Source organism: Sciurus carolinensis, chromosome 1 (assembly GCF_902686445.1).
Source record: "Sciurus carolinensis chromosome 1, mSciCar1.2, whole genome shotgun sequence".
Lineage (NCBI taxonomy): Eukaryota > Metazoa > Chordata > Mammalia > Rodentia > Sciuridae > Sciurus > Sciurus carolinensis.
Genome location: NC_062213.1, coordinates 43,402,726 through 43,546,904, shown reverse-complemented (window position 1 = coordinate 43,546,904; position 144,179 = coordinate 43,402,726). Strand labels below are relative to the sequence as shown.

Sequence of the window (144,179 nt, the reverse complement as noted above, 5' to 3'; positions counted from 1 at the left end):
ATAACTGGGATAGATTCAAACTAAAAAGCTTTCTCTCAGCAAAGGAAACTATCAGCAATGTGAAGAGAGAGCCTACAGAGTGGGAGAAAATCTTTGCCACTCACACTTCAGATAGAGCACTAATCTCCAGAATCTATAAAGAACTCAAAAACCTCTACACCAAGAATGCAAATAACCCAATCCACAAACGGGCTAAGGAAATGAATAGACACTTCGCAGAAGAAGATCTACAAGCAATCAACAAACATATGGAAAAATGTTCAACATCTCTAGTAATAAGAGAAATGCAAATCAAAACCACCCTAAGATTCCATCGCACCCCAATTAGAATGGCCATTATCAAGAATACAAGCAACAACAGGTGTTGGTGAGGATGTGGGGAGAAAGGTACGCTCATACATTGCTGGTGGGGCTGCAAATTAGTGCAGCCACTCTGGAAAGCAGTGTGGAGATTCCTTAGAAAACTTGGAATGGAACCACCATTTGACCCAGCTATCCCACTCCTTGGCCTATACCCAAAGGATTTAAAATCAGCATATTACAGAGATACAGCCACATCAATGTTCATAGCTGCTCAGTTCACAATAGCCAGATTGTGGAACCAACCTAGATGTCCTTCAATTGATGAATGGATAAAGAAAATGCGGTATATATATACAATGGAATATTACTCAGCCATAAAGAATGATAAAATTATGGCATTTACAGGCAAATGGATGAAATTGGAGAATATCATGCTAAGTGAGATAAGCCAATCTCAAAAAACCAAAGGACGAATGATATCACTAATAAGTGGATGAAGACACATAATGGGGGGTAGGAGGGGTTAGTGTTAGGGTTAGAGTTAGAGTGAGGGAGGGGGGCAAGAATGGAGGAAGGAGGGACTGTATAGAGGGAAAAGAGGGGTGGGAGGAGTGGGAGGAAGGGAAAAAATAACAGAATGAATCAAACATTACCCTATGTAAATTTATGATTACACAAATGGTATGCTGTTACTCCATGTACAAACAGAGAAACAACATGTATCCCTTTTGTTTACAATAAAAAAAAGAAAGAAAATGAATCGTTTTATGTTATGTGAGTTTTACCTCAAAACACAAAACAATGAAATTCTTAGAAGGTACTCTGAGAATTGAATGAAGGTGACTTCTTCCACAGAAACGAAAGGGAACCGCTGGGAATTGAGGGACCTGAGCAGGCTCCTGTATGCCAACCCTTTGGAGCTGGAGTGAAAATATATCAAAATGTTAAGAAGAATGGGAACAAATTATCTAGGCTAAAAAATGAAACTTCTTTGTTTATAATGCTTCTGATTTCTACATTTCCCACAATTTTGAATGAAATTACTTGGAAAATATGGAACTATCTTAGACTATAAGCTTCTTGAAAATCAAGGATTATCTTATCTTTGAACCTTCTTGCCTCTGCCTAGTAACAAACTATGGACAAATGGGCTAATTTGACAAACTCAAAGCAGGAGGTTTCAATAACTTATGTAAGACATAAAAATGGAAATGGCACATTTCCAGAGCATCGGGGCTGTAGCAACAGTAAACCATTACAGATCTCAAAGGAAAGTGAAATTTGATTGTGGGTAAGAGGGAGCAGATCTTCTTTTGTGGTAGCTCCTTACAGCACGTTTTACTATGACAAGCAAATTCTATCAGTAAGAATTTTGTCACAAATAACAATGATAACAAAAAACAAAACAAACAAACAAAAAACCCCAATTGACTTAACAGTAAAGGAAGTTATTGGGCTGTTTATAAAATGTTCAGAGGCAGGGCTAGCTTCAAGTTCTACACCGAAGCCCAGCGTCTCCCTGTTTCTGTACTCTGCCATCTGTGTTATTGACTTCCTCACCAAGCCGGCTCCTTGTATTTCCAAGACGATAGTCTGAAGCGCCTCAGACAACTTGTTTTCATTCACATCTAGCAGGAAGAAGGAAGCACAGTTCTACTGACATGGCTCCCCAGCTGCCAAGCTCGTTGCTGGCCTGCTGGTCCCAGATGAGAAGTGGCCACGGAGCAGAAGAGCAGTGGAGTGGCACCCCGGGTGGGTTGGAGTGCCAGCAGTAAGCACGGCCTGGGGGCCACAGGGAGCCCATCGTGCAGGCGTGGTGGTCCTGAGTTGATGCAAGCCAAGGTGCGCTGACCTGTCATCCTTTGGATGACCTGCAGCCCACACAGACCATCCCATGGCCTCAACCTCGGGCTTCCTCGACTGTGGCGGGAAAATGGAAATGAAGCAGACCTGATTGGAAGTTGGCACTCAAGCATTGACCAATAGCGTTAGTACTTTTCCAAACCCTAATTAGCATAAGTTCGGATCATTAGCAGTGACCCAAGGGCTATAGAACCCCCTAGAAAGGAACTCAAGTGGAGAAAACCTGCTCTTAGGCCCCTCTTGTACTACAAGAGTTCTGTTCCTGTTTCTGTTCTTCAGTGACTTCTACTCTTAAACTCACTCATTCTGGTCTGTGAATTTCATTCTTGGAATTCATGAGACAAGAACCCAGAAAGAAGAAATTAATGGTGAGCTGCTGGGATCTGCTGTGACACTGCAGGGCATGGCTGACCATTAAGAGCGGCAAAACGTCTCGGTGGCAGAGCCCTGCAACCTCACACAGACCCCACCTGCCAGCAGAAGCAGAGAAACGCCAGTCTCACCTGCCAGCTGCAGTGGGTAACAGAGTTTCATCTCAAAACTCTGAATTTACTACTAACATTTCCAGGAAGAAAATCTGGTTGGATCTGCTTATTCAAACCAATCACCGTGACCTGTTGGATGAAACACACTGAACGGCTTAGTCTAAGCCACACGATCCTTCCTTATAGTCAGGGATGGAACCTCAAAATGGGAACCAAAAATTAGAAGAAGGAGGATAAAAGTCCACTTTATATCGCAGAGCAGGAGGTAACTCAGCTACAGAAGCTGTAGAGCACACATGAATAGAGCCCTCAGTCTGATCACCAGCACCAAAAAGAAAAAAGAGTCCACTATCAGTTATTTCAAAATTACTCTTAAAATCCACCTTACTTTTGTGATATGAAACACAAACCGAGTTCCACTTAATTTTTTTTTGTGGGGAGGGTACCAGGGATTGAACTCAGGGGCACTCAACCACTGAGTCACATCCCTAGCCCTATTTTGTATATTATTTAGAGACAGGGTCTCACTGTGTTACTTACAGCCTCATTTTTGCTGAGGCTGGCTTTGAACTTGCAATCCTACTGCCTCAGCCTCCTGAGCCACTGGGATTACAGGTGTGCAACATGGCGCCCGGCTTCTACTTCATATTTTCCCCGCCTCTCCCCTCTGAGGGGCTGTGGGCTCTCCCCTCTGAGGGGTGGGGGATTTGGACAGTGGTCCTTGCACATGCTAGCCAAGTGCTCTCCAACATGTGCTATTTCTTCAACTCCAGTATGTTGAAGATTTTGAGCCCAAACATCATTGACTGAAGAAAGTTTTTTTTTTTTTAATAATACCTATTTACAGTCATGAAAAAATGGAACATATTTTGGGAAACTCTTTTTAAAAATAAATAATTACCTTTATTAATTGGGAAATACTTTGTCAATATTAAACTCCAATGTCTTCAAACTTGCCTGCTTTTGTCAACTGCCACTAGTTTGTACTTGGGATCCAAGTCAGTGACTACAAAGCTTGGACTGATTTAGCAACCCTAAGATTTGATGCTAAATCAAATGCTGTCTTACAACTTTTTAACAATGGGAGATTATTATTTTATAATTTCACAAGTGATTTGTCTGCCAAAGATTGTTATGCCAAATCTTTTTTCTTGTTTATGATACTGTAGTTACAAAGAAATGAATCAGCACTAATAGTCGCTTCCAGGAGAGGCAAGTTGTTAAGGGCACTATTGAGATGTAATTTGAGACTCTAAAACCGCAAGAGCTTTTCAGGAGAATAAGTCTAGACTTTCTGATGTTCTCAGGAATTCTCCCCTATTGAGCAGTGTCCTTGCTCCATCCCATCCCTACTGCCCAAAATGAAGAGCTTTCATGCATGTCTTTGCAATATCTTATGTGAATTTCTTTCTTTCTTGACATCCCCAGCCCTTTCTATATTTTATTTTGAGACCGAACCTTGCTACTTTGCTGAGACTGACTTTGAATTTGCAATCTTCCTGCTTCAGCCTCCTGAGCTGCTGGGATTATGGCCGTGGGCCTCCATGCCCGGCACAACACATTATATGAATTTCCTTTTATTTTGCTTAATATGCCAATGCCTTTGGCAAACTTCCTCTCAAAATATCAAATTTAGAGGGCGCTGGAAAGGGAAGAAGTCCAAAAAGTGAATAATGTAAAAAATAAATGTGAAGTCTATGAATATCTATGAAAAAGCAGAAGACACGAGAAACAATGACACATGCCTATCATCACAGTTATTCAGGATGCTGACATAAAAAGGATTGCAAGTCAGAGGCCATCGTTAGCAATTTGGTGAGACTCTATAAATAAAGGGGCTGGGATGTAGTTGTACAGAGCGCTCCTGTGTTCAGTTCCCAGTATCACAAAAATAAACATAAAAAATAGAAGAAGGGGCTGGGGAGATAGCTCAGTCGGTAGAGTGCTTGCCTTGTAAGCACAAGGCCCTGGGTTCGATCCCCAGCACTCCCCCCACAAAAAAATAGAAGAAATGTGGGCACAAATGAAATTCCCTTTGAATTTTCAGTGCAGGGGTTGAATGGTATCAGACTACTAGCATGACAGTGGTTAATTAATCTAATCTTCCACAGAGCTCCTATGGTTCTTTTTTCTTTTCCTGCTTTTATCCCAGAGCTTTCTTTTAATTCTCCCCTTTTTGACAACTTGAACTTTGGTTATACATTCATGGAAAATTCCAACTTTATATTACACTCTGATCTCAGAGACTTTCAAAACATACTTCAGTCGATCAATAAACAGGTGGTTTTAAATTTTTTTATTTTTATTTTTTATTTTTAGTTATATGTGATAGTAGAATGTATTTTTGGCAGAATATACATACATAGAGTATAACTTATTCTATTTTGGTTCCCACTTTTGTGGTTGTACATGATGTGGAGTTACCCTGGTCATGTATACAAATATAAGGCTAGGAAAGTTATGACCAATTAATTCTGTCGTCTTTCCTATACCCTTCCCCCTCCCTTTCTTTTGTTTCCCTTTGTCTAATCCAGTGGACTTCTATTCTTCCCCTTCCCACCTTCCCTTGTTGTGTGTTAGCATTCACAAATCAGAGAGAACATTTGACCTTTGGTTTGGGGGATTGGCTTATTTCACTTAGCATGATATTCTCCGGTTCCATCCATTTACCAGCAAATGCCATAATTTCATTCTTCTTTATGACTGAGTAATGTTCCAGTGTGTATATGCACCACTTTTTCTTTATCTATTCATCCATTGACGGAAACCTAGGTTGTGCCCATAGCTTGGCCATTGTGAGTTAAGCTGCTATAAACATGGATGTGACTGTGTCACTGTAGTAAGTTGCTTTTAAGTCCTTCGGTTATAGTATGAGGAGTGGGACAACCAGGTCAAATGGTGTCAATATGTGTTTCTTGTGTGCATAGATAGCATGTACCCAGAAAAGTATATAGTCTTCCATAAGCAACAACAGATTCAGATTTGTTTACTTCCTACACTGAGCATTACTTGGTTAATAGGCCAGCTGGCTTTAGTTGTTTGTTTGTTTATCTGTTTGTTTGTTTTTGTGGTGCTGGGGATTGAACGCAGGGCCTTGTGCTTATTAGGCAAGCGCTCTACCCTGGCTTTAGTTTTTTTAATCGCAATGATGATTAAAACGATCCTTTAAAATCTATATTCTTAGTCCTATCCCTGTGGTCCAGGAAAAAAACAAAGTAAGGCATGAGAAGTATTTGTGAAACAAATTATGATCATAGGCAGATTTTCCCCTTTATTTTATTGACCCCCTATTATTTGTTCTAGTCAGCATTTTCACTGCTGTGACAAAGACCTGACTAGAACAGTTTTAGAGGAGGAAAAGTGTACCTGGGGGCTCACGGCGTCAGAGGGTCAGCCCTAGACAGCTGGCTCTGTTCCTGGGACTTGAGGTGAGGCGGGACATCACGGCAGAAGAGCGTGGTGGAGGGAGGTGGTTCAGGACATGTCCACCAAGAAGCAGAGAGAGAGCTCTGCTCAGCAAGGACAGAACATACACCCCGAAGGCACCCCTCCAGGGACCCACCTCCTCCAGCCACATCCTGCCTGCCTACAGTTACCACCCAGTTAATCCCTAGGAGGAGATTAATTCATTCTTTAGAGTAAGGCTCTCAGAACCCAATCATTTCACCTCAAAACCTTCTTGTATTGTTTCACACATGAGCTTTTATGGGATGCTGCATAACTAAACTCTTGCTACATTTTGTATGATATATTTATGATTTTTTTCCCTTGGTGCTGGGGATTGAACACAGGGCTTCATGCATGCTAAGCAAGTGCTGTAGCACTGAGTTACAGCCCCAGTCCAGGATACATGTAATAGTCCCTGGAAATGTAGTTCTACAGTCAAAAATTGGAGATTTCATTGGAATGTGGAAGAGGAAAAACACATTTACCTCAACTAGTAAATATTATTTGATATTCCGCATACCAGGAATTATATCAGGCACTGGAGATACAAAGAGGAATAAAACATAGTCCCTGGTTTCATCAAGTTCAATCGCTCATTATCTTTCCACCAGACTATTGATTGCATTCGCTTCTTGACTAGATTCCCTTCAGTCTTGCCCTTCTTCAAGCCATTTGCCACATTGCAGCATAGCAGACTATCTAAAAATCTGAATATAGTTTTGCTTAAAACCATTCCCAAGAGAAAATGCACATTGTTCAGTATCACAGCAAAGCTTGTGAAAACGCCGCCTTCCTCTCTTCTATCACTCATTACCTTGACGTTCAAGTTCCACTTAACCCAATTCCTCTAACTTTCTGCACATAAACATTACCAATTTATACTTCCGAGCCTGTGCTCTTGGCCTGAATTTCTGCCAGGTTCGTCTTTCCCAGCATCTTCTTCCAGCTTGATTTTATTCTTTCTTCAAAGTTCAGCTCATTTCTACCATAAATCCTTTCCCAAATTTGCTGGATAATCTAAGCTCTCACATGTGACCAAACTTACCTCTAACATTGGACCTAGTGTATTTATATTAAAAGCATCTATGTATGTCTTTCCTTTTCCACTGGCTCTTTGGAAGGCAGAGACTGTCCTGTTCATCTCTGTATCCCAACATCTGCCACAATCCCCAGCCCATTGTCTATCATCATCTACTGTTTAGCGAATAAAATGGAACTGAATTACTTCTCCTTTGAATTTCATGTGTGTTAAATGAAGTTAAAATTTTCTAGTGTTTTTTAAATTTTTGTGTGTGTGAATTGAGCTACTATAAACATTGATGTGACTGTGTTACTGTAGTATGTGATTTTAAGTCCTTTGGGTATAGGCCAAGGAGTGGGATAGTTGGGTCAAATGGTAGGTCCATTCCAAGTTTTCTGAGGAGTCTCCATACCGCTTTCCAGAGTGGCTGCACCAATTTGCAACTCTACCAACAATGTATGAGTGGACCTTTTTTTCCACATCCACGCCAACATCTATTGATGCCCTTCAACAGATGAATGGATAAAGAAACTGTGGTATATATACACAATGAAATATTATTCAGCCATAAAAAAGAAGAATATTATGGCATTTGCAGATAAATAGATGGAATTGGAGAACATCATGCTAAGTGAAATAAGTCAATCTCAATAAACCAAAGACCGAATGTTTTCCCTGATAAGTTGATGATGATACATAATGGGGGTAGAAAGGTGGGTTGTGAGAGAAGAATGGAGGAACTTTAAATTACATAGAGGGAGGAGGGGGTAAGTGTATGAAAGATGGTGGACTGAGACAGACATCATTACTCTATGTACATGTATGATTACCCGAATGGTGTGAATCCACATTGTGCACAACCATAGAAATGAAATGATGTACCCCATTTGTGTACGATGAATCAAAATGTAGTCTATAAAAATTTAAAAAATAAATTAGTTAATTAAAAAAGTTTTAGTTGTAGATGGACACCATTCCTTTATTTAATTAATTAAATACTTTGTATGCAGTGCTGAGGATCAAACCCAGTGCCTCACACATGTGAAGCAAGCGCTCTACCACTGAGCCACAATCCCAGCCCTGCTGATGTTTTTTATAGGAGCTAACACCATCTGCCACGTAAGTCCTAGAGAATTAAATAATGGAGCATTACATACCATTACCTGTGGTTTTCTTCGTTAAGAAAATTTCAGATATTCTACTTTTGACAAAAATAATGTTGGATATAGTTTCCTCCCAAATGAACGTGTACTCCCATAAGACAAGCTCTTTGACCAGTCTTAGTAGTTCATACCTTTAATCCCAGCTCCTTGGGAGGCTGAGGCAGGAGGATGGTGAATTCTAGGCCCGCTTTGGAAAACTTAGTGAGATCCTGTCTCAAAATAAAAAATTAAAAGGGTTGGGGTGTAGCTCAATGGTAAAGCACTCTTGGATTCAATCTCCTGAGGAGGAGAAAGAAGATAAGGAAGAAAAGGAGGAGGAGGAAGGCTCTTCACCCTCAGTTCAGTCCCTGAGATCAATAATGGCACAAATTACAGCTTTATTTTTAAGAAACAAGGATTAGCCCAGTGTTGTCATTTTCCAAGTGAGGCCAATCCAATTTTAACTCCCACAAGGCTGTTTGTGGATGACAGTCATCTTGAAAGGAAGCTTTGGTGGGTAGATGTGATATATGCTCCTCATATGCCTTCCTTTGAGGACCACCCATAGCCATTTTCTGTGGTCCTGGTGTGAATACAGTCACTGAGCCCATCCCCCGCTAAACTGCCTTCAATGAACCTTCCCATGAGGCAGCAGTGATGGATACAGAGGTAGGTCTGTGACTCACACTGGGACAACCAGAACCTTCCAGGGACCACTACATCTTTCCAATGAGGTAGGGAGTCTGGGAACATGTGCAAATAAGGTGGTCAATGGCTATCAAATTGGATTACTGAAGCTGGGCACAGGGGTGCACGCCATCATCCCAGCAGCTTGGGAGGCTGAGGAAGGAGGATCTCAAGTTCAAGGCCAGCCTCAGCAAAAGTGAGGCAGTAAGCAACTCAGTGAGACCCTGTCTCTAAATAAAATACAAAATAGGGCTGGGAATGTGTCTCAGTGGTCGAGTGCCCCTGAGTTCAATTCCTGGTGACCCCCGCACCCATGCACACAAAAATTGGGTTACTGACAATGACAACCAGAAGAGTTTTGTCTAATACAGTAAAATAGAATATTATTTTAAAGTAGACCATTTCCAGCAATGATAAGTCAACAGTACAACCTTCTACAACATTTTATAACAACAAATATTCTACATTTTATAAGTATAAAAGCAACCAACCTTTTGTATTTTATAATTATAAACAAGGTGAAATTTTACAATACTATATAACCAAAAACACAACCAAAATTCTGCATTTTATTACTATAAAAGCAACCAATCTTCTATATTTTATAATTATAAACAAAGCAAAAAATTACAATATTTTATAACAACAAGTTGCCTATATGTTTTGAATACATTTAAAGACAGAAAATATTGGCTTATCAGTCAGTGATCAGGTTCAGATACCAAAATTTTTATTATTTAATGCATTTCATGTGTTTTAGCATATATAATCTCTCAGCATGCATCTCAGTCATTCTCATGTATGTAATAACCACACACATAATAATCACTATAATTTACTCTGGAATGCTTTTTTAAATTCATCACTTGTTTTAAAAAAGCGGGGGAGACTGGGAGAAGCTGGTGTAGAGGTAAAGCTCACGCTTAGCACATGTGAGGCCCTGGGTTCAATCCCTAGGTACAAAACAAAAAAACGACTAAAACTGCAACTTTTAAAGGACTGTGTTAATGACTAAGCAAATTGCAATACTTGGTGAAAATAATTTATACCTTTCCCAAATATATTTTAGGTGGATGCAGTGGCGCATGCCTGTAATTCGAGTGACTTGGGAATCCAAGGCAGTAGGATTGCAAGTTCAAAACTAGTCTCAGCTACTTAGTAACACCCTATCTTAAAATTAAAATAAAAGCCAGGCACAGTGGCACACACCAATAAGCCCAGTGACAGGAGGCTGAGGAAGGAGGATCCCAAGTTAAAAGCCAGTCTCAGCAAAATCAAGGTGCTAAGCAACTCAGACCCTATCTCTAAATAAAATACAAAAATAGGGCTGGGGATATGGTTCAGTGGTCAAGTGCCCTGAGTTCAATCCCCAGTACCAAAAAATTAAAAAATTAAAAATAAAAGGGCTGGGGATGTGGCTCAGTGGTTAAGTGCCCCTGGGTTCAATCAGTATAAAAAAGAAAACATATATATATGTTTTATATATATAAAGTATAATATGATCTAATCTTTTTTCTGCTGAACCACTAGATAAACCAGAACATGATTTTGTTGTAGTTAGATTATTGCTTATATTTACTTATTTAGTGATGCTAGGGATCGAACCCAGGGCCACGAATAGAAGGCAGTACACATACCAGTGAGCAATACATGCCTAAGCCCTTTTACTTATCTCTTCTGATTCAGTTTTTCTTTCAATAATATACATGGGATTTTTTGTTGTTGTTGTTGTTGTTTTTGTTTTTTTTAATTTTGTTTTTTTATTCATTTTTATTGTAAACAAATGGATACATCTTGTTTCTCTGTTTGTACATGAAATAGAGGAGAGGCATACCGTTTTTGTAATCATACATTTACCTAGGGTAATAGTTTTTAATTCATTTTTTTTCTTTTCCCCCCACCCCTCCCACCCCTCTTATCCCTCTATACAGTCTCTCCTTCCTCCATTCTTGCTCCCTCCCTCCCCCATTATGTGTCAACATCCGCTTATCAGCGAGATCATTCATTCTTTCCTTTGGTTTTTTTGAGATTGGCTTATCTCACTTAGCATGATATTCTCCAATGTCATCCATTTGCCTGCAAATGCCATAATTTTATCATTCTTTATGGCTGAGTAATATTCCCTTGTATATATATGCCACAGTTTCTTTATCCATTCATCAATTGAAGGGCATCTAGGTTGGTTCCACAATCTGGCTATGGTGAAATGAGCAGCTATGAACAATGTTGTGGCTGTATCTCTGTAGTATGCTGATTTTAAGTCCTTTGGGTATAGGCCAAGGAGTGGGATAGCTGGGTCAAATGGTGGTACACAAGATGTTTTGACCAGAAAGGTTCAGAATGTTAAGTTTCTACACTAATGATCTGAACTATTTGAGAAGATTATTAAGAACGAAATTTTTATCTTACCAGTGTATAAAACACAAAAATGTTAAATATGCCCCAAATTATTGAGAGCTGCTCTATGCAATTGCCTTCATATTTCACTAGACTGTGATTACATTATGGAAAGAAGTCTTTTTTAAAATTTTCCTAGTGCTGGGGACAGAACCCAGGGCCTCATGCATGCTAAGCACATGCTTTACCATTAAGGTACCCCCGCATCTCCCCAGAAGTCTCTTGTCTTTCCTTCTTTCCTAAGGTAAGCAGTCAATTAGTGTTTAGTTAACATTTGTTAAATGAACGATGAACTAAAAAGGTATAAAAACACACATAACCACCATACAGAAGTGAAAATGAATGTTAACCCAGAACTTCTCAGAGACAGAGATCTAGATCACTTGGATTTGGAAGGAGCTACTCCTCTACTAAGGATTAAAGAAATGACAAAACAGAGTTAGAAGAATTGGGATATGCTTTAAATGTTTTTATTTAGCACATAATGCTTTGTTTCTGCATTAATGCTTTTAAATACAAAATATAGAATACAATATAATGAATTACATAAATCACAAAAAAATAGACAATTTATTTAAGAAACATGCATGACGTCCATGAGTGGGGGTACAAGACTGTAATCCCAGCAGCTCTGGAGACTGAGGCAGGAGGATCACAAGTTTGAGGCCAGCCTCAGCAACTTAGTGAGACCCTGTCTCAAAATACAAAAATAAAAATGACTGGGGATGTAGCTCAGTGGTAGAGTATCCCTGAGTTCAATTGCCTTCATATTTCACTAGACTGTGATTACATTATGGAAAGAAGTCTTTTTTAAAATTTTCCTAGTGCTGGGGACAGAACCCAGGGCCTCATGCATGCTAAGCACATGCTTTACCATTAAGGTACCCCCGCATGGAGAGGGGGACAAGGAGCAGGAGAAGAGAAAAAGCGTAGAATTCTATAGACTGTGTGGTCCAGAAACAGGGCACAAATTTACAACTATATGATGAGTTTTTTCCATTGGAACGGTATGCACTGTATACCTGCATGGGTTGAAGCCTGTTAGACCTGTTGTCCCATTGAGAATTCTTGGCCTGGGCTGGCAGCCCCTGTGAAACAATACCCCTGGATATTTAAGAAATGAGATTCTTCATAATCTTCATGATCAGCAACAACATACACTTGAACCACATGAAATTGCAGCTGAGGGTTGGGGCCGTAGCTCAGTGGCAGAGCACTTGCCTAGCATGCGTGAGGTACTGGGTTTGATCCTGGGCACCACATAAAAAAAAAAAAAAGCAAATAAAATAAAAACATATTTAAAAAAAAGAAATTGCAGCTGACATTTTTTTTTTCTTTTTACCTAAAATCTGCAGTCTCAGCCAAACACTATACCTCAAGAGCTGAGAAGATGAAAAAAGAAAGACACGCCCCTCTGCTCCGGGGCAGTTGTGTAAGTGAGTGAATCATAAGGAAGTTTCCAGCTCCCTTAGCAAAATGAGTTTAGGTTGGATAAAGGATGGAGCATTCTGAAAGGGAAACGACAGCAGGGTTTTCTGTCCTCTACTCCTGTTCATTCAAGTCTCTTTCCCCTTCAGCTTCTCTGGTGCTGGCTCCTGGGCGTGTTCGTTAAAGATTCTAATTCACACACAATCACACTCCCTGCAACACAATCGAGGTCAAGTTGAAACACTTACAAATGTCTTTTATTCACATAGGTAAATAAATTTCTGTAAGAAATGGCAGGCATATGGTGAAATAGGAGCAAATAACCCAGAATGAAGTGGAGAAAGCATCAACAAAAAGGGACTAACTGTGATGTACTTAGCTAGCATTATTGACATCACAATAGTCCAGAAATGAAATAGGGGCCAAGGTTATAGGTCAGTGAGGCCAGTGGTAAGAGAGCTTGCCTAGCTTGCATGAGACCCTGGGATCAATACCCAGCACTTCAGAGAAAAAGGAGAAGAGGAGAAAAGAAAAAATAAAGGAAGAAATGAAATGAATGACAAAAATGACCAGAAAAAGTCAGGCACAGAGGTGCATGCCTATAACCTCAACTCTCGGTGACTCAGGAGACTGAGGCATAAGGACCAGAAATTCAAGGCCAGCCTCAGCAACATTGTGAAGCCCTAAGCAACTTAGCAAAACCCTGTCTCAAAAGGAAAAATAACAAGGGTTGAGGATGGGGCTTGGCTGTAAAAGCATCCCTGGGTTCAATTCCCAGTATAAAAAAAAAAAAAGAAAAGAAAGAATGAAAGAAAGAAAGAAAGAGGAAGAGAAAGAGAGAAAGAAACAGAAAAAGCAAAAGCCAGGAAAAAAAATAGAGACAATGAAAAGTTTTCTCTACTGAACTCTCTATTTATGTAGGCCAGTTTAAAAGATTAAAATACCGGGGTGGGGGTGGGGGTGGGGAGGGTGGGTGGCATCCACACCTATAATCCCAGCAGCTGAGGCAAGAGGATTTGAGTTTGAAAGCCAGCCTCAGCATCTTAAAGATGCCCTAAGCAACTTAGTGAGACCCTGTGTCAAAATAAAATATAAAAAGGACTGGGGAGGAGGCTCAGTGGTTAAGCACCTCCCGGGTTCAATCCCTGGTACCAAAAAGAAGAAACCCTAGAGAGCTTGCCACCCTTTCTTCAGCTAGACGTCACTGTGAGCCCGGAAGGGGCCCTTACCAAACACCGAAAATGCCAGCACCTTGATCTTGGACTTCCAGGCTCCAAATGATGAGAAATAAGTGTCTGCTGTTTACAACCTATCTCATTTATTACATTTTGTGATAGCCAGCCAGACAGACTAAGACATAATAAGTACAATTAAAAATTAAGAGGTGCTAGAAAGAAAGCAAACCGAGTCTGAGGGAGAAGAACGCTCAGGGTGGTCAGGGAAGCCCTGAAGAGGTTAACACGTGTTCTGGGGCTTGAGGGACTAGAATCCAGTGCTGAGAAGAGTGGGGAAAGAATGTCGGTGGAGAGGACTGTATGTGGGAAAACTCTGAGGCTGGACTAACCGCGCACCTGTACCAACGGACAGCACTGGGTCAGAGAGGGACTGCTTCCTTGAGGAATGGGCACAGATGCTCCAAAGAAAACACACGTTTCCCCATAAGGCTTTGCCATGGCGAGACTATAGTCCCCTATGGCCAGTTCCTCACTGTCTCAACTTGGCCACTGCCCAAGCCACCCCTATTGATGAGAGCCATCTAGCAAAGAACACTTATAAAAATAACCTGTACTCCAATTCTTTACTTCCCCAGGCTGCTATGGTTTGGCACTTGAGTTTGGTCAGGGTTTTCCAACAGGCTCTATATCAGTGCAGGAAAGAAAAATCAAGTTTGTGTATTAATTGAAGGGGACCTAACTGTATTTATCTTTTTATTTGTAGTACTGAGGATTGAACCCAGGACCTCATACATGCTAGGCAAGTGCTCTACCACTGAACTCTATGAGTAGCCCTTTTTAAATTTTTATTTTGAGACGGAGTCTCCCTAAATTTCCCAGGCTGTCTCAGCTTCCAGAGCAGCTGGGATTACAGACGTGGGCCACCCTGCCTAAACTACTTATTTTACTTTAGAAGAGAATCTTGAGGAACCAGGTGCAGTGGTGCATACGTGTAGTCCCAGCTACTTGGGAGACTAAGGCAGGAGAATCACTTGAGCCCAGGAGTTCAAGTCCAGCCTGGGCAACATAGCAGGACTCTGTCTCGGAAAAAAAAAAAAAAAATAGGAAAGAAAGAAAAGATAAATAAAGTTACACCATTTTCCTTTTGTCTGAAGAGTATGCAAAAACACTGAAGTAGTAGTATTGCTTTTCCTCCACAACTGCTGTTTCTGTTTTGGTTCATACTTTTCTTTTCTTTTTTAATTTTTTTATATTTGTTCTAATTTGTGGTTCATACTTTAATATCTGCTGATTGCCATTGGCATTGTTTCTAAATTCCCCAACTGTTAACCATGTTTTATTTACCTATAATTTGTCTTTTCTGCTTTTCCAATTAATATATTGACAGTATTCCGAAAGCTCTATTTTATAATATATAAAGAACTTACCAATAGGATGTCTATTTTTTAAAAAGGCTTTAACAAAGGGCTTGGAGCAGAACTGAAACAGCGAATTATTATGGTGTACTGACTGCATGTGGCCACCAGGAGGAGTCAAACTCTGTCTCTATCGGCAGAACCGGGAGGTTCCCTCTTGAGGCCTTACCTTTGCCTTTGACCTGCTCCAAACCCAAATATGTATCCAAATTGTGAAAGGCGGACAGTTTTGTTTTCGTCAGATAGTATGATGCCTGGGGGCTCTTCCTGACCATTTGCTGTTTTATCAAAGTGGTTAAGAGGCCAGTGGGACAAAATGAGTGTTCTAAAGCAGAAGTGAGGTCCTGGAAATCACAATTCTAATCAGTATGCAGAGAAGCTCCAGTAGATTGTATAGCAAAAAACAAAACTAAACTAAACATAACGACAACGATGGGAGCGCAGCTTTTCACACAGATGTATGCTTCTGTTACAGTTCAAATAGATCATGCTCAAAGGTGAATGAAAAAAGAATTTAGGGACCCTGTTGAAAAGATAGCATTGCCTCAGCCACACTACAAGCAACGTGAAAACACTTGAAATGAAGTTTGGCACAAGCTGAGTGCTGTCCACCCCATTTACAGACAAGGAATTAAGAGAATAGTATGCACAGAAGTCTAGCCAATATTGTAGTCATTTGATTACTGATAGGCAACAAGAATTAACATTTATAAGTAAATGATACAGCGGTTATAATTCCTTTTATAATGGGCATTCAAGTTCATGGGAAAGTAAATCTATTTTATATTTCTATTGCTAAAACTACTAAAAGTAAGCCCAGATTTATTTAAAAATTACTGGTCAATTTTAGTGATCATCTATTTATTTTAAATTATTATTAGATTCTGGGGATTGAAGGACACACTCTACCATCAAGTTCCACCCCTAACCCCTCTGCTTGTATTTTTAACTGTGTCTTCTGAATTCTCTTATAAGTCTCCAAGGTAGAAGTTAAATTATTTAGACATGGAGATCACTCAATAAATTGAGTATATGGCTGAGCTGGGGATGTGGCTCAGTGGTAAAGTACTTGCTGGCATGTGTGAGTCCTTGGGTTTGATCCCTAACAATGCAAAAAAAAAAAAAAAAATTAAGTATATTGCTATTTTTGTGTTATGAAAAATTTGGTCCTCTTACTCTGAAAGGGTGACCATCAAAATAAAATTGTATAGAGCCAATTATTTTTTAAAAACATTTTTAGTTGTAGATGGTCACAATACCTTTATTTTGTCTATTTAGTTTTTTTATGTGGTGCTGCAGATTAACCAGTGCCTCACACATGCTATACAAGCGCTCTGCCACTGAACCACACCCCAGCCCCTACAGAGCCAATTAAAATGTAATTATTTCTTCAAGCAAAACTGTCCGAAATCTGTTCCATCCTTTCCATCCCTTTTACCTATCTTTGCCAGGATGAAACTGTTGTCAGCTTCATTCATTTCATTACTGGTCTTCTATCTCTGCTTAATTAATTATACCAGGTACCTGCTGTTGGCCTGATTTTTCAGAAAAACTGCTCTCAACTTCATTCATTCACTTATTCATTCAGGAAACATTATTGAAGGTTTGTAATATGTCTCCCACTGTCTTAATTACATGGAAGAGAGACATAAAACAAAATATAGCGATAGGAATATCACTATGGGGGCTGGGGAGATAGCTCAGCTGATAGAGTGCTTGCTTTGCAAGCATAAGGCCCTGAGTTTGATCCCCAGTACCGCAAAAAAAAAAAAAAAGGAATATCGCTATGGAAACTTCCTTAGAATTAAAAATCCAGTATAAAATCCCAGATCTATATGTTACACATATCAGTAGCAATATCACAACATATATATCTAATTGCATTTAATATTTAAATTGAAATAATATATGATTATATGCATTTTTATCTTTATACTTTTGTCAATTTGCAACTCTTGCACTTCTGTTTCACATTCAACATGTTTTCAGGGAATCAAATAAAAAGAAAAGAGGAGGGCTGGGGTTTTGGCTCAGTGGTAGAGCACTTGCCTGGCATGTGTGAGGCCCTGGGTTCGATCCTCAGCACTGCATATAAATAAATTAATTAACTAAATAAAGGTCCATTGACAACTAAAAAAGTATTTAAAAAAAAGAAAAAGAAAAGAAGAAAGCTGGAAATTTGTTTTCTTAGTTTTTCATACAAAGTAGCTACTGGTAACTGCTATATAAAATAGATTAATAGTAATTCTACAAGGCTTTTAAAACCTTGTCAATGTATATTTCTACAAGTATTTATCGCTGCATCCCTGTGATTCCCAAACTTTGCTGTACATCAGACTCAAACACAATAGTTGTTCAGCACTGCATTCTAAAATTCAGATTCAAGACTAGGGATGGGGCTCAGCAATTAAAGCCAGTGCTTAGCACACAGGAAGCCCTGGGTTGGATCCCCAGCACCGAGAAATGAAATAAAATTCAGATTCAGTAGGCAGAGGATTTGGGCTCATACATCTGGATTTTCAAAAACTGTAGAAATGAGTTTGACTCATTGTCAGACCTGAGACGTGGTGATGATGGGTAGTCAGCCATGAGCAGGTGGTAGGGGGAGGACAGTGAAGGGAAGTAACCTACAGGAGGACATCAAACCAGTACATCAGAGTGACTCCACAAGTCACAGGACTGGGAATCACAAGAAACTTTATCAAAGCAGACAAACATCTGGAAAACGGGGATTGGTATGTCAAACCTCCCCCTTAAGGATCTCTGGTGACCAGGTCATCATGACCCTCACATGTCACAGCTGTCTTGTGAGCAGATCATCTCGACCCTCACATCAGTCACAAAGGGGGTGGGGTACGAGAAACCAAGACAAGAACTAGGGGACCTAAAACCCTTAAAAACCCGGACTGTAAGAGCCACGCTTTCTTTCCAGAGACAATGCTCAGTGCAGACACGTGCGTCCCTAACTTCACTATCTCGAATAAACTCCTGCCTGTTACACTGAAGGACTTGCTTGAAATCCTTTCTGTGGGATCCAAGGCCCAGTCGCTGTGGACCCCATGGTTGCTCTAGCTCTGTGGACCGACTCTACAACAGCCATGTAACCTGTACAGTAGACACGTCCGATTGCAACTTAAAACCACTGACAAACTCAGCCTTCCAACTTCCAGGTGCCCACTGCCAGCCCACTTCTTCCATCCTCAGCCGGGCGGGTGGCCCACACCTGTCATCCCAGCAACTGGGAAGGCTGAGGCAGGAGGATGGCAAGTCATGGCCAGCCTCTGCAATTTAGTGAGGTCCTAAGTAACTTGTCAATAAATAAATAAATAAACAAATAAATAAATAATAGCACTGGGAATGTTTAGTGGTTCAGTGACCCTGGGTTCAATCTCTGGTACTAAAAAATGAATTAACTAAATTAAAAAAGAAAAAAAGGATTTCCATCTTACTGGGCAAAATGACTTGCACCTATAGTCCCAGTTACTTGGGAGGCTGAGGCAGGAGGTTTATTTGAGCCTAGGAGTTGCCCTGGGTGACACAGGGCGATCCCAACAGTGCTGAAAAAGAAGGAGGGGGGGGGGAGGAGGAGGAGGAGAAGGAGGATGGGGGGAGGAGGAAGAGGAGGAGGAGGAGGAGGAAGAGGAGGAGGAGGAGGAGGAGGAGGAGGAGGAGGAGAAGGGGGAGGGAGAGGAGCAAGAAGGAGAAGAAGATAAAAATAGGCTAGGTCTATAGATAGAACAATGAGTTCCTAAGTTCTATCCCCAGCACACACACACACAAAAATTTAATTTTAATTTTAAAAAAATTTGAATTAGGGGCTGGGGATATAACTCAGTTGGTAGAGTGCTTGCCTCATGAACACGAGGCTCTGGGTTCAATCCCCAGCAGCCCCCCTAAAATTTTTTTTGTTAATTAATTAAAATTAAAAAAAATAAACTGTTAAATCCAAAAAGGAGATTGTACGCACACATGCACATATATAATACATACGGAATACAATTCATTGAAGGGGATATAAACTGAAAGGTTAAAATGATCTTTTTTGGGTAATAGGATTGTAAGTGATATTTTATTTACCTTTCTTAATCTAAATTTTCCATAATAAACAGGAATTATTTTGGTAATAAAAATACAATTTTTATATCTGGGTGTGGAGGTATGTGCCTGTAGTCCCAGTTACTGTGGTGGTGGGGCAGGCAGGTGAGGTAGGAGGATCACTGAGCTCACAATTTGGAGACCAGCCTGGGCGACATAGTAAGATCCAATCTCAGAACAAATAAAAATGATTTTAAAATTTAATGTTTTCCACTATGCTAATTCTAGTCAAGGCCCATAGGAAGGTCAGTTGCAATATATGGTTCTGGGCTTTTTCTGAAGTTCTGGTTTTTATCAAAGAGAGCTTTCTAAGAAGATCTCCATTTAAGGACAGTACAGAAATTCCCATTCTAGTCTCCTGGGGGTCCTAGAGCTGGACCAGACATAGAACTGGTTCAATAAGCCCTGAAATGACTTTTGCTTTAGAGGGAACAAATCTGGGCTGACCACAAGTTCCCTAGCCCTGCAAATTTTGCGTGTGTGCGCTAAAATATAAAACATAAAATTTACCTTTTTTTTTTCCCATTGGTACCAGGGATTGAACCCAGGGGCACTTAACCACTGAGCTACATCCGCAGCCCATTTTTTTAAAAACATTTTATTTTGAGACAGGGTCTTGCCAAGTCGCTAAGGACCTCATTAACTTGCTGAGGCTGGCTTTGAACTCATGATCGTCCTGCGTCAGCCTCATGAGGTGCTGGGATTATAGGCGTGCACCCTGCACCAGGCTAAAATTTACCATTTCAATTCTTTTTTTTTTTCCAGTGTTGGGAATCAAACTAGGGCCTCACACGTTAGGCACACCCCTGAGCTACATCCCCAGCCCCATTTCAATAATTTTCAAGCGTACAATGCAGTGACATTAATGTTGTTCAACCATGATTGTTCTCCACCAGAATTTTCATGATGGCAACAGAAATTCCATATCCATTAAGTAACAGCTCTGCATTTCACCTGTCCCTGGCAACCACCATCATTCTGCATGCTGGAGGTTGTACCCAGGATTTGTGCCTGCTAAACAAGCACTCTACCCCCAGCCCCACCATTCTACTTTCCGTCTCCATGATTTGATTACTTCAAGTATTTCACGTAAATGGAATCATGCAATATTTGTCCTTTTGTGTCTGGTTTATTTCATTTAGCATAATGTTTTTAAGGTTTTCCATGTCATGGCATGGATCCAGATTTTATTCTTTTTTCAGGCCAAATAATATTCCATTTTGTATATATATCATTTTTCGTTTATTCATTCACCTGTAGATGGACATGCACAGCTTCCACCATTTGACTATGGTGAATAATGGTGCTGTGGACATCAGTGTACAAGTATTTGCTCAAGTCTCTGCTTTTAATTCTTTTGGGTATATATTGTAGGAGTGGAACTGCTGGATCATAAGGTAATTCTGTTTGATTTTTTGAGAAACCACCAAACTGTTTTTCCTAGTGTTTGCACCATTTTACATTCCTATTAGCAATGTAGGAGGTTTCTTAGGAATCACTTGTTATTTTTTCTCCTTTTTTTTTTTTTTTAATGATAGTCTAATGGTATGAGAGTCACCCACATTTTATGTCCTGTGTATCCTTAGCAAGCACACTAGCAAGAAATCATACTTGTTCGTTAAGATTTGTCATACTAATATCTGACCCTGGGCAGTTGAAATGCAAGGTTTGCTCTGTTTACTTTCTCTTCCCAGGCACCTCCTAAAAACTTTGTGTAGGAAAACAGGCATGGAACTAGAAGGCTTGGGAAAGCAAGACAATCCAGGGCAGAAAGGAGGAGATGCTGGGGAAGGTACAGAGGAAACTGAACAGAGAAAGACACAAGAATACAAGAAAGAGAGAACAGGAAGTGTGTATATGGGAGCGGGAGGAGGTCGATTAAAGAGTTAAAGGTGGGGGCTAGAGACCAAAAATTCAAAGGAGATTTTACCCCAATGGAAATATCAACTCCTCAACTGTCACTCATCCAAGCAAAGCCTGCCTCCAGAAAAGCCAGTTTGGCAGCTTGGAAATAGGAGATGGTCAAAGTTAAAACTTTTGATTTGAGCATTAAAAACTGGGTGTGACCCTTTAACGTTTTGCCCTTTTTTGCTTACTTGGCCTATTCCCACTCTGCTTTAAGTGATTTCTGAAACTAACCTGGGCATTACATAATCATAAAATTATTCCAGCATCTGCCATGAGACTCCTTTCATTAGCTTTTGAAAATGGCTGTGTGCAGTTATTATCAAACTTGTACGTCTCATATACCCCCCTACTCCGCAAAGCCTTTCATGGAACAACATTCTTTAAATTTTAAAAGAAAAAAATGACTATTTCCATTTCTTTTCTTTCTTTCCCTTTTTATTTTCTTTGCTAAAATTGTTGGATTTAAACAGGAACCTTCTATTTTAACTCTAAAGGATAAATTTCTAGGTCTCCAGTTGAAAATTAAGAAACTGTACGTGTTCTATTCGCTGTTGCTAAAATTCACTTGTAATCCTAATGCATGCTGAGCTGTCTGAAAGGAAATTTTTGTTCTTTTTGTTGTGCTGGAGATCAAACCCAGGGCCTCAAACAATCTAGGAAAGCAAGCTTCCTAACACTGATCTACATTCTCAGCCCATGAAAAGAGATTAAAAATAAAATTAGCTTTGGAAAATGGGGGCATACCTCAGTGGTAGAGGGCTTACTTAGCATTAACCTTGAGATTGATCCCCAACACCTCCAAAAATAATAAATACATAAATAAAAAGATAAATAAACAAAGATTTGGGGGCTGGGGGTGTAGCTCAGTGGTAAGAGTAAATACTTAGCATGTACTAGATCCCAGATTCAATCACAGTGCCAAAAAATAAATAAATGAAAACACCACTTGTGAAAAATATTCTTCCTGAAAATATTTAAAATTCTCTTGAAATATTCTTTCATACAAAAACAAGTATTCTGTCAGACACACGTTACACACCTGTAATCCCCATGACTCAGAAGGCTGAGGAAGGAGGATCCCAAGTGCAAGGCTGGCCTAAGCAATTTAACAAGACCCTGTCACAAAATAAAAAATAAAAAGGACTGCGGATGAAGCTCAGTGGTAAAACACCCCTGGATTTGATCCCTAGTACCAAAAAGAAAAGAAGAAGAAAAGTATTCTAAATGGAACTTTGACTCACTATGCTATTTTCCCTAATTTCATCTCTAGGCATGACTATGGAGGCCTTTGGAGACCTTTAGGGAAAGTGCAGCTTACTCAGGGACATCATATAGGTGATTTAGTAAAAAGGTGTCCTTCTGAGTCAGCACTGGGGTGATATTGTTTAAATTTAACATGATGCATAGGCAGAAGCAGGAATTTCAGGCTGCAATTTCAAGGTACCAAGGAGGCATTATCTCAACTATTACTGTGACATTTCAGGAACATACTGCTTATGTATCCATCTTCTCTCTCTAAATCTCTGCTGATGCTCTTTCTTTCTTTTCTTTTCTTTTTCTCAGAGAGATGAATTTGCCTGAGCCAAGGAAACTGCAGGAGAGAGTGATGGGCACCTCCAAAGCAGTAGGAATCTCCAAGTGGTTTTCTGTTTTTACTTCCTTACCATGAGTCTCCCCAACACGGCAACTTGTTTCATTCAAACCAGCAAGGGAAATAATTTGTTAGCAAAGATGAAAGTCACATCATATATAAGCTAATCATATAAGTAACTTCTGAGGCTCTTTTGAAGATACCTACCAACTTATTTCTACATACCAGAAAATCAAATACTACGCATTGAGTCTCTTTTGTAAATGCCAATTGGCAGGTATCATAAGGGATGAAAATGAGGTAAAGCACAATTCTTGGTCTTTAAAGAAGTGACTTCAAGCTGGCAAGGGGTGTGCACGTAGTCCCAGTTATTCTGAGAAGCTGAGACAGGAGGATTGCTTGACCCTACAAGTTTGAGGTCAACTTGAGCAACATAAAGGCCCTGTCTTTGTTTTTTTTTTTTTGTTTGTTTGTTTTGTTTTTTGCGGTGCTGGGGATTGAACCCAGGGCCTTGTGTTTGCGAGGTGAGCACTCTACCAACTGAGCTATATCCCCAGCTCAAGGCCCTGTCTTTTAAAAAAAAAAAAAAAAATTAAAGTGACTTTAGCCAGGTACAATGGTGCACACCTGCAATCCCAGCATTTTGGGAGGCTGAGGCAGAAGAATCACAATTTAGTGAGATCCTGTCTCAATATAAAAATGAAAAGGCCTGAATGAAAAGCTCAGTGGTAAAGTACCCTGGGCTCAATCCCCAATAACAGAGAGAGAGAGAGAGAGAGAGAGAGAGAGAGAGAGAGACTTCTGTTTTCTCCTTTTTTTCAAGATTTCAGAATTCACCCTCAGCCCTCCATATCTGCAGGTTCCACATCTACAAGTAGAAAATGTACAGACCTTTTTTCTCAACAGTTTCACAACTATTGCATACTATTTACATTTTATTAGATGTTACAAGTGATATGCAGATCATTCAAAGTTTATGGGAGGCCGGAGGGTGTAGCTCAGTGGTAGAGTACTTGCCTAGCAAGCATGAGGTCCTGGGTTGGATCCCCAGCACTGCAAAAATAAATAAATAAGAAAGTAAGTATATGGGAGATTTGTGTAGGTTTTATGCAGATACCGTTTTATGTGAGGACTTGAACATCTACAGTTTATGGTACTTGTGAGAGGTCCTGGAACCAATCCTCCACAGATAACTTGAATGACTACATTCCTTATTTAAAAAGCCATGCTTATATATAATTATGATATAATATATATGATATATAATATAAATATACATATTTATATATCCTTCTTTGTATGTGTGTGTGTTATCTTCTGTAATAAGAAGTTATTTTAAATGTCTGTCTCTTCCAAAAGATACATATAAATTCCTGAGGACAGGACAAAAACTGTACAGCAGCTTTTATTCTTCTATGAATTCCTTACAGTGTAGTAGATATTTGCTAAAATACAACAGCAGAAGCACCACAACTCACAATATCATGTGTTTCTATAGTTTATTAGTTAGTTTCCAATATAAACCATTTAAATGAAGAGTTTCTTTTTCAAGCTGGTTGTCCAACTGATAAAATTGGGGGAGCTAGCAGCCAGGCATGGTGTTGCACGCCTGTGATCCCAGCCAGTTGGGAGACTGAAGCAGAAGAAGGGCAAGTTTGAAGACAGACCTGGCAACTTAACAAGACCCTGTCTCAAAATTTAAAAAAAAAGGGGGGGCCAGGGGTGTAGCTCAATGGTAAATCACTCTTGGATTCCATCCCCAGTACTGTAAAAAAACAGTGAGGGGGGCGGGCCAAGATGGCGGACTAGAGGGCGGCTGCATTTCACGCTGCTCCAGGACGCAGGATTCAAAAGAGGAGATAGTGAGAGACTTGGGACCAACTCAAAGCCGCCAGGTGAGTCTCTCCCGTTGGGGAGGCGTCCTGGATGGGGCGGTAGCCCCGGAACGCAGGGAATTTGTGAAGTAGAGTTGCTCGGCGAGACGCCCCTCCCCCCGCTGGAGCGGTAAACACGGACAACTGGGATCATCGTAGAGGAGGCGGCTCAGCATAGCGCTTGGACTCGGAGCAACCACTGGGGCTCCGGGCAGCTGCCTGAGGAGAAGCTGCGTGGCGAGCTGTTTAGACCCAGAACGACCGCTTCTGAACACCGGGGGACTGCCCGGAGGAAGAGGAGGAGCGCGGCGGGACGCTTGGTCTAGGAGTGACTGCATCAGAGCCACAGGCAGTTGCCAGAGGAGGAGCTGCGTGGTGAACTGTTTGAACTCAGAGCGAGCGCTCCTGAACACCGGGAGGTTGCCCGGAGGAAGAGGAGGAGCGCGGCGGGTTGCTTGACCTAGGAGTGACTGCATCAGAGCCACAGGCAGTTGCCAGAGGAGGAGCTGCGTGGCGAGCTGTTTGAACTCGGAGCAGCTGCTCCAGAACAGTGGTGGCCTGCCTGGAGGAGGAGAGCGGTGGGACGCTTGGTCTAGGAGTGACTGCATCAGAGCCACAGGTGGTTGCCAGAGGAGGAGGCGAGTGGTGAGTTGATTGGACTAAAAGCGACCGCTCCTGAACACCGGTGGCCTGCCTGGAGGAGGAGCGTGGTGAGTCACTTGGTCTCGGAGCCACCGCTCCTGAACACCCGGGGGGCTACCCTGAGGAGGAGGAGGAGGAACAGGGCAGGTCACTTGGACTTGGAGTGACTGCCTAGGGCTACGGGTGGTTGGCGGGAGGAGGAGACCCGAAGTGAGTTGTTTGAACTCCTAGTGACTGCGTCGGAAACCGGGCGGCTGTCCGGAGGAGGAGGTGTGTGGTGGGTCTCTGGGTATCGGAGCTATTGTACGGGGCTCCAGGTGGTGGCTCAGGGGAGGGGCTGCATAGCCAGGCGATTGGTGCAGAGCAGGGTCCCAGGAGCTAGGTGGCTTCTTGCTGGAAGAGCCACACAGAGACACGCCTAGGGGCGGAGCAAAGTTTCCAGGACTGCGGGCAGATTCTCTGGGAGAGGCAGCCTAAGGAGACTCGCCTGCTAAGGGTGAGGCTCCCAGGCCCAGGACGTAGGTCCGGGCCCCTGGGATCGTTGCAGAGGAAGACAGCCCAGCCCAGGTGGTAGTTGTAGATTGAGGGGAACCTCTAGGAGGGCAACTGACCAGCGAGACGTCCCCACCGAGTGACTCTTCCCGGCCGGGGGAGGTTTTCCCACAGGGACGGTAAAACCAGAGACACAGGCACAAACAGGCCTTGCCTCAGCCCGCAGTCTAGTTCCCCATTGGATGACCATTGGTCAACAAGCGGAGGCACCTCTGCCCACTAGCAGGGAATATACGCCACCTGAGGGTCACCACCCCTAGAGAGGCAGCTTCTTCGTGGAGCTCTGCACTATCAACCTCCTCCAAGACTTCAGGCTACTGAAGGACAAGAGGGGATATACTAGCAATCTTCAGGGACATTATAAGTTGATAGAGGAAATCTGCAATATCTTAATGACCCACTGATTCCTGAACAATATGAGAAAACAAGGGAAGAAAATGCCCCAAACAAATCTAGATGTTACATCAATAAAATCCAACGACAGCATGGCAGAAGAAATGACAGAAAGGGAGTTCAGAATGTACATAATTAAAATGATCAGGGAAGCAAACGATGAGATGAAAGAGCAAATGCAGGCATTGAACGGTCGCACCAATCGACAGTTAACAGAGCAAATTCAGGAAGCAAAAGATCATTTCAATAAAGAGTTAGAGATATTGAAAAAAAAAAAAACAGAAATCCTTGAAATGAAGGAAACAATAAACCAAATTAAGAACTCCATAGAAAGCATAACCAATAGGATAGAACAGCTGGAAGACAGAACTTCAGATATTGAAGACAAAATATTTAACCTCGAAGACAAAGTTGAACAAACAGAGAAGATGGTGAGAAATCATGAACAGAATCCCCAAGAACTATGGGATATCATGAAAAGGCCAAATTTGAGAATTATTGGGATTGAGGAAGGCTTAGAGAAACAAACCAAAGGAATGAACAATCTATTTGAAGAAATAATATCAGAAAATTTCCCAAATCTGAAGAATGAAATGGAAAATCAAGTCCAAGAGGCTTATAGGACTCCAAATACACAAAATTACAACAGACCCACACCAAGGCACATTATAATGAAAATACCTAACATACAAAATAAAGACAGAATTTTAAAGGCCGTGAGAGAAAAGAACCAAATTACATTCAGGGGGAAGCCAATACGGATATCAGCAGATTTTTCAATCCAGACCCTAAAAGCTAGAAGGGCCTGGAACAACATTTTTCAACCTCTGAAAGAAAATGGATGCCAACCAAGAATCTTATACCCAGCAAAACTTACCTTCAAATTTGACGATGAAATAAAATCATTCCATGATAAACAAAAGCTAAAAGAATTTACAAAAAGAAAGCCAGCATTACAGAACATTCTCAGCAAAATATTTCATGAGGAAGAGATAAAAAACAAAGAAGCAAATCAGCAAAGGGAGGAATTATCCTAAAGGAACTGTCAAATAAAGGAGGAACCAAGATGTGTCAAAAATTTTAAATATGAACCAAATGACTGGGAATACAAATCATATCTCAATAATAACCCTGAATGTTAATGGCCTGAATTCATCAATCAAAAGACATAGACTGGCAGATTGGATTAAAAAGAAAGATCCAACAATATGTTGCCTGCAAGAGACTCACCTCATAGAAAGAGATACCCATAGACTAAAGGTGAAAGGATGGGGAAAAACATACCATGCACATGGACTTAGCAAAAAAGCTGGAGTATCCATCCTCATTTCAGATCATGTGGACTTCAAGCCAATGTTAGTCAGAAGGGATAAAGAAGGACATTTCATACTGCTTAAGGGAAGCATAAATCAGCAAGATATAACAATCATAAACATCTATGCCCCAAACAGTGGCTCATCCATGTATGTTAAACAAATCCTTCTCAATTTTAGAAACCAAATAGATCATAACACAATAATACTAGGTGATTTTAACACGCCTCTTTCACCACTGGACAGATCTTCCAAACAAAAATTGAACAAAGAAACCATAGATCTCAATAACACAATCAATAATTTAGACTTAACAGACATTTATAGAATATACCATCCAACCAAGAGCGAATACACTTTCTTCTCAGCAGCACATGGATCCTTCTCTAAAATAGACCATATATTATGCCACAAAGCTAATGTCAGCAAATACAAGAAGATAGAGACACTACCTTGTATTCTATCAGATCATAATGGATTGAAGGTACAAATTAATGAAAGAGTAAAAAACAGAAACTACTCCAACACCTGGAGATTAAACAATACGCTACTATATGATGAATGGATAACAGAAGATATTAGGAAGGAAATTAAAAAATTCTTAGAGGTAAACGAGAACAAAGAAACATCGTATCAAAATCTCTGGGACACTATGAAAGCAGTACTTAGAGGAAGATTTATTTCATGGAGCGCATTTAATAAAAGAAGTAAAACTCAAAAAATAAATGACCTAACACTACAGCTCAAAGCCCTAGAAAAAGAAGAACAGACCAACACCAAAAGTAGTAGAAGACAGGAAATAGTTAAACTGAGAGCTGAAATCAATGAAATTGAAACAAAAGAAACAATACAAAAAATTGACAAAATAAATAGTTGGTTCTTCGAAAAAATAAACAAAATTGATAAACCTTTAGCCACACTAACAAAGAGAAGACGAGAGAAAACCCAAATCACTAAAATTCAGAATGAACAAGGAAATATCACAACAGACACGACTGAAATACAAAACATAATTAGAAGCTATTTTGAAAATCTATACTCCAACAAAATAGAAAATTTTGAAGACAACAACAGGTTTCTAGAGACATATGAATTGCCTAAACTGAACGAGGAGGACATACACAATTTAAATAGACCAATTTCAAGTAATGAAATAGAAGAAGTCATCAAAAGCCTTCCAACAAAGAAAAGTCCAGGACCAGATGGGTTCTCAGCCGAGTTCTACAAAACTTTTAAAGAAGAGCTCATTCCAATACTTCTCAAAGTATTCCAGAAAATAGAAGAGGAAGGAACTCTCCCAAACTCATTCTATGAAGCCAATATTGCCCTGATTCCTAAACCAGACAGAGACACATCAAGGAAAGAAAATTTCAGACCAATATCCTTAATGAACATCGACGCAAAAATTCTAAACAAAATTTTAGCAAATCACATACAAAAACATATTAAAAAGATAGTGCACCATGATCAAGTGGGTTTCATCCCAGGGATGCAAGGTTGGTTCAACATCAGGAAATCAATAAATGTAATTCACCATATCAATAGACTTAAAGTCAAGAATCACATGATTATTTCGATAGATGCAGAAAAAGCATTTGATAAAATACAGCACCCCTTCATGCTCAAAACACTAGAAAAAATAGGGATAGTGGGAACATTCCTTAACATTCTAAAGGCCATCTACGCTAAACCCATGGCTAATATCATTCTAAATGGTGAAAAACTGAAAGCATTTCCTCTAAAAACTGGAACAAGGCAGGGATGCCCTCTTTCACCACTTCTATTCAATATCGTCCTTGAAACTCTAGCCAGAGCAATTAGACAGACCAAAGAAATTAAAGGGATACGAATAGGAAAAGAAGAACTCAAACTATCCCTATTTGCTGATGATATGATGGTATACTTAGAGGAACCAGGAAATTCCACCAGAAAACTTTTAGATCTCATAAGTGAATTCAGTAAAGTAGCGGGATATAAGATCAATGCACATAAATCTAATGCATTTTTATACATAAGCGATGAATCTTCAGAAAGAGAAATTAGGAAAACTACCCCATTCACAATAGCTTCGAAAAAAATAAAGTATTTGGGAATCAATCTCACAAAAGAGGTGAAAGACCTCTACAATGAGAACTACAGAACACTAAAGAAAGAAATTCAAGAAAACCTTAGGAGATGGAAAGATCTCCCATGTTCTTGGATAGGAAGAATTAATATTGTCAAAATGGCCATACTACCAAAAGTGCTATACAGATTCAATGCAATTCCAATTAAAATCCCAATGATGTACCTTACAGAAATAGAGCAAGCAATTATGAAATTCATCTGGAAGAATAAAAAACCCAGAATAGCTAAAGCAATCCTTGGCAGAAAGAGTGAAGCAGGGGTATCGCAATACCAGATCTTCAACTCTACTACAAAGCAATAGTAACAAAAACGGCATGGTATTGGTACCAAAATAGAAAGGTGGATCAATGGTACAGAATAGAGGACACGGACACAAACCCAAATAAATACAATTTTCTCATACTAGACAAAGGGGCCAAAAATATGCAATGGAGAAAAGATAGCCTCTTCAACAAATGGTGCTGGGAGAATTGGAAATCCATATGCAACAGAATGAAACTAAACCCATATCTCTCACCATGCACGAAACTAAACTGAAAAAGGATTAAGGATCTCGGAATCAGACCAGAGACCTTGCATCTTATAGAAGAAAAAATAGGTCCAGAGCTTCAACATGTCAGCTTAGGACCAGACTTCCTCAACAGGACTCCCATAGCACAAGAAATAAAAGCAAGAATTAATAACTGGGATAGATTCAAACTAAAAAGCTTTCTCTCAGCAAAGGAAACTATCAGCGATGCGAAGAAAGAGCCTACAGAGTGGGAGAAAATCTTTGCCAATCATACTTCAGATAGAGCGCTAATCTCCAGAATCTATAAAGAATTCAAAAAACTCTACACCTAGAATGTAAATAATCCAATTGACAAATGGGCTAAAGAAATGAATAGACACTTCACAGAAGAAGATATACAAGCAATCAACAAACATATGGAAAAATGTTCAACATCTCTAGTAATAAGAGAAATGCAAATCAAAACCACCCTAAGATTCCATCTCACCCCAATTAGAATGGCCATTATCAAGAATACAAGCAACAACAGGTGTTGGCGAGGATGTGGGGAGAAAGGTACACTCTTACATTGCTGGTGGGGCTGCAAATTAGTGCAGCCACTCTGGAAAGCAGTGTGGAGATTCCTTAGAAAACTTGGAATGGACCTACCATTTGACCCAGCTATCCCACTCCTTGGCCTATACCCAAAGGACTTAAAATCAGCATACTACAGAGATACAGCCACATCAATGTTCATAGCTGCTCAGTTCACAATAGCCAGATTGTGGAACCAACCTAGATGTCCTTCAATTGATGAATGGATAAAGAAAATGTGGTATATATATACAATGGAATATTACTCAGCCATAAAGAATGATAAAATTATGGCATTTGTAGGCAAATGGATGAAACTGGAGAATATCATGCTAAGTGAGATAAGCCAATCTCAAAAAACCAAAGGAAGAATGATATCGCTAATAAGTGGATGATGACACATAATGGGGGGTGGGAAGGGTTAGTGTTGGGGTTGGAGTTGGGTTTAGGGAGGGGGGCAGGAATGGAGGAAGGAAGGACTGTATAGATGGAGGGGAGGGGTGGGAGGGGAGGGGGAGAAGGGAAAAAATGGCAGAATGAATCAAACAACATTACCCTATGTAAATTTATGATTACACAAATGGTATGCCTTTACGCCATGTACAGACAGAGAAACAACATGTATCCCATTTGTTTACAATAAAAAAAAAAAAACAGTGAGGGGTTATCCCCCAAACCCACAATATTGGAACCTGAATTTTGATGCTGTACTGATTTTCCTTCTATAACATAAGGACTGGGAGAGCAGGAGCTGTGTCTATCTTGCTTTATCAGTAAACATACTTTTGCTACAAAAGTATGTTTCAAACGTTGGTAATCAACTCTGGGAGAGCCTGATGTGTAAAAGAATACAACCAGTGAAACTGTATGATGGAGAAACGTGGAGGATACTATAGCACAAGTTGCAGAAAGGATATGGAATGTTGAAAAGAGGTTGCTTCATTTAAGGTGAATTTTACAGAACAACTACATTTCCAGACAGACAAGACAAAGGACCATCCAAATGTAAGTGGAAGCCCAAGCAAGGCAGGGGGGAATGAAAGGTATCAGTCCATTTAGTTGCAATAACAAAACACCTCACACCAGATAATTTATAAACAACCGAATTTATTGCTCACAGTTCTAAACGACTGTGAAGTTCAATATCAAGGCATCAACAGATTCAGTGTGTCTGGAGAGGGACTTACAAATCTTACAAATGGTGCCTTCTGGCTCTGTCCTCACATGGTCAAAGGGGCAAAAAATCTTCCTCAGGTCTCTTATATGAGGGTACTGATACCCTTCATGAGGGTGGAGAGCTTAAGACACAATCACTTCGTAAAGGCCCTACTTCTTAATATCAGCACACTGGGGATTAGGTTTCAACATAGGAATTTGTGGGGTGGGGGGACACAAACATTAAGACCATATCAAGAGGTTGGTTGAAGCATTCGGTGAATGGCTGCTGTGATGTAGTGTGGAGGAAAGTAAAATTTTCAAGTGTTCATTCATTGATTCACATACTAAATATTTTCTGAATGCTTCCTAAAGTGTAGTGGACACTTTTGTCTTCATAGCTACAAGATATCCATTTTCCCTTCCCCAGATCATTGTATATCCTTTCAAGAAATTATCTCATCCCCTTTGCTCAGTTGTGCCTTTCCCATGGATAGGGATGCGCATAGCCAGGACAATTGGATGTTCTTTCCTGAACTCCACCCAGTCAGGGACAGAAAATGATTAAAGTTCAACCTGTTCACTCTTGCTGCAAAACTGTTCTCATTGCTCTTTTTTTCTTTTCTTTCTTCTCCCTGCACCCCACTTCTGGTATTGGAATCAAACCCAGGGGTGCTTTACCACCAAGCTACATCACTAGTCCTTTCTACTTTATTTATTTATTTTTATTTTGAGTCAGAATCTCAACAAGTTGCTTAGGGCCTCACTAAGTTTCTGAGGCTGACCTTGAACTTGCAGTCCTACTGCCTCAGCCTCCCAAGTCACTGGGATTGCAAGGAAGTGCCACCGAGCCTGGCTCTCTGCTTCTTCTCTCTCTCAAGTTCATTCCCAGTCCTTTCTTGCAACCCTGGTTTCTAATCCTTCACATTGATCTTATGAGCTGATGACCCTCCTACAAATTCTCTCTGGTTTTGTTTAAACAGAACCAGCCTTCCATCATTGGCAACAGAAGACCATAACTGATAGATCCAATGATCATATTATGCAATGAAAATATAATAATTTTTTTAAAATATGATTCATATTCTGAAGAAGCTGATTTTCCAGAATGGGTTGGAGTAAGTAGTGAAGATCATATAAACAGAATTCAGTTATGTAAAAGGACTGGGGGTGTAGCTCAGTGGTACAGTGGGTGTTTAGCATCTACAAGGTCCTGGGTTCAATCCCCAGTGTGTGTACACACACACACACACACACACAAAGATAAAATGAGAACAAAAGAAAAGAGAAAGGAATTCTAAGTCTGCCTCAGGCTTCACAGAAGATGAAGCTTGCACTCCATCTCCTGAGGGACAAGTAGAAATTCATGGATAAAGAAGTGTGGGAAGTTTGGGCACAGGGTATGCACCTGTAGCCCCAGCTACTTAGGAGGTTAAGGCAGGAGGATTGCTTGAGCCCAGGTTTGAGTCCAGCATAGGCAATGTTGCAAGAGCACCTCAAAGAAAGAAAAAAGGTGAAAGCACATCACAAAACATAACAAAAAGAGCGAACCACATGCAGGAAGGAAAAATCATGGCTTCTTTGAGGCAACCACAAGTATATTTTAGAAAATGGATAATACCTTGTATGGGATTTTATTCTATAAACAGTGACAAGTCATTCAAGAATTTTAAGCAACAGGCCAAGCACAGTGGCAAACACCTGTAATCCCAGTGGCTCCGGAGGCTGAGGCAGGAGGATTTTGAGTTCAAAGTCAGCCTAGGCAAAAATGAGGTGATAAGCAGCTCAATGAGACCCTGTCTCTAAATAAAATCAAAATAGGACTGGGGATGTGACTCAGGAGTCGAGAGCCCTGAGTTCAATCCCCAGTACCAAAGAATTTTAAGCATCAGAATTATATGATCTAATTAACATTTAGAAATAAAACTGCAGACTATTTTTTAAAGTAGCAATTCTTTTCTTTTAGCAATTCTTTTTAAAATTATTTTATTTATTCAATGCCATGCTAAGGATCAAACCCAGTGCCTCACACATGCTAGGCAAGTGCTCCACCACTGAGCTACAGTCCCAACTCCAACTGCAGACCTTTGAGGATAGACTGAAAAAAGGAAAGAGATGGGAAGGAGGAAGAGGTGTGATATTTGAGAATTGGAGAGACAGAGAGGAAGAAGGCATTAGACCAAAAGAGGGAAAAGTTTACGGGGGGGGGGGGGGGGGGGACTTAGATGAGAAATAACACAAGCATCTACTTTTAAAAAAAAAAGGGCAGTGGGAAAGACTGATTACAGTGATATTCAAAAGGTGTTGGCAGATGATATCTGATGGCGATGGGAATTGAGGGGAAGGCAGCATGGTCTAAGATAAAGGATAAATCACTGGATAATTGGTAATAACAAAGATAAGGCAGGCAGGGAAGGAGCAGGTTTGGGAAAAGATAAGGTGGCACCTCCAGGAGGTTCTATCTCCATGTCAAATCTAGAGCTCAGGAGACATGAATGGAGGAGTCATGGAGAGCCAGCAATTAAAGGACCAGGGAGATGGACTGGCCTGGAGAGTGTACAAAGAGAAGGAAAGCGGAGGGCTTGGTGTGTATCGCCCCAGGGCACCTCACCCTTCATGCCCGTGTGCTCCCCTCCCACACTGAGTCTGGCGAGTCTGACTGGCAGGGGTCTGTATTTTGACTATGGTGATGGTTACAGGACAACAAGCACTTGCAAAAACTCATCAAATTATACACCTAAAAAGGTGTATTTTACTGTACATCAATTATAATTCATTGAACCTAACTTTTTTAAAAAATTAAGAATAAAGCAAATGAGAAATTATGTGATATTCTCATTCTATTATCTCCAGTGTCCTTGAGAACAGGATTTTGGGCATAGAAAAAATAAGATGCAGATGTGATATAGAAGAGGCTTTCTAAAAACCTATGGTCCTAATTTAAATTTCAATCAGTGTGAATCAAGAAGTGTTTTATGAGCTGGAGATGCAGCTCAGTGGTAGAGTGCCCACCTAGCATGTGTGAAGCCCTGAGTTTGATCCCTGGCAGTGACCAAAAAAAAAAAAAAAAAAGAAAAGAAAAGAAAAGAAAGAAAGAAAGAATGAAAAAGGAAGTATTTTATCTGAAAGAAAGAGAAAAGGAGCGTGGTGGCACACCTTTAATCCCAGAGGCTAAGGCAGGAGAATCCCAATTCGAGGCCAGCCTCAGCAATTTAGGACTTAGGCCTGGGATGTGGCTCAGTGGCAGAGATTCCTGGGTTCAATCACCAGTACCACACTAAAATAAATAAATAAATAAATAGGAGGAGAAGGGAGGACAGAAAGAAAAAGAAAAAAAATAGAAAGAAATAGTAATGAACAACCCTAACACTCAAACTATAGTCTTGAAATATCATTTCCCACTAAAAGAAATCATAGCTTCTTAGAAAAAACCTGATTCCAGCTGGGCACAGTGGTGTGTGTGCCTGTAATCACAGGGACTTGGGAGCCTGAGGCAGGAGGATTGCAAGTTTGAGGCCAGCCTCAACAACTTAGCAGGACTCTACCTCAAAAGAAAAAATAAAAAGGACTGGGGGTGTAGCTCAGTGGTAAAGTGATCGTGAGTTCAATCCCCGGTACCAAAAAAAAAAAGCTGATTCTAGGACTAAGACAAGAAATGCATAAGATGAGCTTGGGGGGCTGGGGCTGTGGCTCAGCGATAGCATGCTCACCTAGCACGCATGAGGTGCTGGGTTCAATCCTCAGCACCACATAAAAATAAAATAAATATATCGTGTCCACCTACAACTAAAAAATATATGTAAAAAAAAAAAAAACCTTAAAGACTAAAAATATATTTGAGCTTGGAAAATTTTATCAGAGGAAGGGAAATGCTATGTGGCATTTGTCTGTAATACAGCCTCTCGGGAGGCTGGGAGAATCATGAGTTCAAAGTCAACCTAAGGGAGCGCCCCTGAGTTCAATCCCTGGTACCCAAAAAAACCCAAAAACAAACAAAAAAAGGACTGATAGAATCATGTTTGAAGGATTTGGGAACTAATTTAGATAGGTTTCCATTGGCCAAAGATGAGACAATTTGAGTACTAGTAAAAATAAAAATATGCCTAAGTTCATATGTTCATAATGATATCAAAGAAAAATTCACTCATCTTGGGAGGATGGTTAGGATTCAATTCTTTGTTTTGAAAACTAGTAAATAGGAAAAGATTCAAGAATTCTTCTTGCTTTTCCCATTAACATACCACTGAGTAACCAAAGGTTCTCTTTATTGAAGCATTCTATCAACAAATGAAGAAGAGACGATAGAATTAGAACAACATCATTTTGCAGCCCCTCGTGACTTGAGCCACAATGGCTGCGAGCCACAGCAAGGGAGCCAATGGGGTATATGTGCTTTTGTTCTTCTCTTTATTTTAGTACTAGGGATTAAACCCAGGGACTCATGCATGCTAGGCAAGCACTCTTCCACTGAATCTATAGCCCCCATCCTTTTTTAATTTTTATTTTTGAAACAGGGTCTCACTAACTTGCTGAGGCTGGCCTTGAACTTGGAATCCTCTTGCTTAGCCTCCTGAGTCACTGGGATAACAGGCTGTGCCACTGTTTCGAGCCCATTACATGCTTCTTGATAAAGAAGACAACACCTACAAAGGAGTCTTCTTCCCTAGAAAATTTTAATGAATCTGATAGAGCCTCTGAATTTGACTATCAATTTGCAGGAAACACAGAAAACACAGGACAATGAGAGATAACAAACTACATTATAAAGTTGAAACAAACAAACAAAAAATCCTCATTCTTGAGAACTCTATAGGACAAATGATACAAATATTTCAACAAATAAATTTCAAGAGGAAAAAAGATATGGGTGGGGAGGGAACCTATGAATTTAGAAACCCAAAAATATATTTTTAAAAAGAACCCCAAACCTATCCTGTGTAAGGATACACAGTTGGATATTAAAACTGCAACTATAAGAAAAAACCTAACAATGAATATAAAAGTCAGACCAGGGGTCTGGGGATATAGCTCAGTTGACAGAGTGCTTGCCTTGCAAGCACAAGGCCTGGGGTTCAATCCCTGGCACTGCAAAAGAAAGAAAGAAAAAAATAAAAAGTCAGGTTCAGGCCACAGAGCTGAGGTAGCTTAGTGGAAGAGCATGCTGCTTGGCATGCTGCTTGGATTCTGGCGTTAATCCCCAGCACCCTGTCCCCCAAACAAAGTCAGGACAGTGGCTGCTCTTTGTGGGGTGGGGGAGGATTTGTGTTGTGTTGGGTTGTCACATGAATAGCTTCAGCAGTCATGGTGAGGTGCTATCCTCTTTCATGGTGGGTAATTAGAAGGGTGTTTGCCTTATAATAATTGATTATGTCACATCATTTTTGTATTTTTATGCTTTTTCATATTTCTGTGATAAATTTAAATATTAGATTTTGAATAGTTCACTAAAGGGTTTTAATTTTTTGTTTGTTTGTTTTTGTACTGTACCACTGAGATACAGCCTTATTTTTTATTTTGAGAGAGGGTCTCACTAAGTTGCCCAGACTAGCCTCAAAGTTGCCATCCTCCTGCCTCAGCCTCCTGAACTGCTGGGATTATAAGTGTGTGCCAACAGAGCCATCCCACATCCATACTCCTTGAATTTTCCAAGCAATACTTAAAAAAAAAAAAAAGAATATATTTGAAATATTGTATCAATTCACTCAGAGTTCCACCTGACTCTTTACAGAAGTGTTTAAAAAAATAAAATATAGATATACATATACATATATATATACACACACACACACACACAGAGCTTTTTTTAGGGAAATAAGAAACCATGCCTTGCTAGAACTGACCAATCTATAGTGAATAATTTTGAATGTACACATTGTATGTCGCAATTGAAAGAAGAGCCTTCAACCTCTAAACTTTATAGCTGACAGTTTCCTGGAGTCTGGTGGTCATAACCAATGAAATTCTCACAGCAAAGAAAGCACAGTTTGAGGTGAGTCACTGAATATTATTTTATTAATTAAATTTTAAGTAGTTTAATAAGGTCTCCAAAATGTAAAACAATATAACCACTTTGGAAAGCTAGCAGGTGTTTGTTTTTGTGGCTCTGGGGATTGAATCCAGGGGCGCCCTACCACTAAGCTGTCTCAAGTCCTTGCTTTCATTTCTTATTTTGAGACAGGATCTCACTAAGTTGCTGAGGCCTCGAACTTGCCCATCATTCTGCCTCAACCTCCTGAGTCCCTGAGTTACAGGAGTGAGCCATAGTAACTGGCCAGACTGGCAGTTTCTAATAAACTTTAAAATATGTCCCACGACCCAGAAATTCTACTCCTAAATCATTTCTTAAGACAGATTTAAATCACATATCCATGAAAAGAGTCACACACAAAAGGTTCATAGTAGCTTTATTCATAATGGCCTGAAAATAATCTGTAAACAGGCTAAATGTCTATCAACAGGAGAATGGATGAACAAATTGTGGTATAGCCACACAATGGAATACTATTCATCAATAAAAAGAACTATTAAGCACATTCACATTATTAAATTCCAAAAGCATGCTATGCAAAAGAAGTCAGACACAAAAAAGTACTGTGTGATTGTATTAGAAGCAATTCAAAATACAAGCAAATCTAATCTATGTGGTAGCAGTCAGAATAGTAGTTACACCTGGAGGGCAAAAATGTAATGCTTCCCAGGAAATATTCTGATTTGGAAAATTATATATTATAAATCCTTTAGTTTGAGTGATTTTTATTATTAGAAACTAGTTTCCCTCTAATCTCACTAAATAAATGCCAATCAAATATTTATAGATATCTGTTAATGGGAGGGATACCAAATTCTTAATCCAGCCAGGGGATTCATTAATCCATATCATGAATAAAGGCGATGGAGAAAAGAAAGGGAACGTACCATTTAGGGAAGAGGAGGAAACTGTGGCTTGAATACAGACACGCCTTGATCTTAACCCTGCACAGAGAAAACCAGGTCTCCTGAATGTCTTGGAATTGGGATTCTCCACCATTTAAATCCTTCTGGAACTAGGCACGTGGCACCGCCTGTAATCCCAGCGACTCTGGAGGCTGAGGCAGGAGGATCACAAGTTAAAAGCCAGCCTCGGCAATTTAGAGAGGCCCTAAACAACTTGATGAGACCCTGGCTCAAAAAAAAAAAAAAAAAAAAAAAAAAGACTGGGGATGTGGATCAGTGGTTTTGACTCCCCCACCCCGGTTAAATCCTCGGTAAAAAGTAAATAAATACATAAATCATAAATACATAAAAAAATCAATCAATCAATCATCAACCCTAAAGGGAAACTGATGGTGAAGGGAACTGCTAGGAAACTCAAGGGCTGTTTCCAAGGAATGGCGTGTGTGCTTCCAGTTCCGGCTACTAGGGGGCAGAATTGCGGCACCAGTAATGGTGAAATGTTTTCAGTAATGAAGAAGCTGGAGGCCAAATTGGGCAGCTAGCCAGTTAAAAAACCAGAAAAGGTACAGACCAGAAAAAGTACAGGAAACAAGGGCAGGGCAGGGCAGAGCTGGCAGGCGGAACTTGGGTGTGGGCAGGCCAGGAGCATACTGCTGAGGTGGCAGCAGACGACCAAAAACTGGGTGGCGGGGTGAGAAGGGCTCAACTGAACCCCAGCCCCGGCATTGCGGGGTACCCAAGGTGTGGCTACTGCAAAAAAGACTCTCAAAGCCAGGACGCTTAAACATCTGTTCAGAGAGCGGGGAGCCAGTTCAACTAGGAAGGACAGTTTTCCGAGGGAACCTCCCAGGAAAGTTGGAGGGGATCCAGAAGCAAGTACAGACAGAAAATGGGGGTGGCCTGTGAAAAGACAGGGATGACTTTTCAGGGGAGTGGTGAAGAAATTCTCTTCAGTCAGTAAATTAATGATTGAAACCTTACCAGTCTCCTTTTTCCTGGTCTTAAAGCTCTGATCCCAGCTAAACTGCAGTGCCTCAGAAAAAAGGGATACTTGGAGTACCTGTCAGTCCGCGGTGTGAATGAGTGACTGATTAAATACATTTTAATTGAGTCTGTGCTTTGTGAAGGTGGACACTGCATTTTAGCTCTCTGTGGTCCATCTGAACCAGCAATAAACAAGAGAACAAGAATCTAAATAGAAATCTCAGTGAGAGGACAAAGGAGAAAATATATCAGATAAGGAAAAAAGAGAAAGTCTGGGCAGGGTAGGGGAGTTCAGATAAAATGGAAAGTCTCTTTAGCCAAGACTGAAAGCTGAGGAGTTTGCAATGCACAGATACTGTGAAATCCTTGCAGGCAGAGGGAAAGCACTGCCAGGGTGCAGAGCTTTATCATTTAGACTTCTTAGCCTCTGAAACAAGGGGTTAGATTTTATTCTACCCACAGTGAAAAGTCATTAGGTTTTAAACAGGACGGTGGTCTGAATTCCTCTGTGTGTGTGCTGTGAGCATGCTGGGATGTAGCTCAAGGGTAGGGCACTTGCAAAAAAATGCATGAGATGATGGTGCTCTGGACTAGGAAAGAAGCAGAGAGAAGGAGAGAAGTGGAAGAATTTTTGACTATACTTTTATAAGCAGATGAGCTGCTGGGCACAGTGGCACAAGCCTGTAATCCCAGTGGCTCCAGAGGCTGAAGCAGGAGGATGGTGAGTTCAAAGCCAGCCTCAGCAATTTAGCAAGGCCCCAAGGAGACCCTGTCTCTAAATAAAAAAATACAAAAAAAAAAAAAAAAAGGGCTGGGGATGTGGCTCAGTGGTTGAATGCCCCTAGTCCGCAGTATCAAAAAAATAATAATAATAATTAATAATAATAATAACTGGATGAATGAGCATGGACAGCTGCTAGATGCTTCTCTTGAACAACTGCATGGCTGGTAGCACTGTTAAGTGAAATGAAGAAAACTGCGGAACCAGGATAGTGGTGTTGATAAGGGGCAGGGGTTCAATGTTCTGTTTTGGACTTGTTAAATCAGAGCTCCTAGTAGGAACTGGAGATGTGGCTCAGTGGTAGGGTGCTTGCCCCGCATGCACAAGGCCCTGTGTTCAATCCCCGGTACTGAAAAAAAAAAACAAAAAACAAAAAAACCTCCTAGTAGACTAGTAGGTATCCAAGGGAGATGTCAGGTAAGCAACTCAGGAAGAAGGTAGAGGTAGAACTGTGAATGCTATCAGCATATGGGTAATATTTCAAGCCAGGTACTTAAATGGGATCATCTAGGGACAGAATACAGACAAGGGGGAAAAAAAAAAAAAAAACCAGCCCAGCCCAGGCAGAGCCCTTGGACACAGGACCTAGAGAAGACAGGCAGTGGGGTGGGGCCAGCAAAGGAGCTGGGGAAGAATAATTTGAGAGAAGCAGAGCCTGTCATAGAAATAAGATTTTAAAACATCTCAAGCCAAGAGGGTGTGGTCAGCATGTCTAATGCTGTTGAGTGAGATGAGAAAGAGAAGTAATGACGACAAGGGCAAGGGCAGCTCCAGGGGAGGGAGGAAGTCGAAAACCCACTGAATTTGAAATGTAGATTCTAATAAAAAGGAGAGCTTTAACCTGGACGTGGTGGCACAGGCCTGTAATCCCAGTGATTCAGGAGGCTGAGGCCAGAGAATCTCAAGTTAGAGGCCAGCCTCAGCAGCTAGACCCTGCTTCGAAATAAAAAGTAAAAAGGCCTGGGGAAGGGCTGCTAGGTTCCATCCCCGGTCACAAATAAATAAATAAATCGGGAGCTCTAGTGAGAACAGGTCTTATAGAAAAAAGGAATAACCAGAGATGTCAGATAAAAGTCCATCAGGGAGCACCAAAGACAAATCCCAGATAGGAGAGGTTCCCAATCTGGCTGAACTTTTAAATAAGTTTCCTGGTTTCACCTCATATCTATTGAATAAGAGAGGAAATTGGAATCTGTACTGGAATCCTCAGGTAACTCTGATCTATCTGAATTAGAATAGAAAGTTACCTGTGTAGGAATATTTTTATCAAAGCAGAATAAATACCTCCCCCTGGCTTGAGGAGAAAAAGGTTAACAGGTAGAATTTTCTTTTTTTTCTTTTTTTTTTTTTTCAGACATTGGGCATTAAACTGAAGGTGCTCTACCATTAAGCTACACACCCACCCTTTTTATATTTTGAGACAGGGTCTTGCTAAATTGCTCAAGTTTGTCTCAACCTTGGGATTCTCCTGCCTCAGCCTCCGGAGTCTCTGGACTTATAGACGTGTACCACTCACCCATCTAAAATCTTTCAAATTTTAATTTTATCTCCCCTTTTCCCTTCAACCTTTAGAGCTTGCTATCATTTGTCTGCTGGAGGGCTCTAATAGAACACCAAATGAATATTTACAGCAAAACTCAAGAAACAGGTAACAGGTAAGTTAGAAATCTTGCTCTTTTTCTTGGATATGTATGCTTATGGCTGTGATGTTACTCTGCATACATAAAATTAGAGGTATTCTTTTCTGTTACGGAAATTGTTTTTTGATTTAATGTAGAGTTAGTTTTATGCAATTTTGATGGTGTTTTGTATATTTCACATAGATTTTCAGATACTTTGCAATCCAAACAGGTTTGAAGATAACTGAAAGGAGCTTTGATATCTTCATGATGTGCTACCCCTGCCCGCCTCTCTCTCCTCGCTCAGGTAAGCAGCTTCCTCAAGGGAAGTCTAAAAGTCAAATCCCTATCCCCCTGGAGTTCAGCTTGCTGGAAGAAAAATCCAAAAATGGGAGAAATTTGATATGTCTGGAAGAAGCAGGAAAAACAACAGTTAAAATAGGAGCTTCCTTCTAAAAGACCATTTTATAAACATTCTTCCTAGGTACATCACTTTACAGTGATGCATTGTTTATTGTCTTATTTGATCTTTATATCAATAAATCAATCGTGGGAGAAAACTTTTGTCAACTTCCTGGTGTTAAAACAAAAACAAATAACATAGATGAATAAATGGAGACTCCGATGGGTTAAGACAGTTTTCAAGGTGCTTCAGATAGAAATGCATGAACTTCTAAGTGACTTGTTCACAATCAAAGAATAACAAAGTGAATGGACCTAGCATTGACAGGGAATAAGCTATTGATACATGTGGCAATTTGGTTGATTCTCCAGGGAATTATGCTGAATGAAAAAAGCCAATGTCAAAAGGTTGCATACTCTATGACAAAATTTCAGAAATAGAATAATGGCTGCCAAATGTTAAGTATGGTGGGTAGAGGTAGGGCAGGAGGGAACTGGGTATGGTTACAGTAGTCAACACAAAGGATCTTCACAGTAATGGAACTGCTCAGCATCTAGACCAATGGTGGGTACACAGACTGGATCATAGTGCATATTTCTAAATATACACATATAAATGGGTACAAGCAAAACTGGAGAAATCTGAATAATGGATATCAATATCAATATACTGGCTATGAAACTGTACTATAGATTTGTAAAATACTGCCAAGATTTCTCTGTATAATTTCTTACCACTGTGTTTTAATCCATAATTATCTTAATGAAAACTTCATTAAAAAACAAGTGAATGAGGGGCTGGGGTTGTAGCTCAGTGGTAGAGTGTTTGCCTAGCATGTGCGAAGCAATGGGTTTGATCCCCACCACCACATAAAACTAAATAAGCCAAATTAAAAAAAAAAATCAATGAGTCAGGATGAGTCTCTGGCACTTGGTTTTTGCTTCTGCATTATATACCACCCCAAGTGTAATGGAGTAAGATATAATCTTGTTCTCGCAATGCCTAGGTTGACTCACAGAACTCTGAGTGAGTGGGTTAGAAATGGGGTACATGCATGTGTGAGGCCCTGGGTCTGATTCCCAACACATGAAAGAGAGAGAGAGAGAGAGAGAGAGAGAGAGAGAGGAGAGAGAGAGAGAGAGAGAGAGAGAGAGAGAGAGAGAGAGAGAGAGAGAGAGGGAGAGGAAGAAAAAGGAAGGAGGGAAGGAAGGAAGGAAGGAAGGAAAGGAGGGAGGGAGGGAGGGGTCATGTAGGTTATATGTGAATTTTACCTGGAAGATATAATTAAAGGCAGGGAGATGGGTTCCCCAGAATGAACTCCCTGAATGTTCCCCACCTTGAAAGCCAGGAGAACCTAAACTCTATACTGATTACTGCAACACTTTTATATTTCTGATCCAATTATTCTGATACGTACATCCTGACTTTTCCCCAACTCTTCTGTGCTCAGTTATTGATGAGGGAGAGTATTAAGGGCAGGGAAAGGAGGAAACAGGAAGTCATAGGGCTTAGATTTGTGGGGTCGATGCTGAGAGAGGTGGTGTTCTTCTCGTGATAACAGATGGGTTCTCCAAGTGCGTTCTCTAAGAACCAGCTGAGGCTGGCCTCTGACCCACAGGCTGATGCAGGATGCTCACTCATTCCGTGCCATAGGTTTCATTTGCTCTTTCCTTTTCCTCTTCCTGTCACATCCTTCTGGCTGCTTCTGTCATAGCCTTGTGCATGGTAAGCTTGTGCTCTACCATGGAGCAGTGATCCTAGCCCCTCTCTCTCTCCTGTTTTTTCTTTTTTCTTTTCTTTCTCTCTTTCTTTTTTTGTTACATGTTCCTACTATGACCCACTTTAATTAATACATAATTTTAAAGGATTAATAAAAAATGGCAAGAAAGACACCAAAAACCAAAGAGAACCATAAATTGAAGGTTAATACATTTTATTTTTCTGCAAGGTTTTGTGACTTCTATAAAAGACTGACACTCTAGGGCCGGGGTTGTGGCTCAGTGGTAGAGTGCTTGCCTACCATGTGTCAGTCACTGGGTTTGATCCTCAGCACTGTATATAAATAAATTAATTAAATAAAAGGTCCATAGACAACTAAAAAATATATTTAAAAAAAAAAAAGACTGATACTCTAGCTCAGAGCCATCTTCTCTATGAAATAGTTTCCTGAAGCGAGAAGGCTTTGTTGGAGGTAAGAAAACCTGATTTCGTCTGCTCTCCTTCACCAACCTGCCACTTGACCTAGAGGAATTTGTTTCCTCACCTACAGTACAAAAAGGATGAACTCGACATTTCCTGTCTCAAGTCCCTTTCAGTTTTGTCTGAAGTCTTCCTAGCCAGGGGTGGCATGCTGACAAGAGTCTGGTTAATCTAGGTGGAGAATAAGTAGGAGGGTCACTTAATTTGGACCTTTCCTGGAGACGGGGTGTTCTTAGTAAGCAGGAGATACAGTGTCCACATGGTCCAGGAGGTTAAGATCAAAACACGTGCCATCAACCCAAGGCTTGCTTGCCAACACTGTAACCACAAGTGGGCCTTCATGGTGGGCAAGACCTGTAAGTGATGGACCACAGAGGGAGGGTAGTTTATCAGAAGAGGAGAGATCTTACAGAATCTGGAGTGGAGGAGGGATTTGGCAAAATGACTGTCAGAGTAGAAAAGGAAGGTGATTCCTTTCATACATCTCGGCAAAGGTTGGAATGGATGTGGTTCAGTCAATGGCAAGGAAAGGAAGTATTGGCCTTCATGAGTGACCGAGGTCAGATGAGAATATGGAAATAGCGTCAACTAGAAAATATTAAAGAACCGAGAAATTGCTACTCCCAAGCTGATCTTAGAGCAACAGCAGCCACTGACCCCCAGGTCCTAAAGTGGAAGAGGAATTTGTCCTTGGGAGAGATATGCAAACGATTTATTGGTCTTAGTATATTTCAAGTGTTTTCATGAGTATTATCAAATTTGATCTACAATGTAGGTATTGCTATCTCTATCTTATATCTGAGGACATTGAGGCTCAGAAAGGTAAAGTCACAAAGTAGGACCTTGGGCAGAGTCAGCATTAAAGCCATGTTTGTCTGAGTTCTAAACATGAGCTCTTCACCAGGTGCTGAGTCAGTACCTCCTGTGATGTCTCCTCTCACATTTCCCTAATACTTGCTCTCACCCTATTGCTGGCTCTAAGAATGCCATATTACCTGGCAGTGGCCTGAAGTCCAGATTTTAAGTCAGAGAAGTCCTGAATTTGGATCCTGGCTCTGCTAACTGGGAGCCTGGGGGCAAGATGTATAACCTCGGTAAGACTCAATATTAGTTTCTGTAAAGTGGGAATAATGACCAAAGCCCAGAGTTGTTGGAAGACTATATGTAAATGTAAATGAGGAATGTCAGTGTCTGACACATTGGTAATGCTTAATAAATGATAGCTATTAAGTTATATTAGCGTGAGCCTAAGCAGTGGTGCTCCATCTTGGTTGCCTGTTGGAATCACTTAGAGCGCTCTGAAAGCATAGAGGCCTGGGTCCCACCCCAGAGATTCAGCTTTAAAAGTCTGCAGTGCAATTTGGTTATGGGGATCTCTCTCTTTTTTTTAAAGAAGAGTAATGAATTATTTTTATTAAATATTTCTCATTAAAATGAAAAATTCTGAGGCACTGATTCATAAATGAATAAAACCCACAAGGGTCAAAACACAAAATTTAATTACTAAACACATATGGGAAAGTGTTCAAACCTCACTAACTATCAAAGAAATGGAGTGTATTTTATTAAACAAAGTAAACAAGACTTCTCAAAAAGAAAAATAATTATTGGAAATTATAGACACAGTACCATTAAAATATTAAATTAGGAAAATGAAAATACTTGAAATAATAATACCCAGTCTTCCAAGGATGGGTAGTCTTATACATTACCAGAATGAGTAATACTGGTACATCCCTTTTGAAAAGCATTTTGGTAGTTAGTATAAAGAAACATAAAAGTATTTGGACTCCTTGACTCAATCATTCTGTTGGAGACACTGTAAAAATAGAAAATGCACAATACTGTTTATTATTGCAATATTTATAAGGGAAAATCTCAATATCCTTCACCAGGGGAATAGTAAATGAATTATGGAAAACATACTCACTTGAATATTAGGGCATGGGGATATTTAAACCCCTCCCTGTGATTCTAACCTGCTTCTCAAGATTTGATCATGTGCTTCAGAATCACTTGGAGGGCTTGTTAGAACTTGGCTCACTGGACCCAAATCCAAATTCTGTATCTGGAATCTGAAAACTTCCAGAAAACCTCCAAGCTTTCTAGCTTCCTTCATGAAAATTACATTTTTATCAAATGCTTATTGTGTACTGGGTGTTGCACTGACCACTTTACAGATGGTATATCACATTTTGTCCTCACAACAACTCTAGTTGTTGTTGTTAACTTGGTACCAGGGATTGAACCCAGGGGTGCTTTACCATTAAGCAACATCCCAGCCCATTTTATTTTTTATTTTCGGACAGGGTCTCTCTAAGTTGCTGAGGCTGGTCTCAAACGTGAGATCCTCCTGCCTCAGCCTCCAGAGCTGCTGAAATTCTTACGCCACAGGGCCAGGCTCCTAGTATTATTTTCACTTTATAGATAAGGAATATGAGGCCCACAGATGTTAAGTAACTCATTCTGTATCCCACAGGTGGTAAGTAGTCAGAGCTAATTTGGGCTCCTATGTGCATCCTCTTAACCATGACTCTATACATCCCCTTTCCTCCTAATTGCAATTCTTTGATCTTGCTGAGACCTCTGGTCTGTGACCTCCTTGTATTTCCCTGTCAGTCAACCATCAACTCTATTTTCCAGCCAAACCAAAGGGTGGGGCCTGAGAACTTGCATTTCTAATAAGTTCTGATGAAGATGTTGCCAGCTGCTCTGAGGACCAACCTTAAGTCCCACTGGCCTACAGGAAGTGAGGAAGGAATTGAAAGGTGAAAGAGCACTTATTTAAAATTCCTACACCACAGAATCATGGTTATTCACATAGCATTTGCTTCTAAGAGCAGAATAGGCTCCCAAGCCTAGGTTTCTCTCTTGTTAAGTAAGGTTGATGATTCCCATGGTTGGATTGTTGGGAGAAATAGAGATGCAAATAAAGTGCCGAGGATCTTGTAGGCAGCATCCTGTAGGCGTCCAGCCTCTAGCTTGTGGTGGAAAGGCCGCTTCTGCACCAAGACAGTACGACGTTCAGGAAGGAAATGCTTTTCCAAATTCTTTTTTTTTTTTTTCAGTGCTGGGGAATTAACCTGAGGGCACTCTGCCATGATATATATCCCCACCCCTTCTTTAATTTCTTTTTCTTTTTTTGGGGGGGGGGATGCTGGGGATCGAACCCAGGGCCTTGTGCTTACAAAGCAAGCACTCTACCAACTGAGCTATCTCCCTAGCCCCCTCTTCTTTAATTTCTATTTTGAGTCAGGGTCTTGCTAAGTTGCTGAGGCTGGCCTTGAACTTGTGATCCTCCTGCCTCAACCTCCAAAGTCACTGGGATTACAGGTGTGCACCACTGCACCTGACACTTCCAAATTCTCTTTTGGTACTGGGGAATGAACCCAGAGACACTTAACCACTGAGCCATACCCCCAGCCCTTTCTATTTTTCATTTCGAGACAGGGTCACTAAATTGCTTAGGGTCTCACTGAATTGCTGGGGCTGGCCTTGAACTGGCTATCCTTCTGCCTCAGCTTCCCAAGTTGCTGGGATTACCGACATGTGCCACCATGCCTGGCTCTTCCAAATTCTTTACACGTTGCTTGGCAAAAAAATCTCACTGTAGGGAGCATCTCCCATTCAGGGAGTCCCACACAATGCCTATCCATCTTACTCCAGTTACATGCTCTGTAGAGTATTTGTCTATAGTCTGCATAATAAAGTGCCAGAGTTTATTATCCCTCTCTGGAATAACTTGAACCTTCGTATCCTTGAGTTCCACATCTGTGGATTCAACCAGCAATGGATTGAAAATATTTGAAAAAAAATTCCAGAAAGTTTCAAAACTTGAATGTGCTACACTCTGAGCACTATGCTGAATCCATGTGAATTAAAAGACTCTTAAAAACCGGGCACAGTGGTTCACACCTATAATCCCAGTGACTTGGGAGACTGAAATTGGAGTATCACTTGAGCTCATGGGTTCAAAACCAGCCTGGGCAACATAGCAAGACCTTAAAGAGAGAGAAGCACAGGCACACCTGCTGTAGCAGCCATCATTTCACGGATTTTAGTCTTTCTCTAGCATTTTTTGAGCATCGTTCACCTCTTTGTATACTATGTAGTTAGACCTATTCTGATTATCTGTGCTCAAAACTTTCTCTGTCTCTATTCCCTAAACATACAGAATAATGACTACTTAGCATAGAATTTGCATTGTATTAGGTATTATAAGCAGACTAGAGGAGATTTAAAGTATGTGGGATGTGCTTATGATATATGAAAATACTACCCCATTTAAAATAAGGGACTAAGCTAGGCCTATAATCCCAGCAATGAGGGAGGCTGAAGCAGGAGGATCACAAATGCCAGCCTCAGCAATTTAGTGAGGTCCTAAGCTAGCAAGAAAATAAAAAGGGCTGGGGATGTGGGTCAGTGGTTAAGCACCCCTGGGTTCCATCCCTGGTACCAAAATAAATAAATTAATTAAATTAAATAAGGGACTTGAACATTCATAGGATTTTGGTTTATGGGGGCCCCCCAAAAACCAGTCCCCCTGCAGATATCCAGGTAAGACTATATTTGCAATTTAAAAGATATTAATAAGGATTGTGAGCCTGGTGTGGTGGTGCACACCTGTAATCCCAGCAACTCAGAGGCTAAAGTAGGAGATTCCAAGTTCAAGGCCAGACTCAGCAATTTAGCCAGATCCTGGCTCAACATAAAATAAAAAGGACTGGTGATAGCTTAGTAGCAGAATGCCTCTGGGTTCAATCAATCCCCAGTCTCTCTCTCTCTCTCTCTCTCTCTCTCTCTCTCTCTCTCTCTCTCTCTCACACACACACACACACACACACACACACACACACACACACTTACTCAGAGGAATATGGGAATGTGATAATCACAAAGACTTGAATTGCTCTCAGGTGTACTATCTAGAATTAATTAAAATATCTTTCAGGAGTTCTGAGGATATAAAAGACCCAAAGTATTCTTTCTGTTCTGTTACTCAACAATCAAGACAGGAAACTTCTGTGACTTCCGGTATGGAAGATGCATGTGGGGATTTCTCCCCACCAACAACCAATCAATAGGTTCTTCATGAAAAAACATTTGACAAAATTCAGCATCCATTCATGCTCAAAATACTAAAAAAAAGTAGGGATAGTAGGAATATACCTCAACATTGTAAAAGCGATATATGCTAAACCTGAGGCCAACATCATTCTAAATGGAGAAAATTGAAAGCATTCCCTCTAAAACCTGGAACAAGACAGGGGTGCCCTCTTTCACCACTTCTATTCAATATAGTCCTTGAAACCCTGGCCAGAGTGATTAGACAAAAGAAAGAAATTAAAGGTATATGAGTAGGAAAAGAAGAGCTCAAACTATCCCTATTTGTTACAACATGATTCTATATTTAGAAGGACCCAAAAACTCCACCAGAAAGCTTCCAGAACTCATAAACAAATTCAGCAAAGTAACAAGATATAAAATTAACACCCACAAATCAATTGCATTCCTATACACCAATGATGAATCAGCTGAAAGAGAAATCAGGAAAACTACCCATTCACAATAACCTCAAAAAAAAAAAAAATGGGGGAATCAATCTAACAAAAGAGGTAAAAGACCTCTATAATGAAAACAACAGGACACTAAAGAAAGAAATTGAAGAAGACCTTAGAACGTGGAAAGATCTCTCATGTTCTTGGTTAAATCCATTTGGAAAAATAAGAGACACAGAATAGCCAAAGCAATCCTTAGCAAGAAAAGTAAAACAGAAGACATACCAGACCTTAAATTATACTGCAGAACCATAGTAACAAAACAGCATGGTATTGGTACCAAAACAGACATGAAGACCAATGGATCAGCATAGAAGACACAGAGACAAACTCAGATAAATACAGATATCTTGTACTAGACAAAGATGCCATAAACATATATTGGAGAAAAGACAGCCTCTTCAACAAATAGTGCTGAGAAAACTGGAAAGTCATATGTAATAAAATGAAATTGAACCTCTATCTCTCACCCTGCACAAAACTCAACTCAAAGTGGATCAAGGACCAGAGACTCTGCACCTATTAGAAGAAAATGTAAGCCCAACTTCCCACCATGTCAGCTTAGGAACCAACTTCCTCAACAAGACTCCTAAAGCACAAGAAGTAAAATCAAGAATCAACAAATGGGATGGTGTCAAACTAATTCAAACTAAAAAGCTTCTTCACAGCAAAGGAAACGTCAAGAACACAAACAGAAAGCCTACAGAATGGGAGAAAATCTTTACCACTAGCAACTTAGATAGAGCATTAATCTCGAGGATATATGAAGAACTCAAAAAACTTAACACCAAAAAAATAAATAACATAGTTAATAAATGGGCTAAGGAACTGAACAGACACATCTCTAGCAATTAGAGAAATGCACATCAAAATTACAATGAGATTTCATCTCACTTCAGTTAGAATGGCAGTTATCAAGAATGCAAGCAACAATAAATGTTAGCAAGAATGTGGGGGAAAAGGTTCACTTACACATTGCAGGTGGGACCACAAATTGGTGCAACCACGCTGGAAAGCAGTATGGAGATTCCTCAGAAAACTTAGGATGGAACCATCATTTGACCCAGTTATCCTACTCCTTGGTTTATACCCAAAGGACTTAAAATTAGGGTATTACAGTGACACAGCCACTTCAATGTTTATAGCAGTTCATAATAGCCAAGATATGGAACCAGCCTAGGTGCTCTAAGACAGATGACTGGATAAAGAAACTGTGGTATATATATACACACACACGCACACACACACACACACACACACACACACATATATATATATATATACAATGGAATATTACTCAGCCATAAAGAAGAATAAAATTATGGCATTTGCAGGTAAATAAATGGAACTGGAGAATATCTTGCTAAGCGAAATAAGCAAATACCAAAAGACCAAAGTTTTGATATGTGGATGCTAACTCACAACAAGAGAGGGGAAGATTAGAAGTTTATTGGACTAGACAAAGCAGAATGAAGGGAAGACAGGAAGGATGGGAATAGAAAGGACAGTAGAATGAATCGGACATATTTTTCCTATTCTTAAATATGAATACGCTACCAACGTAACTCCACATCATATACAACCATAATAATGGAATCCTAACTGGAACAAGTTATACTATGTATATAGTATAACAAGTTATTCTATGTATGTATAATATGTCAAAATATACTCTACTGTCATATACATCTAGAAAGAATAAGTAAATAAATAAATAAATAAATTACAGGTTCTGCACAGGACGCCAGCTGAAAGTCCTCTAATTTACTTCATTCCAACTCTTACCTACCTGGAGATGGTTTCAAGATACCACAGGTCAGGAGCAGTCCCACAGGACTGCTCCCTCTTTTGATACCAACCACAAGTCTCAGGTTGTTTTACCTGAGCTTCTGACTCACTCACTATTAATTAGAATTCCCACAACTCCCTCCTCCTGTTGGACTAATTTGCTAGAGCTATTTACAGACATCAGGAAAAACTTTTTCCCCCTCAGTACTAAGAATTGAACTCAGCAGTGCTCTACCATGGAGCTATATTCTCAGCCTTTTTGAAAAAGTTTATTTTGTGACAGTCTCACTAATTTGCTCAGGATCACCCTGAACTTGTGATCCTCCTGCCTCAATTTCCTGAGTAGCTGGGATTACAGGCAGGCATAAGCCAGCCTGCCCAGTGGGAAACTATTTTTTTATGTTTGCTGGTTTATTATAAAGGATACAGGTGAAGAGATGTTTAGGGCAAGGCATTTTGTCAGAGCATAGAGCTTCCCCGCCCTCTCTGGGTGGTCACTTTCCCATAACCCCCAGGTCTGTGTTCTTTCATCTAGACATTCTCTGAACCCTTTCCTTTGGGGTTTTTATGGAAGCCTCATTACATAGGCATGATTGGCCATTGGTCATTGGTCAGCTCAATCTTCAGCCTCTCTCCCTTCCCAGCCATGGGGGATGGGGCTAAAACTCCCAGGCCTCTAATGCTGCCTTGGTCTTTCTGGAAACTAGCCACCATCCTGAAGCTACCTAGGGATTGCCAGTCATCAGTCAACTCATTAGCATACAAAAGGACACTTAATACTTTGGAGATTCCAAGGATTTGGGAACTTTCCCCTTACCAACCTCCTCCTCCCAAAATTGGGATGAAAACCAAATGTATGTTTCATAGTACCAGAAGAGAGAAAGAGGGCTCAACAAGAAGTTACCAAACTGTACCTCCAGATAGGATCATTCTTTGCTCAGTTTCATTGTTATCTCACATGCAGTATAGGGTTTAGAGGCGTGGTTGGCTCTGTCAGAGAAGTGTTTTAGCTGGGTCCCTGGAGGAGGCTACAAAATGGATTCAAGATGGCAGCTCTGAGGCAGGGAGAGCCGTCTAGAGGCCTTTGGAGGAGTTGAGGAGTGCACCCAGCAAGAGAAAGTAAGGTCAGGGAGGGGGTGCGGGCGTGAGATTTTCTTTTCTTTTTATTTTTTAGTTGTAGATGTACACAATACCTTTGCTTTATTTCTGTATTTATTTTTACGTGATGCTGAGGATGGAACCCAGCGCCTCACACATGTCAGGCAAGCACTCTATCACTGAGTCACAACCCCAGCCCCAGGGTGTGAGATTTTAGGGAACAAAAGTATTTGCAGGAATTTGTAATACAGGGGATGACAAGGAGAAAAGCTGAGCAGGATGCAGGATTCTACCTAGTGTGGCTCAGCAGGGAATTTAGAAAGATGAGTGGGTTTCCAGGTAGAGAATATGATGACTTTAGTTTGAGACATCTCGAGTCTTTTTCCTCTATTTGGAATAGTTGAGTGGGAGTGTCAAAATTTAACTTATTAAACAAATATGTTAGGGATTGTAATAAAGGTATTTATTTATTTATTTATATCAGGAATTGGACTCAGGGGCACTTTACCATTGAGTCACATTCTCAGGTTTTTTTTTTTTAATTTTTTAATTTTGACAGAATCTTGCTAAGTTGCTTAGGGCCTCGATACATTGCTGAGGCTGGCCTCAAATTTTCAATCCTCCTAACTCAGCCTCTGGAGTCACTGGGATTACAGGCATGAGCCACCACACCCAGCATGTTAAAGGTTTTAGAAACCTTATTTCTCAATTCTTTTGGGGAAGGGACTCTTATTTTCATATGAGTCAAGTGATATACTAAATAAATTGCTTAAGGTCACCTTTGTAGTGGTGGTAGAATCAGGATTCTACCCAACCTCTGATGTTAGCACTGAAAAGCTAATACTGATTTGCGGAAAGTCCTCCACAAATCAAGTGTAGTTGGATCCAAGAGGAGAGAAGAAGGCAGAGTGAGATGGCAATTAGCGGAGGTGTGTCCTGAGCATAAGCAAGCTATGCCATTTACGTAGACTGACATGTTTGTATCTTTCCACAGTGTCAGGATGTTTTGAATATCAGTAAGATGTTTTGAATATTAAGCTCCATCAGTTTCGTCTGCTTTAGTTTGCTGAGTACTCCTGGTCTCACTTGGTTAATCATGAGCATGGCAGTTGCAAATTCTTTTTTCCATTCCCATCTTGATTATGAATGTCTATAACACTTAAATCACACTTCACACAGTGATACGAAGGTTACAGAAAGGCTGAGAAAGGGTTAAGAAGGTCACAGAATTTAAAGAAGCACTGCAAAGTGAAGAGGGTAGAGGCACAGAGTTGGTACAAATGCCCAGTCACTGCCGGTGGTCGATAAAGGGTTAACAGTCCAACCCCCCTGCCTGGTGCAAGCCTGTAATCCCAGTGATTTGAAAAGCTGAGGACTTCAAGACCTGCCTGGGCAATTTAGCAAGATTCTGTCTCAACATAAGAAATAAAAAGGGCTGAGGATGTAGCTCAGTGGGCTTAGATCCCCTGGATTCAATGCCCAGTACCACCACCAAAAAAAAAAAAAAAAAAAAAAAATCTTGGGATTCAATCCTCGCTACCTACCAACCAACCAACCAACCAACCAACCAAAAACCCAACCTCTGAGCTGTAAAGTCAAAAGGGTCCTAATAGGAGAGATCCAAGTAGGCAGAATCACAGCAGGGGGATCAAGGCTGAGCTGCAAGTCCAGGGACAGAGTCAGAAGTTCATTGCCTGGCAGTGTCATGAGGCATTCACCAGGTACTCCTCAAAGGTTAATCAGTGTTGCTATGCCACAGTCTTGGGTGCCCCTCCTTTTATATTTCAGGTGAGAGGGTAGTGTCATTCATTGGTCTGGGATTTCTGATAAAATCCCATGCCTGGTTTCTCTGGTATGGTGATAAGTGAAAGGACACACGGGAAGTCCGAACAGAGTCCAAGCACCATGCCACACATTGGAATCTCACCCAACAGATTTATTAAGCGAACGAGCAGAGTGTCTGCCCTCAAGGGTAAGAGAGAGAGAGAGAGAGAAAAAATGGCAGGGGAGCTGTTCTTAAGTAGTAGAAGTTCACAAGGTTAATAACGATTGGACCAATGGTTGATGAGAAAGTTCACGGGCTAATGATCTAGGTTGTGAAATATCGTGGGGGTTGGGGCAGAATAATGGCAGCAACAAAATGGCAGATCTGATGCCAATATTTCTCCCTTTTTGTTTTTATAGATACCAGGGGTGGGACAATGGTCTTTCTTCTGTAGCTTCTTCCTGATGGTTAGGGGCAAAGGGACTCATTCCTGTGAAAAGGGGGTTAGGGAGGGTTTTAGGTGGGAGCAGAGTTCTTGGAACCAGAGGTGTCAATGGTGAGTGGTACACCTCAGCTTTGGGTGTCAGGGGCTGGTAGTCTTGAAGGAGAAGCGGTTGACTGACCGATTGGTTGGTGAACTTGTGTATCTGATCTTGTAGGAACTTCTGTAGAAAATTTAGCAGGCATGATCCTATTTAGGAAGATCTGTAGGCCTTAAACCAACCACAAATTTCTGACTCTGGGAGTTTCTCTTGATAGTTATCAGGTACATTTGCCTAAGAATCTCCTTTTTAGCCTCCAGTCTTACTTATTCTTGGGGCTAACACAAGTATGCACATTAAGTTACATTCTTCTTTTAAATGCCCAGGAATGGCTATATTTTTGTTTTAACTGTTTTGCTAGGTGTTCAAGATCAAGCTGGTCGGGGCTGGGGAGATAGCTCAGTCGGTAGAATGCTTGCCTTGTAAGCATAAGGCCCTGGGTTCGATCCCCAGCACCCCCCCAAAAAAAAAAAAAAAAAAAAAGATCAAGCTGGTCAAATTGACCTTGTTCTTATCTGCTATGAAGGGTCAGCTGAGTTCCCACAGGGGTCACTCATGGAGAACTTGAGAGCAGCTTCTCAGCTGCTTTAGTGCCATTTGCTAGGTAGGGTCTCCTTGATGAGGTGGCTTCCTTTGGAAGCATCAGGGATGTCTCCCTTTTTCAATGACCCTCCTCTTTGCAGCAAGTGCACTGATTGGCTTTTTGTCCTCTAGTAGTCTCATTAATCTCCCTGATGGAGAGGTCATGTGACTCAGAGTTGCAAAACTCCCTAGAGAAGTTTTCCCATTCCCTGGGTTCAGGCTGACTCAGAAGGCAAGAACCAAATATTGGTTTTTCTTGGCCCCTGTATTATTTTAATCTCAATCTCTAAGTTTGATTTTAAATATCCAGCAAGCCAGTCTTACCAGTCATAAAGTAAGAGTACTGGACCTTAACTTCAACGTTGATGACTTTCCAGTCATTTACCCCCTTTTATTTAATTGGGGTCTATATTATCTTATCTGTCCTATAGGTGATGGCTTATTATCTCTAATTTAGGTTGTTTGTTCTTAAAGCAGTACTTCTGCAAAACATTAATCAGGCAACAATTATAGAGTTTACATTGAAAATACAAAGTGGAATTAACAACAGTAAAAACATTTTTAGTTTGTGTAATAGCTATCTTGAATATTGGCTGAGCTATACATTATATTCCCTGTTTGAGATCACAGTAATTTTACAACAATCTCTTGAACATAACTTTAAATTAGCTGAAGTCCAGCTTATTTTGGAACCATTCTAAACTTTGGTTTATATCAGTACATTAGTATTTGACCTTAGGGAAAAACCTTAAATAACTTTAATTAATTGTCTCACATACATATATAAACAACTTAGTTACATATAAACTTGTTGAAATTTGCCCTTTATGTACACACAGACTTTCTCAGGACTTACTTAGACCCTCATCTATTTCATCACACAAAGACTTTCTTACCCAGAAACATTTTTTCCTTTTACTAAATATATTTCCATACCTAGAACTCTCTATTTTCTCTTTCCTATCTGTTGACTCCTTTTTTGTTCACATTCTGAAATAATTCTTATGAAATTTCTTAATTTAAATTACTCGATTTTAATAAGAGGAAATACTTTATGTTATTTACAGTACTCTAATTGAAACAGTTGAAATTTTTGGAGCCCTTTGTATACAGAATTGTACCTGTTAGGACTTAACTCTTAGTAACCTTGTTTTTAGTGCTGATACAAAGCAATTTTAAACCCTTTTTATTTATCAATTTAAGAAAACACCAATAATGTTTAAGTATGTTATCCCATGGAATTTAAGGAGTTAAGAGTACTCAATGTTATTTAAGTTAGCATTTTAACTTTGTAAATTAATCAAATGTCTCTAACACATTTGAGTAATCCTATACATATCAAATCTAATTTACTTATTTTACTGTAAAAATCAAGATATCAGACAAGTGTATTGAATAGAATCTGTCATCTCTTTCCTGTTGAAGAAAAGTCCTAGAAACAATGGATTAGAAATTTTATAGGACTGGGGAGATAGCTCAGCTGGTAGAGTGCTTGCCTTGCAATCGCAAGGCCCTGAGTTCGATCCCCAGTACCGCAAAAAAAAAAAAAAAAAAAAAAAAAGAAATTTTATAGACATCAACATTTTATTAGTTTGATCACCTAGAAAAACTTGTGAATTAAGTAATTTTAAATACATTTTACCTTAATTTGTTTACCCAATTTAAATTGAACCTTTTAAAATCACATGAATTAAAGGTATCTGGATTCATTTTTTAATTTTAATTCATGAGCACTCATTATATATCAATTTTTATATTATATACATGATATATGGACACACACACATAGATAGACAGACAACACGATATACACATAACACAAAAGCAAAGGTCTTGTAACTTTTTGTAGGTGAATCTCCATTGCAATGTAAAAGACATTAAAAAAAAACTCTAGAGCTGAATAAAAATAGAACTGATCAGAAAAACATTAACCTAGGCATGTAGGAACAAAATTGTGAGCTCAAAAAATATAGCATTTAAGAAAAACAAAACAAGAGTCCTAGAAGAAAAAATGAAAATGGCCATTAATTATTTTAGTAAAATAGCATGAGAGAGTGAGAAAGAGAAAGGGAGAGAGAGGGAGGGAGAGAAAGAGAGATTCTTAAAATCATTTTCTGTGTTACAGTCCAGGGGACGTTTAAAATGGACACTGTTTTTTTTCTTCAATCTCAGGTTTGTCCCTCACTGAGCCTGCTGGCTTTGGCAGTTTCCAACATAGGCTTCAGAAAGATTAGGCAAGGGAAATTGCTGCATAGAGCTTTTTAACCCCTTTTTTCCTGATTGGTAATCAGGTCAGGTTTGGATGCAGAAAATTATGCAACATTATCTTCCACTACTTTTGAGGAATGGGGCTGTTATATCATACTCCTTACTGTGACACGCAACTGGCTGTTGGACTGATTAGGGTTATTTTTCTCTCTCTCAATGACAAGCAGGTTAAATTTTGCTTCATCCTAAGTATTAAACTTGTTGATGGCATAATTAAGCTTTCTTCTTTGAGATCTTATAACCCCTGTCAGCTAAGAAGTTTAGGAGCTCTGTAATGGCCTGTTGACACTCCTTCCAGGTGGAGACACATAAAAGGATGTCATCTACATATTGGAGAACAATTAGAGATGTTTTATCTCTGAATTTTGCTAAGTTCTTAGCTAGGATTTGTCTGAACAGGTGAGGGCTATTGCCAAATCCTTGAGGCAACACTTTCTAGGTTAATTGAGATCCACTATCTGGTTCCTTAAAGGTAAACAGAAGTTGTGATTGAGGGTCTAGGATATACAGTAAAAGGCATCTTTTAAATCTAACATAGTAAACCAAGCAGCAGCTGGAATCTTAGATAACAGAGTCCGTGGATTAAGAACTACAGGGTGGAGGGAAATTACTGCTTCATTAATTATTCTAAGGTTTTGGACTAGTTGGCTTTTGAATTCCTAAAATGGGTGAATTGCATGGGCTGTTGCAAGGCATTAAAAGTTTCTGTTGTTTGAAGGGGAGAGAGAGGAGAGAGGGGGAGACAAGAGAGACAGGAGAGAGAGAGAGAGAGAGAGAGAGAGAGAGAGAGAGAGAGAGAGGGGGGGAGAGAGAAGAGAGAGAGAGAGAGAGAGAGAGAGAGAGAGAGAGAGAGAGAGAGAGAGAGATGCTATTCTTAAGCAGAGGCAGTTCACGTGCTAATGATCCAGGTTGCAAAATATTGTGGCAGGGGGGCAGAATAATGGTGGCAGCAAAATGGCAGATCTGATGCCAATAAGAAGTCCAGGTGACTATGGGCCACTGGCAATTCAGTAAGTTAACAGGTGGTAATTTTTTATTAGCACAAGTAAGTCCTTCATCAGTCTGTGCCTTATGATTGCTCTGTGCAGCTTGTGGTTGTTCTCCATCAGCTGTGTGTCCAACATCTGTTGGTTTCCTACCTGCACAGACAAGGTGCCACATCATTCTGCCTTAGCACTTGTATTAAAATGGAGCAGCTCGGGGCAAGTTGCATCTCTATAGAAAATGAGTAATTCAGTGCAGGGCACAGCCTTCTTTCTATAAGAAACTGCCGGGGCCACCAAAGCCCAGTCAGAGAGGCAGGAGAAGGATCAGGACAGCCTGTTCCTCAAAACCCAAGCAGAAGGAAGAAAGGCACATGAAGCACAGTAGCAGCTGTGCAATTTAGCAGCTTCTCCTTGGTGATGTTTGCCAGCTAAGCGTCAGCAGTGCGTGAGGACCTAAAACTTGAAGGTTGCTAGGTTGAACCACGGATGAAAATGGAAGAAAGGGAAGATGACAGTTTTTAAATTTTGTGGTGGTAGCTTTGAAGAGCAGAAATGAGCAAGGAACGTGGCTAAAGGAATGTCCAATAAAAGCGTTGCTTGACGAGAAGGAAATTTTGAAAATAAATATAATTTAAAAAAATATATATAGTTAATCATTTAAACTATCATGACATCATTCAAACATACTGAAAAGCATATGGAATGTGGTCATGAACATCAGTGCACCCTCCACTCATCTTTGTCATATCTTAATGTTTTGTCACATTGTATGTGTGTGTGGGTGTGTGTACATTTTATATTTTTTTTAAAGTCCATCATACTTCAGTTTTCAAATGGGAATGCTATTACCTGCCTTCTTGGGGTCTATTGAGATAACAATAAGAATTTTTTTTCTCATTGAGTGAGGTGGCCTTAGGCCTTTTGAGATGGTACCTACAATACTTCCCCTGGGACAAATCTGCTTAGTCAGGGGGTGCAGAACTTGACTTTTGTGTGGCCAAGTTGGATTGTACCCATGTTCAAAAACAGGATTAACTAGTACATTTTTCTTTCTGGGCATTACCCTGTCAAGTTTTTAGACTCAGAGTCCTATTATCCTCATAAAATAAGCCAACAGTGTAAAAAATCTTCATCTTTCTTTTAAAAAGTTTATGGGGCTGTGTAACTTGGTGGTAGAGCACGTGCTTAGCTGCACAAGGGCCCTGGGTTCAATATTCAACACCAGAAAAAAAGGAACAGTTTGTGTATTATGGGATTGAATAATTTTTGAAAACTTTAAAAAAGTTTTCCAATAATCCTTTGAGTCAAATTACCATTTTTTTTCTTTCTTTTTTTTTTATTGTAAACAAATGGGATACATGTTGTTTCTCTGTACAAGGAGTAAAGGCATACCATTTGTGTAATCATAAATTTACATAGGGTAATGTTGTTTGATTCATTCTGTTATTTTTTCCCTCCCCCCCCCCTTCTTTTCCCTTTATACAGTCCTTCCTTCCTCCATTCTTGCCCCCTCCCTCACCCTAACTCTAACCCTAACACTAACCCCTCCCACCCCCCATTATGTGTCATCATCCACTTATCAGCGAGATCATTCGTCCTTTGGTTTTTTGAGATTGGCTTATCTCACTTAGCATGATATTCTCCAATTTCACCCATTTGCCTGCAAATGCCATAATTTTATCATTCTTTATGACTGAGTAATATTCCATTGTATATATATACCACATTTTCTTTATCCATTCATCAACTGAAGGACATCTAGGTTGGTTCCACAATCTGGCTATTGTGAACTGAGCAGCTATGAACATTGATGTGGCTGTATCTCTGTAGTATGCTGATTTTAAGTCCTTTGGGTATAGGTCAAGGAGTGGGATAGCTGGGTCAAATGGTAGGTCCATTCCAAGTTTTCTAAGGAATCTCCACACTGCTTTCCAGAGTGGCTGCACTAATTTGCAGCCCCACCAGCAATGTATGAGTGTACCTTTTTCCCCACATCCTTGCCAACACCTGTTGTTGCTTGTATTCTTGATAATGGCCATTCTAATTGGGGTGAGATGGAATCTTAGGGTGGTTTTGATTTGCATTTCTCTTATTATTAGAGATGTTGAACATTTTTCCATATGTTTGTTGATTGCTTGTAAATCTTCTTCTGTGAAGTGTCTGTTCATTTCCTTAGCCCATTTGTCGATTGGGTTATTTGCATTCTTGGTGTAGAGTTTTTTGAATTCTTTATAGATTCTGGAGATTAGCGCTGTATCTGAAGTATGATTGGCAAAGATTTTCTCCCACTCTGTAGGCTCTTTCTTCGCATTGCTGATAGTTTCCTTTGCTGAGAGAAATCTTTTTAGTTTGAATCTATCCCAGTTATTGATTCTTGCTTTTATTTCTTGTGCTATGGGAGTCCTGTTGAGGAAGTCTGGTCCTAAGCTGACATGTTGAAGATCTGGACCTACTTTTTCTTCTATAATCTTCAGGGTCTCTGGTCTGATTCTGAGGTCTTTAATGCATTTTGAGTTTAGTTTCGTGCACGGTGAGAGATATGGGTTTAGTTTCATTCTGTTGCATATGGATTTCCAATTCTCCCAGCACCATTTGTTGAAGAGGCTATCTTTTCTCCATTGCATGTTTTTGACCCCTTTGTCTACTATGAGAAAATTGTATTTATTTGGATTTGTGTCCGTGTCCTCTATTTTGTACCATTGATCTACCTTTCTATTTTGGTACCAATACCATGCCATTTTTGTTACTATTGCTTTGTAGTACAGTTGAAGATCTGGTATTGTGATACCCCCTGCTTTGCTCTTTCTACTGAGGATTGCTTTAGCTATTCTGGGTTTTTTATTCTTCCAGATGAATTTCATAATTGCTTGCTCTATTTCTGTAAGGTACGTCATTGGGATTTTAATTGGAATTGCATTGAATCTGTATAGCACTTTTGGTAGTATGGCCATTTTGACAATATTAATTCTTCCTATCCAAGAACATGGGAGATCTTTCCATCTTCTAAGGTTTTCTTTAATTTCTTTCTTTAGTGTTCTGTAGTTCTCATTGTAGAGTTCTTTCACCTCTTTTGTGAGATTGATTCCCAAGTATTTTATTTTTTTTGAGGCTATTGTGAATGGGATAGTTTTCCTAATTATTCTTTCTGAAGATTCATCACTTATGTATAAAAATGCATTAGATTTATGTGCATTGATCTTATATCCTGCTACTTTACTAAATTCACTTATGAGTTCTAAAAGTTTTCTGGTGGAATTTCCTGGTTCCTCTAAGTATATAATCATATCATCCAAATGACCATTTTTAACATAACAGAAATGTCTTCTTTGAAGTCAGACATAGTGGTACTACTGTAATCCCAGCTACTTTGTAGGCTGAGGCAGGAGGACCCAGGAGGACCCAAAGTTCAAGGCCAGTCTAGGAAATTTAAGGAGACCCTGTCTCAAAAAAAAAAAAAAAAAAAAAAAAAGCACTGGACGATAACTCAGTGGTAGAGCATATCTGGGTTCAATCCCCAATCAACTCAATCTTCATTGAGTCTACCAAATTTGGGGAGAGGGATACCAAATTGAACTCAGGGGCATTTTACCACTAAGCTATATTGCCAGCAGCCCTTTTTATTTTTTATTTTGAGATAGGGTCTCACTAAATTGCCTGGGCTGGCTTTGAACTTTCAATCTTCCTGCCTCAGCCTGCAGAGCTGCTGGGATTATAGGCATGGTCTACCAAGCCAGGCTTAAATATGTTTTCAGTAAAAGTGAGATTTTAAAATCTCATTTACTAGAAATAAACACTGCTAATAGTTTTGCATATATCCTCCCAGTCTTTCATTCTTTTTAAATTGGATTATACACATCACTTTTTTGTTTTGTTTTTGGTACCTAGAATTGAACCCAGGGGCACTGAACTTCTGAACCACATCCCCAGTCATTTTTATATTTTATTTCGAAACAGGATCTCGCTAAGTTGCTCAGGGCCTCACTAAATTGTTGAGACTGGCCTTCGACTTGTAGTCCTCCTGCCTCAGAATACTGAGTTACTGAGATTACAGGTGTGCACCTCTACACCTGGCTAAATTTTTAATTCTGAAAGCCATTTGTGGTAAGGGGATTATCGCTCAAGGTAGAGTGTTTACCTAACATGCACAAGGACCCGGGTTTTTTTTCTTTTAAAATTTGTTCTTTTTAAACATACATGACAGTAGAGTGTATTTTGACAAATTATACATACATAGAATATCATTATTCTAATTAGGATCGCATTCTTGTGGTTGTACATGAAGTGGAGTTTCACTGGTTGTGTATTCATATATGAACCAGGAATGTTATGTCTGATTCATTCTACTGTCTTTCCTATTCCCATCTCCCTCCCTTCCCTTAATTTCCCTTTGTCTAATCCAGTGAACTTCTATTATTCCTTTTTCCCACTTGCTCCACCTTTGGGGGTTCTATAGTAAGTACTGGAAAAAAAAAATCTGTGGTGAAAAGTCTTTTTTTTTAACATTCATATTTAAACATTTATTTAGTAAATATATCTAAGTTATAATTGCTAAGTTAAATAATAATCACAAAAACAATCATGAGTTTTTTTTTTTTTTTTGGTACTAGAAATTGAATCCAGGGGCACTTAACTACTGAGCTACATCCCCAGCCCTTTTTATTTTTTTTTTTTTGAGACAGGGTCTAAGTTGCTTAAGGCCTCACTAAGTTGTTGAGACTGACTTTGAACTTGTGTTCCTCCTTCCTCAACCTCCCAAGCCACTGGGATCACAGGCATGGCCCAGGCTTTTTTTTTTTTTTTTCTCTTTTTTGGGTGCTGGGGATCGAACCCAGGGCCTTGTGCTTACAAGGCAAGCACTCTACCAACTGAGCTATCTCCCCAGCCCCTGGCCCAGGCTTTGATTCTAACCACACAAAAAATAAAAATAATAATAATAATAATTCTTTTGGTCTAAGAATGCTATACATAGAAATAACACCTTAAAATATTAACTATCTTTGTAATCTTCGTCCTACAGGATTAAATGAGTTGAATGTCACAGCTGTACTTGGACAGAATGTGTTTCCCTCCTTTCTACCAGTAAGTTCTTCTCACATGTAAACTCTACCATAAATTCCCCTCTTCTGTAATTCCTTAAATTCTTTCAGTGTTATGAAAGTCACATATTAACTTTTCAAATATACTCTTATGATTCCTTTTCATCTTTCACTCTGCCAGATTTACAAACAGGTTTGGTGGCTCTGTGATTTGGCTCATCCAGGCAGTAGGAAACATGTTTACAAGGGAAGAGATACCACACCACACACCAGGCAATACCTGTAAGCCATTTGGCAGGGCCGGAGGATAGAGAGAGAAGGAAAGGTGATGGCTGGGAGGAAAAGGAGGTCAAGGCCTGCAGGTGTCAGCAAGATCAAGATCAAGGTCCAGTTGAAATTAATAGGAAAAACACTCATGAAGAGTTATGATTAAGAGAGTGAACTTGGTTTTTTGATTGTTTGCTTGTTTTTGTTTTTTGCAGCATTCGGGATTGAGTCCAGACCCTCGGTCATGCTAGGCAAAGGTTCTACCACATCACTAGCCCAAGAAAATGTACTTGGGAGCTCAAACTGGTTCTGTGCATTGTGGGATATGGAACAAGTCACTCAAAGTCTGTGGTCCTCAGATTCTTCATCTGTAAAGTAAAAATAATACTAGAGTTGTTGTGAGGATTAAATGAGATTCTCTATCTGTAAAGCAATTAACATAATATCTAGTACACAATAAGTATTCAATAAAAATGTTATCTTCAAATTATTTTCCTTAGGTAGAGAGCTTGCAAGATTTCAGATGTAGAATTATGCTTAAGTAATGGTTACTACACATAATTATTTCTTAGCCTTTTTTATTTTAGTGGAACTTTTTTTTTAACCTTTATTTTATTTATTTATTTTTATGTGGTGCTGAGGTTCAAACCCAGGGCCTTAACATGCCAGGTAAGCCCTCCACTACTGAGCCACAACCCCAGCCCCTAATCTTTTTTTCTTAGGAAAACTTCCACATTATTATAGCAGTTGCCCACTGTAGGATGTATTCAGCGTTTTATTTTTAGGACAAGGTCTTGCTAAGTTGTTCAGGCTGGCCTGGAACCCCTAGGCTCAAACAATCCTGTCTCAACCTTCAGAGTAACTGGGACTGCAGACATGTCGCTGCATCCACTTTCACCTTTGTATTTTAACTATTTGTTTTCATTAATGCTGCACTGAAACCTGGGGTGGGCTTTATTCTTGTTTGTGTTCTCAGGGCACCAGGCATTTTGCAGGTTGTATGGGATTTGGAAGTCATTCTCATAGAGACAAATCACTGATGTAAATGAGAAGGACCTTCAGTAGCTTTGGTGGGTGGTCATCACAGGTTTAGGAAATAAACACTTTGCTGCTAACAGTCTACAGATTTAGTTTCTGTTCTTATTAATCGTGCACTTACAAGTGTCACTGAAACATTTTTCACAATGTCCTCATCTGCTGAGTTCATTATTTGGCTTCTTGATGGCTGCCTATTTATAAAATTGATAATAAACACAATGATACTTTATTAAAAATTTAAAAAGAGCAAACCTAACAATTCTCTGCTGCTGCATTGTTTACACACAGACCCAGGCAGCTGCCCTCTAAGAAGTCAGCACTTCCTGTTTTGGTAAAGAATAATAGAAAAGGTAACCGGTTAGAAGTCACAGCTGGGTTCCCAAGCAGGCTTTGCTTTGTGAACTTGAAGGAACTATTTAACCTATTCAATCTCATTGGTTTCACCTGTAAAATGAAGACAATACCTTCCCTTCCCTTCTTTCTAATAGATATGAATATCGAATTAAATATTGCATATTAAATCTTTGTGTGGGTGTGGGTGCTGCTGGGTATTACATCCAGGGCCACCCACATGCAAGCCAAACATCAACTACTGAGCAATACCCTCACATTCCCAATATCCTTGAATAGTTCTATTCAAATGCAAAGTAGTATTCTCAAGAAACTCAATGGAGAGGGTTTTGAAGCCTCTGTTACACTGGTGCTAAGTCAAATAGAAATTCTTCTACTGATATATATTAATAGCATAGTTTAGTTCTTTAGAGCCATGTCAAGTGCCTAGCACAATCTCTGGTAGAAAGTAAGTGTTGAATTAATGAAGGAAGGAAGAAATCTGGATGGGTGGGTGCAAACAGCAGGCTTCTGACTTTAGATCTGTGGGAAAGGGGCTGGCGACAGGGTTCAGTGGTAGAGCACTTGCCTGGCACGTGTGACGCATTGGGTTCAATCTTCAGCACCACATAAAAATAAATAAATAAAATAAAGAGCCATCAACAACTTGAAAAATATTTAAAAAAAAAAAAAAAAAGAACTGTGGGAAAGTAGGGCACAGTATCTGTGTGAATGAAGTATGGTGATCATCATGGCTATTTTTTTGGTGCTGGGGACTGAACCAGGGCCTTGCACATGTTAAGCACATGCTCTCCCACTGAGCCTTAGCCCCAACCCTGACCACAGGCTTCCACCCTTCATTTCATTGTAGTACTGGGATTGAACTCAGGACCTTGTGCATAGTAGGTAAGCACTCTACTGAACTTCTTCTCCAGACCCTAACTCAGGGCTCTTAAAGCAGAGTGTCTAGAGAGTAGGCAAAGTTGGCTGTAGCCCCTTAAAGATAAAACTGTTTAACTTCTGTTTTGTTCCCATTGGAGCAATCTGACTGGTACGTTTTGACTAAGCTAAGGAGGTAGGGAGGGTATAGGAGGAGAAAGGCAGAATCAGCATTTTTATCTGAAAAATAGTTTTAGTTAGCTACACACCATCAATTAATAAGTTAATAGCAATACTGACCAAACTTAGCATGGAGTCTCACCCTCAATGCTATTTACCTGCTTTGATTCCAACTTCTGTGAACCAAAGGGGACTTGCTGGCTGCTCAGGCCTGATGCTGAGCCTCCTCCTGCCCTTTGCTCGGCCATTGCCTCTGCATGAAAAAAATCTTCCCTGCTGCTTGTCAGCATCATAAACTTCAGTTTGGGGATGCAGTTCAGTGGTAGAGTGCTTGCTTAGCAAGTGAGAGGCCCTGGGCTTAACCACTAGGAGCCTTCATCCCTCATGCCCACACACAAAAAAAAATCTTAAACTTATTTCAAAGATTAGATCAACGAATCAATGGATCATCAAGTTTTTTGTTGATTTTTGCAATGCTGGTGATTGAACCCAGGGCCTTGCACATGCTAGGCAAGTGCTTTACCACTGAGCTACACCTGACACCATCAAATATTTTTTGCATTAGTTGAGTACACACAATGTATAAGGGTTGAAGGGAACTCAGTCTAATTCTTCCAGGAGGAAGAAATACACCAGAAAACATAATTTTAGTGCTATATGATAGGTTCTTTTTTTTATAACAGTTTATTGACATATTATTTACATACCATAAAATTTATCTTTTTACTGTGTACAGTTTGGTGACTTTTAGTGTATCACAGTTGTAAAATCAACATCACTACCCAAGTTTAGAACATTTCACTACCCTAAAAAGAAACCCTGGACTCATCAGAAATTCCCTGCTCTTTCTTACCTTCTTCCCAGCCCCTGACAACCACTAATCTAATTTCTGTCTATAATTTGCCTATTCTGGACATTTCATATAAATGGAATCATATACTATGTACCCTTTGTGACTGGCTTCTTTCACTTACAAAGTTTTCAAAATTAACGCAGGTTGTAGTATGCACCAATACTTCATTGTTTTTCCTGTCTCCCCGCCTCACACACACACATACTCACACACTGCTCTCTTTTGCAGTACTGGGAATTAAACCCAGGGCTTATGAACATATGCACAGAGTAGCAGACTGTCTTTCTTTCTTCCTTTTTTTTACAGACTGTATACAAATGGGGTACATCATTTCATTTCTCTGGTTGTACACAATGTAGATTCGTGTAATCATACATGCACATAGGATTATGATGTCTGTCTCATACCACTGAGCTATACACCCAACCCCTTTCATTACTTTTTTTCACAATTGAATAATATTTTCTTGTAGGTATATTTTATTTAGCAATTCATCAGTTGATGGACATTTTGGATTGTTTCTACTTTTTAACTATTGAAAATATTGCTGTCATGAACATTTGTATATAAAACTTTCAAATATTTTATTTGTCTTTTGGTACCAGGGATTGAATCCAGGGGTACTTTACCACTGAGCTACATCCCCAGCCATTTTTAGTTTTAGTTTTTTTTTTTGGGGGGGGGGTGTTTATTGGGGATTTAACCCAGTGGCGCTTTACCACGGAGCCACATCCCTTTTAATTTTTTTTGAAACAAGTCCTCACTAAGTGGCTTAGGGCCTTGCTAATTTGCTGAGACTGGTCTTGAACTTGCAATCCTCCTGAGTCACTGGGATTACAGGCATGCACCACTGCGCCTGGCCCTGAAGCTTTTAATTTTGATGAAGTTCAGCTCACCTACTTTTTCCTTCTGTTGCTTGTGCTTTTGGCATTACATTTAAGAACTCAACACCTAATCCAAAGTCCTGAAGATAAACTCCAATTTTTCCCCAAGAGTATTATATTAACACTTACATTTTGGTCTATCATTCATTTTTAGTTCGTTTTTCCATGTGGTGTGAGGATATCCAGTCCCAGCACCATTTAAATAGAAAAGTCTATTCTTTTGGGCATTGAATACCCTGGCCCCCTTTGTAGATAAACTAACCAGAAGTTTAAGGTTTTATTTTTTTGACTCTGTTCTATTCAATTCATCTGTATGATTATCCATATGCAGTACCACACACTTCATTACTATAGCTTTGTAGTAAGTTTTGAACTCAGAAAGTATGTTCTCAAGTTTCTCCAGAGTTTGAACACTTCTGGGTCTCTTATTCTTATATACTTCTATATTAATTGTAGATTCAACATGTCAATTTCTTGGGGGGAAAAAGTTTCTTGAGGTTTGGGTAGAAATTGCACTGAATCTGTAGATCAATTTGAGGAATATTGCATCTAACTATATTAAGTATTCCAACCATGATTTTTCATTTATTTAAGACTTCTTTAATTTATTTCAACAGTCTTTTTTTTTTTTTTTTTTTTTGGGTGCTGGGGATTGAACCCAGGGCCTTGTGCTTGCAAGGCAAGCACTCTACCAACTGAGCTATCTCCCCAGTCCCTCAATGGTCTTTTTTGGGGGGAGGGGTGCCGCTCAACCACTGAGCCACATCCCCAGTCCTTTTAAATTTTTCTTTTGAAATGTGATCTCACTAAAATTGCTTATGGCCTTGCTAAGCTGCTGAGGCTGGCTTTGAACTTGCATTCCTCCTGCCTCATCCCTGCAAGATTACAGGAGTACACCACCTTGCCTGACTTTAACAGTGTTTTATTCTTGTCAGTGTACAAGTCTTTTGTTTCTTGTTACATTTATCCCTATTTTAATTTTTTTGATAGTGTTGTAAATGGAGTTTTCTTTTTTTCATTTGCAAGGCATTCATTGCATATAGTCATGCTATTAATTTTTTTTTTTTTTTTTTTTTTTTTAAGATTGTTTCTTGCTACATCACCCAAGCTACCTTGAGCCCCAGGGTTCAAGTAGTCTTCTTGCATTAGCCTCCGGGTAACTGGGACTAAAGGTGCACAGCACCATACCTGTCTTGATAGGTACTTCAAATACAATGATAGGTAGCAGGGAGAGTTGTAGGAAGGCAGAAAACAAGTGACTGGCTATAAAAATAAAGAAGTTAGAAAAGAGAAAACAGTGAGTTTGATTTATATAGATGATATGCTAGCAGAATATAGACAGAAGAGAGGCAAGACAGGCAGCTTGGAGGTAGATGAGCCAGAGCATTGAATGCCCAGACCCTCACCAAACATGATCTGCTACTTCACCCACGTGATTGCTATCGTCACTGTTTTAAGGGCTTTACACTAAAAAAGCTTAGAGCCAGTAACCAGCCATGGCAGGAATTCTGCCAGTCACTGGGAATTATGCTTCAGGGTGAAGAATGCAGTCTGAGTGTCCAATTAGGAAGATGGAGAGCTCAGACAGTAGGTACAACTGGTTGGAGGAGGTAATAAAAAGGAAAGAAAATTAATAGACCTACTTGTTACTTAAGGGACCAGCATAGCATTCCCAGTCAAGTGGAGTGAGGCACACCTGTAGTCCCAGCTACTTGGGAGGTTGAGGCAGGAAAATCTCTTGAGCCTAGGAGTTGGAGATTAGCCTGGGCAACAGAGAAAGACACCATCTCTGCAAAAGGGACTGGGGCCTTTGCTCAGCGTTAGAACCCTTGCCTAGCATGCACAAATCCCTGAGTTCGATACCTACCACCTCAAAAAAAATCTCTTCGGCCTGGGGATATAGCCCAGTTGTAGAGTGCTTGCCTTGCAAGCACAAGGTCCTGGGTTCAACCCCCAGCACCGCAAAAAAAAAAAAAAAAAAAAAAAAAACTCTTCAAACATTTTTTTTTTCTTTTTTGATACTGGGCATTGAGCCCAAGGGCACTGTACCACTGAGCTACATCCCTAGCCCTTTAAATTTTTTAATTTGAGACAGAGTCTAAGTTGCTCAGGGCCTCACTAAATTGCTGATGCTGGCCTTGAACTTGTGATGCTCATGCCTCAGTCTCCTGAGTCACTGGGATTACAGGCTTGAGTCACTGAGCCTGGCTTTGGACTTTTATGAAGAAGAATGGCTCATTCAAATTCTACCCCTATCTCCTTCTCCTCCCACCAAAATCTTCTAAATTCTCAATATTCCAGGCTAGTGCTCCCGAATCATACTACAGGATGGCATGAAGAGGTGTCAGCATCAGAGGTGGACATCCACATTATTTTTCTTTCCTTTAAGTTGCAATGAACAAGAACCTTCAACCAAGAATGTTCTGAATATCCTTTCCCAGGGGCTGAGGATATAGCTTAGTGATAAAGACTTGCTAATGTGTCTGAGGCCCTGGATTCAATCCTCAATACAAAAACAAAAAAAAACAAAAAACAAAAAGGAAGTTCTTTCCCTATCAACACCTTAACAAGAGAACTAACTTTAAGCAAAACTGACTACTCAGACATCTCAAAAGTTCATCTAGAAAACTTACCATATTCTCAGGGACCACACTGTCTGGGTAACCATGGACACAACAGGGAAAGAACACTGGAGCCAGGAGACCTGAGCTTTGCAAACAGTCCTGCCACAAATGAGCTGTGTCACTTTGGTTGGGCAAGTCACTTCATTTTTGGGGGTGGTGGGGAGGGGCAATACTAGGGATTGAACCCAGGGCTTTGTGCATAAGGAGTTGGAATAAAATACATCCTTTCCAAAGATGAAACGAATTAGCTTTGATGACAAATTCAATATTCATTTTAACTAACATGCTATGTATAGTTATTATAAACTGTTACTTAATGTGTCTCAAGTGTTCTTTATCATGGCGATCTTATAAATAATCTGAGGGTTGGAGCTCAGTGGTAGGGTGTTTGTGTAGCATGTGTGAGGTCATGAGTTAAAAAAAAATCTGAGGGCATGATATACAGGAAATGTACATAATTTAAAATGTGGTATTCCTAAAATATTAAATATAGGGTAACTTTGCTTTAGAGGCTTATTATTAGTCCTGTGGATGTGTTGCAGCCAATCTGTCACAGGAAATATCATACTTTGTATTTTTATAAGCAAGTTTTTTTTTTTTTCTAAATGCAAACATTTCACCAATGTGTCACCCTTGCACAATGGCCAAGCTAATCTCTGTATCACTTCACCTTTAGTTCAGGTGCTACTGAAACAAATGCAACAAGATTTTTTTTTTTTTTTTTTTTTGGGTGCTGGGGATCGAACCCAGGGCCTTGTGCTTACAAGGCAAGCACTCTACCGACTGAGCTACCTCCCCAGCCCCCGCAACAAGATTTTTTAAAGCTTAAAAGGGGTTCATATTCAGTATGGTGTTTTGGCCAAATGTGCCATCGCTGGAGTCAGACTCTCTAGGTATGAATCCCAGTTCCATGCTATTTGAACAAAGTTATTGTTATTATTATTTTCTGTGTTGTTATTTTATCTAACTTTGTTTTTTCTCTTTTGAAATAACTTGTTTTTTTTTTTTTTTTTTTTACAGACTGCATTTTGATTCATTGTACACAAATGGGGTACAACTTTTCGTCTCTATGATTGTACACAATGTAGATCATACCATTCGTGTAATCCTACATGTACATAGGGTAATAATGTCTGTCTCGGTTCACTATTTTCCTTCCCCCACCCCTTTATTATTTGTTGATTGCTCATGTTTATTGACAAATAGGATACACATACCCACACAAGGTACCACTGGGACATTTCAGGAACCTTGAAACTGGGAACACTCTTTCCCTGCGCCACTCCCTTTTACGATCCCTTCTGACTTGGGCTCTTGGACCCTAGCATTTTCTTGCTAAAACCCTATAGGTACATGGGATGGGCTCTTGCTATTTCTCATGTCCATATCCACATATCCCTATGGACCACAAACAAGGGTCTGTGAACTTCTGCTCAAGTCACTCATGCCCAGGTCAAATTCTGGATACAATTCTTTGGTGGCAACACCTTGGATCATAGCTACTTTGCCCCTACATCCTTGATGTCATTATACTCAGAGCTAGGAGATGTGGTATTCTAGTCATCCACAGAATGGTTGACCATTCTAGTCATCCACTGAAGGCACTGTAGCCTTCAGTGATCTCCTTATCTAGAATACCCCTCTTCTCCTTTAGTTCCTGGTTATTAAGGTGCAGGGGCTCCTCACCTGTCCCTTCAGTTTGGCTAGACTTAGGAAAAGGCCATCCCTGAGCTCTTCAGTCTGTGGTCCAACACCCTCACGTCATGGATGGGGATGCAGTGCAGGAGGGTCCAGGGAAGGGCATGGAGAAGGGTTTCTCAGGTCTACCAGGTAACTAAAAAATTCTTTGATGGAGGTATGAATGGTCACACCCAACCAAGTTATTTTATTTTTTTGAGATGGGGTCTATGTTGCCAAAGTTGGCCTCAAATATACCTGGGCTCAAGTGATCCTTCTACTTCAGCCTCCTGAGTTCCAGGAACTTCAGGTTTGTGCCACTGCACCCAGCTGACCAAGTTATTAAGTTTTCCTCAGCTGTTGAGTGGGGGAAAAAACAGTACCTGAACCTCATTTGGTTGTTGGAGAATTAAATGACAAAAAGCTTGTAAAGGCTCCACTCAATAACAAACCTATATTATTGCTATTTATGGCATATAAAGAGAAAGATTTTTCTGTCCTCATCGCCTCCATCAGTTCCCTGGGTCCATTTTTTTTTTGCGGGGGGGGGGGTTACCAGGAATTGAACCCAGAGGCACTTAACCACTGAGCCACATCCCCAGCCTTTTTTATTTTGAAACAGGGTGTCATAAGTTGCTTAGGGCCTCGCTAATTGGTGAGGCTGGCTTTGAACTTGAGATCCTCCTGTCTCAGCCTCCCAAGCCACTGGGATTACAGGTATGCTCCACTCTGCCCAGCCTTGGACCCAATCTCAGAGGGAGACATTATAATGACTTTTTTTGTGTTGCCTTCCAAAATAATGACCTGATTTAAAATATTGTTTGCATAAATAGATTCTGATTAAAATCAGATAACTTCCCCTAGTAGCTAAAGCAGGGATACAAATTTGGGCAAGCAAGAGATGTCCTATTACTGGAAACAGTTCTTTAATCTCAGAAGGTTTTGCTTTGTTTTTGTTTTTGTTTTTTGTACTGAGGATTGAACCTAGGGGTACTTTACCACTAAGCTACATTCCCAGGCCTTTTAAAAATTTTTTTGAGACAGGGTCTCACTAAATTCTGAGACTAGCTTGAACTTGTGATCCCCATGCCTCAGCCTCCTGAGTTGCTGGGATTTGCTGGGATTACAGTTGCAAGTCACTGCATCAAGCTCAGAAGGGTTTATTCTTCCCTCTAAGGCCAGCATAATTGATAGAGCCCCTAGGCAAACCTCTTTCCTACTAATCTAAACTTGAGTAAGTTCTGGTTTTTAAAGCACAAAGAAAATTTAACAGTGGGAATGAAAGTGGTCATTTGTGACTGTAAATTGGGGAGTCTAGGATTTTAAGAAAGTAATTGCCTATTTGAAATAATGTGGAGCAGAAGCATTTAAGCAGTATAATCTAGAGAGTATAATCTAGCAGTATAATCACTGAGGGCTTGGCTAACCCGGAAGCTTCATAGATGGATTGAGATTTGAGCTAATGGGCATATATTTTACTCCTTAGCTCCAATTCAATTTGAGAAGGAGAGCATCAATTAGACTTTAAGATTTGGAAAACAAAAATGCTTTTTAATAGTTGTAAGTGTAGTGCATGTTACTTAAAAAGGAGGAGGCAAAGAATGGGTGTGTAGCGCCAATGGTAGAAGCATTTGCCTAGCAAGGCTATGGGTTTGATTGCCAGGGCTAAAAAAAAAAAGCAGTGATTAATAGTTACAAGTCTGGGTAGCGAAGGACTTAAAATCAACATACTGCAGTGATGCAGTCATCGCAGTTTGTAGCAGCTCAATTCACAATACCTAAACTATGGAATCAACCCTAGGTGCCCTTCAACAGATGAATGGATAAAGAAACTGGTATACAAACACACACACACACACAAATGAAATATTAGTCTTAAAGAAGAATGAAATTATGGACTTGCCAGTAAATGGACGGAGCTGGAGAATATTATGCTAAGCAAAATAAGCCAAACCCAAAGAACTGAAGGTCAAAAGTTTTCTCTGATATTCAGATGCTAATTCACAATAAGGGTGGGGGAAGAATAGAGGTATTTTGAACTAGACAGAGGGGAATGAAGGGAGGGGAGGGAATGTGGGGGTAGGAATGATAGAATGAATCAGACATTATTGCCCTATGTGCATATATGATTACACAACTGGTGTCCTTCTACATCATGTACAACCAGACGAATGAGGTTATCCTCCGTTTATGAATGATGTGTCAAAATGCATTCTACTGTCATGTTAACTAATTGGAACAAATAAAAGAAATAATGTGTGGGTAGAAGCTGTTGGCTCTGGGAAGCAGCAATCAGTTTGGGGAAGGGAGAAATAGGTAACTGCAGTTTTCATTATAAACCATGTAGAACTATATAGTCTTGTAAATAGTTAACTTGAAAAATGGAAGTCTTTTTTTTTTAATATTTTTTAGTTGTTGATGGACCTTTATTTATTTATATGTGGTGCTGAGGATCGAACCCAGTGCCTCACACATGCTAGGCACATTGTTTTTAAGAAAACCTAGTTTGTTGATAATTTTCAGAAGAGATTAAGCTATAGTGACTCCAAAATTCTAGTATATATAAGATTCATTTTTTCTAAGAGATCGAATGAGATAAGGGCAATGTAACAAATTTTTCACAAAATTGACTCATGTAAATAATATAAAAGTTGTTCTTTATCTCATAATGCTCTTTTTGTTGTTAAAATAGCATATCTTTCATGAAATGAAAAGGACAGTAAATTATAATTATTATTTTTAAAAAAACACACTACTTAGCAAAATTGAAATCCTGCCTATAGCAGTCACACTCCCCCATTTTTTTGGTTGAATTTTAAAGATCATAAGATCCAGTATTCCAAGAACTACCGAACACTTGGGAAGGGTTAGTGCATACCACACAAGACACCTGAAGCCATTTGAGTAAAAAATTCTGTAGTTCTGTAAAGAATGGAAAGAGGGCCAAGCATGTTGGTACTGAAGGAAAACTCCTTGGAACTTGGTGACCAACTGGACATAGGGGGAAGTCAAGAATGACTCTTAAGGGGCTGGGGTGTGACTCAGTGGTAGAGCGCTTGCGTAGCATGTATGAGGTGCTGGGTTTGATCCTCAGCACCACATAAAAACAAATAAATAAAATAAAGGTATCTACTATCTATATATACATAGATATATGTATATACACATATATACATACACATAAAGAATAACTCTTAGGGTCTCACATACTTCTCCAGCCCTTAATTATTTCCGTATGCCTCCTTTCCCTCTTCCTCACCTGCTCCTAGCTCTTTGGTTATTTCACTTCTATTTGAGGTTGTAATTTATACGCCACTGTTCAGTGAACCCTTTCTTGTCTTCCTAGTGGAGTTTATATCCTGTTGTTGTGCAATCCCAGAGCTCTGAACCTTTAGCACACTTGTCATTGTTGTAATGATACATTTGTTTTGTGAGTGGCTATTTGTCTTCCCCACTCAATAAGGGCAAGGACCGTGTTTGTGTTTCTTCATAATTCCAGTGCCCAACATCTTACCTGGTGCAAACTAGTGTGCCTGTAATTGTTAAATAAATGAGTGCATGTATGTCTGACATTTTGTACAGACTTCAGTCACTTAGAAAATCTTTAGGTGAGAAAGTAGTGACTTGCAAATGAAGCGGATATAGGCCCATCATAAAAATTATCTTTACTGTCTCCAAATAGCAGTTCTGCCAAGTGTACTCTCTCAATAGCATTTCACATACTTCAGACAGACACAAAGCAGGGCAACAACTATTTCCTGGTCTTTGGGTTACCTTTTGCCAGAATAATAAAGTTGGTCCTCTTTCAGTCAAAGGGGTGGATGGGTAGGCAGACTACAGTGAAGCAGAGACTTAGGAAATAAGAGAAACAATACTTCTTTGCCCACTCCTGTCAACCCCACCTTGACTTAAAAGATAAAGCTTGCCACTGTGCTTCCCTGTCTCTGGATTTTTGAAGAGGCAGGAAGATACTCCCAAGCAAGGGACAGGGGAAGAAGGGTAATTGTCCCTGGAAATCATCTTTTTCCTCTGGATGCCCAGTTAAATGGAATGGGTTCTATGATCTCTAAGAAACAAGCATATCTTGTAAGCCATGCTGTTCAGATTCTTGGTGCATTTCCATATCTTTATTTTTTTGTGTATTTCCCTATAACAGAGCAAGCACAGGGCTTCTTTTTTTTTTTTTTTTTTTTGGTGGTGCTGGGGATTGAACCCAGGGCCTTGTGCTTGCAAAGCAAGCACTATACCAACTAAGCTATATCCCCAGCCCAGGGCTTCTTGAAACACCTTGATGTGTCTCAAAAATAAACCCAGAAAATCAATGGCCTTTGTGGTGGTTGCCTTGAGAAAGGCCTCCTCATTTGGAGATGCCTCTTTAAGCAGTAACTTTCCTCATTAAAGACACCTATTTACACATTTCCTCTCCCTTTAAAATCTATGAAGGGTACATCATCATCATCCCCATATTCACATGTGAGAAACCAGGTCCTTTTAAGGTAAAGGAACATGCCTAAAGCCATGAGATAGCAAATTGGTAGGGCCAACTATTAAACACATACTTTTTCCACATAGTCTATAATAATTGCTATAATAAAGGTTCAGACCAGTAATTTGTTTGAATGTGTAGTGTACAGAGTAATTAATAGAAAATTATAATTTTTTTAGTTATCTTGACCATTACATCTCCTTACCTCTCCACTACATAGGTTAGTTAGACTTGTCCAGGGAATGTAAAATAAGGTCCCAAATGAGGTCTCTTATAACATAGTCATACTATAGACAACTAAAAAACATCAATGGCTGGTGGTAGCCTCAGAATACAGGTTTTTGCTTGATTTGCTTTTTAAAAATTGAGTTATAATTCACAAATCATAACATTCATCAAGGTGCACAATTCAGTTGTTTAGTATTTTCGCAAATTTGTGCAACTATCACCTCTAAATAACTCAAGGACATTTTCATACTTTCTTTTATCCCCCCTTGAGACCAGGTCTTGCTAAATAGCTGAGGCTGGCTTTAAACTTGTGATCCTCCTGCCTCAATTTCCTGAGTAAGTGGGATTACAGGTGTGAGCCAATGCACCTGGCATTCGATTTACTTTTGAAGGCTCTTATAGGTACAAAAGAACAGCCAGGTCCATGCAATTGGGAACTCACATAAAGTACCCAGCATGGCAGCTCTGGCCTATAATCTGGATGAATTGGTAGGCCTAGGAAGGAGGATTGCAAGTTCAAGATCAGTCTCAGCAAATTCACAAGACCCTGTCTCAAAATAAAAAATAAAAAGGGCTGGGGATGTAGCTCAGTGGTAGAGTGACCCAGGGTTCAGTCCCCTGTACTGAAAAAAATTTCACATGAAACGAGTCAGTAAACAGTGCTGCTACTGTAGTCTTAAAAAGAGATCTACATTCCAAGTAATAAGAATACAATATATAGGTGGCACAGTGTCAATGGTGAAGCCCCAACAGACATTTATTTGAATTCTATCTAGTTGAAGATGCTCTCTAAAAGTGACAAGGGTCAAAGGAGGATAACGAAGATAACTAAAGAGCAGGAAAATAATATCCACAATGTAAACTTTAAAGAGTTATTTAGTTTAGGAACGATTACTTGAGAACAACCTTAAAGTACATGAACAGGTTGTTATGCAGAAAATGGTCACCTTTTCTTTACTCGTCAGGAAAAGAAAAAAAAAAAAAGATTAATTTCATGACATGAGGGATTAGTTTATCATAGAAGGAAGTTACGATGGCACAGAACCTCATTATAGACCAACCAGAATGGTGGAGGCAGAAAGAAAATTCTTTAAAAAAAAAAAATAAAACTTTCAAACTTGAAATAATTTTAGACTTATAGAAACATTCTGAAGAATAGCATGATTCCCTCACCCAGATTCAATGTTAACATTTAATGCATTTGCTTTATCACTCTCTATACAAATATATATTGTTTGAACATTTTGAGAGCAATTTACAGACATGTAAATTGTTGTCATTGTTTTTACAGTACTAGGAATTGAACCCAGAGATGCTCTACAACCTAGCTACAGACCCAATCCCCACTTTTTGTGGTACCAGGGATTGAACCCAGGGTCACTTAACCACTGAGCCACATCTTCAACCCTTTTTATTTTAAGAAAGAGTTTTGCTAAATTGCAGAAGCTGACTTTGAACTCACCATCCTTCTGCCTTAGCCTCCGGAGCTGTTGTGATTATAGGCATGTGCAACCCCACCCCCACTCCTCCCCCTTAAATTTTTTTTTTTTTTTTTTTTTTTTTTAGTTCTGAGACAGTGTTTTGCTAAACTGTGGAGGCTGGCCTCAAGTTTGTGATTTTCTTGCCTCAGTCTCCCTAGTCACTGGGATTACAGGCATGTGCACATGATTCCTCTTTACCCCTAAATACTTCCTAGTTATTTCCTTAAAATAAGAACTTTCTCCTGCCTAATCACAGTAATACTACAAAATTGAGAAATTAACAGTGATATAGTAGTGTTAATCTACAGACCATACTCAAATTTTGCCTCCTGTCCCTTAAAGAAAAAAAATTTTGTTTTCTGGTTCAGGATCATTTCTCTTAAATTACTTTAATTAAGAACAGTTGGGGGCTGGGGTCATAGCTCAGTGATAGAGCACTTGCGTAGTATGTGTGAGGCACTGGGTTTAATTCTCAGCACCATATAAAAATAAATAAATAAAGGTACATCAACAACTAGAAAAACATTTAAAAAAAGGAATAGTTGGTCAGTCTTTGTCTTTCAAGACGTATATTGTGAGGGAAGGATTGAAATCAAATTCCTTGCATGTATGATTTTGTCATAATGAACCCAACTACTATGTATAATTATAATGTCCTAATAAAAAATAAAATTTAAGAGTATATGGACCCTCAATTTGGAATTTGGGTCCCCTCCTGCATTTTTTTTTTTTTTTTTTAATCTCATTTGTTTGGGAAGTTTTAGATGTGATCTTGAGTGAAGCCTTGAATGAGCCTCCCTTTAGGGGAACTTTTCTTTTTCTTTTTTTTTTTTAAGTAGATGATGGTGATGGTCATAAAACGTTTTTGTGTTCAGACCAGATTTACTTGTATTACACAGATCTCTCCCACTGACGTTCTTGCCTTTTTCGAGTTTAATATAAAGTGAAGTTTGTGGAGAACTAGCACCTACTTTTTATAAACATTTGAGATTTAAATTACCTGTAGATTCCCATGTTGAGAATCTAGCCTTTGCAGTGAAGTCCTAGGCTTAGAAGACAAAGCTGCACAAATGGGTGGGTGTTATTACAATCATTCAACAAATATTTGTTGAGTGCATAGTATATGTCAGGCTCTGTTTCAAACCCTCAGAATATATTTGAAACAAAACAAAACCATCCCTGTCCTTGTAAAGCCAGTTGGATGAATCAAACTTTAAAAAAAGAAAAGAAAAAACAAACAAACAAACAAAAAAACCAGATCCAAGTTCCTTAAAAACGAAGACGGCAAGTTTCTAAAAGGGGGGCAGTTATGAGATTCATGATTTTAACTTGGATAACGCTGCCGTAAAATCCTTGGTAATCGTGATTTATTAAGTCTTCAGTTCTTCCAAACGCGCTATACAAATGATGAATCCAAACACCAAAGCCCTGAAAGGACGGGCGGGCCCACGCTTTCCAAACTGTTGTAATCACTTTCTCAGCAACAGTCGCTTGTCCTGGCGTCTGGCCTCCTCGCAGCCGCGTGAGAGCCGGTCAGCCCAGCCAGGCCAAGTACCGGGTCCAGCGTCCCTGCGAGGCAGCGCCTCGCGGGCGGTCAGAGAAGGGCATCTGGGAACCGCGCATCGAGAAAGCCCTACGGGGAGTTGGCTCGGGGGAACCGGCTCCTCCAGGCGGCCTCGCCCATTGCAATGCAATCTGGGTGGTTTTCCCAGGTCCCTCCTGGCCTCATTCCGCGCCCAGTTCCAGCCCCCGCGACGCCCAAGGGCCGGGGAGGGTAACTCCAAGATCCGGGGCTAGGGCGGGTCGAGGATCCGCTGCGATCTAGCAGGGGCGGATTTATGACTCCGTACCCTGAAGTCTAGGAGTGCGAGGCGCGCGCCCCTGGAACTCCAGCCGCGAACGAGGGTGATACTGAGCGCCGTCGTAGCATTGCAGGTGTGGGAACCCGGCCTCCGCCCGCTCTCTGGGGACGCAAGCTGCTGCCTGCACCGCCCGCGGCTCCGCCTCCGCCCGCACCTTGTCCTACCAGGAAACCCGCGGCAAGGGCCTTGAGCTCCTCTCCCCGCTCCCGGGAGTCTAAACCCCCACCGGGAAAGCCGGATCTCCAGCATCCCCTAACGAGCGTCCCCGAAAAGTTACAGATTTGTACCCGGCGTAGGTACAGTAGGTGTTTGGTTGCCTGATTTCACATCATGAATATGAAGGGCTGGATACCTGGAACCAAATTAGTAATATTTCAGACGGAATTCTGTTCCCGAGTGAATAGACCGGTTTGAAATATAAACCCCCAGGAAACTCCACTTCTGGAGCTTGTCTCTCCAAAATGACATAACCCAGCACATCGCGGTCCAACTTGGTGCTTGAGAGATGGCGGTGGGCGCACAAGCCTCGGTGCAAACCAAGCTAAGCTAGGGGTGAAGGGCACCTTGGTTGGGTCCATAGACTCCCAAGTACAAAGCCAAAAGGCACGAAGGAGAGGTAGGGGATCAGAGCGCGGAATTAAGGGGGAAACTTGCTTGAGTTGATTTAGGAAAACCTTTATTGGGCACGTGGGGTAGATGCATTTTTATCAGGAGCCCAATGCAAATCAAAGGAAGTGGGCCCCATCCCTGGAGGACATTCCAGTCTCGAACTAGCAACCAGTGCAAACAAGATGTAATAATTAAAGTAGTTGAGAGAAAAGGGAGTGGGGGCCATTGTGCCTAAATTTCCTCAAGGGGGGGGGGGTCCCAGTCGCTTTGGGCGCGTTAACTGCGTCCAGGGCCGTGACTTGGTGGCTGGTCGCCCCAGGCGTATGAATCTGCGGCGCGCGGGGATTCTCTCGACGGTGGGCAGCGCAGGGGAATTGGGCGAGCGTGCGCCGGCGCTCTAGCCAGGTGAAGGGGAGGGCCTATAGGATTCTCCTTGTTTGCACTGAAAGGTGTGTTGGGCTCGGGAGCGGCTTTTCCGGGGTTCGGCAATTGCCCCAGCCACCTCCCGGCTGCCGTTGGCCAGTCCCTCCCACCGCGGTTCTCTCTACCAGGCGCCGCACCCTGGGCAGCTGCGCGCCCTGGGCCTCACCTCTAGCCTCCTTTCGCCTCCCCGCGTCTGGCCTTTTCTCTTGACCCTTCAAAACCTTCAGCTTCGTTCCTCCCAGTCAGACTTTCCTTGATCCCCCCACACCTCTGGTACCTCCAGTAGGGACCCTTGTCCGCGATTCCGCGCCTTTTACCCCTCACTCTTTTCCCGTCTGGCCTAGTCTACCATCTGGGAGGCAACCACCTCTTCCCCGCCCCTCTGGCCTCTCCTTCCACCCCTCTCGCTCTTGCCTCTTCATTCATCTAGCCATTGTCTACCGCCCCCTCCTTCCCCTCCCCAAGTGGCCTCCTCCCCCACCGCTGCCACGTAGTGGTTTGAAGGAGCCAATGGGCCGGCGCCGCCAGGTGTCTCTTACCTGCACCACGTGGGGGAGGGGGAAGGGGCGGGCAGGTAGAGCCACATCCCAAAACAGAAAAGCTTTCAGCCATTGCGCGCGCCTCCCGAGGGTACAGCCCAGCTCCAGGCTTTTTCATAAACGCACGGGCAATTGAATACAAAAAGGGCAGGCCTCCCGCACCCTCCTTCCCACCCCCCTTCCTGCCCTGGGTGTGGAGCACCGGCCAGGTGTGGGCTTGGGTGGTTGGTTACCGCCTTTTGCACCAGCGGCAGCGAGGAGGAGGGGGGGGGTGGGCGCTCTTTCTTTTTCTCTTAGAAGGTTTTAGCACAGGTTTTCCCGTTCTCACTTCCACCCCGCCTCACCGCCTCCCGACCCCCCTTCTCCCCCTCCCCACCTATCGTCATGACGGCGTCTCCGGATTACTTGGTGGTACTTTTTGGGATCACTGCTGGGGCCAACGGGGCCAAGCTGGGCTCGGATGAGAAGGAGCTGATCCTGCTGTTATGGAAAGTCGTGGATCTGGCCAACAAGAAGGTATTTCTCCGTGTCCTTGTCCAAAGCGTGGGGCAAGAAGTTTGTTGTGCAAGTTTCGGGGAGGGGGTAGGTAAATAAGTACTCTGTTTGCCCACTTGTGGGGCTGGACCCGAGGCCTAGAGAATTCAGAGTAAAACCAAACTTGTTGGTCAACCGCCTTGAAGCCATTTCAGTCTTCCGAAACCTGCTCAGGTGGAGAGGCCAGGAGCTGCTGAGACGGGTTCTTTGGCGGTCGGGGGACCCTGGGCCGAAACCGAGTGGCCTTCCCGGGCCTCTAGAGCCCACTTTCCAGGCCTTTGCGACTTGATCCGGGTGGGGGTGGGGTAGGGGGCAGGGACGCGCCGGCCGCTGGGCCACAGGAGCCGCTGTAGTCTAGTGAGCTTTGCTTATGCAGCTGGACCCCTGCAGAGGCGCGGGCCGCCCCAACGGGGGAGCGAGGGGGAAGAGCTGAGGATCCGGAATCAAAAGAGGGGAAACTGACCCCCTGTTTCTCTCCCCCTGGAGGTGGGACAGTTGCACGAAGTACTAGTTAGACCGGATCAGTTGGAACTGACGGAGGATTGCAAAGAAGAAACTAAAATAGACGCCGAAAGCTTATCCTCCGCGCCTCAGCTGGACCAAGCCCTCCGACAGGTGACAGCCCTGGGTCACACCGCCCACTTAAATCCGGGCTATCTTGGCTGCCCCACAACCGGACCCAACCCCACTGCCGCAAGTTCTCCCGGGTGGTTGCCTTGTGTCCCTGGGGCTGGGTGGTGGGACTCCGAGTCGCCTGGGGAGCCTGGCCCGGGAACTGGAAGAGGTCGCTGCGCCTTTTCGCTTCCTTACCCAAACTACCCAAATTCGCTAGTTTGCGAAAGACTTCCTAGAGTAGTTCCTGGGGTCGAAGAGTCAGCAGCGTTTAACCATTTGAATGGCCCGCGGAGCTAGGTGAATCCTATAGTCCGCACCTCCAGGTTCTAGACCCCAAACGCTGCAGTCCCCTGCGAGGTTCGGGTCTGTGGCTCCACCTTGGAGCAGGGGGCGCTATGGTTAGATGTCCCGGCCAACTTGGCATTGTGTGATAGAAGCGGCCAGAGTTTTGGTCAGAACCTGAAAGAGCCCAAATGCTTTTAGTCTTCTGAATTTCCAAAGGCTCGACTCTATCGTGTTTTTAATGACCTCGGTCTAAGTAAAGTAAAGTTCTCAAGTAAAGTTTGGGTCACCGTGGAACTGGTGGGATTCCCTTATTGGAAATGAGGTAACCTAAAAACTGGCAGTTCCGGGGGCTGACGGTTGCTGGATCTGGGGCTAGGGCGGGGCGCTTAACACCTGCGCACCGGTGAATACCCTGAGCTCTCACGGCCTCTGCCCTAGCACATGAGTTTCGAATTATAGGAGAAAGTTCTCTTTTCTGGGATGTATTCCAGGTTCGTGTTACTGGCCTTTACAGAGGTCTGTATACCCATTATCCGCTTTGTTTATTAGAAATTGGTTTCTTTCTTAAACCTGGCACATCCAAACATAAAGTAACTCTGGGGAATGATGTAATTTGAAGGCAATCTGCAAGGAAAGCAGACTTCTGATTTGTCTTCAATGAGTTTATCGTAAAAATAGAAGGCAGAACAAGAAGGGAAAATGCACTTAGCCTAAACTGCGGATTGGATGGAAAGCGTCCTTACCTATCTAGGGGATTTGTGCAGTCTGATCCAGCAACGTCTCTTTTCAGGGTCCTCGGCATGACTTCTTTTTCTGGTTATCACCAAGTGGGCCATTTTGAAGAGTTTGTAAACCCTGCATCAGTTGTATTCCTCCCTCTGTGTCTTATTTTTTCAGTTTAACCAATCAGTGAGCAATGAACTCAATATCGGGGTAGGGACTTCCTTCTGTCTCTGTACTGACGGGCAGCTTCATGTCAGGCAAATTCTGCATCCTGAGGCTTCCAAGAAGGTAAGAGTGCTGGCTTCTGGAAAAATGGTTGACTTTTGGGATCAATGGAAGCTTTTAAGAAAACTGACTTGGCCAAATGATTCTGTTTTTAAAAACTTGCAGGTGGGGAGTTATTTAATGGGACCATAATTCCACTTTGGGAAGATTAAAAGAACTCTGGAAAGGGATGGTTGCAAAATGCTAATGTACTTAGTGCTTCTGAAGTGTACACTTAAATTGCTAAAACTGGACCTGAGGTGTAGCTCAGTGAAAGAGCACATTTGTAGCACATGTGGATTTGCTTCCCCAGCACCAGACACAGATACTAAAATGGTAAATTTAGTATTAAGTATATTTTATCACAATTTCATAATGAATGACAATTTCATGGAGATGTTCAGGATTGCGGTAATCTGGTGACATAAAACAATCTTTGTCAAGTTTTCAAGATGCTTGACATTCTCCCTTTTCCAAAGTTAGCATGGAGTTTGATACTTTGACAAAATAATCACAAGTAGGAAAGCAAGAATGGTATTTTAAAATCCATTATAATATTGTCATTCCTGGAAATAGTTTATCCTAAAAAGGAAGGTGCCAAAAAGTTCAACTCTACCATTTTAATTATAATTCATTAAAAAGCCTGCTTAAATAACACTTACCTGTACAATTAGTGAAATATTAATTATGGCACACTTTGTTCAATTTTAAGTGAACGTTCAAAACTAAATCTTCTATCCAATCTATAGGGTCAGACCCATCTTTTAATTCTGTTAACTTTTCTGGTGTGGAAAAGACTATGGAGTGAGAAAAATAGTCTTTTCATGGATATATTGTGATTTCTCTCCCTGGGAATGCTACTTAGGGAACAATGAAGAGCATAGACAGCTCACCCAGGGTAACCAATCACTGCTAATCTAGTTGCTCTTAACTACTTAAATTAGTTTAAGCAGTAATCTCATTGTGGTAGGCAGGCACTGGGTTTGAAAAGATAAGAATATAGTTAGGTAACTATATGAGGCAAGTCTTACAATGAAAAGTGTAGATTAACAATTGATGGCACCGGCAAGTATAGTCAATACAGATTTTCTTTAGTCTCTCAAGTAGAGAAAACTGGGAAATTAGTTAAGTGTATAATAATTTAAAACGTCTGAAGATGAAATCCAAGTTTCTCTGCCTTGAGGGTTAAGGTGATCACTCCTTTTATAAGAACTTTAGCATTTCTTCAGTTTTATTAAGAGCTAGATCATTTGCTATACCCTTGACCTATAAAAACATGTGAATTATTTTTTTACCCCCAATATTCATATGGGGAATGTAATTCTTATTGGGCCAGAGGAAAACAACTGTTTCCATTATTTTAGATGGATTGCTTTGGGTATGAAAAACCTCAAGAAAAAGTTTTCCTGAGTTGGTTTTATTAGGATTGATTAAATATAAGAAATTAAAACAATTTAGTATACTAAAAGTCATTTTATATATTAGTTTAAAGGCAAAATGGTAAAATATAAAAGAATATGTAGAAAGCAAGAGCTTAAAATGTTTTACATAAGCATATGTAGATATTTCAGACTTCTGTAGAAAAACATTTTTACAAGGAACATTCATACTATACAAATACACTCAGCCTCTAATTTAACATAAATTAACATTTCATAAGCACTAACTAAAATGCTCAGTATTTTAAATGGACATAGCTCTATTTATTTTTATTTTATTTTGATACCAGTACTTGAATCCAGAGGGCGTTAACCACTGAGCCACATCTCCAGCCCTTTTTCGAGTGTGTGTGTGTGTGTGTGTGTTGGGTAGGGGGTGCCAAGAATTGGCCTCGGGGGCACTCAACCACTGAGCCACATCCCCAACCCTATTTTTTGTATTTTATTTAGAGACAGGGTCCCACTGAGTTGCTTGAGGCCTCACTAAATTGCTAAGACTGGCTTTGAACTTGCCATCCTCCCCCTTCAGCCTCCCAAACCACTGGGATTACAAGTGTGTGCCAGCTTGGACACAGCTATTTAAATTGATCCTTTATTACTGTATATGCAGTTTTTAAATGAATATTTTTGTAGTTCACTGAGAATTCATGATTCTTTTGGTAGTTAACTTTTTGTTTCTTTGGTACTAGGGATCGAACCCCTGGGAGTTTTACCACTGAACTACATCCCCAGTGCTTTTTTTTTTTTCTCCTCCCATTTCTAAGGGGGGGCGGTCTCGCTAAGTTGCCAAGGCTGGCTGTGAACTTGAAATCATCCTACCTAAGATTCCTGAGTCTTTGAGACACACAGTTGTGTGTCACCACACCCAGATAAATTCTGTTTTGTTTTGTTTTGTTTTGTTTTAATTATTCAATGAGTGTTTTTTGTTGTCTACAAAAAAAAAAAAAGTGTAATATTTGCCAATATAGTTGCTTTGTTTAGTAACCACATGAGTGCTGCTCGGAGACGAGAACAGCTGGGAACCATTTCTTTTGAGATTTGTTTTATGTATATATATATAAATAACATACATATATTTATACATATATATATACAAACACACAAAGTCTAATTTGAGTTTACAGGTATATCCTAAAATAATGGTTGGGAAAACTGATGTGGGATTGTAATTTAGCACAGAAATAATCCTTTTCAGTTAATCAGGAATTTGCTATCTTAATCTAATTTGGTACTAACAATGTGCATTATTAGAACCCAAGAGTAGTTAGAACTGCTAAATTTTCCAACTTAATCTTGTACACTTTTGCATCTGTATGAAAACTGATGACTGAAAATTATAACAAGCCAGATATATTAAAGCTTCAGAAATGTTTTGAATGAAATGCATAATGGAGTACAAACATTGTAATCCAGTTCATTAAAATAAGATGGATTGTGTGTGTGTGTGTGTGTATATGTGTGTCCGGTATATAAGTTCTAATGCAATAATAGAACCAGCTATTAAAAATCTTTTATTAAATTTTATATTTAAAAAAAATCCTGGTAAAATGTGCCTACATTCAATTTTTAAGTTCCTAATTACTAGAGAAACACTGAGCAAATTTACCTAGTTAACTTGTCTATCTTGTCCTTCCTCAGAATGTATTACTACCTGAATGCTTCTATTCCTTTTTTGATCTTCGAAAAGAATTTAAGAAATGTTGCCCTGGTTCACCTGATATTGACAAGCTGGATGTTGCAGCAATGGCAGAGTGTATCCTTTAAATTATTAATGAAGAATCACTTGAATATAGCTCCAGGGGGAAAAAATTGCAATTTAAAAAAACTTTTAAATGTTTTAAACTTTATCAGAGTATGAATGATATTGTCTGGTCCAACATTTAGATACTGGACTAGGAGAAACAAATAGTACACTTAAATGAATCTTTCAAAATAGTTACAATTAAATGAAGTTGAATGGACTTAGACATAGATTTTTGTGAAGGTGACTGCATTTAAAATAAGATTCAGTTACAGATGATGGGTATTCTCTGGCTGAGGGGTGTGATGAGTTGGAGAATTTGAAGACTTTCCTGTCTTTCATGCGAACGCCAAGACTACCAGGTCTTAGGGTTTCTCTTGTGTTCTTTGGAATGAATAACTTTATTTTTTAATTAATGGGTATACATCCTTTAGAAACTGCAGTTCATTGATTTCCGCTTTTTTTTTTTTAACCTTTATTTTATTTATTTTTATGTGGTGCTGAGCATTGAACTCAGTGCCTCACACACACTAGGCGAGCGCCCTACCTCTGAGCCGTAACTGCAGCCCCTGATTTCCTCTTTTAACCTCTCAGTTTCTCAAATACATACAAGATTATGGTGGTTATAATAAGGCATCTTTGGGATGATAAAATAGGGTCAGTATTGTCCCCCAAATCTTTACTTATCAAGGGAGTATATTTAATGCATTATATATTATAAAAGTGAATATATGTAATCATAAATCTCAAAGTTATGAATGACCCATTATCTCGCATCTAGTAAATCTTTAAAGTGTTAACTAATAAGCAGTCCAGTGCTACTGTATCAAATGGAAAGTGAATAATAGGTTAGGCCACTCCCCCAAAGCACAGAGAATTGTTATAAAGTCAAATCTAAGTTTCTTTTAGGAATTTGGGAGTTGATTTTTTTTTTTTTTTTTTTTTTTTTTTTTTTTTTTTTTTTTTGACCAAGAGTTGAACCTAGGGGTGCTTACCACTGAGCTACACCCCCAGATATTTTTCTTTTTATTTTGAAGTTCCTGAGGCTGACCTTGAACTTGCAGTCTTCCTGTCTCAGCCTCCACTAGGATTACAGACATGGATGGGCCACCATGCCCAGCTGTATATGCTTACTTTTACACTTTATTTTCAAGAGCTAAAGCCTGCATTTTGTTATATTTAGTTAGGTCCTCCTACCCATATGATTTTATTTAATTTAACTGTAACTGTCTCCTGAAAACCCTTTTCTTCCAATTCAGTCACATTAGGAGTTAGGGCTTAAGATAAACATTTTGGGTGTGCTTAGCTTATGCTAAACTATTTGACACATTGGTACAAAATAGAGAAAAAAAAAATCTAGAAAAAATATCAGGGATGTGGATATAGCTCAGTGGTGGACTAGGTGCTTAACATGGTCAAGGGTCTTTTCATCCCCAGTGAGCATGTGCATGCTTGCACTTACACGCTCACAACCATCAGTAAATAAGGGAATTTTGAAGTCTTGTAACATCCCAATTTTGAAAAATATGACAATTTTAATAGGTATAGGTAGTATTTAAGAATTATCTCCAACTATTTCCTTTTTTTTTTTTTTTTTTTAACAGTTTGTAGGGTGTTTTTTTGTGGGGGGCGGGGGTGTGCTGCTGAAGATTGAGTGCAGGACCTCACACATACCAGCAAGCACTCTAGCACAGAGCCACACCCCCAACCCTCAATTCTTTTTAAAGACATCATTTTCCTAGAGATTATAGGTCAACTTACTAGTAGAAATGTCCACAGCTATAAATTGGAGGTTCTTAGGTATTTCTTCTCTGTCCTTCCTTTTAATTCTAGGTCTTTGAGCATATACTGGCAGTTTTTTCAAGTGCTGTACTGATGAAAATCAGAAATATTTGACTACAGTAGAGAGATTGTGAACAAAGCTAAGTTGGGCTCTATTTCATGAGGATCGTAATTGAAATTTGAGGCAGGCTTTCATGACCATTTAGCCATGCATTCATTGAAATGACAGGATTTTATATTTCTTTAAAAATAACTTCTTGAGGGGAGTGATATTGGCCAGATTATATTGTTATAGTGAGTATTGTGTAAGAATATGTAACAAGATCCCATTAGTATGTACAACTATAATGCACCAATTAAAAAGTGGGAAATAAGATTTAAAAACAAATAACTTTTTTATAGTTTAGTCTCCTTGGACTTAAATCAAGAGAATCTTAGATTTATAGTGTTAGCAACTAAAATGTAGATTTTAATCTTAAAATTTTTTTTCCTGTAGTGGTGATTGAACCAAGGAATGTTCTACCAACACTGAGCTGCATCTCAAGCACTTTTTTTTTTTTTTTTTTTTTTTTTGAGGCAGGGGCTCACTAAGTTGATGAGGCTAACCACAAACTTGTAGTTCTCTTGCCTCAGCCTCTGAAATAGCTCAGATTACAAGTGTGTGCCATTTATACCTGGCTGGTTAATAGCATTTTTAGACTACTAAGAAAATAAACATGAAAGTGTAACATTAATCAAAACATTAAAAAAAAAAAATTTAAGATTAGGTAGGTACAGTGGTTCATGCCTGTGATTCTGCTCAAGAGGCTAAGTTTGGAGGATCACAGTTTGAGGCCAACATCTTCAATTTAGTGAGACCCTGTCTCAAAAAGGGTTAGGGATATAGCTCAATGCTCCAGCACTTCCCTAGCATTCGCAAGGCTTTGGATTTAATCTCTGGTACTGCGGGGGGGTTGGGGGGGGGGTCGGGGCGGGGATTCAATCTTTGTTAGCAATTTTTTTTTTTTTTTTTTTTCATTTTTGCTGCAATCGATTATTTTAAGGTTCTTTTTTTTTTTTTTTTTTTTGTGGTACTGGGGATTGAACTCAGGGCCTTGTGCTTGCAAGGCAAGCACTCTACCAGCTGAGCTATCTCCCCAGCCCTATTTTAAGGTTCTTTTTCAGAGAAATCGGTATTTTCCTGATGAGGCCACCAAAAATTTTTTTTGTTTTAATATTTTTTTTTAGTTGTCAATAGATTTATTTATTTATTTATATGTGATGTTGAGTATGGAACCCAGGGCCTCACGCATGCCAGGCAAGTGCTCTACCACTGAGCCACAACTCCAACCCAACCACCAAAACAGTTTTTGAGGTCAAAAGCAATCTTACTGAATCTGCTTATCAACCGTGCTCATCTATGCAAAGAGTTTTGCAAAACTCTGCAAGAGTTTTATCCTTTCCCACCACTAAGCCGTTTTCCTTGCTAATGTGGAAATGACCCTGACTTTGGAAACAAAGCTAGTCAAGGAATATCCTTGATAGTTTTGCCAAGTAGATGGAGAGTCATTTGCTCCTGTTAGATTACCTGTTCCAGGTAAACCAGTGGTGGAGGAAGAGAGGCTCCTGCCAATACTGCAAAAGGAGCAATTTGCAGGTTTACATGCTTGTATAATTTTTCTTGTGGCATCTTTTAATTTTTAACTAATGTGTTGGTGATTGAACCCAGAACCCAGGGTCCTGTACATGCTAAGCATGTACTCTACCACTGAACTACATTCCCAGTCTGTATTCTTATTTGGTGTTTTTAGATGAAAGTGAAGAAATATGGATTTGTTTGGAAACTCGATGGCTTCACAGTATTATGTTAATGGACTATTTTTTTTTTTTTACACAAAGAACAGTTTTAGATACAGAGCAAAATAGAGCAGAATGTACATCGCTCCCGTAAGACCTGCTTTCTCCCTCACCACCCCCTCCTCCTCCCCTCACTGTCAACATGCTGTACCACAGTGGTATTTTTGTTAAAAATTGATGACCATATGTTGACATTATCATCATCCAAAGTCCATTGTTTACATTAGAGTTCACATTTGATGGTGTATATTCTTGGGTTTTGACAAATGTATACTGATGTGTATCCATCATTGCATATGATAATGTGTTGTCATACCAGCATAATATAGAATAACTTAATTGTACTTTCTGTTCCACCTGTTCATTCCTCCTAATAACCTTTATACTGTCTCTGTAGTTTCACCTCTTCCAGGATGCCAAATAGTTGAAATCAAATAGTATGTAACCTTTTCAGATGATTTTTTTCTTAAACCTAATGATATGTATTAAGGTTCCTCCATGTATTTTCATGGCTTGATTGTTCATTTCTTTTTGGTGCTGCATAATATTCCATTGACTGGATGTACCACAGTTTATTCACTCTCTTATTGAAAGACAACTTTGTTATTTCCAGGTTGCTTTACTATGGCTAAAGTTGCTGTAAACATCTTTGAACAGGTTTTTCTGTGGGTGGTTTTTAATTCATTTGGGTACGTATCAAGAAGTGTGATTGTTGGATCGCATATGTTGAGTGTAATTTTTTATACTGCAACTGCAATGTTTAGCACATTTTTGTAGGAGAAAACCATGAAACCTTGAATTTTTAAAAAATGTTGAACTTGATTATGCAGCATTTCAAGGTGTGTATAGATGATGAAAGAAAATCTTTTTAGGCAAGTGCTCTACCACCAAGCTTCATTCCCAGCCCCATTGTTGTTAGTTTCTAATGGAAGAGAAGACTAAAGACAAAGTTGTAGTCACAGAATCTGGGCACTCTTGGAGTAGAGAGGCCCTGCCACTGTGCAGTGTTGCCTTCTCCAAGCCTCACTTTTATCTTGGGTATTCCCACTTGAGAGCTATGTCGGTGTGAAAGTGTGACCACTTTGATAAAAGGTTTGGGAATTTCTTGAATGCAGTTCTGGTTCTTATTTTAGTGGTTCTTTCCCTCTTTGATTTGTTTTTAAAAACTCTCTGTGATGTTGGTGTTAGACTTCTGAGTTGTTCCAGTTGCTGGTGTGTTACCTGCTCCTTAATTGTGCAATACCATTTGAGAAGACCTTATCTAGCAGGTAAACTGTAGATTGCATTTGGTAAGCTTTATTTAATCAGGTGAGGTGGTGAGAGTTTGATAGGGGTGGTGCTTCTGTGATTTCTTCTCCTCTTCTCCCTTTTTCCTCCTTTCCCTCCTTCCTCCTCCTCCCCCACTGTTTTTTTTTTTTTTTTTTTTTGATGGGCTGGGGTGGGGTGGGGTGGATGGGGAGGGTGCTGAGGATTGAACTCTGGATCACTCGATCACTGAACCACATCTCCAGCCCTATTTTGTCTTTTCTTTAGAGACAGGGTCTCACTGAGTTGTTTAGGATCTTGCTGAGTTGCTGAGGCTCTCTTTGAACTCAAAATCCTCCTGCCTCATCCTCCTGAACCTCTGGGATTACAGGCATGTGCCACAGAGCCTGGCTCTTAAGAAATTATCGTAGATCCCTTGGAGAAATTAATACTAGTTATCTACTTCTATGGAAAAGATGTTTTGATTATGATGCTGTTTGTGTAAGTGACTTTTATTTTTAAAAATAAATCTTGAGGTTTCCTCACTAATGTTGGATGGAATTACTTCCTGATTTCTTAATCTGTTTTTAGTTTCCTTATTCTTGAACTGATTTATTCTCATTAATCAAGACTTCTACCATTGTGTTTACTTCAATTTTCTAAGCCTTTATTAAGAACTTACTTTTAATAAAGTATAGAAAGGAACTATCAGGTTTAGGGTTATAGATCACTGATGTAGTATCACTCAGTGGTAGAGCACATGCTTTTTTTTAGCCTATGTGAGATCGTAGCTTCAGTCTCTCACAACACACACCCGCCCCAAAGAAAAAGGTAAGCTGTCATAGTGTTCTGCCCCAGTGTTGGGTGGCAAGTGGGTATGACCCTCATTTTATAGCTGGGGAGACCAAGGCTTAGAAGTTTTTTTTCCTTTATCTTAAGTTAGATGCTCCAGCCTTGATCTAATGCAAAAATCCTACTCATTCTTGGGAGAGTAAAAGTCTAAAACCTTAAGAACATGTGTTGAATACTTAGGTCATCTCGCTTTTAAAAATCTTTTTAAATTTATATTTTCCTGAGCGCATACCAGCTGAGCCATTCAATGGTAACCTGAAGCTTATTTTGTAAACTTTCTGCTCCGCTGCTGGGTTTTGTATCCCTGTATGTTTACCATGATTATCAAACACGATTTCACTAGTTCAGCTTCCCATCATTGGAATTTAAAAACAAAAAAATGACTAAACCACTCTTGCCTGCAGCCCATAGGTTAGTAGGGTGTGCGTGTGTATGTGTTTCACCATTTCTTGATGGGAGTAAAGGATTCGGATACATGCACACGGGCTTGCTCTAGCCAAGGGATTTTGGCCTGTTTTCCCCATAGATGAAAAATTGAAATGGGGAAAATGGCCTCAAGAGCATAATGGTTAAGAACAATCTCTGGAGTGAGATTTACTCTGGTCAGTTTGTTTACACTCGGCCGCCTCAGTTTTCTGAATTAAAATGGGGAAGACTGTAGGGAGGAGTGGGGATAGTGTGTGCGGCCCCACGGCCAAAGCCTTCCTGCCCCACTCTGCAGTGTTGACTGAGCCTGTGCGCATCACTGGATGACTGGGTGTCTCCCATGAAAATAATCTGTGAGGATTTCTAAAAGGACTTCCTTTTTGGTTTTAAACCTTATGTTAACTATTCTGCACTTAATTTATTTTTTTTTCTTAACCTCAGGTAAGAGTGGATATAGAACTTTCAAAGCATCAGCTACATGTTAGTACAGGTAAACTTCAAGGTTAATTTGGCTTTTTCATTTGTAAAATACTGTGTGAATGTGGCTCATTCTACACTTAAGTACTTATTTGTTCTGATGAATTGAACTGGGCCATTGTAGTTGTATGGACCTTCATTGCCCTGCTTAAAAGGTTAAAGGGAAGCACTGAATTTTCCTTGTCCTTCTCTTCATATGAAAGAGATTTAAAATGTCCCCAAGTGTACAGTTAAGCTGTGCTGGTAATTGACCCTGTTAACTAGAGGGGGAAAAGAATTATCTTTGGCATCGCTTCGACATGATGTGGCCAAACCAGTGAATACATTGGCTTGTGGTCTGTGTCAAATTAAGTGACTAGAAGTACTCAGTTTCTTGCTAGCTCTCAGAGTCGTGTTAATTTTGTGTGGTTTATTTTAATTACAAAATAATATATCTTTTAAAATGTGAGCTTGGTAATTCTAGTATAACATTTGTTTTTATAAGGCTTAAGAAGATTTCATTTTATTATCTTGAAATCTCCTTCTAATCGGTTTATCCTATATAAATGTCTTCTTCCAAAGTGAAGTTTTTTTGTCTCCGTTCCATTAACTTCTACCTCCATCTTGTTTCTTTCTTCTAGGGTGTACTTTGGTCTGTTGGGTGGGTTTGAGATTCTTTCACATGGCTTTTCATTATAATGTCTCTTGGAAGTAGTATTTGTTAGGTAGGGATCTGTTTTTTTTCTTCCAAATAAGTTTCTGAGAAATAAAAGTAAGGCTTTAGAGCTTTTTCCCCAGCATTTTATTGCTGCTATATAAAATTTTGTTACTTTGGTTCTTCGTTTGCTTGTGTGAGCATGCTGAGGATTGAACCCGGGACCTTGTGTGTGCTGGGCAAGCACTCCACCACTGAGCTGCACCCCTGAGCTGCTTCAGTGGCATTTGTGATTTGTTTCTTTCAGAGCTCACTTTAAAACTACTGGGACAGTAGCTCAGTGGTGAAACGGGAACTTACAAGAGGCCCTGGGTTCAATCCCCAGCACCAAAAAGGGGGTGGAGAGGAGTAACTTGTATATTGAACCTGTTTTTTGTTTGTTTGTTTTTTTGGTTTTTGTTTGTTTTTTTGGTGGCTGGGGATCAAACCCAGGGACTTGTGCTTGCAATGCAAGCACTCTACCGACTGAGCTATCTCCCCAACCCCTTGAACCTGTCTTTTAACTTAACACATTTCATTACAGGGTAGTTATTACTTTCTTCTTCCCTTTATTTTCCTTTCTATGCTTAAAGGAAATTCATTTCTTGGAGTACTGCTTGATTTTTCTGTTGCTGTGTTTATTGGTTTGCTGCTCCTTTGTTAATTGCCACAGGTTTTTTTTAAATATTACTGGCAACATAGGTAATTGTGTTATGCTATAAACAAAAAAGAAAACAGCTGGGGAGGTGGCCCAGTGATAGAGTGCTTGCCATGGGGTCACAGCAAAAGAGAGAAAGAAAGAAGGGAAGGAATGAAGTAAAGAGGGAATGTTGAAAACTTGTCTTTTGATGGACCTGTGGCAGGGAGATTCTTGCTTTGAGATGGAATTCTGAATTGGTATGTAAATATGTGCTTACCTTCATTTGTTCCAGAACTAATATATTATGTGTGTGGTTCTCCTGGACCAAAAACTTAGTTTGAAAAATATTTCATTTACAAGTGAAAACTGGGTGTTCCAAAACCAAATGTGTCCATTTTCAAGCAGTCTGGAAATAACTTTTCTTTTGTGTAGATAAGCTTATATTAATGAACTTCACTAAACTTCTTTCTCTGAATTATACCATCAGCTAGTGTGAGTGTGAGTTAAATTCTCAGCCTGTTTCACAAGGGTGGCACTGAGGAAAGCATTCCTCCCGTTCAGATGGGAACTTCCCTAACTTGGATAAAAGGAGCACTTCACTCGATTATAGCTGAGATGTTAGTTTTATTCCCACCCTGCCTGGCGGTACCCTTCCTCATTCCCTTGTGGCAGTTCTCATTTGTAAAGCTGGCTGAGCCTGTTTATGCTGTTGTTGCTGCCTCAAGGGCAGAATGAGTAAGTTGCATGACCAACCATAAATCAGGAGGCACAGACTCATCTTTCTTTCCCTCAAGATCAGATGTGCAGCAAGTAATTCAATATATAACTATTGATAGGGAGAAAGAATTGGTAATAAAACATTTTTTGAAAGAATACCCCCCCCATACCATTTATTTTTGTGTGTTTAATTCTCATAAGGATTGACCGAACTTCTGAGAGTGTGTGTGTATAAGGAGGTGGTTTGTGCGTGTAGCAGGTTGGATGACTTTTAACAGTTGTTAGCAGCTTACAGCTGCTGATCTTCTCTGTATGTGCTGGCTCACAGGGAAACATGTTGGTACGTGTTATGTAGAACTCGGTTAGTCAAATGTCAACAACATATTCTTAATTAAAAAGGAGAATTCAGTGAAAGGATTCTTCAGCTACAGATTTATTTCAACATAGGAGGTTTTACGTTTTGCTTTTGATCTGTCTCCTTCAGTTGGCCTTTATACATTTTCAAAGATCCTCACAAAATATGACTCAAAACAAGTTAAGGAGAGTTTCTTAGCTTGGTGCAGGGAATTGTGTGTGCATTCAAATCTAGGCTGTTATTTCAGTTCATTGCCTGCCAGCTGGGTGAGTGAGTTGTGGAACATCTCTTGATCCTTGTTTTTTAGTGTAACTTACCCAGTAAGGTTATTGTGAAAATCAGAAGACCTAGGTGGGTACAAACAAAATGGTGTTTAATAAATGCCATCGTTTATGGTAGTATATTCTTAGAAACTGTAGAATAGTTAGAGCTCAGGGGCTGTAGAGTAGTTAGAGATCAGAGGAAGGTAGGGCCCCAAATTCAGGAGATGTATAATATAGTTGAGAGTAATTTATTACAGGGGAAGCATCCAATGTACTCTTCAATTGGTGGTTGTGGCGAGGGCTTTGGTGCTATGTGGCAGTTACTCATGGTCTGATTTTGTCGGAGGATTAGATGGATAAAAGTACTTTATGGGGTTGTTACTTGAGTGGAGGTAAGGTACCTCTCCATTTATGGAAGAGACTAAAGAGTAATTTGAATGGAATATGTTTTTACATTCCTATTTCTGTAAACCTAAATCTACCCTCAGTGCTGTGTTCTGGAGTGGAAAGTCATGATATGGTAAGCACTCCTGTGGCAGTCTCTGTATTGGCCAACTTTTGGCAACCTGCACTTCTGTAGCTCAGGTCAGCAAGCTTTCTCTGTAAAGGGCCAGAGATAATGTTTTAGGGTATGTGGACTACTTATAGCCTCTGCAAATATTCTTTCAATAATCCTCTAGAAACATAAACTCCATTGGCACAAAACCATGCTGAGAACTGAGGGTGGCCTCCTGCTGTCAGAAGGTGCTTCTCTTCCAGGTTCCCCAGGGTATATGCATGCATCTGCTGATAGGGTTTTTCAGATCTCCAGTGTCAGCCTGGGCTTTAGGCAGTGTTTCCTTGGCCAGTTTTCCTCAAAATCTCTGTCCAGTGATAGTCTCTTACACACAAAAAAGCATTGTCTGAGAGGTCAACTGATAGTATGGGGTAAAGCTGGAGCTATCAGGAACTATTAGCTTATACCAGTGGTTCTCACCCTGGGGTGATTTTGCCCACTGGAGACACTTTTAGTTGTCATAACTTGGGGATGGGAGTAGAGGCCAACATGCTACTAAAAATCCTACAGTACCCAGAAAATCTCCCCTTCCAACAAAGAATGCAGAATAAATGCTAAGAGAAACATGGCTAACACGGCAGGTTTAGTCTCCATTTCTTGCGTAGTTTTTGCTCCTGTGTAGACCCGTACAAGCCTGAAACATTAGAACTACGGGGTTCCAGACTGCTGTTTGGTGCCATTCTATATGATGACGGTCATGAGTAGTCTTTATAAAAAGTTCTGGAAGGATCCCTATCATCTTCCTATCTCCCCCAGAAAATTTAGGGCAATTATCTCCCAAAGCATCTTCAATCCTTTAGCTCTAGTTTTTCTGTCATATTGTCACAAACTTTGAAAATGGCACTGGATTAGTACATATTTTTTGGTATTCTCTACACAGTCAGTAACTCTAATCAGTGGTCTTTAGTCTGTTGCTTGAACATCTGAGATTTTCAAATCTCTAAGTGGACAGCATATCTATTCTGTCACTAGTTGATGTCAAGGGCAAGGGGGTGGGATGCAAATAGGATCTATCATTTTAGCTTGATTATTATCCTGTGAGATATACAAATAAATTCAGAGTTTTCAGTCGTGAATGTGGCTCTCAAAAAGTTTGATCATCTTGGGTTATGAAAGTAGTCACTGTGGCTACACACAGTGGTGCATGACTTGTAATCACAGCGGCTTAGGAGACTGAGACAGGAGGATTGCAAGTTCAAAACCCGCCTCAGCAACTTAAAAAAGACTCTAAACAACTTAGTGAGACCTTATCTCAAAATAAATCAAAAACGGCTGGGATGTGGTTCAGTGGTTAAGCGCCCCTGGGTTCAGTCCTGCTACCAAAAATTAAAAAAGTGACTCTGGGTTCTCGGAAGAAGGGAGAGGACATCTTTTATTATTAAATACCTGCTTTGTACTCTGGGCTTATTTTATCTCATTTAATCTTCACAAAGAGCCCAGGGAGGTAAAGATTATCACAGCTTTGGCTTTGGAGATAAGGTGAAGTTTAGTGGGGTTAAGTAATTTGCCCAGAACATATGGCTGCTTTTTTACATGTGGTATATTTAACTGCAGAGAGATGGAACCAGCTGAGGGACAACTCAAAAATGAGTTTGCCTACCTTTGTTGGGAAGCAGTATCTCTTTACTGAGAAAGGAAGGAGGAAACTGGAGTGAAATGGAAAATGGTTTAAAATTATGAATGGAAACAGATATTGCTCACTGAATTAACTCTTCAGATAACCAGCTGTATTTCTTAGGAATTCTAGGTGAGAGCTTTCTGTATTAACACCTGGTCCTCTGAATTCGCACTAAATAATATGAGGACACTTCCTTCACATATGTCTTCATTTTTATAATCTTATAAAATACTAGTTAGAAAGTGGTATAAAATAAGGCAAACATTCTAGTAACCACCATTCAGATGACTGTTTTCTTTTTTCTTTGTTGTGGTGCTGGGAATTCAATCCAGACCTTGAGCCTACCACCACTGAGTCATATCCCCAGCTTTTATTTTGAACTCTAGAGAAAAGAGGCAGCCCCATAGTGTTCTTTGTGCATTATCTTACATTACAAAATTCAAATTTAGACATAAAGTGTAACTGTAGTATCGGAACTTAAATATTCCAGCCAGTATAGTGGTATATGCTTGTAATCTCAGCTACTCGGAAGGCTAAGGCAGGAGGATCACAAGTTTGAAGGTAGCTGGGCAACTTAGCAAAACCCTGTCTTAAAAGAAGCTGGGGATGTAGCTCAGTGGTAGAGCACTTGCTTTGAGCATGCTGGAGGACCAGGCTTTGATCACCAGCAAAACACACACACGTGAAAGAGCCATTTCAATGACTGTTAGTTTTAGGAGGTAATGATTTTGATGGAGATAAATGATTTTAGGGAGACTTCTAAATCATAAAAGTTATTGGAAATCATCTGATTTCACTCAAACAATTTAGCCACATGTTTAAGAACCATGTTTTCTGGTCTACCCTGACAGTCTACTGACATTGTCAAGGTCCACATTGAAGCCAGGCACAGTGATGTGCTCCTATATTCCCAGCACTCAAGAAGCTGAGGATCACTCAAGCCTCAGAGTTGGAGACCACCAGCCTGGGCAACATAGCCAGACACTGTTTCAAGAGTTTCCCTGCTATCGAGTGATGTGGAGGCTAGGATGCGTTCAAGATTTGGCTTCACCTATAACTCACTGCTATGGCCAAGGAAGGCATAGTTGCTGGAAGTGTAACAGATGTTAATACTGCTTTGCAAGAGGTGCTGAAGACCACCTTCATTCACCATGGCCTTGCAGGTGGAATTTGTGAAGCCACTGAAACCTTAGATGAGCACCAAGACCATTTTTGTGTGCTAGTATTCAATTGTAATGAGCCTGTGTATGTCAAATTTGTGAAGGCCCTTTGTGCTGAGCACCAAAGCATCTTGATTAAGGTCAGGGACAATAGGATGGGTAGGAGAATGGGTAGACTTCTGTAAAATTAACTGAGAAGGTAAACGCCATTAAGTGGTTGGTTACAGTTGTGTAGTAGTTAAGGACTAAGGTGAGGAATCTCGAGCCAAGGTTGTTATCAAAGTACTTCAAATGCAAGAAATGAGCAAATAAAATATTTTTGGTATACACACACACACAAAGAACCATATTGGTCATTATTGGCTTTGAGGGCTTGAGTTGCTTCTGAAATGAACTCTCCAAAAATGACCAAGTAACTAGCACTTGTTACTGTCCGATAGGGTGATCTAGAGGGCTCTAAAAGTGTTTTAGAAGAAAAGTACTGAGTAAAAGTGGTATCCTAGAAATATTGTCATTAGTAATCTGAAGTGTTCATTTCAAACATTAGGCTGAAATCATGTACTATCTTGTGGCCTTTAGTGACATATGTTATAAAGTTAGCATGTTCATCGCCTTGTATGTGCCATTGAGAAAGATAGAATAAAGGATTCTAATTAACTATTGTACACTTCATCTTTGAAACCCAAACCACAGGTTTCAGCATTCATCTATTTCCTATTAACTAACTAAACAGAACTTTACTACCAGTAATACCCCAGGACAGGACTGACTTGACTTTCACCGGAGAAGACAGTTGGAGAGTTTAAGGAGTATGTTTGAAGTCCTAAATGATGGGAAGAAGTCATTCTGAGATTTCTAAAGATTTTTACCTGGCTTTTTGACTCTTGAGTTTAATTTTGGTTTAGTAGCAGCCTCATTTTACCTCTTCAAAATGTTTCCTTAACTTAACCTCTCAGGTTTAAATTTTGAGAAGAACAGTTCGGTCTCCCGATATGGAGCCTCTCAAGTTGAAGATATGGGGAATATAATTTTAGCAATGATTTCAGAGCCTTATAGTAAGTATTGACTGTTATAATTCCTAGAATTTGGTTCCAATGTCTTTCCCTCAACTCTGCTTTTCAGTTTCTTCCCACAGCTTTATCTCTAATAGCTAAAATGATGAGTTATATGTTCTTATTTTTAGATCACAGGTTTTCAGATCCAGAGAGAGTAAACTACAAATTTGAAAGTGGAACTTGGTAAGTAGTTGAATACCATTCATTTGAACTCATATCATTTAACTCCCCTTACATTTTAGTAAATTTACTTAACTTCTTTTTTAAATCATCTTTTTTTTTTTTTTTTTTTTTTTTGTGAACCCAGGGCCTTGTGCATGCTAGGCAAGGACTCTACCAACTGAGCTATATCTCCAGCACCCCTCCCTTTTTTTTTTTTTTAATTAACTTTTTGATTCTCATGTCCTATAGTTCAGTCATTTACTACTTAAAGTTTGAATGTTGGAATTAAAACTCATTGAAAGGGCTGGGGATATAGCTCAGTTGGTAGAGTGCTTGCCTCGCATGCTCAGGGCCCTGGATTCAATCCCCAGCACCACAAAAAAAAAAAAAAAAAAAAAAAAAAACCCGAAACATTGACTTCTTCAGCCATTCAATGACTGAAGAACATCTTGTGTTTTGTATGTGTGGCTTTTATTTTAGTCTGTTTTTATCTTTCTGTCTTTTTTGGAAAACTTCCAAAGAAAAAATATCACAGGCTTTAATAGGGTTCACGACTTATACTGAGATTAGTTTAAGTATATTCTGTCACCTTCTACTTTAAAGCAAATGAAGTAACTTAGGGAGGAGTGCAAAGTGGTGATATCTTTGTGATCACAGGTGGACCTGGTTGAGTTTGTGAATCACTGTAGTCAATTGTGTGAGACTGTCTTGCCACATGTGAATAGAAACTTCTGGCATCTTTGCCCATGGAGAGATTTTGAAGCCTAGATGTGGAGAAAGTGACTCATTAGGAGAATGTCTTAGGATTACTGAAAATATGAACATGAGAAGGACAGAACATCAAAAGGTGTTAAAAGGCATAAGAGGTGATTTGCAAATGACTCATCAAGGTGTGGGGACTCCCCACTGTTCCATAAACACCCTGTGATGACTCTCTGGTTTGATAGGGAGATATTTTAATGTAAGACTTCTGACCACATACATACATTCCTGATGTGGGTTAATTGGCAGCTATGTTTCGATCCTAAATTTTGCTGCCAAACCAGATTTAACCTTCACTTGGATACTGGCTGCATCCAAGAATGAATTTGAGGCTGTCCTTTATGGTTCTATGCCAGACCTGAAGGTATTGGAAGAACTTTGTTTCCTATGATTTGATCCTGGGTGCTTTGAGTTTATGGCAGGCAAGTAAATGGTTTCCTGGAGAAGCTGTTTGTACTGGACCTACATAGGTAGCCATCTTTCTGTAGTGAACCACCTAAAGAATACTTTCAACTGTATCCAGATAATTTTTATGTTTTTTTTTTTTTTTTTAAATATCGGGCAATATCAAAAGTCTGTCTGAACTCAGTTAAATAAGACCTCATGTGTAACTTGGCAAATTGCCTTGCAGTAGGTAACAGATGTCAGTCTTACAAACATTAATTATGCAACCTGAAGTTTTGCTTCATCCACAGCAGCAAGATGGAACTTATTGATGATAACACTGTAGTCAGGGCACGAGGTTTACCATGGCAGTCTTCGGATCAAGATATTGCAAGATTCTTCAAAGGACTCAATATTGCCAAGTTGGTTTTCTTTAATCTCTATTTTACGAAATAATCCCAAAGGGATATTGGGTTTCCTATTCATTTCTCCTCACTGTTTTTTTTTTTTTGTCCTACGTGCCATCTGTTTTATTTTTTTCAAAGGGGAGGTGCAGCACTTTGTCTGAATGCTCAGGGTCGAAGGAATGGAGAAGCTCTGGTTAGGTTTGTAAGTGAGGAGCACAGAGATCTAGCACTGCAGAGGCACAAACATCACATGGGGACCAGGTACATTGAGGTATGTCCTCAAGCTGAGACCCTAGATTTCTTGAATGAGTACGAATATTGTATGGCAGATTCAAACTGGGTTTTAACTTCTCTTTTCTCAGGTTTACAAAGCAACAGGTGAAGATTTTCTTAAAATTGCTGGTGGTAAGTGCCTTTTATATAATGTGGCTTTGGCTAATAAGAATCTAAAGTTTTGCATTTATACTGAAAATAGATAACTAGGTTTTTATTCCCCGATGAAAATATGGGAATTAATTTTTGTTAAATAGGAAGGAGAAACTTTGAACAGTATCAGTGAACTTGATGTGTTATTACTCTTACCCTAACACTTGAACCAATCTACAATAGTTAAATACCCATTTAAAATAATACTATAGGACTGGGGATATAGCTCAGTTAGTAGACTGCTTGCCTTGCAAGCACAAGGCCTGGGTTCAATCCCCAGTACCACAAAAAAAAAAAAACAACAAAAAAAAGATAATACTATACAAAGATACAAGATTACATAAGTTGTGTATAAAGAAAAAGAGTTGTTCTTAAAAGAAATGAGTCTAAAGCCTGTTTTCAAATAGCCATGCTGTAATACCTGGGGTTGTTGCATATCTACCACTAGTTTTTTCTAAATTACTTAATTCATCAATGACCCACTTACATGGTCGTTCTCTGGTATTTTTGTAAATAGGTAATGTTTACAGTAATATAGTCAGAGGAAGAAACAGATGTGGCCTTATCTAATTCCTCAGTGGTTCATAACTTGAAAACTTAAAAACAGATGCACAAAAAAATTAACCAATTTGTCCTTTTTCTTATATTTATATCTATTTTGTAATTGTTTTTTTTAATTGTTATTGGGGATTGAACCCAGGAGTGCTTTACCACTGAGCTACATACCCCAGTCCTTTTTTTTTTTTTTTCCTTTCATTTTTTATTTTGAGACAGGGTCTTGCTAAGTTGCTAAACCGAATTTGAATTCGTAATCCTGTTTCAGCCTCCCAAATTACTGGGATTGTAGGCATGTGCCACTGTGCTCAGCCACTTTGTGAATTTCTATTGCTGTTTTATAATTTATTTTAGTATCTTATGAACACCTTCCTATGGTACTCGATTTCCAATTTCCTTAATTAATTGCTGCATAGTATTATATGTGCCATAGTCCATAGTATTCTTTTACACATCCTTGTGGGGCTCCTGGAACTTATTTCCAGCTATTCACTTTATGTTGCAGTGAATTTTTTTTTTTTTTAAATCTCTCACTCATTAGGATAAATCTCTAAAAGTAGAATAGCTGAATCTAAGAATTGTGGGCCTTTTAGGGGCTGGAGTTGTGGCTCAGTAGTATAGTGCTTGCCTGGCATGTGTGAGGCCCTGGGTTCAATACTCAGCACCACATATAAATAAATAAAAGATCCATTGACAACAGAAAAATATTAAAAAAAAAAAAAAGAAGAAGAAGGAATCGACCTTTTTAGAGACATTTAACACCTGTGCCAATTTGTACTCGGTAACTTTCACTTAAAGAGAACATTTGTATCCCTGCATAATGTAGCACTGGTGGATGTTTTCCAATCATAGAACTTGGTATGATAGGATGCTATTATTACAAGTTGTGCTTATTCTTTTCTGGAACTCTCCCTGCTCCATGCCCAGGGAATGAAACCCAGGGGTCCTCTACCACTGAGCTACATCCTCAGCCCCTTTGTTTTGAGACAGGGTCTTACTGAGTTGCCCAGGTTGCTCTTAAAATTGAGATCCTTCTGCCTCAGCCTTCCTGATTGCTGGGATTACAGGCATGCACCATTGTGCCCAGACTGGGACTTCTTTAGATAAGCTCTAAGGCTTCAAAATTCAGGACTTTAAGTTCCAAGGTAGTATTTGATATAATTTCAAAGTACTGTTTGATACTAATTGGGGATAAAATGTCTTTGAGGTTGCTGTGGTCTTACCTGGATTCTGGGTCTCTGTGGTAAAGCATTGCAAATTGGGGTTGACAAAATGAACGTTCATGTTGTTGCCCCGGATTTCATTATATGTGGATGATGTAATAAGAATTTTCTGTTAAGGGAAAGCATTACTATCTGTATGAATTTGAACGGTGTGCATTTGAGTATTTGTTATATGGTACTGCTATACAAAATGCTTTGTTTGGTTGGAATGTTGACTAAATATTGAACTATATCAAGTATATTCTTTTTTTTTTTTTTTTTTTTTTTTTTTTTTTTTTTTTTTTTTAGCGGTGCTGGGGATTGAACCCAGGACCTTGTGCATGCAAGATAAGCACTCTACCAACTGAGCTATATCCCCAGCCCTGAAACTTTCTTAATAAAAAGTAATCAGAAGCCAAGGATGGTAGTGCACACCTGTAGTCCCAGTGACTCCAGAGGCTGAGGCAGGAGGATCACAAGATCAAAGCCAGCTTCAGCAACTTAGTAAGGTCCTAAGCAACTTAGCAAGAACCTGGCTCAAAATAAAATTTAAAAGAATTTGTGAGTTAAGTGCTCTCGGGTTCAATTCCTGGCACCAAAAAAAAAAAAAAAAAAAGGAAAATAACAAATCCAAAGTACTTGGTTACTTGGTAGATATTAACCTACTTAAATCTCATAATTTATAAAGTTGTACTGATGAGGACACTGAGGCACAGAGGTTAAGCTTGACTAAGGTCATACCCTACTAAACAGTAACCAAGATTGGACCTGGGTATTCTGTTTCTGGAATCTGCCTTTTTGTTGTGGTGTTGCTACTGCTGCTGCTGGGGATGAAATCCAGGGTCTTGGGCATGCCGGGCAAACTTTTTGAATACTGAGCCACACCCTACTCGGGGACCTATGCTTTTAACTGCCACGATGACTTGCTACTCCTCCAAGAGAAGGCAAGATGTTTGATTTATGTCTCGATTGTCTGGTCAGTTTCCTAAGCTGCTTGAAAATGTTTGGGGAAGAGTTCCAAATTTTAGGGGAAGAGAATTTTGATTCTTTAGGATATCATCATGATGAATTCAAGAAAAGCATGGGTCTTGGTGATGAGTTCGAGACATTTCCAGTAATTGCATCATTTTAAATTTGGCGAAGTTAATGTCTTAACTGTTTCTCCCCATGCTTTCTAATGTGTTTTCCCCAGGTACATCCAATGAGGTAGCTCAGTTTCTTTCCAAGGAGAATCAAGTTATTGTCCGCATGCGGGGGCTCCCTTTCACAGCCACAGCTGAAGAAGTGGTGGCCTTCTTTGGACAGCACTGCCCCATCACTGGAGGGAAGGAAGGCATCCTCTTTGTTACCTACCCGGATGGCAGGCCAACAGGCGATGCTTTTGTCCTCTTTGCTTGTGAGGAATATGCACAGAATGCGTTGAGGAAGCACAAGGACTTGTTGGGTAAAAGATACATTGAACTCTTCAGGAGCACAGCAGCCGAAGTTCAGCAGGTTGGTTTTTGAGTATGTTGGAACCTCTTTATCTCTGAAAACAACCTTATATTACTCATTGTGTTGAAATAAAACTTGGAGAATACTTAAAGTATTAGTTACTAAAATAGCCTCATTCCATAACCAGAAGAGAGCCACTGTTTTCTTGGGGGGGGGGGGGGTCACACAGAAAGCATACTTTTTTATATTTTATTTTCTTATATTTTGAAACTATACATCTTGAAAACTTGCCCACGCTTAAAGATTTTCATCTTTAATATATCTCATCCTGGTGTATATTTTATTTAGACATTCCTCTTAGATATTTGGGTTGCTTTCTTTTTCTATGAAGCATAAGCATGCTTGTAAAATTTTTACCAATTTCTGATTCATGTCTTTTATAACTAGATATAGATTGTGAGCTTTCAAGATTTTTTTATGTCTTGCCAAATATATTTCCCAAAAGGCTCAGTTAGTTTGATTTCCTATTGGTAACCTTCCATCTTCACAAATTTTCAGAATTCAGAGTTGCTGTTGTTGATTTGCAGTTCTAGGAATTTAACCCAGGGGCACTTTACCACTGAATTATACCACCACCCCTTTTTAAGACTTTTATTTTGAGACAGAGTGTCACTAAATTGCTGAGGCTATCTCAAGCTTAAAATCCTCCTGCCTTAGCCTCCTGAGTAGCTGGGATCACAGGCATGCACCACCACAACCTACAGCTACATTAATTTTTTTGTGTTTATGTGCGTGGTGTTAGGCATCAAACCCAGGTTCTCTTACATGGCCAGCAAACACTACCACTGAGCCACATTCCCAGCCCCACTGCATTTATCTTCAGTTTTTGTCCTAATGTTTGTGCTGTGTCTGGATTATCTGCATAATTTTTTTTTTTTTTCTAAATGTGCTGAGAATCAAACCCAGTGCCTCACACATGCCAGGCAAGGGTTCTACCACTGAGCCACAACTCCAGCCCAATTGTCTGTATAATTTTTAAGTCTTCCTTTCTCTTTGTCATGCCATTTCTTTAACTTTGCTGCTTGTCTTTGATTTTTTTATCACCTCTTACCCAGCAACTTAATGGGTGTGAGAAAATTAGTGTACCTTTTGGGGAGGAATTCATTAATTCTTCTCTGTATTTGGTTTATGGGATGTTAAAGTCTTGCATCGTTAAGTTTCCTAGAAAACCTTGGAATGCCACAAATGACATTTGCATGAGGACCTGCCTCCTAGTATTATGAATACTAGTGAGCATACTCTAGGACAAAAATGGGCAAGGACCTAGTCCTAGGAGCTTTGCCTTAGAGCAGTTCTTCAAAGTATCTCATCATAATCTATATTAAGATAGCTTGAAGGCTGGGGATATAGCTCAGTTGGTAGAGTGCTTGCCTCACATGTACAAGGCCCCAGGTTCAATTCCCAGCGCCACAAAACAAAAAAAAAAAAAAAAAAAAAAAAAACACAAAGGTAGCTTTTTTTCCATGAATCTAAAAGATATTCAAGATATTCTCTTCTGATACCAGCTCAAATTCACATGGAAACTAAATTACTCTTTATCTTTAGGGTCACCTTCTCAGTTTTTCATTATCTAGCCGTTCTGTCTTGTGCCCTTATTTTTAATATCATTCACAGTCATTGTTTGGCTTGTGATTCCTTTACTAGGTCATTCTGTTTTTTCTTGGGTTTGGAGGTGGAGTGTGAAGATAAGATTAAGGGGAACACTATGTACTTAGTGTAATGAAATGCAATAAAATTGCCACAAAAGTCCACATTTAGCAATATGTCCAAATTTTTATAAAAGCAACAGACTTTAAGGATACTTGTCCCAAGGTAGGTGATGTTACATCTGTTCAGGTAGCTATAGCCTTAATAATAAGCATGTTGTGTTGTGTGTGGTGTGTGTCTTATGCAGTTGACAAAAGTGGGTATCATGCTTTCCCACCTGAAATGCATGCTTCTCCAACTTTAATATGCTTATGAATCATCTGAGGATCTTGTTAAAATGCAGATTCAAATTCCCTGGGTCTGGAGTGGAACTGAGACTGTATTTCTTGCATGTGTGAGTGTGCACTTGTGCACACACTGGGACTGAACCCAGGGCCTTGCATGTTCTAATCACGCACTCTACCACTCGGCCACACTCCCGGCTCCTAGACTCTACATTTCTGATAATCTTTCTGGTGATGTCAGTGCTGGTTTGCAGACAGCATAGAAATAGCAAGACTCTCAATCACTGTTGTTTTGCTTTGAGTACAGGTGCTGAATCGGTTCTCCTCGGCTCCCCTCATTCCACTTCCAAACCCTCCCATTATTCCAGTACTACCTCAGCAATTTGTGCCCGCTACAAATGTTAGAGACTGTGTACGCCTTCGAGGTCTTCCCTATGCGGCCACAATAGAGGACATCTTGGACTTCCTGGGGGAGTTCTCCACAGATATTCGTACACACGGGGTTCACATGGTATTGAATCACCAGGTAAGTAAGTTGCTTATTGGAAATCTTCCTTGCTTAATCTTTCTGGTGATCAAAAGCTCTCCTCTAATAAAAGAGTGCAAATATTCCTAAGTTTTGTACTGAGTCTTCTACTTAACTGTCCATCTTTAGAATGTGTTCTAGAAAAACAGCTGTTTTTAGTATGACAATTCATATTCAACTCTGATTCCTTCATGGCATAAATCCATCAAATTATCAGTAACGTGGTGTAGGAGGCAAACATATTTTCAGTGTATACATTTTCCTGTTGCAGCTACTGAATTCTGCAACTGTTATTTTGATGACATGAAAGCAGTCATAGATAATACATGAGCAAATAAGCATGCTGTGTTCCAGGATATTTTGTGTCCATAAAATTATATTCAGTAGAATGCAAACTCAATGAGGACTTGCATGCATGCCATCCAGAACAGTATATGGACCATAAGAAGCACTCATCTGTGTAAAGGAACAAAATGCTGAGAAATCTCTATCAAAATCTAACTGAATTGTTTGAGTATACCAGGGTAAAGTGTTTTCTAGTTTGATGTCATTGATTTTTTTGTTGTTGTTGTTGTTAAATAAAATTAATCATATTGCAGCATTTTGTGCTATCTTAAGCAGAACAAAATTCTAAATACTCAAAGTAGTTCTAGTTTAAACTTACAACTCTTTGTTAAAAGCAAAATTGTATTAGGTTTGTATTAGAAACATTGTTTTCTAAGTACTAATTCCCTACTTTTCACTTGGAGGTTGGTGGATTTTCATAACTGTAGTCTTATCTTACTGGAAAGTACATGCTACTCGATATAAGGAATCAGAAAAATCCTGAGCCCTGATTTAGTTTTGTTCACCAACACATACTCATTCTAACTCTTAAGCTATTAAGTTATATATTATTTTAGTTGACAAAACCCTGGCATGCTTCACTTATAAGAGAACTTTAGAATAAAATTTCTCACAAGACAGAATCAGCAGGGAATTATTTCTTTTTGAGTCACCATTTCTAATAACCTAGGGTTCATTCCTCTCTGACAACAGTAGACAGGTTTTTCCTCTCATTGAACCCTATTACCTATTGTCACTACACTGGAGAAAAATGTTGCTTTGATGATACAGTTTCTTAGCTGCCTTGAAGATGTATGTTTCCATCTTGGGCTGGGTTTGTTGCTAATTTCCCTGGTATGTAACTCTTATGGTAACTTGCATGGTAATAATTTGGACTAAATATTCCCTAAGAGACTTAGAGAAAACTATAAAGTAAGAAAGCAGTTTTATAAGATTGTTGCCTCTTCCCCCCCATCCCACCCCCTTTGGCTAAATAAAGCCAAGAGGTTCTAGGTCTGTGGGACAGAAATCTGTTCACAGACCTGGGTTTTTGTTTTTTTGGAGGTACTGGGAATTGAACCTAGGACCTCTGCATGCTAGGCAAGTGCTCTACCACTTGCCTACATCCCCAGCCCAATTACAGCTTGTTTTTAAATAGGAAATTTTAGCAAGCTATTACTAATAAATGTCTCTGAACACCTGTTGAGCACGTTTAAAGAGGAGGTCTAAGGGAAGAGGAAAGAGAAGGGTTCTCAGGCAAGGCCTGATACAGCTCTAGCCAACCATCACTATGCCTTGGAACTCATAGTTCCTTACCCAAAAGTCAAGTTCCAATCTAGGCCTCAAGGATGAGGAAAAAGTGAAAGGGTTGTAGCAGGTCATTGATGGACTAAAACTGAGAGCCAAAAGAAAACACTGGTTTGTTCAGTTTCCTGTAGGAGGATGCATAAAGCTCTGATACTGGTTCTTTTAACTAACTTTTCTCAATCAAATGAGATTTAATCGGATTTTTCAGAAGGGAAAAAAATCCAGTATCCACTCCTGTATTTTGAAACTGCAGTCACAAGGAGATGTTTTCAAAACCCTGTAAATCTGATACTAATTTAACAGAAACCAAAAAGGATCACTTTCAGCTTTGAGCTCTCAAAACTGTTTCTTCAAGGTTTTGTGGGCTTTCTGGTGATTAGGTGATGAAATGCAAAACAGATCCAGTGGAGCACATTGTCACCCAGATTTTGTGGCTCACATGTCTGTACTATGGGCAATTGTCACTTTGCGTGTTTGTAAGCAACCATTTACTTCCTTGTTGAAGGAGACAGTCTCCTTTTGTTTTATTCTTCCCCCACACACTCAGGGCCGCCCATCAGGAGACGCCTTTATCCAGATGAAGTCTGCAGACAGAGCATTTATGGCTGCGCAGAAGTGTCATAAAAAAACCATGAAGGACAGATATGTTGAAGTCTTTCAGTGTTCAGCTGAGGAGATGAACTTTGTGTTAATGGGGGGCACTTTAAATCGAAATGGCTTATCCCCGCCGCCATGTAAGTTACCATGTAAGTTTTTCTTGGGTCTTGGCGCTATTCTACGCTATATGCTGGTAGGTGCTTAAGCTGCTTTCATAACTTTCTGTGCCCCTGGTTCTTTCTGAGGCAGGTGAGGTGGTTACATAAGGCTTTCCCATCTGAAATCAGTAGTCTCTGGTAATCATTTAAGACCTTGGTTGTGGACACCCATAATTAGAGATGCTACAAATACCTCCTTTCAAATTATATTCTTGCTTTTCCAGTGATAAGCACTTGATTTCTGAAGCTTAGTGTGCTCCAGATAAGCACTGACTCTGGGAGGCAACCTGGCTATGTAGATATTTTAATACGCATTTAAAGGTAAAATATAAGTATGACTGGATTCTTTTTCTTTTCTTTTCTCTCTCTCTCTTTTTTTTTAAGTACATTAAGCTTTAAGAAGGGTGATTTGATGCTTATTTTGCATTTTTAACATTAAGCATCAACTATATTTTGAAAATGATAACCTGGAGAGCTTTCCTATTGTCCAGGGTATCTGGAATGAGCAAGTTAGTAATAAGATATATAAATGCGTTAATGAATTAGCCAAAGTTTCCATTGGATCACAGGATCAGTGCTTAATTAACAAGCCATGCTCTTGCTCATTGGCAACTGGGTGCAAGCCATCTGGAATCCTATTTGAGAGGAATAAGCCCCGAAGCCTAGGGACCATGTTCTTAGTCAGTGGCTAAGGAATATGTGGGAACCTAATGACAAAACTTGAGTCACTTTATGCAGTTTTCACCTTTAAGTAGACATACCTTCTTAGGCATGTTGGGTATGTTTAAACAACATAGTGCTTAGAATATCATTCAAAGATAACTGAGAAGATAAACTGAATTCATGTGCTTGTTTCCAATAAATCTGAGCAGTTTTAGGAGTTTAGCTTGACTTTGTACTAAATAGGAATCTATACCAATAAGCCTGTTTGATAAAGTATTGTTTGGAGAACATTCAGTGGGGCTTAATCCTTTTTTTCCCTTGGAATTCCTAAATGCTAATATTCTATTGACCTGCTGCTTGCTGTTGGTGAAGAGTTGATCTTTAAATGAGTATAAAGGTTTGAAAATTTATGATCAAATCAAGAAAATAACTTAAAGTAATCCTAATTGAATGTCTTCTGTCTATAAATTACCAAAAATGTCTGTATCTTTTATGATATCCTTCTGTGACAGTCTGTCAGAAGTGAGATAAGGGAATTTCCCTATTGCGTATAGCCCAGGTTATTCTGCTGTGTTATTCTTTTACTTTGCTCTTGTCTTGGTGGAAAACTATTTATTATAGACTTAAATTACTTCCTTCCTCAGAAACCCTAAGAATGGAAGAAAAATTTTTCAAGTCCCAATACTACGAGAAGGGAAGAAAAATTTTTCTTGAATCCAGGGACTTGCACACTGAGCTACATCCTCAGCATTTTTGTCTTTTATATTGAGACAGTTCTCTCTATTACCCAGGCTGCCTTGAACTTGGCAATCTGCTTGCCTCAGCCTCCTGAAAATCTGGGATTATAGGCCCGTGCTACCATGCTCAGCCAGGAAAAAAATTTAAATGCTTATTTGACCTAAGAATATATTTCCATATATTTGGTTACCTTTAATACTTTCCAAAAAATGAAGAAAAAATAAAGTTTGACCATTTGTCTTTTTAGCAGAAGGCTTTACTTTTTAAAAAATCAGCTTTCTTTTCAATACATACTAATATTATAACTGTTCCAGCCAGCATAGTTTAGGTGAATGCCTAATTATAAAGCAACCATAACTTACAGAAATTGCATGATTTTATCTTATCTTAGACTATGCAGTTAAAATACTGATTGGGTAACATTCCTTACTGAAGAGTTTCTTGTTGAACTTGACAAAGAAATGTTGTGAAAGTCTCAATGATATCTTAAAGTTTGATGCTTTCTTTAAGCAGGAATATTTACAGTCAATTTCATTTCTGTAATCTGTTTACCCCTGATTCTCTTTTCAAAATATAAGAAGAGCCATGCCTTCATTTTTTTTTTTTTTTTTTTTTTTAATGTTTTGTTTTTTAGTTGTAGGTGATTGAACCCAGGGCCTCACGCATACTAGACAAGCGCTCTACCACTGAGCCACAACCCTAGCCCCATGCCTTCATTTGAGGAACACCCAAATCTTAGCAGCTTATTCTCCGATTGTCAAAATTTCTACCTTTTGTTTTGAAGCAGAACAGACTAAATATCTACCATATGTGTTTGTCTTATTGGTCTGAGGCATTGCTTGATAGTTTTGCAAGCAGAATATGAGCACAAACTACAGAATTGCTTTAAATACTCAGTACCTACCTCAATTTACAATCTTGGTCTTTCTGTGGTCTCTTTAAGGTCAGGGGTTATAATTTTTAAAGGTTTTTGGGTATCTAACATCTAATACAGTTTTTGATGAGTATGAAAGAGGCGGCTACAAGTTGAATGTGAGATCAATATGTTGGTCTTTGGTGTACATACCAAGTTCGACTGGTTGTCTTACTCCATAGAATTATAGAAACTCATATGAACCAAAGACAATTGGAAAACATCTTGGAGATTTTCATGTGAAAAGTTATTCCTTAGGCTTCTGCTACTTGCAAAATCTGGTGGTTCTAAATATGAAACTTAAAGTCAGGAACCCCAACTTCAGTCTGCTTCACAGTTCTCTTGTGTTCCGTGCAGATGGTCTGGCTAGTTGTGCTCATCCCATTATGTGGAAGCTAGTGACCAGCTGCCCTTCCAACTTGAGGGGGTTTCTGAGTGAGAAGAAAGATAACACAAAGATAAAGGACTTTTGTGTCCCATGCCCCCGCCCCCCAACCAGTGGTACTGGGGATTGATCCCAGGCCTCAAGAATGCTAAGCATGTGTTGTGCCTCTTCACTTCCCACTTAGCTCCTGGGCCAATTTTCTATTTAATCTGAGATAGCTTTCTTCAGGACTGTTTCCCAGATTGGGTTTTGTTTTGTTTTTTGTTTCGCCTTTTTTTTTTTTTAAACAGGGCTAATGTAGATTAGCTTCAAAGGCCACCTTCTGGGTTCCCTTTTGGGAGAATAATGGAGGTGATGTACTGTCTTTAGGTCAGCTCACTGTGGCACAGTGTGTGCTTTGGCATAATATGTGGTGAAGAGTGTGTTTTCATAATAACCTTTTCTATTTCATGCTGTGCTGAGGGATAGATAACCTTTATAGCATCAAAAGGAAGTTGCTTGGGATGACATGAACTCCTTTCAGTTAAAATGTATAGATGCAACAATGGCTTTGTGGCTTTAGTACAAACATGTCTCAAAGACTCTTTCTTTGCTTATTTAGGCCTGTCTCCTCCTTCCTACACATTCCCAGCTCCTGCAGCAGTTATTCCCACCGAAGCTGCCATTTATCAACCCTCTGTGCTTTTGAACCCACGAGCACTACAGCCCTCCACAGCTTACTACCCAGCGGGCACACAGCTCTTTATGAACTACACAGCCTACTATCCCAGGTAAGGCTCTGAAGGAAGTGGAAATGAGGGACAGAAACAAAGGACTCCTTTGATAGCCAGTGCCGAGCTTACAAAAGAATATTGTCTGCCACGTTGAAGGTTAGCATGGCAGGCCACAGCTTCTGGTCATATCTCTTGACCAAGAAAGTTGTTTCAAGACAAACCAAAAGAAGTTTATTTTTTAACCGTGTATGAACAGCATAATCTTTTAGGTTACCTATGTATACAACTCCTCTTATCATAGGGCCATAAGTGAGTAGCACTAATAATCTTTACAATAAGGTAATGACATAGGAATGAATCATAAAACAGAAAAATCTATAATGGAAACAATTTTATTTTTTTAATGATACATTATAATTATGCCTAATGATGGGATTCCTTGTTACATATTCATACATGAAGATGGTTTAACAATATAATTTGGCCAATATCAGGAACAACTGTAATTTTAAGTAGTATGAACTTAATATCAACTCCCAATAAATGAAAATTGTTGCTTTAAATTTTCCCGGAGCCTATGTTCTTTTCCTCTTAAGTCTTTATTATAAACAAATCCAGAATTAAATTACTCAATGTTTTCTTAACACTAATATATTTATATTTTAAGTATTTGATTCTTTTTAGTTGCATTCAATTTGGGGGAGGTAGCAGGGCATAATGGAGAGGAAATTTTTAGTCTGGAAGATGGACGATCTGAGTTTCATACCTTCTAACTGGGACATGTTCACTTAACATTTTTGGATCTTATAAAATGATGGGATTGGCAAAGTTTTTAGAGTCCCTTTCAGGTCTGATTGCTTGTGATTCTAAATTAGATATGTAAGAAATGACCTCTCAGTCTACCAAATTATTTTTCAAAACAAAAAAAGGTAAGAAGTGTATGTAGTCAGTGACCTGTTTATTACTATCAAATTTTACTTTGGCATTAACAATATTCAAAATTTTTAAAAAGCCATTTATACCAAGCTTTGTTTTTTGTTTTTCTTCCTAAGCTAATTAGACTACATGTTTCAAGTACATCTATGAATTTGTAAGTGAGACCTGGAACTAATCCATCTGATCACCTATAATTGCATTTATTTTACTTCTTCCTCCAGTATACAGTTTTCTAGTAGGGAGCAAGAATTTTAGGGCTACATAAATTTAATTACATTTGTTCATTTTTTTAGAAGTTTTTCAAACATCGGTGGTATTGAAAATACTTAATCTACTGGTGAAGAATAGGAAGAAAGCCGTGATAGTTGTCAGGCGATTGCACTAAAAAGACTCAGAAGCATGAATAACTGCTCATGGTTAAGTACCGAGCCAGGCATCTAGCCCAACACCAATCTGTCACCTTCTCTGGAACCTGAGATAATAACTTGCTGCTAGTGGGCCCTGACTGTGAGGAACATCTTCGTCTACCTTTCTTATATCCTCAGGTGACAGGAGTGCAATGCATTGTGCCCTGAACTCTCTGTGCAGTTCTCGTGCCTGCAGCGCATTTGCAGAGTGTACACTGACTCACTCTCGGTTCCCTGTTACAAGAAGGAAACTGTTAATAATGAGACCATGAGTCTTGAATCAAAGCTGGAAAGGCAGGAGGAACTGACATTTAGGGCTTAATCACTTCTGTAGTTTTGGGCTCCTTCCTGTAGATTTTTTTTTCAACTAGTAGTTTTAAAGATAGTAATGTGCCCATTGGTAAGTCTGAGAACTTAGAGGCACAAGGAGTGAAAGACTCCATTATATATACATACGCGTGCACTTAAGAATTGTGCTCTCCACTTACTCCTTTTGTTTTTAAACTCATCATTATATCTACCCTAGGGGAAAAGGGTATGATTGTATCTCATTCTTTTTGAAAAATTCTTTTTAGATATACATAACAAATAGACTCTATTTTGACATATTACGCATACATGGAGTATAACTTAACCTAATTAGGATCCCATTCTTGTGGTTGTACATAATGTGGAGTTTCACTGGTCATGTGTTCATATATAAGCATAGGAAGGTTATATCTGATTCATTCTACTGTCTTTCCCTTCCTATCCCCCCGCTTCATTCCCCTTTGTCTAATCCAATAAACTTCTAGGTATCTCATTCCTATAACTTTTTATAACACCTCAAAAGAAAAAATATATCATAATTTAACAGTTTTTTTTAGTTTTGAACATCCAAACTTTAAATATTCCTTTGTGAACCAAAGCTCTATCAATCTTTATTGTGGTGTTGGAGATTGAACCCAGGGCCTTGCACATTCGAGGCAAGCACTCTACTAACCGAGCTATATCCCCAGCCTTCATATTGATCTTTAAATATATCTATTTCCATAGAATGATTTAATAGAACTGGAATTTTTGAATTGAAGGTCATGTGCATTATATTTAAGCTAATACTTCCCAGTAACTCTTATGTGTTTTATCATTTTAACTTATGTTTCCCCAATTCTAGTGAAATTATCTGCATAAACACATGAAATTATACAAGCATGAGGGCTATACGCTCTTAGTTATATTACAAAAACCTGGCTTCAAATTTTTTTAGAGAAATTTTACAATGTTTGGTATCAAACTTGGAACCTCACACATGCCAAGCAAGCACTCTAACCCTGAGCTCCAGCCCAACCTGGAATAATTTAAGAAGCAAATTCCAAAAAGAAAATATTTAATAGTTTTGACTTGACTTAACACTATTTTTTAACGTGATGTGACAGTAGTGCTATTTGAGGGTTTTGAAAAACTTTGTGTAAATTTTCAAGTATATTTATGCCTATTCTCTGATATGTAGGAACCTTTAGAGAGAGGGCATACTATAGGCCGAAAAACAGGATATTTATAAAAAAAAAATGGGTTAGAGGTGGTAGAGTGCTTGCCTACCTTATGCAAGGCCCTGGATTCTATTCCAAGCACAATAAATAAATAAGCAACAGAAGCTCATCTGTCTGGATACTGGGGATTGAACCCAGGACCTGGAACTTGACTCCAGCCTGAGTTATGAACCTAGCCCCTATATTAAAATTTTTAATTCCTACTTTTTTGGTGGGGGAGTGCTACTGGCAATTGAACCCAGTGGCACTTAGCCACTGAGCCACAGTCCCAGCCCTTTTTAAATTTTTTATTTTGAGACAGTGTCTAAATTGATGGAGTGGCCTTGAACTTGGATCCTCTTACCTCAGTCTTGCAAGTCACTGGAATTACGGATGTGCACCCCACAATTTTTTAATAAAATATGTCAATTTGACTTCAGATTAATTCAGCCTGATGTGTTCACATTAATGAATAATTAATAGCTAAGTGATGTGTTCATTACTTTAAAATATTAATATGCTAATGTATTTTGCAGGTTTGAAAATGTTATTTTTAAATGATTTTTAATTATTTTAACTGTTTATAACTTTCAGTTTAACTGAGTAAACATGAGCACTTTCTACATGTGCTGCATTGGAAGTATCATAGTTATTAAAAAGTGAACTCCCTCTGGTGTAGAATAGCTGACAGAATTTGTACCTGGGCAAACTCAGTGACATTAGGGACTCCTTCAGCTAGAGTTGGAAGGTCTTTGTCTGTTTTATCACTTCTAACTTGTGTTCACAAATTGGAAGATAAACTCAATAGCAATATTGCTCTGAGAATATAGTGCTTTGGGTTATTTGATGAACACGCAAGGAAAAGACATGAATCAAAGAATGACTTTTCATCCTGGTTTTTAAGTAAATCAGTCCGAATGTGTGACTGTCACAATAGCATCTTGAAGAGCAAGTGAAATTACAGCGCATGTGATTCAAATGTGGTTTCCTTTCCTCCTTTCCTTTGGATGAGGGTTTCAGTTCCCAAGTGACTGTGGCTTAGACAAGATCCAGAAGAATTAGAAAGGACATTCATTCATGGCCACCCTGCTTATCACTCAAAAAGGGATAGATACAGCCCAACTTTTCTCATGACAGCATACCAAGTCTTTCCTTTTATTCTGACCTGTCATTTTTCTTAGAAAAGAATATTCTTTGCATCAGTGCTGTAGCCCAGGTGAGAAACTCTGTTTCTTCAGACATGCAAGACTATAAATGTCTTGCATGTGTCTGTTGTCTTGCTTTTTGTAGTAAACAGTAAATAATGACAAGTAATAGTGTTGAATCAGCAGAGGGAGCAAGCAAAGTTTGACTTTTTTTCCATGAATGATGCTTTGCTTGCATGTTTATGTGAAAGACTTAGCATGGGGGAAAATATTTTCTTAGGATAACTATTTCATATAAAATCAGTTTGTTTTTACATAAGCAATGAATGTGTATAGTTAATAATGATGCATTTTATGATCTTTGATTTATAACACTTCATTGTGTTCTATTTTGGAATTTCTTATAAATGAATGGAAAAAATATCAAGCATCCTAAAGATGCCTTTATTTTGCATTTTGAATCCTTACCCATTTTGGTTTTTTGTTGTTGTTTTGTTTTTTGATGTTTTTTGGAGGTATTAGGGATTGAACATAGGATCGTACACATAAGCAAGCACTCAAGTCACTTAGCTACATCCCTAAATCCACCACTCCCCCCACCCCCCGCCAGTGCTGGGGATTGAACCCAGGGACTTGTGCTTGACAGGCAAGCACTCTACAAACTGAGGTATATCCCCAGCTCCCACAACTTTTTTTGAGACAGAATCTTGGTAAGTTGTTGAGGCTGGCTTTGAATTCGTAAGCCTCTTGCTTCAGCCTCCCAAGTCACTGGGTGGAATTGTAGGCATATACCACTGCTCCTGGCATTGTTTTCTTTAGTACACTTTGTCTACTTCTTTTTCAGTCTTTTTGTTTTTGTGGTGCTAGGCATTGAATCCAGAGCCTCATGCTTGCTAAGTGTAGCTCTACCACTGAGCTCCCCAAGGTCCTGTAAATCTGATTGATTGATTCATTATTAACTGGGGTTGAACCCAGAGTCACTCTACCACTGAGCTACATCCCCAGTTCTTTTTATTTCAAAACAGATCTCACTATGTTGTTGAGGCTGCCTTGAACTTGCAATCCTCCTGCTTTAGCCTCCCAAGTTGCTGGGGTATAGGTGTGTACCACCATGCCCTACACTATATTGTCTTTTAAACCATACCTCCCTCCATCCCTCTCTCTTTTTCTCTCTTAATTTCACCAAAATCAAAATGTCCTTAATTAGAAAACATTTTTCCATTTGAATTCAAAATAATCAGCTACCTGGAAACAGCCAATGATAACCAAGAAACTGGAAAATTTTGCTTCTAGACATAGGTTCTGACTCGTTGGGAGAAAATATCGTGATTATCTTACTTTTGTGATTGTGCGTCTCTGAAAATTTCATCTTGTTTGCCAAGTAACTGCTTGGGAGGCAGAGAGGGGAGGATCTCTTGAGCCTAGGAGTTACAGACTAGCCTGCACAACTTAGATCCTGACTCAGAAAATAAACCAAAAAAAAAAAGTTCATGGAACAGTATTCTTTCCTTATTTCTTAAATTTTTCATCAATATATTACTTAAAATGTCTCTACCTGCCCCTCAAACCTCTAAGGATCTGTTGTGTTATCATTTGGTATTTTCCACTGAGCAACAGGACTTATTTCAAAATAATTTGTAGTATAGGAACCAATTTTCAAATAAAAATTCACATGGAACAATCCTTGTTTTTAAGTAGGCAGTATCTTTGTAATTATAATAAAATATAACTAATGTGGTTTCTTATAACTCGAATGTAATTGGAATAAATTTGTTTACTTACCAAATTTTTTCAGTGGTACATAAATTCATAATTTAGGCGAAATAGTTTTTTTGGAGGATTTCTGTTTTTGTTCCAAAATATTTTTTTATGTTTGGTTACATACACTTTTTCCAAGCAGTATGTGCACATGTCTGGAGAAGCTTATAGGTCCTATCAGGAGAACTTACAGAAATCCAGAATCCACATGTAGCAGTGAGTCCAGAGAGCTATACTATTAAATTTATGAAGAATGCTGAAATTTTTAACTTCCTCGAGAGTTGTTATTTTAGATGAAAACTTAGTGGGAAATCTCCACATGAAAATTGACTCCAGGTTTACACTAGCAAGGATTGACACAGTATTTCTCCACTATTTTTCCAAATGTGCAATCTATAACACTGCAAATGTTAATGAAAAGGTCTACGCAGTAATTCTGCAAAGCAGTAGAAATCAGTACTTTCTGTGGGACTCCTCAGTGTTCCATAGAGCGTTGTGAGTCATTCAGAGGGGAGAACTCAATGCTCTCATTTTCTCTTAACCTGTTTCTCTAACAAGAAGGGTAGTGCTTGCATCTTCTTGTCTCCAGAGAAATAGAGCAAGTCCTCCAATTATTAATATTGTCATACTACGACTTCCTTCAGTTTGGGAAATTGCCTGATAGCATTAATTAGTGTTAGTATATTTTGCAATTGTAATTATAAGATGAAGGCAGGCTATAGGAAGCAACGCCCCCACCCCCGCCCCAGTTTTTCTTGTAGTACTGGGGATTGAGTTCAGGGTCTCATGCAAGCTGGCAAGCACTGTACTCAGAGTTACATCCCCAGCTCAGGAAGGTTGTTTTTAAGAATTCATATTAAGTATGCTGATGTGGTAGCATCCATCCCCCAGTATGTTCATATAACTTCCCTTGTTCTATAAAGAGAGATTTTTTTTGCCCACCCCCCACCCCCCACCCCCCATCCCCCCCGCCCCGGGCTGGGGAATGAACCTTGGGCCTCTAGCACACTAGGCAAGAACTGTACCACTGAGCTACATCCCCAGCCCTCTTCAAATAATTTTGTGTGACATAATGACATATTGGGACACAATGTATATTATAACTTTAGATGATATCGATTAGGATCTGGGGAAAATACACATTAGGAAGAAATAATTGGATAGTCAAACAGAAGGAAGCTTGAATTGCAGAACTTGTTTCAAAGGAAGTCATTTCTCAGGGAAATGGATTTTTTTTTACTTTGTGTTTAACAAAGTTTTTATCTAAATATACAGAGGGAACATTAAGGACTGCAGTGGAAGAAGTCTTAGACAAGTTCATAATATAGTCACTCATGTGTTTCATTCAGCAGTTTCTTAACATGCACTCATTGTACCTTACCAAAGGGGCCTTGGCAGTGGTTCCAAGTAATTCATGTCCTTATAGCCGTGATGTTCTCTGTGGAAAAGCCCCTCTTGTGTTCTGTTCTTTTCAGCTTCATTTCCTCTCCCATCCCACTGGTTCTTTGTCTTTTGCAGTGCTGGGGATTGAACTCAGGGCCTTGTGCTTGTGAGGCAAACACTCTACCAGCTGAGCTATCTCCCCAGCCCAGCATTTTGTTTTCTTCATTTCAGCCCTAACGTTTTTGTTCCTTTGTAGTGTCGACAGTTTTTTGCACTTCTGTAACTTTTGAGTAGAACTTATTTAATTGGCACCTTTCATAGATGAGACTAATGTACTGGCACTGGAAAAGCAGAAACAAAGTTATAATGAAGGTTGCTGGCACAGTGGCTGGTACCATGAGGATCATTAGTTCAAGAAGAGCCTGAGCAACTTAGTGAGACCCTCTCTTTTAAAAAATGTAGATAAGAACCTAAAATAATGACTAATTGAACATAAAGATTAGATTGTGTTACTGATATAGTCTTTTTGTGTGTGGTGCTAGGCATTGAACCCAGGACCTTGTGCATTTGAGGCAAGCACTGTACCAACTGAGCTTCCCAACCCAATATTGTCATTTTGATGAAGTAATTTATGTTAATAAAATTTTGTTTGAATTCTATTTTTCTATTGCCTGACTCTTCAAAAAATTGTTTGAAGTCTTTCTATTTTTCTACTGCCTAATTTTATGTTACAACAGCTTTATTGAGATAATGTAAGATAGATCGCCCCCCTTTCATTGTCTAGGGAATGAACCCAGGGCTTCACACATTCTAGGCAAGCACTCTTATTTTTTTGTACTGGGAATTGAACCCAGAGTTCTTTAGCCACTGAACCACATCCTCAGCACAAAAACTGATTCATTTTTAATGTTCATTGGTTTTTAGTGTATTGAGTTGTGCCTATGCTTTTAGAATAATTTTACAATCTAACTTTTAGATAATTAACAGTCTAATTTTAGAATATTCCATCATCCCACAAAGAATTTTGTGCTCAGGAGGAAATCTCACTTGTGGGACTGGGGTTATTGCACAGTTGGAAGGCCCTGGGTTTGGTCCCCAACTTCATTACAAAAGAAAAAAAAAGAAAAGAAAATCTCAATTGACATCCTATTACATTCTTCACTGTCCCCTTCACCCATGCCTAAACAACCACCATTTTATCTTCTGTTTCTATAGATGTGACTGTTTTGGACATTTATTTCATTTATTTGAACCATATTATATATGGTCTTTTCCAGCTAACTTTTTTCATTCACCCTAATATTTGTGAGATTCATTTGTGTTGTATCTTGTAACAATATTTCTTCTCTTTTTAAAACTCAATATTTCATTTCTTTAAAGTGTTGGGAATTGAACCCAGGTCCTTGCATGTGCCAGGCAAGCACTCTGCCACTAAGCCACATCCCCTACTCGTAAATAGTATTCCAGCGATGAGTTATTTCATGTTTAGTTTGTCCATATGTCCTTTTAGTGACTGAACATGCACATCCAAATTTCTCTGTGGACACAGGTTTCTGGTTTTCTTGCATATATAGATAGATTTGGTGACCCATTTATTAACTCCATTTAACTTTCAGAAAGTGCCAAATTCTTTTCCCAGCCAACATCACCAGTTTACATTGCTGCCTACAACATATGAGAGTTATGATTTCTTTTCATCCCTTCTGCTTTTTTTCTTTGAATTATCAATTGGCATTTATTAAAATAGGTATATATATTTATGATGATATTCTATTCAAGAAAGATGCAGTGAAATGAGCAGTTTTTCATTGATGAGAGAGAAAAGGTCGAAGCCAATTTTATAGATGCAGAATTATGGTTTTGATTTTCATTTTCTTCAATGACTTGATTTCAAGCATCTTTTTAACCATTCAAAGATCATCTCAGGAGAACCGTTCAAATTCTTTGCACTTTTTAAAACCAAATTTTTTAAAAAAGATGTTGATTTTTTTGTTTTAATTTTTGGAATTGGGAATTGAGCCCGCGGTATCGAGCTACATTGCCAGTCCTTTATTCATTTATTTGTTTTTTGAGTTAGAGTCTCACTAAGTTGCTCATCCTGGCCTCAAACTTGTGATCCTCCTGCTACAATCTCCTGAGTCACTGGGATTATAGGTGTGCACCACCATGTCTGGCAGGATTTTTTTGGTTGCAGAATTTCTTCATGTATTTTAAATACAAAATGCTACAAGATAGGATTTACAAATATTTTCTCTTGGGGTGTAATTGTCTTTTCGTTTTATTGTTTGTCTTAAAACACAAGTTTTGGGCTGGGAATAAAGCTTAGTAGTAGAGCACTTACCTAGCACAGTCAAGACCCTGGGTTCAATCCCAGCTCTGAAAAAAAAAAAAAAAAAAGTTTAATAAAGATTGATTATTTCTGCCTATCACACTTTTGGTGTCATATCTAATCCTGAGACAAAAATTTAATATGTTTTCTTGGAAGCATTTTATAATTCTTATATTTAGCTCTGTGGTTCTATTAAATTTTTTGTGTCAGGTAAATTCACTTTTTGTGGATATTTCATTGTTTTATCTCCATTTATTGAACTGAACTTTATGGTTTTGTTTTTCTTTGGTTCTGGGAATTAAACCCAGGACCTAGTGCTTAGCACATGCTAAGTACTCTCCCTACCACTGATGTACAAGCCCAGCCTGAGCACCACTTTCTAAAAAGAGTATTCTTTTCACGTGAATTATGTTGGAATGCTTATCCAAAATCAATTGACTAAAAGCATAAGGGTTTCTGTTCTCTAAATTCTATTCCCTTGATATATACGTCTATCTTTATACTAGTACCACAATGTCTTGATTATTGTAGCTTTGTAGAAAGATTTGAATTTGGGAAATGTTTAGTCTTACTTTTGGTATATTTCAAGAGTTTTCTATTCTGTCTTCTGCAGTTTCATATGTATTTTTTTTTTTTTTGGGGGGGGTGCTGGGGATTGAACCCAGGGCCTTGTGCTTACAAGGCAAGCACTCTACTGACTATCTCCGCAGCCCCTTCATATGTATATTTAAACTTTGTATCAAAATTTTCAAAATAAAAAAGCCAGTTGCAAATTTTTTTCTTTTTGGTTTTTCCTGTGTGCGGGGGCAGGTGCTGCTGGGAATCAAACCCAAGGCTTCATGCATGATATGTAAGCACTCCAGCCAGTTGTAAGTTTAATAATTACTGGATGAATCTGTAGTCCAGTTTGGAGGATGGGGCCATTTTAACAATATAAAGTCTTCTGTTCATGAACATGGACTTTTTTTTTTTAACTCTTATTTTCATTAATTTTTTTTTGACAGTGATAAATTTTTTTTTCTTTTCACACAAGTAATAGGGTAATGTCTATCTCACAATCTACCGTAACATGGACTTTTTAAAAAGCAATACTTTGTAAACTTTAGTGTACAAGTTTTGCACTTTTAAGTTTTTCTTCAGGTATGTTGTTGATGTGGTTGTGAATGGAATTATTTTCTTATTTACAGTTTTTATTGTAGTGTTGTATAGAAATGCAATTGAGGGCTGGGGAGATAGCTCAGCTGGTAGAGTGCTTGCCTTGCAAGCACACGGCCCTGAGTTCGATCCCCAATACTGCCAAAAAAAAAAAAAAAAAAAAAGAAATGCAGTTGACCTATATTTGTATTGATCTTGTATGTTTTTAACTTACTGAAACGGTTATTATAGTAGCATTTTAGTAAATTCCTTTTGATTTCCTATATGCAAGTTCATATTTGTCTCAAGTTACTTTTATTCTGTAAACTTCTCGTTTTTGCTGGCACTTTTATTTCAGTAATTCAGAAAAATACTTGGAATTTAGGATTTAAGTTGATAAAAAATTCTTGGTCCCTATCAGGTAGATATATTGCTCACTTAATTTTCTTTGATTCCTTATATACAGCAGGTAATCTTCATTGTGAAAAATAAGTGTAGGAATTCAAGTTGTATTTAAGCTTCATCAGAGTAAGTGGTACTTTAGAAGCTGAATATAATTGTCTTTTGTAACCTTAAATCTCTGGTCGGATAACTTTTATCTTTTGTTTTTATCTTGATTGTATTCTGAGGGTACTAGAGACCCTGAGCTTATAGATCTGTAGGCAAAAGTAATAGAATAAGCCAGGACAATGCCATAAAAATTAATCAGCTGGAGCTGGATATGGTGGCACATGCCCATAATCCCAGTGGCTCAGGAACTGGAGGATGACAAGTTCAAAGCCAGCCTCAGCAACTTAGCGAGGACCTAAGTAACTCAGTGAGACCCTGTCTCTGAATAAAGTATAAAGAAGGACTGGGAATGTGGCTCAGTGGTTAAGCACCCCTGGGTTCAATTCCCAGTACCCAAAAATAAAAAAATTTGTATGCTGAGTAAATGACCTGATTTCATATCTTACATGGAAAAGTCTGAGTAAGTAGTGTTGAACTGTGTGGATATGTCTTACTGGTTTTTGTGTATTAGACTCAGTAAATCAGGTATTTGACATGAGCAAATATGATTTTTGAATGGTAGTGGTTGTATAACAGGAAAATGTCGAATCAGTAGTTGAGAAATCAGGTGGTTCTTCTAGTTTGGGAAAGAGCTAATTGATTGTGTCCAGTTAGGAAATTATTTTTTTTTGTTTTGTTTTGTCCTTTTCTGGCACTGGGTATTGAACCAAGAACTTTGCTCATGTTAGCCAAGTACTGTACTGCTGAACTACATCACCAGCCCATGACTTAATTTCTATTTCCACCACTGTAAAAATGAGAGAGTATGGCTGAATGATTGCCAGAGTCCTATGCTGACCCCAAATTAAGCATTCCCTCTGCTTCAAGCCTCGTGGGTGCACATAAACTGACTTGGAATCTCTAAACAGTAATTTTCAGACTTGGTTTCCATTGGGATTGCCTTAAAATATATTGATACACTAATGTCTGGCCTCTCTTCAGTTTATAATTCTTAATTTGGTGGGGTAGGCTCTTGGCTCTTATAGAGAGGTATAAAAATCTCCTTAAGTAATTCTAATTTGCAGATAAAGTTGAAGGCCACTGCCTCAGGCTTAAAAGGTTTAGCACAGCTTTGATGTCAAGTAATATTTTGGGGTTTCTATTTTAAAAATGATGAAATAGACATGGTAATGAATAGGAGGCATGAGATGGTATGCTATTTAATGGAGTGATTTGATATGTTAAATCACTGTTTCTGTAAAACTACAAAGATGTTAATCATTCCCATTTAGCAGGTGGGAAAGTTGAATTTAGAAAAATTGAGCTTCTCATGTTTACTGTCCTTATATGAGTTCAGAGGCACATTCATATTAACTCATTAATTCAAATTATGTAGAATAGATATCCACAAAGATTTTTAGTGCCTCCCATTTTGTCTTTGAAATGGGACAATGTCTAGTTAGGAAGAAGAATAGGAGGTAATAATCTAAAGTTGGGAGTCTATTCTTTAAACCAATGACTTGTGAAAAAAAAGTCCCTATGTGTATTTCAAATTACAATTATCTATCTGTCCACCAGTTGTGGTAGAAAGCAGATCAAGTTGGGGGCAGCGTAAAGTTAATTGGTGAAAGAAACATGGTGATCACTGGGGTTGCCACATGAAGTTAGGTGTTCACTTGGCTTGTGCTCCTTAGAGGTACTTGCTGCAGATCACAACAAGAGGACCCATTAATGAATATTCTCATGTTAATGGTGACCAATTCAGTTTGTTATGTATCGCTTCCAATTCCTCCCATCTCCCATCTTTAAAAATCCCGTTGAAAGAAATAATAGATGCTGTCCTCCTTTGCTTTGCTGTATTATTGTTTTGCTGCATATTTGCTTGTGCACATGTAGGTAGAACAGTCCATTCTTTGGATACTTTTGGTCTCTGGTTATGGTTCCTTTTAGTCCTTTGTAGTCATGCCTTAGTATCCCTGATAACTAGCCAGTTAATCATCAATGAGCTGGGCTTTGGAAGTGGTGCTTTGTGGTTGAGTGACTGTGAAGGCTTAATACTCTCCTTCCTCTCCTTTTAAGAATCTGAGATTTGGGAAAGACTTGCATTTAACTCTGCATTAACCTCACTGCCTTTCAACTCTTGGCTTTGGTGGAAATGTGAGACAGAACTGCTATGGTGCTCTTACCTGTCTTAGGAAAGATAACTCTGAGAAGCATAAGAAGGATCGCGCCTTAAAGTCCATTTCCTTAAGTAACTAATGTTTTTAGAGTAAATATTCAACATTGTGTGTTCCTGTTGGTTCACTGTGCTTTCTCTTCCTTTAGCCCCCCAGGTTCGCCTAATAGTCTTGGCTACTTCCCTACAGCTGCTAATCTTAGCGGTGTTCCTCCGCAGCCTGGCACGGTGGTCAGAATGCAGGGCCTGGCCTACAATACTGGAGTTAAGGAAATTCTTAACTTCTTCCAAGGTTATCAGGTCAGTAGCTTGAAGAAGAAAAATCCTCAGCACCCTTATTATTTAAGTTTGCTTTGTCTAAAGAATGCAGCCAGGAAAGAAACAGATTCTCTGAAACTCTTGTGTATAAATGTGCTAATGGATTTGCTTATGAAAGCAAATAGATTGAGTCAATGTCTAGGGACTGAGTTCAAATTCATCCTCTTGACAAGATTAGGGCTTTTCTGTGTTGTCTTAATTCTTTCCATTTAATCTGTTGGATTTTTTATTTGTTTTGTTGAGAAACTCTTCAGGGAACAGAGCAGTACAGGTGTTTTTATGAAGGGTTGGACTGCTCAAGGGCATTTTCTGCAAATCAGGTGTCAAATCCTTGATTTAAAAAAAAAAAAAAAAAGGGCACTTGGGCTGGGAATATAGCTCAGTGGTAGAGTACTTGTCTTTTTCAAAAGTGCTGGTTCAATCCCCAGCACTTTTGAAAATAGGAAAAAAAAAAAAAAAAGCACTTACACATGGAGTTTAATGTTAACTGTTTTAAAGTGATCAGAGTCTGGTGCCTAACCTGATGGGAAAAAAATAAGACCAGTATTGCCTAACCTACTGGAGACCCTCAGTGGTTCCTTAGAATGAATTCTGGGGTACTCAGATCTTTCATCGAATGATCTGCTATTAATTCTAGTGAGGCTGACATTTGCTCTGTCAAACTTTTTCTACTGCTGCCTGTGTCCGTCAGCTATTCTCTGGCTCAAGCTAAAGAATGAGGTACTTTGGGCAAGAGCTCTTAACAGTGAACAAAACCTGCTCATTCCCAGCTCATCTGGATAGATACCTTTCCTTTCTCAAATCACTGAATCACCTAAAGCTTGAATCCCCTTTCTAAAAATAAATAACTCGTACTAGCAAAAATTGTCTTTTCTTCCTGGAGCCTAACTTAGTTGGATTCATATAACAGTTGAAAAACTGTTAATATGCAGAGTAGTGAAATCCTAAAATGGCCCTGGAGCATTTGCAGCACAGCACAGAAGGACTGTGTCTGCAGAGTCTGTTTCACCCTTAGGTTGGGTTATAAGTTGGGATCCATGAGTCACAGGATTGACTGAGCTAAAATGACTGAGAATGCAACGTGCCTCAAACCTACCATGTCACCACAATTGTCTTAAGGGCTTTTAACATGTCAGAGAATATTCTTTGCAAATAAAGAAAATCCATGACTGATAACAAAAAGCTGAATGAAGGTGGACAAAAGTTATCTTGTTACTGCCTGGCTTGGCACATTCATACCTAGAAGAAGTAAGATTGTGATTCATATTCTAAAAGTAAGGATTTTTCAGAGGTCAGTAGATACTTTATTCTTCTCTAAAAAAAAATTATGCTTTTGGAGGGTGTGAAAGGGGTAATAATGTTACTTTTAAAACTTTATATCTGATTCATTAGATTATAAAATTTTATCGTGAATTTATTGACTAGATTGTTTAAGCTTATAGAGGAAACATTTTGATTTTTGTATTTTATTCTCCTATTTTAGAAAGTACGAATTTTCAAGTTCAGTGGTCAGCTGGATTAATTTCTTTTTAGTTTGTGTTGACTTAATTTATGTTCACCCTGAATAAAATTAAGCAGTCTTGCACATATATTAATAATGAGATTAAGCAAAATTGTTCTTAGGAAAAGTGTTGTGCCTGGTATTTGCAGGTATTTATTTTACCACAAATATGTAATGGGGATTATTTCTATATTTATGAAGAATATGTGCTTCAAAAAGGAGCTAAAATAACATCAGTCTATAGCAGTTATTCTTAGTTATTCTAAAAAACTTGGGGAAGAGTTTTTTGGTATAATCAAAGCACACAGATCGTGCAAAATTATTTCTAAGATACTTGACCTTCATTTTTGAAGTGGTTGGCATTTGTAAACTGGATCAATAAATTAGAATTACATTGGCACCTCAATTATCCAATTCAATATGTTAAATTATTCCAATATGTTAAATTACTGAAGACAGCTTCAGTAATTTAAGCTTTGAGGCTTGCATTTAAAATGTTTATACGTAATCCAATTTTGTATCATTTCCACATAAAAACTTTTTTTTTTTTTTTTTTTGGTACCATGGATAGAACTCAGGGGTGCTTAACTCTTAAGCCACATCCCCACCCCTTTTATTTTTTGAGACAGGGTCTCTCTAAGTTACTTAAAGCCTCACTAAGTTGCTAAGGCTGTCCCTCCCGAGTTGCTGGGATTACAGGCGGGCACTGTTGCACCTGTCCGAAGCTCATATTTTATACTCTTTAAGAGTCTGTGTCTTCTGCCTTCTTATTTGTTGTTTCCTATTCTCATTATTCAGGTAACAGCCAGGCTGTATGGGATTCCAGATTTATTTGATTTGTCACAAGATAGTAAAATTAGCAGATGGCTTTTTAAGAAAAAAAAACTGTTAATTTAGATGTAATCTGTGTTTATCTTTATAGTACACTTATCGCTGTTGCTGGTTTGATGGAAGATTTTAATTTTATTTTTGGCTATGACTAATTTTAAGTATTTCATGATAATTGTATTTATATACATTAGCAAATGCCAAGGAAATAAATGATTGACTAAATGAAATTTCATTGATGGTCTCTGATTCCATCATTTTAAAGAAGGTAGAACTTGATGTAATAATGGCATATATCATTTTATAAATACATTATCATTCAAGATAATTTTGGAGCAAAATATCTTCCATAATTCCATCCCAGCTTTGTGTTTTCCATACTTCATTTGGGTCGGTGGTATAAAGCCAGAAAGAGCAAGGATTTACAAATGGGAAGGAGTTCTGATGGCTAAAGAATTCTGTTGGAGGGTTGGGGATAGAGCTCAGTTGGTAGAGTGCTTGCCTTGCAAGCACAAGGCCCTGTGTTCAAATCCGCAGCACTACCCAAAAAAAAAAAAATTCTATTGGAATGGTTCTGTCATGTCTGCTGCCTTGTAAAGTTAAGCCACCTGAGTTAGGTTCATTTTGATAAACAAGAACAGAATTTCTGAAGACTAAACATCTTGAGGGGCTGGAGTTGTGGATCAATGGTAGAGCGCTTGCCTAACACTTGTGAGACACTGGGTTTGATTCTCAGCACCACATATAAATAAATAAAGGTCCATTGACAAGTTAAAAACATTTTTTAAAAAAAATCTTCAAAGTATTTGTTAATGAGGGTGTTCATTCTGATCAATATCATTAGCGCATATGTGTTTAGTGGATGGACGGGACCTCTTGTTTGGAAAATGACTCTCAAGTGTCTCTATATAATTCCTTTCACTTTTTTCTTTTGCTCTTTGCATTCCCTTTGCTATCAATGGCTTTGCATTCTCAATCCATTCTGGTTTTTGTTTCTTCACAAATAATGACTTTAATCAATGGCTCTAAATCACTCACTACTAAGATTTTTTTAGTTGGTGCTCAACTAAGAATAAGATTGATATTTTAATTACGTTCAATACTTTTAAATTCATTGGGTTACTGGGAGATATTGAGTACTGGGCTTATTGTAAAATGCCTTGCAAATTGTTGGTGCTTAATTATATGATATCCAATCATACCTAAAGCATCATGGAAGTTACTGATCACAAAATCTGAAGGTTTGGTCTCTTGAATTATTGTGGTCTGGTGTTTTAATTTTTGTTGGTTTGTTTTAATTCATGTGTTCAATATAACGTCACTCCTAGAAGGGATTTTGATAGTATTTTTTTTTTTTTTTTTTTTTTTTTTTTTTTTGTTTAGTGAAAAATGATCTCGAGTTATCATTTACATGTGTGGATGGGATGGTACCAGTGTTTACTTGTTTGCTACAGTCTAAATGTTCTATACTTTGGTTGGTAGATATATTTGGTTGAAATAATAACCATCCATAGTGATGGCATGTCCATCTTTTGATCTTTTTTGTTTTAACTTGCATTTTAGTATGCAACCGAGGATGGACTTGTACACACAAATGACCAGGCCAGGACTCTACCCAAAGAATGGGTTTGTATTTAAGGGTCCCAGCAGTTAGACCATCCTCAGAAAAGAAGGTAAGGCTTTTTGACACACAAGCTAAATTATAAAGGACCAAAGAGAGAGGCCAGGGATCTGAAGATGTTTTAGGAGTCGAAAGAGAGATTCCTTCTTTTCTTTAATGCTTAAATGAGTGTCAGAAAACTAGAAGGAATGGAGACAGGGATTAATTTTGTCATCTGAGAAGAAGGTAAACAATATTTATGGATGAGAGTTGAATATTATTTGGTGGCAGGGAAGCCCTTTTTTAAAGTATACAGGATTGAGAATATAGCTCAGTTGATAGAGTGCCTGCCTTGCAATCACAAGACCCTGGGTTCAATCCCCAGCACCCTCCAAAAAAACAAACAAAAACAAACAAAAAAGCAGCTGGGCATGATGGGACACACCTGTACTCCCAGCTTTTCAGGAGGCTGAGACAGAAGCATCCCTTGAGCCCTGGTGAGTTTGAGATCAGAGTAGACAACATAATGAGACCCTGTCTCAAAAAAAAAAAAAAAGGGCTTCTTTTCCAAAACGATTGGAAAGGTTTTCATTTTATGTCTTTTTTCTCTCTTCCAACTTATTCTACGGTGAGTGGGGCTAGGGATGTAGTTCAGTGGTTTGCTTGCCTAGTATGCACAAGGCCCGGGCTTCAACCCCCAACACTGCAAAAGTACAGGGATGGAATCCTGATTAAGGTTAAAATAATTTTTTGGTGTTTTTTTCCTCCCATAATTTACAACTTCTTCCTAAAGGAAGTTGGCATTCTGTGCAGACTTTCCAAGGGATGGAGTTAACATAGGGCTATGTTTAAGAATAACTATGGCTTTTTTCTTCATTTTTGATTGTTGGATTTGCTGAAGTTGGTGTAGTAGCATGCCATTTACTAATTTTGTTGACATTTTCATAGTCAACACCTGGTGAACTTGAATCATATGGATTCTTAGTAGGAAATGGGTTTGCTGATAATCTATTGACCTTGAGAATTTACAGCTTAGACTCTCATGAGCTGTGGAAATCCTAGTTTTGGGTGAAGATTTTTAGATCTGCCATTTTCAGTGAGGTTTTAGGGTGTCATGGTCCTACCAAGGATATCGTATAGAGACACTTCGCAGTGGGAGTAGGGTCTCCTGTAGCCTTGGTCACAGGGGTGAGATCACATTATTCTAGTAACTGTTACCCTTTTTAGTGCCTACTTTGGAATACTTTGTTCCTCCAAGTGTTCATGAAGGACCCCAGGGTCACTTCATAAGCTATTGATAATACCCAAAGGGCCCTCCTGGGAAGGAGACTTCGATTTCTGGCTGGAAGAAGTGCCTACTCAGGTGACCAGAGACGCTTTTTGTTTTGTTTTTCTCTCACTGTTCAGTTTCAGGTTCTTACTCCTGAGATCTCAGAGGCAGCAGCAGCCTCTAAATTTCAATCTGTCAACAGTGCTTAGTTGTAGCTGCATTTTGTGCATGTGTAGAAATGAGACTATTTTAGAACTGACATATTCCTGCTCTATAAAATGGGCAGAAAATCACTGCTATGGATGTGACTTAATATAATTTTCTGTGAGAATCAGGTAGATTAATTTAAACAACTTTTGCAAACTTTATATGCTTATTTTGTAATGTTGGGAACTGAACTCAGTGCCTTGTGCTTGCTAGGCAAGCAGTCTACCCCTGAGCTACATCCCCAGCCCTAAGTTTTACAAACTATAAACTTCTATGTTAAAACAAATAATTTTTGTTGCTGAGATGACAAAAACCTTAGTTAAAAAAAAAAAAAAAGTCAAGTTTTGTGTGCGTTTACTATTACCTAAGTTGCAGGCATTATTCAGATTTTATCAGTTTTCTCTCCAGTGATGTCCTTTCTCCATTTCATGATCCAACCCGGGATTCCCATTGCATTTAGTCCTGTCTCCTTAGTGCCCTCTGGTCTGTGATAGTTCGTTACTCTTTCCTCATTTTTTTGTGACCTTTCCAATTTGGAGGTGTTTTATGGACTGACTTTCAGTTTGAATCTGTTGTCTTTCTTGTGACAAGGTTGGGTTAATAGGAGTGAGGAAAGATAGTCCTAAAGGTGAAGTGCCCTTCTCATCACATGGCTCCCAGCCACCTGACATCACTGCCGCTTCTCAGCCTTGGTCTCTTGTTTGAGATCATGCTTCATAGCTTTCTCTACTACAAAGCTATTATTTTTTCTTTCTCGTGTTCTTTTCAGAAGAGAGTCACTTTCTGACCTACATTGAAAGAGGAGAGAAGGGTTTGCCTACAAATAATAGGAAATTTTCTGTAAGGATGATTTGTCCCTCCTCCCCTGTTATTTACCCTTTCTTTGGGGGGAGGTGCTGAGGATTGAACTCGGAACACTCAACCACTGAGCCACATTCCCCAGCCAAATTTTGTATTTTATTGAGAGACAGGGTCTCGCTGAGTTGCTTAGTGCCTCGAATTTGCTGAGGCTGACTTTGAACTCGTTATCCTCCTGCCTCAGCCTCCTCAGCCGCTGGGATTACAGGCATGCACCTCTGTGCCGGTTCCTCCCCTTTTGCTTGTATAAGCATTTTTCTATATCAGTATAGACTTGTTATAATATTATGTGGTGCTTTGGGTTATTATCCAGCACCACGATTTTTGCTTTTCAAGTTGTTCCAGCTTTGGTCATTGGAGCACATTCAGGTTGGCTCCTTGGCCCCTTTAACATATGTTTCCATCCTTTAGAGCTTTTTATTTTTTTTAATTTTTGTTTATTTTTATATATTTTTTAGTTGTCAATGGACCTTTTAAATTTATTTATATGGGGTGTTGAGAATCGAACCCAGCGCCTCACACATGCTAGGCCAGCGTTCTGCCACTATGCCACCACCCCAGCCCCTTTAGGGCTTTTTAAGCTTTTTCTTTGAACGTAACTGACCTAAGCTCCTGGTTCTTGATGTCTTCCCTTATCTTGGGTTTTAACTTACTTTGAGTAGTGTTTCCTTTCCCCTTTTTGTCATTGTGCTATTGTCCCCAAGCAACAGAGCTTTGCTTTGCCCTTTTTTTTTTTTTTTTTTTTTTTTTTTTTTGGAGTGTTTTCTATTCCCTCCATAGAATCTATTCTGAAGAATTTAGAATTCTCTGGTCTTGTAAGTGACGAGAGAAATTTCCTACAAAAATAATAGTATTTATCTCTTTCGGGTGAGATGTTTGTTACAATATAAAAATATAAACATCCAATTTCTGCACTGAATTATGTTAATGCTTTATGTTGTAAGATTTTGTGCAGAATGACTTATTAAAACACAAACAAAACCTTCCTAGAGTCTATTTGCCTTTTTTTTTCATTTACAGAAAATAAAATTGAGTCCAAAATAACAAAAACAAAGGATTTTAAATACCCAATTAAACTTTAATGGAGATAGTGGTTAAAGCATTGTCATTCAAAAGTATTTACATTTTAAGTGCAAGATTTGGGCTACTTTTATGCATTGAATGTAATCTCTGACTTTTGTAATATAATTTCTTTGGTTTAATATATATTTTAGTTTCTACCTTCTCCCCCCAATTAATAATATTTTTTGGCCAAGAAATAAATAGCTTTCAAAATTAAACATGTTCTCTTCTTAGTTGGTGAAGAGCTAAATAAATGCTAAGTCTATTGATTTAAATGTTCAAAAAGGCTAACCAACTTTGATAAAAGAACCAGATTTATGGCTAGGCACAGTGGCACATGCCTATAATCCCAGCTACTTGAGGGGATGAGGCAGGAAGAAAACAAGTTCAAGGCCAGCCTCAGTAACTTAGACCCTATGTGAACATTTTTTAAAAGTGCAGGTTGGGGGTGCTGGAAATGTAGCTCAGTGGCAGAGTGCCCTTGAACTTTATTCCCAGTATCTCAAAAGGAAAAAAAAAATTGAGTTATGGATTTTATTTTATCTTTTGCATAAGAGAAGATAAACTGTTTAACAAAACTCATAAATGACTGGCACTTTTCACAAAAATGTGATAATTATAAGAATAAAGTACTTTAAGAATAAAGTTACAACTAGCCAGAATTGCAGGATTTTTAGGGGTTATAGGTTCATTCCAAAGGACATAGCTGCCATTGGTAGAATTCTGATATCTTACAAGACTCCTGTGTACATAATACTTTTAATGAAAGTTTATTACAAAATAAAACAGTGTTTTAACACACATCTTATTAGAAATGAAAGACAGATTTGTGAATGTTTGCAGTTAAAACTTTCAAAATTATGTCATTAATATTTGTTTAACTGTAGCCAAAGAGGAAGAGGGAACATTTTCTCTGTATCCTTCTGAGACCTCCCCCGCTCACCCCCCCACTAAGAATATAGTCTTGTAGTTCCATAGCTAAACACTCAAACTCCACTAGATTCCACTGGATTGAAAAGCAGATTTGAGGCTAGGCACAATAGTGCACACCTGTAATCCTAGCAGCTTGGGAGGCTGAGATAGGAGGATTATTAGTTCAAGGCCAGCCTTAGGACTTAGAGAGAACCTGCCTCAAAACAAAAAATAAAAAGGGCTGGGAGTGTAGCTCAGTGGTAAAGCACTCCTGGGTTAATTCCCTAGTAACCTGTGCCACCACAGCTTACACACACACACCCACCCAAAGATAAAAGCAGGTCTAAGTGACTAGGGATGCAGCTGAGTGGTAGAGTTCTTGGCATGTTTGAGGTAAGGGGATGGGGTGGACAGGAGAGAGGGGGAATCTAAATTTTTTAACTTCTTTTTAGCAACTTCAGACCTTTTCCACATGATAATATAGTATGAATGCATAATTTTTAGCATCCACAAAGTGGTGTTTCCTAGTATAATATAATGGACTAGGAATGAGGAAGGGGGAACTCATTGACTGACAAGACAGGCCCAGGCTCCACTGAGTTGGCCGGATCTGAAGGCTTGCTCTCAATCACCTTCTATCCATGATGTACCCACAGCAATACTTGATTTATACCCTTTCATTTTCAAGTCCATCTCTGAAACCACCATGGTTTGGTTATGTAGGGCTCTGAATGGTTGTGTCTGGGTCACTCCTTGGCACAGTGGTAAAATTGCCTCTTTATGGACTTGAGATTGGATGAGGGGCCAGTTTTAAGCAAAATTAGGGTGCTGTTGCCAAAGGGTAAAATTGTGCAAGAGCATTGGATAATTGGTAAGTTTTCTTATCATTATCCAAGAAGAAACCTTCAAACACTGCATTTTTCAATGTAGTGTTTTAAGCTAAGGGCTAAATTATTGGTACTTTGTTAACCACATTTTAGACATGAATTCTAACAAACCAGTACTAAAGTACTTTTTCAATACCCAATTTTACACGTGTACTAGTTGTACAAATTGCTATAATCAAAGCAAATTTACTGCTGACCATATTTCAAACTGGTCATATAAAACAAGACTGAAAAGCTAGTTCCCTTTATGTCTTCATCCCAGTTTCTCATTACGTGCCTGAAGTTTTCTTCTTAAGTTTTTGTGTGTAGTATGTAATTAAAAGCATTCAGGGGGTTGGGGTTGTAGCTCAGTGGTAGAGTGCTTGCCTGGCATGTGTGAGGCACTGGGTTCGATCCTCAGCACCACATAAAAATAAATGTGTCAAATCCTAGATATACTATTATAGTTGTCCTTTGGTGTCTGAGGAGACTAGTTCCAGGGTACCAAGATCATAGATGCTCTAGACTGTTACGTAAAGTGGCTTGTATTTGCTTATAACCTACACATATCCATATGCTTTAATCATTTCTAGATTATTATAAAACCCAATAAAATGTAAATGCTATGAAAGGCTTGTTGGACTGTAATTTTTAAGGAATAATAAGAAAAGTCTGTGTTGGTATAGATGGGTTTTGTTTTGTTTTTGTGCTGTGTTACCAAGGATTGAACCCAGCTCCATTGAGCTACTTCCCCAGCCCTTTTTATTTTTTAAGACAAGATCGCTCTAAGTTGCCCGTGTTGGTCATCCTCCTGCCATAGCCTCCCAAATTGCTGGAACTACAGGCATGCACCACTGTGTCTGGCTTTCCTGAATATTTTTTTTCGAGTGTTCAGTTGAATGCACAGGTGTGGATTCCACAGATGTAATAGGCTGTTGGTAGTAGCTTACTCACCGTTTCATCTCTAAAATGGAGATAACATATTAATGTGAAGGGTTATATATGGGGATGGAATAAATGGATGCATATAAAGGTGCTAATCAATGAGTCACTGGCACATAAAGCTCATGTTTACCATTATTGCCATGTGGTGATTCTTATTGATTGGAATGATTTTTCTTTGAAATTGCTTAAATTAGAATTCTAAAGTTTCTAATTTAATTCATAATGATTTTTAAAGTTTTGATAATTGTATTGAACTTCTAATATCAGAAAAGTACTGGGATAACTTGGAAACTCAGACTAAAGAATGGAAGAAGGGCTGGGGATATAGCTCAGTTGGTAGAGTGCTTGCCTTGCAAGCTCAAGGCCCTGGCTTCAATCCCCAGTACGGCCAAAAAAAAAAAAAAAGAAAAGACATAGGAGCCAAGTGGCGAGGTGAAAACATACATGTTAAACACAGGCTAGCATAGAGAATAGAGTGACGAAGAGTGCCAATTGACATGCCTTTTCAGGGCTCCACCCTGCAAGCATTGGCCCCCTAGCTGTGAACTGTCTGTCAAATAACAACTTGTGTTCTCTGAGAGAGGTTTTAGTTCTTCAGTAATTTGAAATCAAGTTTGTGGCTGCTAAAAATTAAATTTAGAGGCTGTAACATTACCTTTTATTCATTTTTTTTTTTCCTCCAGTGTTTGAAAGATGTATGGTGATCCTGAAACCGTGAGACACAAGAAAACTTCTAGCAACTTCAGGGGAAGTTCATCTACACTCAGGCTGCAGTATTTTCAGCAAACATGATTGGACAGTGGGGCTGTTCCTTATCTTTTGGTGGAGTGAAAAATTTGAGCCAGTGAAGCCAAATCCTTACAGCGAAGCAGCTCCTTGCTGATTGCAAATAGGCATTTAAAATGTGAATTTGAAATCAAGTGTCTCTTATTACTTTCAGCTAAAGTGGCAGCACAGGTGTTTCCTAAGTTTCAGTCTTGGATTAAAAAATACTACACTGGTATCTACCATCTCCACCATGAACTCTGTTATGGAAGCTTCATTTTTGTGTATCCCCTTTTTTTCTCCATCTGCTTGTCCTCTGCACAATCATGCCTTCTTGGCTAAATAATTCAAGCCTATGGCCTTGGAATAACTAAATCACAAATTTAAGAAAAGGAATAAAATTCATATTTTCCAATCGCTTGGCCATCATGATGTCTTATAGTTAAAAACCAATTAAAATGATTTTTAAAATACCTGAGGCAAGGGTTGTGGCTCAGTGGTAGAGCACTTGCCTACCATGTGCAAAGCCCTGGTTTCAATCTCTAGCACCACACAGAAAGCAAACACCTGAGGAGGAAGTTTTACCCTCCACAACACATGTATAGTTGAAAGGTTCAGATCTTTTTCTCAGCAGGTACCAGTTGTAAATAAAAATGAAGTAGGGGCCAAAATGTGGAACCAAAAATGAAGCAGCTACATGTAGGTAGTAAATTCTAGATTGACCTGCAACTGAATATTGTGGCTTCTTATGTATTATTTTATATTGTACTTTTTCATTGTTGATGGTTTGGACCTTAATAAGAGAAACTCCATAGTTTTTAATATCACAAGAATGAGACTATTTGAAAGCAATATACTAACTAAAGTGAGTGCTTGTACATATTAATATAGCCTTAAGCCTTTTTCTCTAATGCCTTAACTGTCAAACAATTAAAACTTTTTAAAAGCATAGGACTGTAGTCAGCATGCTAGACTGAGAGGTAAACACTGATGCAGAGAGAGCAGGTTCTGATGTTGTCAGTGTTTAGCACTATGTGTTTAGCTGTGTTCATGCTACAGAAGTGCAATATTAGACACTAGCTAGCTAGTACTGCTGCCTCATGTAACTCCAAAGAGGAAAACAGGATTTGATTAAGTGCACATATTTCTTTGTTACTCATATTGTCCTTTGCTTGGATGCAATGCCATGCAGATTTTTGTGGCTGCTATTTTTATTTACTTTGCCTTACTTTGATTAACACCTTGAATGGAGAGCCAAACATTACTCTTTACCTGACCAGCAATGGCCCTTTAAGTGCAGCAGGGGAGGGAGGGGGGAAGAAAAACCCAAAATATTTTTGTGTGAAAATTGGCACTTAAGATCAGAAAGTAATTTGTACTTGATGTCTTAATATGCTCTCTGCCCAAAGCTCTGAAAGACTAATATAGTCAGTAATACAACAATACTACTGAGTTTTTGTAGAGTTGTTACATTTGATAATAAAACTTGCCTGCTTAATCTCAATGTTTGCTTTTTTTTTTTTTTTTTTTTTTTGTAATTAGAAGTTAGTGGTAATGGTGGAAGGGTATAGGTGAGCCATCTTTTCCTAAAATGGTAAGTTTTTTTTTTCCTGTTTGCCATAAATAATTATGAAAACTAACAATGATAAGTGCACTGAACGAAACAACCATCCTCCCTCCCTTACTTAAGTCATTGAGTTTTGTTTTCTTAAAAACCAGGGATTGAACCCAGGGCCTTTTATCACTGAACTACATCCTGGTTCATTTTTATTTTGAGGCAGGGCTTCACTAACTTGTTGAGGTTGACTTTGAACGTTCTTGCCAAGTTTCCCAGGCTAGTCTCAGTCTTGTAATCCTACTGTCTCAGGTCTAAGTCACTGGAGTTCCAGGCATGTGCCACCATTCCCAGCAAATTTACTGTCATAATAGCAAAAATTACTTTTATCTAATATGACCTTGTACATTTTAAAAGTTAAAACTAGACATGGCAGTGCATACCTGTAATCCCAGCTATTTGGGAAACTGAGGCAGGATCTGGAGTTCAAGGCCACCTGGGTAACATAGCAAGATCCTATCTCAAAATTAGCTATTGATGGTATGTTTTTTTACATTGAAGTACAAATTGAGTCACTTTTTACACTGAACTACACAACCAAAACGGTCAGTTTGGCATGAAATTTATCTAACCATGATGATTTGGTTGCCTCTGCATCTACTGGGCACATATTACTACTGGCTTCTAAGGATCCCATTTACCAGAGTGCATCTGCAGCATTCTAACAGGATTTAATTTTTTTATTTTAAAAGCATAATTGTTGAGGCATTTAATTGCAGTTTCCTTGTCACATAAAATGTTTCAGTGATAATTCAGAATTATCACTGGAGGAAACATTTCCCCCAAGTCATTGTACTCTTGGTCTTAAGGTAAATCTGACTGGTCCATGCGTGTCTATAATCCCAGCAGTTTGGGAGGCTGGGACAGAAGAATCAGAAGTTCGAGGTCAACCTCAGTAATTTAGTGAGATCCTGTCTGAAAATATAAGACTGGAGATGGAGCTCAGTGATAAAGTGCACCCCAGGGTTCAATCTCCTATCCACCCCTCACCAAAAGTGTGATAGATGCTCGACACTCTAGGTCTAAACACAGTGGCAAATGATCCACTCTGACTGAGGTACTCGGAGTCCATTTGCTATCTAACTGCCTTCCCTCTTTCAAAATAATTTAATCTGTCCTTTACCTTTGTCCAGAAGTTCTGAGAGCAATCAATGCTAGGTGTATTCTAGCAGGGCAGTCTCGATCCATATAAATAGGTTGTCTGAGTTTGCAAAAATAGAGAAACAAAACTAAAACCCCAGGATGCTAAATGATGGGAATTTCAGAAAAATAATTTTTTTCAAATAAGTATGTTCCATTATAAGGGACATGCTTATAGTAATTTGTCCTAAATTTTATCTGGCAGTTTTACTATAACTCCATGAATATTTAGAGCATTTACTACCTGAAGAAAGGAAGGGTCTTGGTACAAAGTTAATAATCTGTGTTTATGAAAATAGAAAATTCACTTAGGAAAGTTTTAATAAGCTATTTGGTACCAGTAAAATGCTTTATTTATGAATACTGTTTTGTATAATTGGGCTAAAAATATTTTCTTAGAAGAGTCAACTCTAGGAAAAAGTATATTCAGAAAATATGCATATATACAAGTTTTGTTTCTGGTACTAGGTTTCTAACCCAGGACCTCCCACATGTTAGGCAAATTACATCTCTGATTTTTTAAAACGTTTTTAAACTTTTTAAAACGGGGTCTCACTAAATTGCCCAGGATGACCTCAAACTTGGGGTGCTCCTGCCTCAACCTCCCAAGTAGATGGGATTGTAGGCGTGTGGCACCGTGGCCAGCTCTATTTTAGAAAATATAAAGATACCTAATATCTTTAAATAAGATACTAGTATATCCAATTCAAAAATATTTAGATAGAATGCTTTTTAAAAAATGTATCCCACTTTGGAGAAGTATATGATCCCCAGTTTGTTGATTTGTACAATTGTAGTTCTCAGTGGAAAAGAAAGATGAGTAGATCCTAATGATGAATGGAAATAGGGCAAATGTATGCAGGAGACACTGAAATACAGCTTCAAACAGTAAGGAAAAAGGAAATACTTGTCTACAATGTATCTGCAGGGTTTGGAGTAATGATAGGGATAAAATACAGCCAAAATACAACTTAGAATATAACAACAGCAAAAATGAACTGATTGCATTTGATTCAGAGTACACAAAATAGATCATGTCTAAGAATAATATAAAGATGCTACTCAATGGATAACTAAGATTACATAATAAACAATTTCATGTTTAAAATAAAAGTTTAACTGAT

General features: G+C 39.3%; 1 protein-coding gene, 2 non-coding genes and 1 pseudogene across 7 annotated transcripts; all 4 read left to right on the top strand.

The window, feature by feature from the left end:
• Positions 1-4,570: 4,570 nt before the first annotated feature.
• Trnat-ugu (transfer RNA threonine (anticodon UGU)) lies at positions 4,571-4,646 on the top strand. The gene has a single exon. It is a non-coding gene; the product is annotated as a tRNA-Thr (tRNA).
• A 14,531-nt stretch (positions 4,647-19,177) lies between these two features.
• On the top strand, positions 19,178-19,256 carry Trnam-cau (transfer RNA methionine (anticodon CAU)). The gene has a single exon. It is a non-coding gene; the product is annotated as a tRNA-Met (tRNA).
• Positions 19,257-83,038: 63,782 nt separating this feature from the next.
• On the top strand, positions 83,039-140,717 carry Esrp1 (epithelial splicing regulatory protein 1). Of its 5 annotated transcripts, none has more exons than XM_047560347.1 (16): positions 83,039-83,515; positions 84,020-84,148; positions 85,331-85,444; positions 88,498-88,612; positions 102,157-102,255; positions 102,384-102,438; positions 103,875-103,985; positions 104,109-104,241; positions 104,333-104,375; positions 107,346-107,647; positions 109,886-110,104; positions 112,284-112,482; positions 115,792-115,960; positions 129,318-129,468; positions 133,379-133,488; positions 140,219-140,717. In XM_047560347.1, exons 1-15 carry the CDS (start codon positions 83,384-83,386, stop codon positions 133,451-133,453), a joined length of 2,046 nt encoding a protein of 681 aa, XP_047416303.1. In that variant the 5' UTR covers positions 83,039-83,383; the 3' UTR covers positions 133,454-133,488; positions 140,219-140,717. The 5 variants fall into 5 exon arrangements, with proteins under 5 accessions (XP_047416303.1, XP_047416278.1, XP_047416293.1 ...); XM_047560322.1 differs by having other exon boundaries at positions 83,161-83,515; positions 112,284-112,470; XM_047560337.1 differs by lacking the exon at positions 129,318-129,468 and having other exon boundaries at positions 83,161-83,515.
• On the top strand, positions 101,107-101,504 carry LOC124990376 (40S ribosomal protein S12-like; annotated as a pseudogene).
• Positions 140,718-144,179: the final 3,462 nt, after the last annotated feature.

Bases quoted from the DNA above. Each gene is read 5' to 3' on its own strand.
- Esrp1 (XM_047560347.1), top strand. From the start codon at position 83,384: ATGACGGCGTCTCCGGATTACTTGGTGGTACTTTTTGGGATCACTGCT. The intron at 112,483-115,791 runs GTAAGTTTTTCT...TTGCTTATTTAG, and splicing joins GCCGCCATGTAAGTTACCAT to GCCTGTCTCCTCCTTCCTAC. The intron at 129,469-133,378 runs GTCAGTAGCTTG...CTTGCATTTTAG, and splicing joins ACTTCTTCCAAGGTTATCAG to TATGCAACCGAGGATGGACT.